Source organism: Colletotrichum gloeosporioides, assembly GCF_011800055.1.
Source record: "Colletotrichum gloeosporioides strain Lc1 chromosome Unknown consensus_30, whole genome shotgun sequence".
Classification (NCBI taxonomy): Eukaryota; Fungi; Ascomycota; class Sordariomycetes; order Glomerellales; family Glomerellaceae; genus Colletotrichum; species Colletotrichum gloeosporioides.
In genome coordinates this window covers 623,883-758,267 of record NW_025544675.1, presented here as the reverse complement: position 1 = coordinate 758,267, position 134,385 = coordinate 623,883, and the positions used below count along the sequence as shown (strand labels likewise).

Here is a 134,385-nt window from a genome sequence, read left to right as displayed (position 1 = left end):
TTTTTAGAAACTAATTTTATAGCTAAATAGTTATATCTTTCTTTAATTTAAATACTTAGAACTATCTATAAATTAAGAAGGCTCCTATAATATAGAGGTTATAAGTAATACCTCTAAAGCTTTATAGTATTAATTCTAAGAAGTTAATCTAAAACCTCTAAAAAACTTAAGTTAGTTATTCTTATTATCTATTACTAAGTTATTATATTAATTTTGCTATAAAGTAGATATAATATTTATATCTTATAAGAGGTACTCTAAAGAGGTTTATATTAATATCTCTTATAGTAGTAATAGTTACTTTTCTAGATAGATACCTTAAATAAGTATAAAAAGTTTAGTAATTTAGCCTAAAAGAGCTGAATTTATTACTTTAGTTAGAAGGATAGATCTAAAACTAAGGGACTTATATATCCTATTTAAAGTTAGTAATAGCTTTAAATATATCTTTATAAACTAAAGTATTATTTAGACTATTAAAATAGATACCTATCTTCTAAAGAAGACTAATACTAATAATTTATACTATATTATAAAGTTTATAAAGAGTATTATATAGTTAGAAAGTAGTTTTTTTACTACTTAGCTTAGTAGTAATTACCCTAGCTATACTAATAGCTTAACTAATTTAGTCCTTTCTACCTATATAGTTTATAGTTAATCCTTAAAGGAGATCTTAAAGTTCCTTAAAAATAGAGAGATTATTAAGAATATACCTATTAGTACTAATATTTAGTATAAAGAAGTCTATCCTCCTAATAGAGGCTATAGATATAATATATTAGCTTAGTTATACTTCTTAGTTATTACTTTCTTCTTTATTAATTTCCTTAATAGCACTATATATAAAGAGACTATTAGTCTCTATTTCAGTAATCTAGCTAGTAAAACTCTAAATAGAGGATTTAAATCTCTTTATTAGTTACTTCTTAACTCTTTATATATAGTTAACTTTATATAGATCTCTAGTAAGAGATTAAAGGTTAAAGTATAAACTAAATACTCTAAAGTTATCTACTAGGAATAATAAAAAGGTCCTCTTCTAAGTTTAAGCTAATAAGGTATCTATAAAAGCCTTAGATTAATAGTTAATATCCTATTTAATACTAGAGTTTCTAAAGATACTATCTTAAGTTTAACCTTCTAAAGTAAATACTAAAGTAGATACCTATATAGTTATTTATATAGTTATTTATAATACGTTTAAGTACTTAAACTTATTAAACTTTATAGTATAATACTTATAATACTTTAATAAGTACTTATTATAAGAAATAAGGTATAAAGAAGCCTTTCTATAATAATAAGAGTATATCTTATATTTATAAAGGTTTTATAAATACTTAGAATTATAGGAAGTATATAAATCCTACTATTATATCTCTCTGTTATTTATAGGCTTAGAGGGCTAAGTTTACTTCTTTATAGTAAACTTCTTCTTATTTAATAGAGCCTTAATACCTTAAGAGGCTTATTTATATTATTCCTTCTCACTAAGGCCTCTAAGTTCTTATAAGAGGTTATTATAAGTATAAATTTCTATAATAAAGTTATTCTCTATAGTATCTACTTTAGCCTAATTAAAACATTTAAAACCCTAGATAAATCTATAGGTAAAAGCTATAATTAATAAACTTATACTAAAACTATTCAGTTTATTAAAAGTTAAATAAAGATCTTAAATAAAATCCTTAATATTTCTATAGTTAACTCTAATTATTTTATTCTAGTTATTATAGATTTTACTTATAGCTAGCTTATTAAACTTCTAGGTATATTCTTTAGTCTTAATAAAGATATAGAAAGCTAAAGCTATAATAAAAAGACTATTATTAATTATTTCTTCTAAGAGATTATATTAGATCTTCTCTATAAGTAACTATCTAATAAGTATAAAACCTATAAGTATTAAATCACCTAAAGATCTTAGATCCTTAACTACTACTACTTTATCTTCTTTAAAAACTATATCCCTATTATATTTATCTAGTATTCTTTTATCTATTAAGTAGAAGAGAAGTCTTATTACCTTAAAAGTATTCTTAAGATTAATCTCTTATAACTAAAAACTTATAACTTTAGTTAGCTTAGGGATAGTGTTATATACTAGATTTCTTAGATCTAATCCCTTATTAGCTACTTTCTATATAGCTACTTTAACTATAAGGTTAGTAGAAGAAAGAAGAAGGTTAGGAGGACTTAACTAAGATAGTCCCCTCCTAGTAAAACTAGAAGAAGATAGAGTTAGATTACTAGTTAAAAATATATTAATTCGTTTAATTAATTTAGTAGTTTAAGAGGGGTTTAAGTGATTATTAAATAGTTATTAAGTAGTTATTACTATATAACTATAGCAATTATTAAATAATTATTAACTTTAGTAGCCTAGAAGCTAAGGAGATTTTATAAATAGGAGATATATATTATAATAGCTATAACCTCTACTTAGAAATATCACTTCTAGTAGTTTAGTAATTTATTAATTACTTTATAGTAATTACTAAACTATAAAGTTAAAATCCTAATAGCTACTTAGGAATAACCTCACTATCTAATAGATAGATTTAGGTATTTAGAGGGCTTATAACCTATATAAAGTAGCTTAATTAATCTAGCTATAAGTACTAGGCGCGCCTAGCTATAAAGTGGTGTGGCCGATCCCTTACGTAAAGGCGGGATTCAGGCCGGGGTTCGGGCCTCAGGCCCGGGCCCGGCCGACTACCGTCTCGCAGTACCTGACGCTGGACTGCCCCACCACGTGCTTATCGCCGAATGAGGGGTATTCTTTCATGTAAGCAGTCTAAGCTAAATAACGGTAATGACTTCTCTTTTCTCTCAAGGGGCCACTTTTTGCTTCGAGCATCATGATGCAATTGTGCTTCAGAGTACTAGGTAAACTTTTTCGTTTTCTCTTTTCCATTGTCTGCGGCCTTGGAAATTTTCTATCAAAGTTTTCACACACCGATGTTGATCATGCGTTGGCTGCTCCAAGAAACCGGAGCAGCTTCCGACTTCCAGGCGCGACTCGCGTCTTTGCCGAGTTTGGATGCAACAGTCATGATCTTCAGGGTCCTCGGTTTCAACCACGATCATGTTCAGGCTATAAACTTTTTCTTGACGTATCGCCATATTCCCAGGCCAAACTAATTGTTGTATCTCTACTCAATGTCATGGTATCATTTTCTAACAGAATTCAAATAAACGAGGGTATTTCGCCGACCGTAGCACCAGCCAATACATTGCTTTTGAAACATCGTATACTCCGCAGATTCTCTCTAGTAATGTATGTTTTGGACTTCATCCCTATATGAAGGCACTTAGCTCGACGTGATAGTCTCATTAGCCCCCTCGCTCTTCTTCTCGGGAGTGGCAGTTCCAGGGCTGGTCTTCTCATTAACCTCCTCCTCGCCCTGCGTGGAGATGTGGCGCGTCGGCTTCTTGCCCGATACCATCGACTTGACGGTGTGGATGAGTGTCGCGCGGCCCTCGAAGATGGGGAACAGGCCGACGGCGAAGAAGGAGCAGAAGATCCAGAGGATGCCGACTACGACCCAGCCCGTGAAGAAGGGCTTGCTGAAGATGTAGCCGGAGCCATACATGGGCATCGGCCAGAGCACGAGCATCGCGATGGTCCTGTGTACATTGTCAGTGTGGGTCCTTAAACATGAAATGGTGACGAAAAACTCACATGAAGGCGGTCATGGAGACGGAAATCTTAAAGGCACGCGTGAGCATGGCCTGCTCCCGCTCGAACTCAGCTTGCGTCTCCTCGCGCCCGCCGTGTACATCCTCCTCGAGATCCATGCCCGCGTCCGTGGCAACGTCGTGGTCATCGCCCCGGCGGATCGCCATCATCGACTTCCAGTCATACTTATCCAGGCCGAAGATGAGAGTGAAGATCGGGATGAGCACAAGCGGCGACAGCAGCGCAATGACATTACCAGCCAGCATGGGGTTGTTCGAGCCCGTGCAGGTGACATCCAGCACGCCGCATGTCTTCTTCGCCGTGACAAGCCATCCAATGATCGCAAAGGCGGTGCCGAAGATGGGCGAGAGCGTCGCGGCCCATTTGTTCTGGCCCTTCCACACCAGCGTCAGCGTCGCCGGAAGCACGGCGGCGGAGATGAGCACGCCCATGAGCACGTAAAGGTAGCCCATCGAGATGCCGTTGTAGTGCAGGCCCACCGACACAGAGCTGATGATGAGCGCGTAGATGACGACGCACACGTGCGACATGTAGATGAGGCGCTTGCCGCTGGCGTCGGGCTTGAAGTACGTGCGGTAGATGTCGTAGGTGAAGATGGACGACACGGCGATGAGCTCGGCGGAGCTGGCGGAGGTGACGGCCATGAATACCATCAGCAGCGTCGCGGCGGCGCCACCCTTGCCGAGGAGGGCGACGGCGGCGTACGGCAGCGCGAGGCCGGCGGAGACCTCGGCCTCGGTCATGCGGTCGGGGAAGGTGGGGAAGCGGGGGTTCGACTCGAGGGCGAGCGCAGAGAGGCCCATGGTCGTGGCGGTGAGCCAGGGGATGGCGAACCAGGAGAGGCCGCCGAGGATGTAGCCGGGGAGGGCGTGCACGGGGGAGGCGGCGATAGCCTTGTTGTAGTATCCGTTATCGAGGAAGACGGTACCGAAGTTGCCCACGATGTTGATGACGAAGAACTCGACGCCGCCCTGGGACTTCATTGTCAGGTAAGATCCATCGGCGTTGCCTGAGACGGGGTGTCTGAGGGCGGCCTCGACGAGGAGATCGTAGACCTTGGAGGGGCTACCAAGGACGTCTGAGCTGGCGTAAGCTGTCAAGGAGAAGATGATGATGATGATCAGGAGGATGAAGGTGTGGACCCAGTCAGTGAGAAAAGTTGCCTTGAGACCTCCGACAATGGTGTAGGCGACGACACCGACGGGCAGGAGGTAGATCGCAGCAACAGTGTGCCTGTAAAGGTCAGTCAGCCTCAGGATTCCTCTCCAATCGATATCAGAGGGGGACAAAGACTTACATGCCAGTCAAGGCATTGACTGTCGCTGCACCTCCGACGATCAACATCAAGGTGACGAGAATGTTCGTCATCAGACCAAACACAATGAACACAACGTGCGTCGCCGTGCCGTATCTCGCCTTGATGACCTCCAGGAACGTGTGTGCGTTGGGTGCTCTGCGCTTCAACTCGATCGCGAGCGTGGCAAAGAGCAAGATCTGAACTGTCGCGCCGGAAGCATACCAGAACGGACCGGAAACGCCATATCGGTAGCAGACACCGGATGATTGAAGAAGCGTCGCGGCCCATGTCCACGACGAGACGACCGCGGAACCGACAAGGCCAGACTTGACCGTCCTACCTGCGGTGGTGAACATCTCAGAGGTCTGGAGCTCTCTGTTGTAGCGTTTGAGGACATAGGTCGTGGCAATCTGTGCCCGATTAGCATGTGAACAGGGCCAGAATTGGCATATCGGGGAGGGATACCATGCCAATGGCGAAGAGAAAGCCCACGCCGAGCACGATGCCGTACCCGACGCCCTGCGAGAGAGCTGCTGTCACCATCTTGGGCAGTTCGCGATGCGCCGATGGAATGGTATGGTGTAGTTCAGGCAAGTAGATGCACCCTTGACAACGGAGTACCGGGAGTTTGGGCCTGGGCTACTCGACGTATATGTATGCGCCCTCCAGCTGGCCGGCGGCAACCTCAATCATGTTGCTTTATCGGAGCTTAAACTACCGGAGCTACCCTTGCTTGCTTCCATGTGCAAGTTGAGACACAAGCACCGCGTCCCCCACAGGCGGTAACGGCTCGGTTTCTCCCCGCTGTAAGACAGTCTGGGGGTCGAGGTTGGTGGTGGTGGTGGAGGGTCGAGCACAATCATCCTTTCTTCCTCTTTAAACTTATCATGGTTAGACCGGACCACTGAAGCTACCTCAGAACTTGAGACGGCAAAGTCTGTGTTGGATAAAACTTGACAGGTGCGTCGCCGCAGCATGCAGAGAAGAGATAAGGCCAAAATTCAATCAGTCATAGAAAATGGTGCAGTCTAGTTGCAGATGCCGGGCCAGTGATTGGCGGTGGGAGGTGAGAAACAAGAGGGATCTGCAGCCACTCGGGTACTAGAGGCATGCTTGTTTGGGTAGTATCTGCGTCGACGGGATTGTGATACGGTAAGATGATATCTCTCCCACAGCACTATCAGAGGCAGAGGGCCCTTGACAGCTGCAAATCGCTGACGTCTCAAGGTGACGAGATGTAGCTTCATGTGATGTGGACGGAAGGCCACATGGAAATGAGTCTCTTAATTCTTGCGAGAGCCACAGGGACTTCCCTGAGAAACTTGAAGAACACGAAAACGTGAAGACTGGGGATGAGAGGATGGACTCTTCTGGCTAGACTGGGTGCTGACAGCATGGGGTTCGTCAGAAGGAATCCTCCCCGTCTCAGCAAACGAAGAGATCCATCTGATAGAGAAAATGAACATGTTCCACTAGGAACAAATCCACAGTCACCCGTCCACCCGTTCGGCATGACATCCATGACGGCCCAAACCCTAGGATCGAACGGCGAAGAGGCGGAACAGGAGGTTGCTGGGAGCGGCCGGCGGCCAGAGAAAAGCTGCAGATAAGACCGCGAGTGCCTTTGTCCCTATCGTCTTGCGATTGAGTCAGTCGATTGGACAGATCGGGGTCCGTTACTGATTGATTGCATCAGAGTTCAAATCGAGGTTGCAAATCGCGCGCTGTTATCGCTGGTGGTTGACAGGGAGAAAGATAAGCATTCGCGATGCGTGTGGATGGCGTGGAGAGACGGAACCCCGGCAAGGCGCACGGGCCATGCTCAATCTACATCTCCGCCGCGTCGAATGAGCTTAGCTTGTGCGGGCACTTCTTACCCGCATCTCATTTTCATCCCTTCAGCAGTTTGGGGGCGCTTGTCGGCATGAGCTCCGGCATAAGATCTCGAGTCACGGAACAATCTGGACTTACTTTTTCAATGCTGTCAGCATATGATATTAGAGCCAACATGCCATAGGCTTCTTCGGTTTGACTACGTGCGCCTGCAAAGATGTCATGGAAAGTTCTACGTTGAAAACTGTCCTCGGCAGTGGTCAGGTCAAGCTTTTGCGAAGACTTTGTCCAAGAAAACCAAGACGAACACCGCCCCGCCGTGGGGATTCGCTTCATTAGTTTGCGAACATGCCTAGATACCGTCTGTCCATCAACTATAACCACGGAGAAAATGAGAAGTGAAGGCCTATCTCACTTGTACTCAGCCGCTGCAGCGCACCTAGACTGGAAGACTGAACCATAATGGTACTCTTCTGCGCAATTGATCATCTCAATTGGGCAAGTGTAAGCTTTGTTTCTTCTCCCACGCGGGGCTTGTGACTTCCTCACGCCAAGCATACTAGACGGCACTTGCATGGCCCAACGCCCTATCAGAAGCATACTCACGACTTTGAGTGAGAGGCTTTCAAGGGGCTCATATGCGAGCTTGGTTGAAGCATCATATTAACGATACCTTGACTCGTCTCAGCAAATAATTGTTAGTTATCACGACTCCGGAAGATACTCCGAATCTTGAGATCCCTGCGCTGGTGAATGGCATGCCGTTGTACGTTACCTCTCACTTGTCCCGGCCGGGCGGATCAATACCTCCATGCGGGACGGACTTGTGCCGCCGGCCTGTAGCCAGATGCGATGACCTGCATGCTCGTGGCCGCGGCCAGGCCTTCGGCTCCACGCCTCAACTGTCAGGATCGACGTGATCCAGATCTTGCGGGCGCAGGCATGCTTCCTGGTGCTCCATATCAGAGTTCCCTTTACCCAGGCTCCCACTTGGATGTGACTCTGCTCCAGATGCGGTCGCCGACGGCCAGCAGACTCGTTAACGGGCCGGAGACTGGAGCCGACTATTACAGCGAGACCAATCATCGAAAGCTTTCAGGCACGCGCACGCGACTCAGTCGAGGCACGCATGCGTTCATTTGTTCTGGAGGGCCTCAACAAGTAGCTTCATCAGGGGTTTCACTACAAAGATCCAAGTGACTCACTACATGTTCGATCCAAGAAGCTGTTTCATCAGTTTAGCTGGCAAGCTGTATTCCCTTCATATGAGGCGGTGAAATATGGGTATTCTTGTAGCTGATGATGGCTCTCACTGCAACAGGACATTTCTCTGTTGATCTCAAACAAATCTTCATCTATTTCAACATGACTTCACTCATTTTCCATCATAACCTCAGACGACACGATAGGCGCTGCTCGTGAATCAGTATCTGATGAGAACAACGCAAGGCGTAGAACTCACTCAATGATAAATTCGCCTTTACTCCATGCTCCACTTGCAACCCAAAGCCCGGCGCCCAACGTTTCGGCATACCTCTCGTCCCCCGTCGTCACATGAATTGACATGCGGCAGGAGTACTGTCTTGAATCCACATCTTTCTCGGGAGATTTCTGGAGAGAGTTCAAAACATCTGCTGGTCCGCTCAAGGATCCGCTGATTCGCAACTCGAACCTGTGATCATGAAATACTCGTCAGCCCTTGTTCTCCCGGCATCTTCATTAGATAGGCAGCAACATGTCGTCAAACTCACTCTGCGGGCTTCACATCATTGGTCCAGAGTTTCAAAAGCCCTCCGACCTTACTTACCCCGGGTGCTCCATTTGGGGCCTCGTCAATGTAGTACCCTCCCGCCACAACGAATCCTGATCCAAAGGACCCCGACCATGAGCCACTGGAGACTCTGAATAGCTCTACCTCCTTCGCATTATCTGGGACTGCAGTGTGAACGCTAACATTGGCTAACTGTACGGCTACGCGGAAACCAAATTCAACAGAAGGCGGCGGTATGGACATGGTCGGATGTGGAAAGTCTATCGAGGGCTTTGCCGCATCGTTCTTATCAACTTCGGAATCTCTGAAAGTCGCCTCAGTTAATCCAAGCTCACAAAAACTCCTCATTGTTCATTCACATACCCTTTATCGTTGACAGCAAACTCTGGCGCTCGTTCTTGTCGTTCTTGAGAGGGAGCCTCTTCGGTCTTCAACCTCTTCTCCTCAGAGTCACCCCATCCCCCATGGTGTCTCGCCAAGTTCCTCTCCGGAATGCGATTGAAGCCCCGGCCGGGGTGATCAGGGATCCACGCCGGATCCCACGCCAGGTCCTCTGGCTTCAGCTTCGGGGTCGCGGTAGGTCCCGAAGGACCCTGACTGCCTTTCCAAACACCGTGAGAGTAATTGGACTGCCGGCCCTCCTCGCGGCTTATGTCGCTCATCGGCACTCGAATTTCAGATCCTTGGCGAACGGCCAGTGGGATGACGAATCAGAGAAACAAAACCAGGGGACCGCCGATGGGGACGCTGCGCAAGAAATCTGGGAGCGATAACCACACTAAACGAGCGAATTCATGGCCAAAACCGCAGCTGAGAAACGGAGGGATATATAAGGGAACATTTGAATGGTGGTTGGAAATGCCCCTGGGCGCTGAAATACATTTCCCTTTTTGGTCTTCTCGTCAGACGAACCCCGCATAGGCGCCGGCCCGCAAGCGGCACGGAGGGATGCAACCCCAGCATCGGCGCTGTCGGAGGGACTATCACTCCGCCCGCCGCGAATCACGGCCCGATGATGGCGCCACAACCGGCGGTTGGCGCCAGACTTTGCCCATAGAACCCCCGTAGGAATAAGGATAACCCGTGGAATATGCGCTGTTGTCAAGACTCCATGGTCGGATTAGCAAGCGAGAGTAGGGACTTATGCCAAGATACACACATCAAACTAACTTAATACGAGAGAATTGCCCCCTTGCTGTCCCTGCTGCCCTCATGATTTGCATTCTTGATGTTCTATTTCCCCAAAACGGCATGATTTCATGATTGTCACATCAAACAATTCTCCAGGAAATACACGACCCTATTTCCTACTTGCAAGCGGTAAAAAACAAAATTCGTTTGGTCTGTGGTTAAGTAAAACCTCAACTCTTCCTCCAAAACTCCCTTCCGAACTCTCTTTGGAATTGGATTTTGCTATCTTCTACTTCATCTATTTAGTCATGACTAGGAGATATTTCAATCCTGTGCATAATAGATTTGCAGTGCCTCTCGAACTGTGAGAGTTGTCATTTCTGGGAAGAGGGTGTTGACCCGGCCCTCCGTCGGCAAATCCATCTTACCTTGCGCAACTCTCTTTCCAGAAAGCGCGACCTGCCGCATGACGGTTCTTCTGTACGCAGATGGAATCTTTTTCTCCCACGCCGGAAGCGGGGTACAATTACCCTCTCGCAATACATCGAGCTCATCATACTTCTTTTCAAACTTCACGCCGCTTGTTTCTTCGGCGACGTCGATGAAGCCGTTGACAGTCAACTTGTCTCCTGCTAGATAGTACCTGCGCTCCCAACGAGGTAGACCCAGCACTGCTGCGACGAAGCACCCGATATCGCGCGAGTGAGTCAACACAATGGGGTTGTTCCCGTCACCAGGGATGGCTGCAACGTGGTTGTCAAGGTCGACCCAGCATGGGAGATTGAGTCGGAACGCAGACTCGATGCGTGGCGCGAGCCAGTAGTCCATGAACATTCCGTTCGAGAATTGGGTGTATTCAAGATCGGTCTCCTTCAGACGGTCAACTGCCTTGAATTTCCACTCGTAAGTAGGGATGTCACGGATGAACCTAGAAGACACATTAAATTGATGAGAAAGTAGGGCAAGGGACAGAACATACTCGTCGTCGTATTTGGCTCCAAACTCGCTCGGCATGAACCGTTTGGTGTGTTGGCACGCAACAGCGGCCTCGATGAGGTTCATTTGAGCCATTCCACTGGCATCATCAGCGATGGAAACGGTCGAGATAACCGTGTGAACCTTATGTGTGTCGAGAACCTCTGTGAGACTTTGGATGCTCGTGTAGTCGACAACGACTACCTTGGAGTCGCCGGTTGCCTTCCGACCCAAAATTATGGCATCGTCGGCTCCGAGTTTCTCAATGGCATCGAATATAGCTTTGCCGATGCTGCTTGAGCCACCAGCAATAGCTACTTTGACCATTGCAAAGACAGTGGCGGGTCCGAAGTTCAGGGTTGTTTTGTTGAGGTAGAGCGTTAATGAACATGTGCGGGACAAGGATGGAAAAGAAACGCTCAATTGATGGAGTTATTTACTTCATGGCTTTCGGTGTATGCCAATTGGTAAGTTTAAGTAATTGACGAGCTCTATAAGTCAAAGCGTCAAGTCCGCTCTTCGTGTTCAAGTGTAACTTCTGATGGCGCCACTGGCTGCAAACTCCGCACCCCAAAGCGGGTTCACCCCAAGTATCACAGGGAGGGCGGAGGGCGGAGTTGGCGGGTTTCCGCGCGAAGATCAGACGTACCAATGACACAAGCCATACTGAGGCGTGTATGGATATCTCGGGGTCCTAGAAAGATCGCGAAGTCCAGTTCGGAAATGTAGTGGGACAATGTATTCAAGGACTTTTACTATCCGGGCAGATATTTTAGCTAATTAACTGGTCCAATATGACCTATATGCTATTGAAACTCATTTCCCATCGTCTTCTATTTTATGATGTTGACTGGACTCCATATTATTATTAGTAGTACTGTCATCGTCATTGTCGTCGTCTTAATTAGTCGTTCTCGTTCTCGTTATCGTCGTCGTCATCGGTGGTGTCACTAGGATCCCGTACGAATGGCACAACTAATAGATTGATGGTGCGACAATGAGTAACCTGACACTACTAATTATGACTGCAGCTCGAAAACAGCAACTTGCAATAGAACATAGTCTACGTAGCGGATCCTGTTCATGATCTAGAGTTTCGAGCCGAAGAGACTGGCCTCAAATTTGAACTTCCCGACCTTCTTAGGGCTGGGGTCGCCAACTCCCAAAGTAAGGCAACTAATTTCGATTGCTACATGGATTGCCTTTGCCAGCTGTTCTCTGACAGTTGAAAGATATCCCAATACTTTCGAATTTCGTCGGAGTTATTGCTACAGTTTTTGGAATACAATCTGGCAGGGCAGGTATGCATCGCATGTATGGAGGAATAGAGTGTGACTCAGAAAACGAGAAGGATGCTGGTCGGGTGGCCACTTGGAGGAATAAAGGAACCGGCGTGTTTGTAGCTTACTAGGTACTCTTGCGCTGACGGTGCTGCTGTCTATGTAAAAGTACAAATGCAGGTCGCGGCCTGAATCATCTCTATATCTTCTCTAGATATATATCTTGAAATACCCTGCACTAGGTTCAAGAGGTAGTGACATGTTCTTCTTGGGGCCCTTCATAGCCCGTACTTCTTCGTCTTTACCTGAGCTGAAAATTGGAAAACCTCTCTTTTCTCCGAGAAAGAATACATAAGTTTGCTATGTAAAGAGAACTGGAATACTGGTTTGCGCCCTCTAACAGAATGTGAATTGTCCATGCCCCAGGATTCATCAGGAGCCACAGGTCTGTAATCTGGATGCAGTTCAGTTATATGAAATCTGACGTGAGGGATGTGTATATAATGCTTGTAACCTCAAGCGTTCCTTTCTTCCAGCTGCAGTGAGATGCCGGAGGGCATATTTATGCTTGCTGATGAACCGGCATGAATTATGAATCAGACATGACAACCATGTGATAACACGTCATCAGATCCATACTCATGGTTCCAATACGCAGTCCGAGGCTGCATTCCTGTCTTATTCTACGAGGATACGGGAGCGATACTGGTGCTTAGAAATGACATGCGGATAACCTTAAAAGCCACCGCCATTATTCTTCAAGCATCAAACCATACGCGCCTTTGAATGCCTTCTACATCCACGTTCAGTCATCTAACATCAGAAGAAGTGAATGAAGCTTGCAATTTGTGGCTCAGGAACGAAGCTGGAAGCTGCAGACACACCAAGCGAGCGCTTACATATATGTACTCACTTTCCGCTTATCAGGAAAGATGACAGCACCGAGATATCCTGCGCACGTTTTGAATAATTAAGACTAAAGATCGTATAACAAAACTCATCCAGTAACCCATAACCACGGTCCAGAGAAACATGAATCTATATAAACCTTAACGTCCCCTCCTATCAGACCTCTAGACCAATCGACTTGGGCGCGTTGTCGTCAATCTCAAAAACCTTGACAACACATCTGTTTAGAGCAAGTTGGACTTAATCGAGGCTATGACTTATGCTTAAGCGTAATACTTGACGGAGCATACCTCGGACAGCGTTGGTCGTCGTCTGCCTCGATATCTTATCCAACATGAATAGGCCGGCAGAATACACTTGCGATCTCTCCAAAACCTGCAGAAATAGGGCCTGCAGCAATATAAGAACTACGAAGATGAAATGAGACTGCGCGTGATTTTCCTGCTGCTGCGAGTTCATTGTGATCTCCCAAACAATCTCTGTCGCGGTCTCTCCCGCGCGCCATCACCCTCTATCCCAAATCCCCTTATCCACACCTCAAAGAACCATGATTCGCGAATGTCGATTGGGGCTTGCTGTGGGAGCTTCTAGATCATGCTCGAACAGCCTCGTTCTTATCACTTCCTTCGGAAGCATGGTCGTCAGGGGTATGAACAACACCAAACGTATACCATTGTCATAATCGGGGTATCTATTCTACAGCGACTGACTGACTGACTGCTGACATGCTAGATGGAAATAAAGCCGTCCACCCCAACTCAACCGCCGCCAATCTATCGCTTCTTTTCTCTTTATGTTAATTTTGGCCCTCATCCACCCCTTGGCAAGATTTTTCCCTTGCCGTCCTCAGCTTGCCGTCCTCACATCTTCGCCAAAATATGGTACACACGTCTCATTCAAAAACTAAATCCGCCCCAGGAGAAGAGGGAGTGGTAGGTCAAAGTCTGACCCTTTCCCATGCTAAAAAGGGGTAGCCTCGTAAAATGGGGCTTTGTGGTGTGGTAGTGTCTCGTCTCAAAAGGAGCTTCAGGAGCCGTTCGCAGGTTGCTTGCGGTTCATCAGACCGCTAAAGAACGCCTCCAGCTTGTCGTTGTCCATGTCGTCGGGGTTCTCGTTCGCGGTGTCGGCCGGCGGCGTGGTCGGTTCCTGTGCGGAGCTGTATGCCTGACGGTCCTGCGTCTCTGTTAGTCTCCGCCCCTAATACTCGTCAAAAACCAGCTAGTGCTCACCTTAAGCCGCTGCACCATGTCGTCGGCATCCACCTGGATGCCTCCCATGTTGAACTGCACAGGTCCGATGTGCTGGCTGACCTTGCCGTCGCCCTGGCGCAACGTGGCGCCGAGGTCCGGCTCGTCCGCGCGCTGCTGGCCCGTTCTTGACTTGTTTGCGTCCGCCTTCTTGTCCTCGGCGCTCCTGCTGCGGTACTGCTCCAGCGTCTGCAGACTGGAACCCAGAAACTCCTGCGTGTCTGTCGACGACATTTCCAGCTGCGAGGGGTCGGCGTCGCGGCCCGCGAAGGAGATGGCGCTGCCTGCGCTGCTGAGATCGCGGATCCAGTCTTCGTAGGGAGCGACGGCGGATGACCACACCTCGCCGTTGTAGTCGCCTTCCGCCTTGGCCTTGGTTATGATTTCGAGGCCCTCGGTGGTCATGGGTGGGGAGGGGAAGGTGGATTGCAGGTCGTGCGACCAGCCTTGGCTCGTGGTCTCGACGTCGAAGCCATCGCGCAGGACGCGAATCTTGCCCCAGGAGTCCCAGTTCGGGGGCACGAGGATCTTATCCCTGTCGATCACGTTGTGCTTGAGCGGCTGGCGTTTTAGGAGAGAGGTGATGCCTAGGCTGGAGTGTACGAGGCTCGATATCGAAGAGGGGACGTTCGGAGTGGTGTAGATGAGGGATGCGCCGTCTGCAGAAGGTTAGCTTGATGCCTGGCAAAATTGGAGGGCGAACGTACGTCTTAGTAAAGCTGTTCGGAGGTATTGAAGGACTTGATCAAAGTCTCCCTCCTTCCAACCTTGTGTCTTTTCCAGCTGCTCCATCTTTTCTGCCTGGAACTTGTTAGCTTCTGAGTCGTCTCTCTGCTTCCAAAAGACTCACATTTTGGCAGACTACACACAGCGGCAGTCCGATACCCTCCTCCCACTCGCCAGGGCCGAGGGGCAACGCGACGTCGCCTTCGCTGGTCGTCGCCCCTGTGCCATCGAGATTGGTCGAGCCGCCGCCTCTGCCCCTGTCCCTCCAGCTGACCATAAGCTCCTCCATTGCCGCTTGGCACTCGTGGCTCGAGTTCTCAAGAATGCTTCGCATAAACAGGATCCATTCCCTTAGTTGCCGCATCCACATGTGTGGTGTAGACCAGTCCAGGAGAACGACCATTAGGGTATTCGGTATCGTCTCGGGGGTGATTAGCGGCTGGATGAGTTTCGGGAAAGCTTCTGACGGCGTCGACAGCATGTAGAGGGAGATTCTCGCCAGGATGTCTGTGCAAACAAGTCAGCGGTCAGAGCTAACCGGCCCAAAATGGGTTCTATTTAACGCACCTTCTTGGTCGGCATCCAGAACGTCGTAGTAAGTGTAACCCAGAGCGAAGCTGTTTGCGACAGGCGGTGTCTTGGAGCTCTGGCGGTCCAGGGTCCGCTTCTCGCTGCTGTGCGACAGCGACTCGATAAACTCCCGCTGCGAGTCGGGCGTGCCGCCGAGCACGATCATGTTCTTCTCCGGTAACCGCTTGCCGCTGGCGACGTTGTCGAGCATGGAGCTCCAGAGGTCCTTCTTCTCGCCATTGCGCCCGTCGGACCCCGCCGAGGCCGAGGTGTACGTCGACACCCTGTTTGCACTTGCCGTCATGATTGTGTTGATCCGCGAGGACGCATGAGGGGAAGCGATTGGCGGTGGTAGTGGATGCCTCGGTTGTTGCTGCGAGCGGTGGTGTTGTCGTGGTGTTTTGTGGTCCTCGGGGGGAGGAGGTGGGTTTGGCAGTTGACAGCTTTATGCAATGGACAAACAAAACGCGTCGTCCGTCGTTCGGGATCGCGACTCAGGGGAGGATGGTGAGCTGGCCTGGGATCACGGGACTCTTGGAGGCGGACGGATACGTAATTGTAGGAAAGAAAAGATCGGAAAGGCGAGCAATCACAGCAATATTATCACTAAAGAGGCTGCAGGTCTGCCTCGAGCAGCTGGGCTGGTATCTTCAACGGCCAGACCAGCCAGTTAGTTCATGCCCCCTTCATCAAAGTGTCGGGGAATTTGGCAGCGCCGGACCGGCTGTTTTCCCGAAGCCTAAATACGCTGTCATGGCACGGCACAGTGCGCTACCGAAGTGCCAATTTAGGGGTGTCTTTGGCGGGCGTTGGGGGAAATGACGCACTGACGCTGCTACGCGAGCCACCTTGTCGGCCCGCGGTGTGGTGTGGTCGTGCGGGTGGAGCTTGCAGCTGCAGCGAGCTCTGGACGTCGCTTCCTTCAGCCTTGCAGTTGAAGCTCGTTGCGCCAGCCTTCCTTTTGCAGGCATACATCAACATCTCGCAAGCAGGGAGCGTAAGCCCTCGGCTCAGCTGCCAAGATGAACAAGATCCGCGCGATCCAGGAGCTCAACAAGAAGGAGATTGAGCATGGAATGCAAGTTTTCACCACCGCACCTGCGCCAACTCCTTTCTGTCCGTCAGCTAACAGTAGAGCAGCTCCCCCGAGGGTTCCTGGCACGTCGACTACCGCGACACGGCGTACATCTACTTCGGCGGCCTCCCCTACGAAATGTCTGAGGGCGACGTGATCACCATCTTCTCCCAGTTCGGCGAGCCCGTCTGGCTCAAGCTGGCGCGCGACAAGGAGACGGGCAAGTCCAAGGGCTTCGGCTGGCTTAAGTACGAGGACCAGCGCAGCACCGACCTGGCCGTCGACAACCTCGGTGGTGCGACGATCGGCACCCGCATGATCAGCGTTGACCACGCGCGGTACAAATTCCGCGACGACGAGGACCCGGACGAGGGCAAGGTGGACTGGGAGACGGTCGCGAAGCTGGAGGGCGGCGGCGGGGGCGACAAGACGGACGAGGGCTCTGAGGACGAAGAGGAGGAGGAGAGGCCGCAGCTTCCCGAGGAGAGGGAGCTCGCGCTTCTGATTAGAGACCATGATGATGACGACCCGATGAAGGAGTTCTTGATCGAGGAGAAGAAGAAGGAGATCCAGGAAGCGTTGGCAAGGAGAGGGGATAAGTCGGAGAGGAAACACAGGCATCGTCACAGGTCGCATCGGTCACATCGGTCGCGAAGGCACGACAGCGATGAGGAGATGAGGGATGCGGATCGAGATGAGGACAGACACCGGTCTCGGAGGTCGCGTCGCGACGAGACGCCGGACGATAGGGACAGGAGGGACGGAGAGAAGAGCTCTCGTCGGGAGAGGCGCCGGGGTGACTCTCGAGAGCGAGAGTCTAGGAAAGACGACAGGAAAGACGATAGGAGTCGGAGAGATAGGAATCGTTCAAAGGACCGGCGGGATCGGGACCGCGGCGGGGACGAAGATCCCAGACGGGAGCGGCGGCGCCGTCCCCGGGATGAGTCCGAGGAACGCTCCCATAGAAAGCCAAGGGATCGCGACGAGGAGCCACGGCACAAACGGAGAAGCAGGAGCAGATCACCGCAGGCTCGACGATGATATGAACTCTCGCCAATAAAGCGCTACTTCGCTGATACCCCATGGCCTAATTTCTAGCACAAAAAAAGCGATGCTATCGCTGATACCCCTTGATGCCTACAACCATGATGACAACCATGATGACAACCAGTAAACGCCGTGCCGTGGCCGCGAACCAAGATTTCCCAAAACATTTCCCAAACGCCTTGCGATCAGGGGTGTCTAGCCACTACCCAAATATCTCTTCCAGCCTTCCCGTGTAAGATAACGACGTCCGTCCTCGCCCTTGGTGATAATGAACTTTTCCCACCTCGCATCTTGGCCCGCGCCAATGATCACCAGACTTTCCTCGTTAATCCAGCCGATGAGTCCCTTTTGCGGTCGTGTTGTGCCAAGAGGAGTCTGCTCTGAGAGGGGGAGGCTGCCCATGAACGGGTCATCGCCGGCTTCGAATGGTGCGGATGCGAATGAGTAGACGTCTGAAAACATTCTGGGCATCAAGGGGATCTTGCCCAGAAACCCCCATCGGCCCTTGCCATCATCGCCTGGTCTGCCAGCGAGAATGCCAGACCCAGCCATTGATGCTGACGGACTCGTTGGAACAACGACACCCCTCTTTGGATGGGGGACGTCGAACACATGCAACGTAGACTTGTCTGACGTGCAAGCCACCTTGGTGCCCTCCGGACTAAATCCCAGAGAAAAGATGGTTGCAGGATCCACGCCTCGTCTCAGCTCAGCCACCTTCGCGCAGTTGCTCGTCGCGAAGACTCGGATCAGCGTACCCTGCTCGCTCGCCGTAGCCAGCGATTCGCCGTCTGGGCTCAGTTGGATGGCTCTGAGTGCTGAGGAGTGCGCGGGGATGATGCTGACGTTGCCAGTGCCAATATCCACGAGTTGGACCTGACCAACTGTTCTACCTGGGAACGCAATAGTCTTTTCTGAGAGGCAGCAGAGACCAAAAGGGTTGTTTGTGGTCTCATACACGGCCTGGAGATCGGGCGGTTTCGCAAACGAGTATACGCGAACGCTGTTTTGAAGCGCAACGACGATGCGGTTGCGGCCAATACGAACGCCTCTTACAGGTGTTAACGAGGAGATTTCCATGGCCACCTTTGATTTGAGACCATCCCAGATGATTGCCTGTCGTGTTTAGTACTCGATCTTGACAGAGCGAGGAGGAGCACGCACTTTACTTGAACTGAACTTTGGCTGTCTTCCGCCGCCAACAAGTGCGAGATAATTTGTAGTGCCCATCATCTCAACGAGGCCGATGCCCCCATTAAAATCTGTCAAAAAAGTCTCAGTCTTGCTCATAAGTCTCAATGCCACGGGCGCAGACCTTTAGAGGCCTTAAGAAGACATGATTTCGTGTGAAAGACTGGGCGATGTTAGAGACGGCTCCTCCGGAGGCAGCGAGCAAACAAACGTACTGCATATGCCTGTGTTAAGGCCGACGGAGAAGCAGCTCGCGTCGTTATTGAATGAAACCGACAGAACAACCGTGGACGGCGCTGTCTCGATAGGCGGCCGGGTATTCATCGTCGGCGAAGGGAGATGACGATGGGCCCTCTAAGCCGGTGTAGCAAAGCGATGCCGTGGCCTGTGTGACGACGCTGAGGGGCGCGGTTGTAAGGGATGGGAATGCAGATGCAGATGTAAAGGCTGGGCGACCGAGCCAGTATTGTGCTATTCTTCGAAGCTATTCGCTATGATATCATTCTTGAAAGATGTTTCCCACGACGTGAGAGGCCACTGTAAGCTGTTTGACGATGAGCTGGAGTCTCTTGAACGATGGCCTTGTCGTTGCTTGAGCGGGTCGCGGTCAGCTGGACAGCCGAGTCAGGAAGCTGTGAGTGCCAACAGGGGCTGTTGATAGGTGGACGTGCTGGCTGCAGTGGACAGCGACCTGGTCAACACTTGTGCAGAGCTGTTTGATGCGATCCTTGATTTGACTGCTATTCAGGGCGATGTTCACAAACGATCCCGTGGTCGGTGTCTCAGCAGAGAAGTCAGCCTGGGACAACCGTTATGGAAATGAGGTACGTATCATCGCTTCCACAGCGGCGCAGGAAGTTAAGCCGTCGTTGAGATGAAGGGACGGTGTGATGGAAGCACCTGCCGTGGCTTGACAGGTGGCACCGGCCAAGCCGACAGCCAATAGCTGCAGCGACGCGAAACATGTTTGGGCTGGCAAACAGAGTGATTTCAACGCGCTGCGACCTGCCCAGGCAAGTGCACAGCGCGGGCAGAAGCACCTCAGTGTGTCTGCCCACTGTCTGCCCGTTGGCAGTCTGGCTAATAGTGCACCTGCAGCACTCATCTGCCACTGACAATCGCCCAGCTTCGGCACGGACCACGCTGAGTCTCGTGACCTGTCACCTTCTTTCCCCCAAAATTGCCCGAGGATACCCCGCTGTCCGTGCTAGCCCCCAAGCAGACTAGCGTCAAATTTTGGGGAAAGGAGCGTGGGCCGGGGACTTGCTGTCCCCCTGAATTGGGCGTGCAGGAGCCAGCAGCGTTGGCCGTCAATTGGCTGAGATCGCCTTGGGACCTCCTGCCGCAACATTTTGTGTGAAATTGCATTTTCCAACACCCGTCGGTCAAGACCCTCCCGTCCCCTTTAGTGCTGCACCTGTGCACCTGCACCTCCCGTCCTAAGTTCTGACCCCCCAGGCCAGTGTCCATTGTCCATTCCACTACAACGACACTTGGGATCCAGCAGTCCTTTCGTTTCGTTCCGTCCACACGACACGACACGACTGACGTTCGCTGTCCCCTTCCAATTGCCAACATCACCATCCTTTCTTTCTCGCCGTCGTTGACCTGGTCGACGACTCCTTCATCCGACCGCGTGCGAGTCTAGCCGTTACACTTCAACCACCGCCGTATGTTTGCCCACATCCCCTGAATCCAGTTGCACCCTTTGCGTCTGGCCCCCATCAACAATTCCTCCCCCAACCTCGACTGCGAGAAGCCACCACCGCCTCAGTCCATCTGCCACCCCTAGGATTATCCAGCAGCTGACAACCAACACCGCTACAGAAGATGATGCGCAGAAAGAAGAACGTGAAGAAGGGAATCCAGTTCTGTTTGATGGTCTGCGGAGCATCAGGCACTGGTACGTTCGAATCCCCCCTACGCGGCCACCCCGTGTCCACTCGATCTCCGAGTCCCGTCGACTGACCCCGATACCCTTACAGGAAGAACGACCTTTGTCAACACTCTCTGCGGCAAGAGTGTGTTGGGCCACAAGGAGTCGGACGACCCCAACAGCGCGTCTGTCGAGGACGGTGTCAAGATCAAGCCCATCACCGTCGGTACGTGTAACCCGCGTCAGGCCATCCCACCACCGCCAAACTAACACCCACGCAGAGTTGGAGCTGGACGAGGAGGGCACTCGCATCTCTCTGACGATTGTCGATACCCCCGGTTTCGGTGACCAGATTGACAACGAGGCCAGGTACGCCGCTCAGCCAACACACCGCTGCATCTCTTGCTAATCTGCTGCAGCTTTTCCGAGATTGTCGGCTACCTTGAGAGACAATATGATGATATTCTGGCCGAGGAATCCCGTATCAAGCGTAACCCGCGATTCAGGGACAACCGTGTGCACGCCATGCTCTACTTCATCACCCCCACCGGTCATGGGTAGGTCCAACAAGCCTCTTCTCCCATTCGCCGATGCTAACGTGTCTAGTCTCCGTGAGCTTGATATCGAGCTGATGAAGCGCCTCGCCCCCCGTGTTAACGTTATCCCCGTCATTGGCCGTGCTGACTCCCTGACTCCTGCTGAGCTGGCCGAGTCGAAGAAGCTTGTTATGGAAGACATCGAGCACTACCGTATTCCCGTCTACAACTTCCCCTACGACATTGAAGAGGATGACGAGGACACGGTTGAGGAGAACGCCGAGCTGAGAGGTCTGATGCCGTTCGCCATCGTCGGCTCTGAGGAGGTTGTCGAGATTGGCGGCCGTAAGGTTCGCGCCCGTCAGTACCCCTGGGGTGTTGTCGAGGTCGATAACCCGCGCCACTCCGACTTCCTCGCCATCCGCTCCGCGCTCCTCCACAGCCACTTGGCCGACCTGAAGGAAATCACCCACGACTTCCTCTACGAAAACTACCGTACCGAGAAGCTCAGCAAGTCTGTTGAGGGCGGTGCTGGAGTGTACGTCTTGGCTGGGCCCCTTTCACTGCATCACGCACTAACATGTCACAGTGACTCGTCCATGAACCCGGAGGACCTCGCATCGCAATCCGTGCGTCTCAAGGAGGAACAACTGAGGCGCGAGGAGGAGAAGCTTCGCGAGATCGAGATCAAGGTCCAGCGCGAGATCAACGAGAAGCGACAGGAGCTCCTGGCTCGCGAGTCGCAGCTCCGCGAGATCGAGGCTCGCATGCAGAGAGAAGCATCGGCAGCAGCGGGCGGCCCGGCCGAAGCCAACGGCGACAACGAAGCCAACTAATTCACCCTTGGCCCTGCTTATGGTTACCCCGAAACTGCGACGTTGGTCTTTTTCTATACTGGCGTTGGTTTCCGTGCTGTGTTGAAAGAGAAAGAACAATATTCCCCTACCCTGCGAGTTCGTTTCTCTGACACGAAGATAAAACCCCAAAAAGGTCTACTACGAATGCGACGACTGGGAAGAGGCTACCGGTTTGGTAGAGGCTGTGGACGGAGGCGGTGTATAGTCTCGAGGCGGAGCAGATCTTTCGGGCGAGGTCGCGGGCGGGATGAATGTGTAGGACGTCTGGATTATTGTTACCCGTCGATCTGCTACTCTTATCCCGATTATACCGCCCCGCCGCATCTTTCCGGCTGTGCCTTTGTAGCCCTTTTACTAACGCCCTCATTTTCCTTTTCTATTAGTGGACTTCTAATGCAGATATCAAATTACTTTACCGCTTCATCAACCAAATGTGTCACTTGTATGCGCGTGTCTTGTGATGTGAGCCAATCTTATGTGTTACTACCCACATGGTATTACGAAAAGCAGCAAACACTCAAAGTCCCGAACACGCAAAAGAAACTTATCCATACACTGTGACTACGAGAACGCAAAAGCACCATTCTATTAAAACCATTTTGTCGGCTTGCAATTCCAATCTCCCTATCCATCCTCCACCAGGTGACCGCACGTTCCAGCTCAGTTGTTCTGCTGGCTATTGAGGATCCTCAGAATAGCCAAGAACAGGTTGATTATGTCAAGGTACAGGCTGATGGCGGCGGCAATCTCCTCCTCGACGTGGTGCTTGCGCATGACGAGCTGTGTGTCGACGAGGATGTAGGCGCTGAAGATGAGGGCGGCGAGGCCGCCGTAGACGAGCTCGCCGGTGGAGCTGTAGGGGAAAAAGGCGGCCATGAAGCCGAAGAGGACGAGGCCCCAGAGGGCGCCGAAGAGGTAGGGCATCCACGAGGTGAAGTCGTACTTTGTCTGGCAAGCGAAGAGGGTAAGGAAGACGAAGATGCCGGCGGTGAGGACGACTGCGTTGAGGACGATTTCGGTCTTGTAGAAGGAGACGATGACGGAGATTGTGTAAGCCTCGGTGAGGGTGAAGAGGCCGAGGAAGAGGAGGTTTGTCGGGTAGGACTTGCGCTTCCAGTAGGTGAGGAGCATGAAGACTATGGAGCCGAGGAGCTGTATTGGGGATGAGCATGTTAGCTGTTGTGAACGTGAGGGTTGGAAGGGTGGACGTGAGAACGTACGGATGCCCAGACGAGACCTGGGTGAGACTGGATCCATGTCTTGTAGCTCTGGCTCCAGAAGCTGAGGGCGGAGACGATGCCGGTGGCGATGAGCTGGACGGTGAGGATCGCGTAGACCTTGCGGATGAACTGGTTGCGGATGTCGGTTGTCGCTTCGGCCACGGAGCCGCCAAACTGTCGATGCGTGTTAGTCTTTGGGTGTCGCGATGGCGCGGTGCGACCCAGGCGAGGAAGGGAGGAAGGGAAGCTTACCTTGAAGTCGTCGGGGATGTCATCGTCCTGGCTGCTGCGCGGGGCGCCGCCGCCGAAGAGGCGATCGGTGTCGGCGGCCGCGGAGGCTTCGGCCTGGTAGGCGGGGGGCGGCTGGGCGTAGCTTGTGCTCTCGTCCGGGTCGCTCGTCGGCGCGGGAGTGTACTTGGCGTTGGACATTTTGGCGGTACTCTCTCTTTCGTGTCGCGCTACTGTGAGGGAATTGAATGCGGCTTGGTGATGTCGTTGGAAAGTTTGGTGCGACGAGGAGGTGGAGGTTGGAGGGGAAGGTTAGCTGGAGGCGACGGGTGTAATGGAAGGTCGTTGTCGTCAGGATCATGTGGGGAGGGTGCAGTGGTGATGCGACCGGCGATTATGAGATTGTGGCTAGTGGCTGCAGCCTAGCCTGGGGTAGAGTGTGGCGGAGTCGTAGGTGGGGTCATGTGATGGGGAACTTGTGGCGTTGGAATGCACGGGGAGAATCTTCAAGGTTCTGTTTTGGTTTGTGCAAAGCCCCGTTATGACGGGAGCTGTAGTCAACTATGCTACATATCATCATATGCAGAATATGCACTCCGACCTCCCTGCCACCTTGTCGTCTCGTTCGTTCCTGAACGCGCCCCCTTGACAGCAAGCGCGAACGCTAAAAACGGCCGCGAGGCAGGGGCACGCTTCTTTCGTTCTCTGAATGATTCAATTTGGGCGGACAAGCTTGGCAAACGCGTGGTCTGATGTTGCCATGTTGGGTGGCAGTTGCAGCAGCAAGCAAGCAAGCTGGCTGCACCATTCTGCTGCTGCCCCTCACTTCTTGATGCAATCGCGACCGCCACTTCTACTTTGCGACAACAGGCAGCTGTTGTTCTTCAGCGAAAGAGAAATGGGATGAAACGCGGCATCCGATATGTCAGTGTAATGGTCTGGCTGTCCTTCCGTGCATGGAACATTTCATGTGAGGAAGAGGGCTAATCCTTTTCGTTTGGGGGGGCTGTCTGTGATGCGAGGTCCGTCCGTATTCGTCTGGTTTATTGTACGGATACGTAAGTGCAGCCTCATCATGACATTTTTGGGTTGGTGGTGCAGACAATAAACATGTCACGGCTCAATATTTGACGATGACGAGCCCTTTCGGGGGTGTCATCATGGACGCAAAAGAAGGTTTTCTACCTTAGCACGGAAGGATTGGGATAGGAGCCTTGAGGAGTGACATCTTGCGGCTCTCTCGAATCTTGCGCTGGCGATTTAGTGTTCTGACGGCAGTAGGCCGACTCGCTCTAGAGGCGAGTTTGGGAGAGTGACGATTGGTTGGAGGGGGTGTGTGGTGTGTGGGCGCGGCGGCTAAAGGGGTTGTGTACCTGAGAGTGACAGCACCCGACCGCGCATCATCTCCAGAGAGCAAAAAGTCGCTGGCTGGCCCTCGCGGTGGACGTGCCTGCCGGAGTCGGTGGACGGGACGGGTTGACCAAACATTGTTTATCGGCGCATTGTTTGGTTGCACAGATGGGAAATAAGGAGACTGAAAAAAAAGGGGTTGCACGGGAAGAGCAACACGGACGCCAAAAAAGAAAAAGCAAAGAGAGAAGAAAGTGATTGACAGGGGGCTGGTATATGCCAAACGGCGATAAGTTGATAAGGCGCTGGGGTGGAGGAAAATCACTTCATTTTAAAGTGAACGGGCGACGAAGATGAAGATTGTCCCCTACCACCGTTTCTCGTCGCACTGGCGAATTGGCGTCGGTTCCCCCGCGGAAGCCCGACGTCCTTTTTTTCCCCAATAGCCGCCAACTTGCTGTATTTCGTCGCATCGACAGGGAAGAAGTCGTGGTCGTAAACGAGATTCAATGACAATCCAATTGGGATCAATGGCTCGCCAAGGTCGAAACTTGTTGAGGAAAAGGGCGACCCGCCACTGCTTGTTTTTTCCCCTCCTTTTATTTTCCCTGTCTGTATCCGTAGCCTGTAGGTACGCTACGAACACTCCTTGAGTTCTTGCGAGTGCTTCGGTTTCTCTCTCCACGTTCAGCAGCAGCGGCCCCTCCCCGTAGCATGTCTAGCGTTCTGTCCCGTCCTTGGCCCTTGGTTTTGGATATTGCTGTTGTGTCTTTACCATGTTGCTGTTCTGTACCCTCGTCCATCTGTCGCAAGCCCAGTTTTTCGTCTAAATAGACTTCAACCATTGGCGACTTTTGGGAGCCAAAGAACCTGACAACGACGGTAATGGATTCCGACATGGACGAAGGTCACAGCGAAAAACGTGGGACTTTGCACAAATGACACTGGCGGCGGACTGTGGACAGGGCCAGTGGTAGTCTCAATTTTAAGCTCCGTCCAATTCCACGGCTACGGCTGCAGGTGCAAGCAATGGGCACACACACACCCGGCACACACTGGACAAGACAAGGCGGCGGCGGGATAGGGGTCCCCCACCATTCCCTCCAGCGTCCCTCGAATAGAGAGAGCAAGCGAGTACGTACCTGTTTCGTACCTTGATTTCATCCATTGAATGGCGGAAGCCTGTGCAAAAGACGAAGAGGAAGACCCCTGTGTCACGGTTGGCCCCTTTGGTATCCGTACCTGCCCTGAGCACCTGGGGCCCTTGGGGCCCTTTCCCTCTTCTGCAAAGGAAAGGTCGCAGGTTGCCCACATCCCTTGTGTTGCCCTTCCATCTTTTTTCCCCTTCCCGCCGCCCGCCGTCTTGTTGCTCCCTCTGCTACCGTTTTGCTTGGCTGCGTTGCTCACCGCCTTTGATGAACCCTCGCTGCCGCTGTAAAGAACGGGCGATCTGTGTGTGAGCTAGACCAACCCAGTCATCCCCCCTGTCCTGTCCCAATGGCAGTTGGCCAGGGGGGAAGTCGAATTGGTTGACGGTCAGTGGCCACCCTCTCGCGGGCGGCGGTCGACTGGAGGGCCCGGCTGCTTCCCTCCCCGGGGGCTGTGGACATGGATGGGACTGGACACCACTCGCTGGGCCTGGAAGGCGTGGAAGTGGAAGGGTGGAAGGCTACGGCGCGGTGCAAGGTTCAATTGTGGAGTGGAGAATTGCGAGGCGAGTGGTTCAAACTTCAGCGCTGCCGTCCTGGATGGTGTTGCACCCTTCCATATGCGCGTACCTTGTACTTAGCAGCTCGCCAGATTTCGAGCTAAACACCCACTCGCGGTAGCAAGAAATTGCTCGCAAAAAGTACCCTCGACTTCTTGTTCCCCCCACCCAACACCCAACCCACCTCACCTCGCGTCTCTCATCTTTCACTCTCTGTGTCTCTTTCGCTCTCCAACGAGTCTCCAGTGACCGGCAGGACGCAGCAGCACCACCACTACTACCACCACTGAGCGCTGAACGAGAAAAGCACACCTTACACGGAGCACTTCTGCTGCACGCCCTATCCCGGCAGCTTTCTGGAGCAACAGAGCACATCCCGGTCCCTCCTGGCCCAGTACCTGTGTCCTCCTGTCCAGAGTTCCAGGTCCTGCCACCGTCTCCAAGGTTCGGTCTGCGTCTCCATTGTGTGCGACGCTGCCCTTACAATCCCATCTTCTCGATCTTCAACCTCCCTAAAACCGACCTGGTCGTTCGTTTCCTCCCCTCTCCCTCCCCTCCCGAGTCCACGAAGCAGAAAGCGCCCCCTTCGATCGAGAAGCGCTCTGCTCTGCACCACCAATCCAACTCGCGCCTGCAGGGAATCCCTTCCACGACCGCCCGCGTCGCTATCAACCCACCGCCGTCAACCAACTCGGCCTTGACAGCACGGAAAAAGGGACACTGCCTCTCGTCCTCCGCTCACCGACCATCACGGTCTTCCCCGCGACCTCAATCCGAGCCGTCGCCTTCCCAAATCACCCCATTGAGTTCCAATTGGGGCTCAGTCACAACCCAACATGGCCGACACCGCCGGTTATGAGGCGACATCGCCAGTCTCCCCAATCTCCCCAGTCTCCCCCGTCTTCGACAAGCACAGCTCCAAGATCAAGCGCAACGCCAGCACCAAGCAGCTCAAGCTCATGAACGGCCCCCTTTACCAGCAGGGCCACAACAACGTCAACGTCGTTCTCGTACGAAGGGTCAGGAGGAAAGATGACAGCGCCTGGAAGATGCTGAGCAGGTGGATGGTCGAGAACCAAGTCGGTATGTCTGCCTCTGTGTCCGCCTCCTTTGCTCCCAATTACCCCACACACGCGCCCGATTCCAAGCCACTGCCGGAGCAGCCCTATGTTCCACGGCAGACGATTGCTTCGAGACATTGTCTCCATGTGTGAGATCGTAGACCATGCTAACGGTCGCTGCTTTCAGGTCTCTCCTTCAACCTTCTCGCCCTCCTCTTCCTCGCCCACTTCTGCATCCCCAAGGCGCAAGCCCACACGATCAAGTTCTTCACCCTCTCCTACAAGAACCCCGAGACGGGCCTGTATGGCGCCGGTCTCGGCGATGCCTGCCTTCTCACCTTCTGCATCATCCTCTTCACCGGCCTGCGCGCCGCGACCATGGAATACGTGCTGGCTCCCTTGGCCAAGGGTTGGGGTGTCTCGAAGCGCAAGGACCTGACGCGCTTCAGCGAGCAGGCCTGGCTGTTGATCTACTACCTGGTTTTCTGGCCTCTGGGCATGGTCAGTGGTCCCAATGGCATAGTTGCGCAACGCAAGCTGACATTCTACAGTACATCTACAAGACGTCGCCCTACTGGCTGAACCTGAAGGAGCTCTGGACGAACTGGCCCCAGCGTGAGCTGACCGGCCTGAACAAGTTCTACATCCTGGCGCAGTGGTCTTTCTGGCTGCAGCAGATCATCGTCATCAACATCGAGGAGCGCCGCAAGGATCACTGGCAGATGTTCACCCACCACATCATCACCTGCTCTCTGATCTCCGCCTGCTACGGCTACCACATGACCCGCGTTGGTAACTTGATCCTGGTCCTGATGGACGTTGTTGATCTCTTTTTCCCTGTATGTCTTACCCTCTCCCACTTGTCACCAGTGTGCTAACCATGCGCAGCTTGCCAAGTGCCTCAAGTACGTCGGACTGAACACCCTCTGCGACTTCATGTTCGGCGCCTTCGTCGTCTCCTGGCTCGTCGCCCGCCACATCTTCTACGTTATGGTCTGCTGGTCGATCTACACCGACCTCCCCGAAGCCATTCCCGAGGCCCAGGCCTGTTTCTCTGGCAAGGCGCCTAACGTGGCCGGTCCCTTCCCTGCACCCGAGGGATCCATGACATGGATGCTCGAGCCCTTCTACAAGTTCGACGGCACTGTCTGCTTCCCAAGCGTGATCAGGTGGTCTTTCCTCATTCCCCTCCTCGCCCTTCAAGTCATCACCATTGGCTGGTTCTTTATGATCATCCGTGTCGTCATGAAGGTTCTCCGCGGCGGAAACGCCGAGGACACTCGCAGCGACGACGAAGGCGAGGCTGAGGAGGAGGCCGACTACGTCTACGAGGAGGCTCAGCCTCTCGAGCAGGAGGTCGGTGTTGAGGACCTGGACCTCAAGAGCTGGGAGCGCAGATCGGGCATCAAGAGGCAAGCGAGCGCCTCCGGCGTCAGCCTGCCGGGCCACAGCGATCGCAAAGAGCTTCTGGGCAGAATCGGCTGCGAGAAGCAAGTCGACTAAATCAGCATGATGGATACCGCAATCTTCCATGAAGCATGAAAACTAGGCGTCACGGGGACGGGAGAAGACAAAGACGTCCGGATGTACAAAGCTGGTGTGGGAAGAAAGGAGTTCAGAGGGCGATCGTACTCGGGCCGGATAGGTACGACTGCCGCATTACTATTTGCTAGAAATTCATGTGTGCCACACGCCTGGATGGCGGGCACCAACACAGGCATAGATGACATTTGGTTTGCTTTATCAAGACAAAAAGGGAAAACAGAGTTGTGTGCGCGGGAGGTCCGGGAGAGGATCCGTCTCGTCGCATTGGGATCTATTCACACAGTCGGACGTATTGAGAAATGAACCAAAAAAGTATTTTGAGTTGATGCATGACAGAGGGCGTTTTGATTGTGATTTTTGGTGACGTGTAGTTTGATGTAAGTGTATGTGATTGTTAGGTGCGCGGAGCCGCGAGTGGGGTCCGACGCCGAGTCTCAGTGCCGGAAGCTGCCGACTACCTACCACGCCGGGCCTTTTGTTTGTGAGGTGAAGCTAACGTATCCTGCTAAGTGAGCGACCACGCCACATCTCTCAGTTGCATTGAGCTTTCTAGTCCTCTGCTTTTTGTTGCTTTATATTGTCCTCGGAGGGCAGGATAATTTCTCCAGGCCGAATGGGTCGGTTTCTAGGGTCGTACAGCTCTTGTGCGTGCTTCTGATTCTGTCAGCTTGCGGCTCTGAATCTCGGTGGTTCTGCAACATAGTAGGCGACAGCCAACCCCTCCTTCGGGTGATGTGTATCACCGGGTGTTTTGCCACTGTCTGGTTTCGTTGCTGGTGGTTGATGATTTGGGGAGTATTCATTAGAGGGTTGAGGATGTGGTCGAGAGTGGTTTCGAATGGGGAGTTGTGATCTCTGTAGTGGGGTTGGGGATGGAAACTGGTGATACTAGTAGACATTGACGAGGAGCCTGTTTCATTTCCTTTGACAGACAGTCTACTCAAGAAGAGGTGCTTTTATTGATGAATGAGTCGATTTCACTGTCGTTGGCGCCGGTTGTAAGTCTTGGCGGTTGGGCGCTGCAACTCAGAAGTATATATTTTGAGAGTGTTCGTTTGAATTCGTCTTCTGACAACCCAACAATTGGGTGGTCTGTACGTTCGACCAGTGCGACAATCTGTTTACACTAAGCTGTCGGGCATATCGTGGACGGGTTGGACATGTTTTGCAAGCTCTTTGGTGAATTTCCTCCGGGAGAACTCGTCTGTCTCTCAGCATTTCTTTCATCCAGTGGCATCTGGTGAGTATTCTTTCTGTGTGAAGTTCAGCCACAGACGCGTCTGTGTTAGGGCGAAGTTTTTACGTTAGAATGAAAGAATTCTTGATATTCAAAAACAAAAAAGCTGAGTCATCTTCTGCGACCGCGTTCTTCATCAGGGATAGGAGAATTCAACTTCATTGTTTGCATTGAACGTCCTTAAAAGTATGCATTCTTTAAATAGCTGGCGTGGTTTTCTGTTCATGGTGCTATGGTGATAATGGCCTACTCAGCATCACTTTCACAATACAGAATGGCTATGCGGCAATGAAGTAGACGTCGTGTTGAAGTCTGACGCAGGTAGATATGAGCTATGAGAAAGAGGTCCGCATCCAGGTCGCGTGCTTGGTGCGCTGTAGACTGGGTATAAATTCTCGGGTCTGTATAGGTTCTTCCCGTTAACCAATAGGGCAACAATGACAGTGTAGGAAAGCAGGTGACTTTGGCTGTTGGGATTAACTCCACAAACGAATGCTAGCTGAGCTGTTTTGTTGTAAGTACTGTCAAACGGTTTCAGTCAAACAGCCTCGAGCTCGTGGCTTTATCGCTCCTCGTCTTTGTCTGCATGATACTCAACTTGGAATACGTTAAATACGGGGACTAATTGCTCCGTGCCCGTTGATTGTAGCTTGGACCGAGTCTTTGCAACTGCCCTTAACGTATCCGAGCCTAGTTGTCAAATGTTTTGAAGTTATCGAGCTGTTGGAATACCAGATGATCTTCGTCGGTGCACACGAGAGAGAAAGCAGTTTGAAGGGTGGCTTTATAGCTGAATGCCGGTCCTTGAGCTGGTTAGTCTTTGCAGGCTGCAGGCCATCGCTGATTATGTGCTGTCATAGCATCATCGACGAAGACCACGCTCCCTCCCGCTGCGACGTAAGTATAAAAGGCTCTGCCACTATGCAGAGCTTAAGTCCCGGCCAAAACGAGAAATGAATCTGCATAGTGTCTCATTAGGAGATGATGCGTCTAGAAGACCTTAATGTCAAAGTATCTAGAAACCAGATTGATCATGTGATGTCTAAAGCTATGGCTCCAGCTGGTGGCTTTAGTATATTCTCATGGAATACGACCGAGACAAACCGGACGGACGCTGTTAAGTGAGACCTCGGTGCGAACTCGGAGCATGCGCTTCAACGGTTGGATTGCGTCAAGAACTTGAATTCCGCTGTCAGAGGGGATATCTGCAATCCAGAGATTAAGACAATTTTTGGTTAGCTAACATCATTATTCCAAAGAATTGAATTCACAAAGTCTCTATTTATCAAATGACTAATAAGTTCCTGATGAAGAAGCGACGTTGGGAATCGCTTGAGATAGCTAGTCGCGGTGGCAGAGCGTCCACTGGTTGCGGATGGGGAGAGTTTCGTGTTTAGTCACACAGCACATTTTGGGTTGAAGGTTATGTTCTCACTAAAGAGCAAGAGAGCGCAGGTTGTTATGTCTGAATATCTAAAATAGTCTCTGTTCCAGAATATCCTGTTCGCTCTTAATAACGATTCTGGTCAGAAGCCCTTCTATATGGCTTGATGACGGACGCTGTTCGAGAAGACGAACTTGTTATGTAGAAGAGCTTCCACTCAGATCGCAAAGCTCTGCAATCTGGTCAAATACTGCCAGCTATAATCTAGAGGATGTAGACTAAGGGAACGACGTAGATGTCAGATGCAACATAGTGATACCATCTGTTTGGCATGGAGTATTTCCTTAGGCAGCAGAAATCCGCTTAAGAAGTTGACTTCAAAGGGAGTTACATTTCAAATGCATAACAGAATGAATTCCATCAGCTCATCTACATCTGAGCCTTTGCCCTTGACCATTGTAATTTGATCAAGAGCCACTGTAGCGCTTGAAGTTCGCTTTGATAGAAGTATCCTGGACCTTTTTGCTGTTTCCAATTTTTAGATAGAGCCGCAGAGCAGTCAGCATCAGCGATGGTATAGCTCCTGATACACTAACGGGCGATAGTCAGTGCTTGTTGGTCGAAACCACCCAGATAGTTCGGAGTGTTGTGGAAGAAAACTTACATCGTTGATCTTCCGCACCTTATCGCTACATAGCGCTCTTTCAAAAGCCTTGCAAACGGTGAGCGGATGCAACGATCTCGGGTCTGTGACGTTAAAGCAGTTGCACATCTAGGCTTTGGCCGTTGCCGCGCCGTTGTTTAGTCACATTCGTTAGGTCATTCAAGTTTGATACAGCAAAGCTGTTAGAGCTACTACAAGGCAGCAAGACAAATGGACTGAAGAAACTTCATGATTTTCAGAGTGTCGTAACAAATATAGGACTGTAACGATCAGGGTGATCTATTGGATTTCGGTTGAATCCTCTGGAGGAAGCTGGTGGGTTTGTATCTTCACGACTATAGCATGTTGACAGATCCATGGCCCAGTGACACATCCTACGTAAGAGGGCCAGCTACACATACGGATTCCTTTCACGGAGAAGACGAGGATTGGAGATTATCAATCGAGTCAAAGTCTTCCCTGACTTGTACCCTCTTAGGAGTTGAAACTTTTGACATCCCATCGAAATATTCATTAGTCATTAGTCATTAGTCATTACAATCATCGCCAGACCACTGTTCGTTCATTACGAAAATGAAGACACCGAACCTCTTTACCGCTCTTAATCTTGGCGCAGTTGCCTACGGCATCCATGGATACCTATTGCCGAAGACCCTCTTACCGAAGAGCTCATGCCAACAGGCAAGAAATTTCCCTTTCCTTTCCGAATCTTGCAACCAGAATCTAATAATGTACAATCCAGACACTTGGTCCCCCGCGCTGGCTGATCCGATGAGTCTTGGGAATTTTGCTTCCATCGACTGGTCCAGTGGCTTGCCTGATCCATGGTCAACGTAGAGCAATGACCACAACGGCACGCCAGACATCCAGCCCTCAGCCGACAACTCAGGTACGCATCTGCAATATCCTTGGTGGCTTTCACAGGTAGATCACAGCTTCAGCTACCGTACCATCTTATTGATACATTGTGCTGGTGCCCGCTCTGTTCAGGTCTTCATGGATCCGTCATCGCCGGTATGCAAAATCTGCAGAACGCCCTGGCTGTTCTTCCTCACGTCTTTGAGCTGGAGAGGACCTACGTTGCCCCAGACAACCAGGCAGAGATTCAGCCTGGCGACACTTGGCGTTGGTTCTGGTTCAAATGAGCACAGTCCCCGATGATGGGGTTAGAAGTTGAATGCTAGGTACAGAATCAAGCTGTGTGTTGGGTATCAATGTCGACATCTGATAAAATCAAGAGTTTTCCTATCCGGGCGGGGAGTAAGCATCGACGACAACAAGGAAACCTAGTATAACAGCTATCCGCCCGGATCACAAGACTCAAAATCAACATCGCCCATTACCGTTCGGGTATTCGCCGAGCGAGGAATAGTAGATGAGACTAGCATAGTGCTATGGAGTGGCAGAGTCTCCAAATTGGAAATCAACTTCAATGGTGCATTTAATGTTATATTTGGAGGTAAGTGTATTTTGCAGTCAAAGAAAAAGTTTCCGTAATTGTTGTACAGATAGTAATACATGAACGTACAACTACACCAAATGCCGCAATGATGAATACAATACATCTCGCCCGGTCCCACTGGCAATACGCCCATCAATACCAGTCTTTAAATACGAAACGCCGCTTCGCACTAGCATCCCGTACCAAGCCATTCAGCCGAAGGCTATCGCAGACAGACGGTGCTAGCGGCCACGTCTTCTGGTCTTCATCGTCATAAATAGCGTCTTCATCGTCGCTGTCGTCCCAGTACGCGGCCTGGCCTTCAACCATTTCCACTGTATGCGAAAGCTGACGACGCGGGTCTGCAACCTTTCGCCAGATCTTCAGAGTCTTTTCGACTGCCTTTACAAGATTGGCACAGGGGAGGTAGACTTCATCTTGATAATATCCCGAGTCAATCTCTACCCTGATGGCCGCCTGGTCGCCCTCGACATTGTACCGAAACAAGAATCTTCTCAACTCAGATTCAGCCCAGATCTCCATAGTCTCCAGCTTTGGCATGCGTAGGGCCACGCTCGCAGCGTCACGGAGCAGCTGATAGGGTGACACCTTGGAGTCCCCCCGTCTCTCATGTCGGGTTGACAGAGCCACGCGCCTCAGGTTCGGCCAGGGCGCATCCCCCGAAGCGTCTTTCGCTGCGGGATCTTCCAAAGCCCGCGCAAAGAAGTCTTCGGCGTCAACTGCGTTGGACAGGGAAAGTTCTTGGAGGTTGCGGCAACGCAAGCTGGCTGCCACAGCGGCTGCCACGACCTTTTTCCCAGCCCGCACCTCTGGGGGAGTTGATATGCCCATTTGTTGCATCTCTAGGTACTCTGAGCGTGCTTAGTATAGAGATAACGACTCTATAGAGGATGGCAGTTTTCGGAGTAGAGCTATGTTTGCCTTTTGGCGCTCCTTGACGCCTTTGCCGACAGCTTGCATGGGATCCTAGACGACGCGTTCGAGACCTGTCAAATGCTTCAGGAGCTTCTTGATGGCCTTTGCTGCGAAGCTCCGCGTTGTGCTTCGATTCACCACAAGCTGATGAATGAATGGGAGCTCGGGCAGTTTAATATCGATGTTCTTGAAATGTAGGAGATTGCCGATGACGCCTTCTTTCTCGCCATTCGGATTCTCGAGCAGGTACATAGCTGCGGCCGGGTTTGTCATCACAGTTGTCACCGTCCCTGCAGCTTGTTGAATGTGGTCGTGACGCACGCAGTGAGCGTCGTGTTCGACATCCGGAAAGGAGTGATACAGGTCGCTTTGGGAGCTGGCTCGTACCTTACCTCCAGGCTTTGCCTATAGTAACATGAAATGTCGTCGTTTCAGTCTTTGAGGACTTGAAAAGAGTAGCTGCATAGCGATTGTGAAGCGGAGATTGTTGTTGTCGATTTCAAGTTCCGACTCCGGTCGGCCAGATACCAAGCAATCGTGTTGTTCCAGCATCATCTCGAGGTTGATGTTCTTGAGCAGTCTCCGTAGATGGCCGTTGACAGCGTTGTCGAATGTTGGAAGCTCGGAATTTGTATGAGAATCATCCCATTTGAGGTGGACAGACTTGAACGTGTCTTCCTCAATGAGGACTTGCCAATCTGCAGACACAGTTGCCCAGGACGCCAATCCTGTCTGTGCGACAGATCATTGATGAAGTTGTCCAGAATCATCCGTCGGATCTCTGCGGGAAGCTTCTCCATACTAGGCGACTGCGAGATGAAGGATCGCTTTCGCTGGTCGTCTTTGCTCTTCTTATTTTTCTTCTTATGGTTCTTGCTCGTCATATTCTTCTTGCTGTCATCCTCCTCGTCGTCGTCGTTGTTGTATTTAGGTGTAATCGAGGTTTTTACCTCGTAGTTCCCAGTCGATTCGACGATCTCCGGTCGTGGGAATGGAGGTTTAAGTTGGTCGTGACGCTGCCAGGGCACAAACTTGAGAAAAGAATTGTGGCACTGTTGGTCGGTGTGTTTGAACTGAGATGGTATGAGCAGCAGAGGAAGAATCTCAGGTCGAGCGCATCACACTTGCTAATATCATCTCCCTCGCTCGAGGACATGCAACAGTCGCGCGGCGGCGCGCTTCGCGTCGTACTTCGCTGAAAGTGATAGCCAGGGGTTGGTCAGTGATGCCCAGGGCTCAGGACATTACCACACAGTAAGATACAGCCGAAAGTCTGTTACCATGCATACCAGCCACAAAAAGCAATAAAACCCAAGCAGAGCTCGACCCGAACCCCCAGAGCTATGATGACTTTCCCGAGTTAGGCATAGTGGCTCTATAAGCCCAGCTAAGCTACTTCAAGTATAGTGCAGATGAGCGCTGATTAGAGCTACTGCATACGAATGGAACATTGATATCGACTAGTTGGGAAGGAATTGGAAACCACAAAAGGGCTACGATACCTTTCCTCAGTTAGGTATAGTGGCTTTATAAACCCGGCTAAGCTATTTTGGATACATTGTAGAGGAGCATAACGTTAAGGTAATGGATGCGGCGCTACTGCATGGCCACTGCTCACCTCTAGTTGACCAGTACCCCACCGCTTCTCGCGAGTTGCAGCTGGTTTAATGCACCTGCCAGCTCTCATTTTCCCCATCTGTCAGAAGTCAACTTTTAGTTTAAGAAGATCAGGCCAGTGAGTGTACCGCTTCGGTAGAAGTAGGCGCAAGTCTAGAGAGACGTTTACTATCCGGAGCTGAGCTCCTGGACCCGTAAGGCTGACATGTTCAACCTTCTGACGATACCTGATCCAAGGACAGCACCCGTGATCTCAGTTGAACCGAAAGGCCCACCCGGTCAGCTTGGGGATCTTCCCGTCTGTTCTGTTGGACTCACTTGTAGCAGTACCTCTGAAGGTGGGCAAAATGTGCAGTTGGATCTCCCTGCCTAGACACGGCTCAACGTCGATATCGGAGAAGACCATGTGCTTTAATTGGTTAAATCATGATTATATGCTGGCTTTGATCGAGAAGACGTACTCCGTAGACCCACAGGCTCGGCCTGATCTCGAAGCAGAAAGCCCAACCCATGCTTCACCTCTCTTCGGATATCGCGACCAGGTATATTAGTTCCCCTCTCAACCCCTTTCAGCCAGGACAAGATTGAAAATCAGTTCTTCGTTCTGTCCGTCAAGGAAACTTGGGCATTCGTATCTCCACTGCAAAGCCGCCAGCCAGCCCTCACTGCTGGTCTTCCAAACCTGTGCCCAGGCCTTGTCGTATGCCAGCCTTGCTTCACGATTTGTACCTTCAGCTTTGGTCTCTCTCCCGGGAATCACGCTGAGATTGAGAAACCCCACCCTTCTTTTCGTACACTGAGACTAGGCCTACTTCAATCTGCCACCACCTCCGTCTCATCTTCTATTGAATGTTTGTTTTCCCGTCTTATCTTTATCTTTCTATTCTTTCACTTTTTAATAAGACTTTCTGATAGGTTGGGTAGCTTGGGTACCTCTTATCGAGCAAGTGAAGTTCTGCAATCGGATCAACGTCATGGTTGACAATCAAGCAAGCTCGAGTATGCTAGAGGCGACGGGTACCAAAGACGATCTGAATGTACCGCACCGGAAAACACGCAAGATTTCACCTATCTCGCATTCTGATGAGAGGCTAGCATGTCCATTCTATCGCCATTGTCCCGCAAAATCCCAAAAATACCGGTCCTGTGCGGGACCAGGCTGGTCAACCGTTCATCGTGTCAAGTTAGTACACCTTTCCTTTACTGCTCCAATTTTGAGGCTTTTTTCGTTTCTTTTCTTCTCCTCATCTACGTCTTACTCTAATTACGAATGGCTGACATTTAAACTTCAGAGAACACATCCTTCGTCAACATGCACCACCCATCCACTGTGGACGATGCTCCACACTGTTCACCACTGAGACGGAACTCCACAAGCATCTCAAGCTACCTGATCCTTGCTCGGTGGACTTTTCGAACTCCCATGCGGTGGGGTTCAATAAAAAGCAGGAAAAGGCTTTGAGAAAAAGAGGCCGAGGTCCTGCAGATAAGCAGTGGAAAGAGATGTATCGGATTTTATTTCCTCTTGTGCGGGATGAGCTCATCCCAAGCCCATGTACGTTTCGTACTTTCAAACACTACCTATGACAAGATGCGCGCTCACTTACACTCTGATGTAGACTATGAAAATAACACCAAGGAATGGGAGAAACGTCGGCGCAGAGATCTGGACCAGATGCAGACTTACCTCGGGCTTGAACTACCGCGAAAGGTGAGGAGGCGCCTTGAACAGACGAGCTTCCAGCTTCCACAGTCGCTACGAGGCCAGATATTTCGCCAGCTGATTCAAATCGTCGAGACTGCTCATGCAGATGCCTTTCAATCATACCGACAACAGGACACCAACTTGCCAATGAGGACGGATGATCCGGATATTACCAGCTGTCAACCTTCCAACTCCGACTCTGCCCAACAATCTCAGACGACTGGAGGGTGCGGTCTCGAGGCTTTCTTGGAGGCCCCGACTCCCACTACAAAGACTGAGGGCACCCACGGTGGGCTCTCTCCGTCAACGGCTGGAGACATTTTTCAGCCATTCAAAGAAGTATTTGACTTCCAGTATGATATGATTCCTTCTGTTAGCGGCCATGACGGGATGGGACAACAGCATGAGGGCACAGACTGGATGAATAATGAGATGCTGGATACGAGCTTTGGCAACTTTGAATTGGGACTTTGAACATAGGAGGGAAGAATTCATGACGTTATGAGACTCGTTGCGTTGTTTTCTTTCTTTGCCGGCTTCTCAGCTTTCCACAGTCTCTAGTGGCCATTTGACGGGGGGTTAAGGACTTAGATATGTCATGGGTTCAATATTTCATTTACTATCATCATAAAAAACACACCCAATACTCCTTAACAATGCTGTCCTCAACCAACCCAAACCATTCCCCCTGCCCCTAATCCTTCTTCTCCCCCAAAATCTCCTTAGCCATATCCCTCAACTTGAACTTCTGAATCTTCCCACTCGGCGTCTTGGGATACTCGTCAATCCAAAACACATGCTTCGGCACAAGGTGACTCGAAAGATGCTCCCTCACCCACGCCCTCACCGCGTCCCTCGTCAGCACCTCCCCCTCCCCTTCCTCCCCCTCCCCCTTCCACCCCTTCTTCACAACCACAAACGCACCCACGCTCTCACCAAGCCTCTCATCCGGCACGCCCACCACAGAAACCTCCTTCACCCCATCCATCTGGAACAGGCAATTCTCCACCTCGAGCGGGTGTATATTCTCCCCGCCCCTAATAATCAAATCCTTAATCCGCCCCGTGATCTCAACATACCCCTCCTCGTCCATCACGGCCTCGTCCCCGGAGTACATCCACACCGTCCCCTCCTCGTCCTCCACCCTCACCTCCGCCGTCTTCTCCTCATCCCCCCAATACCCCTTCATCACAAGGTACCCCGCCGCCGCCAGCTCCCCCCTCTCCCCGCGCTCCACCACCCTCCCCCGATCCGTCGGATCCACAATCTTCACCTTCGTATGCGGCATCACCCGCCCCACGCTCCCCGTCCGCTTCTCAAACGGATCCCCGGGCGCCGTCATACAGCTCACCGGGCTCGTCTCCGTCATCCCGTAACAAATCACCAGCTCCTCCAGCCCCACCGTCTCATACAGCCGCCGCATCAGGCTCTCCGGCACACTACTCCCCGCCGCGATCCCCTTCCTCAAGCCCCGCGGCATCTCCCCCTGCCTCACGCCGCCCGCCCCGCTCGCCAGCGCCTCCAGCACCGCCACAAACATCGTCGACACCCCGTACAGCCCCGTGGCATCATACTCCGCGACCATCCTCACCGTCGCCGCCGGATCGAACGCGGGGCTCGGGAACAGTATCCCCGCCCCCGTCGTCGCCGTCGCCATGTACCCCAGCACGCACCCGAAGCAGTGGAACAGCGGCGGCGGCACGACAATCCTGTCCCCGGGCACGAGCCCCATCCGCCGCGCGATCAGGTGCCCGTTGTTCAGCACCGACGTGTGCGTCAGCATCGCCGCCTTCGCCTGCGAGGTCGTCCCGCTCGTGAACTGGATATTAATCGTCTCGTCCGCGCGCAGCGCTTCGTCCGGGACCACGCTCCCCCGCCCGCCGGCGAGCAGCTCCTCGTACCGCGTCAGCGCCCTGTACCTCCCGAACTCGACCTGCGGGTGGAACGCCAGGTTATTCACCGCCACGACAGTCCTCAAGCTCGGCACCGCCTCGCTCTCCACGCTCCCCTTCTCCAGATCCGGCACCAGCGCCCTCAGCAGCTCGAGATTGCTCCGCCCCCGCCCGGGCTTATAAGGCAGATCCGTCACCTTGCCGATGACAAGCACCTCCACCCCGAGATGCCGCAGCGCGGCGGCCACCTGCTTCGCGTTGAAGCCCGGGTTCAGCGGGACGAGCACGGCGCCGAGCTTGAAGGCGGCGTATGTCAGCGCGGCGAACTCGGCGCCGTTGCCGAGGGAGACGGCGAGGCGGTCGCCCTTGCGCACGCCGAGGAAGCGCAGGCCGTGCGCGAGGGAGTTGGAGAGCACGTCGAGGTCGTAGTAGGACAGCTCCGTGGTGATGGGCGTTGTGGTGGTGGAGGAGAGGGCGGTTGGGGCGCGGGCGACGACGGCGGGGCGGTCGCCGTGGGCGGAGACGATGGAGGCGAAGTGTTCTGGGATTGTGTGTGTGAGGAGAGGTGGCTTGGGCGGGTGTTAGCTTTGAAGTAATGTTTGTGGTTTGAGGTGAGAGTGAGGTCTCTCTCATGTCCAGGAGAAAGGGCAAGGAAGTGACATACATCCTCTGGACCTTGGCTGAAGCTCAGCGGCTTGGAGCTATAAGCTCTGGCAGAAAGCAGCCCTCTGCCCACGACCCTCGAGCTCGTCCACCTCACGAGGCTCGAGGACCTCGAAAGGCGGTAGACCCCAGACACCAGTATCCTCATCTTGCACTGGTCGCGGACGTTGAAAAGGAAGCTCGGTTGTCCTCGCTTCAGATCCTCAGAGATTCACAGACAAAAGACATTAACAAGAAAAAGCTGACGAACGGGCGGACCGTCGATCTTCGCACAGCTCTCATATGAGAGAGCCGTCGTTGCTTGAGAGGTTCCGTGCTGGCGGGTACGCAATAACCGGCAGCCAAGGCTAAAACAACAAGTGAGGGGAGGCTGGTCGCTTCTCGGCTTTGGCAGCTGTCTAGTATGCATCGTTGCGCACTCCCACCGGACCGCGTCTGGCCGGCGGCCGGGGGTCAATCTACCCAACCTAAGGTCCAGTCTTGGCAGAGGGGAAAAGAGCTGAGAGCTCCAAGCTTCCCGATCCCAAAATGCGGAGAAAAAAGGGGGGAAATGTGCGGGGTTGCACGGCGCCGCAACACAGTGACAGGGAACAACTCCATTGCAGGTCCACGGTGACGTGAACCTCGGCCGGGGGCCCGAAGGAGCCGCCTGCGAATGCCCAGCTCGCTTCATTGCTGCCACGTTGTTGGCCAAGTCGGCCAAGCTTCCATTGCGGGTGATTGCAGGTGCGTCAACGAATAGACAGGCCAATGCAGTGGCTTGGGTCCCCTAAGTTTCCAAGACATTTCACGAGCCATGTAAACAAATTGCATCGAGGGGCTTAAGCTTTTTACCGCTTCATTTCTGACTGTAACTGTCTGGGGTATATGTACCGCGATGCTAATGACTGCAGTCTCTCGGCCCTCCTTGTGAAGGCCGTCCTCCTCTTGAAATCTGACGGTAACTGGAAATGGACCTCTATGCCGAAATCTCTATGCTTTTCCTGTTTTGCAGGACATGCTGTTCGCTTGTAGTTCCTTCCGACGGTGCCGTACAAAGCCAATTCAAAAATCAAAACACTTAAATACCCGTCCGCACCGAAAACATGGCCTTTAGGACGCCGCTTGAGATGCAATTATTAAAAGACATATGCCGAAAGAAAAGTCGTTGCTGTCATGGGGTTTATGATGAGGAGGCCTTCTCCTCGTTCTGCTCGCCAATGTGACGGAGCTCTTCGGGCTTCCATGTGCCTGCATCCTCGTTAGCTGTAATTCTGTAGTAATCATGGGACTGTATCTTACCCTCAAAGTCGTGCTTGACAAATGCCATAGGGTCATCATAATCCTTGGCACCCATTTGCTGCACACCAGGGCTGAAGCTGGTGATGGGAAGGACCACCACGTCGCCGACCTTCTTGGATGTTTCCATGCCGGTAAAATTCCTCCAGTCGATGGGGCCCTTGGAGTTCTTCAAGTCGAAGAAGCGCGGGTCGTTGAAGTAGTCAAAGATGGTGTCCGTCCAGACGGCCGGGCCCGTAAACTCGACCACATTCTTGTCGATAATGTTGTCCAGCAGGCCGGCTCTCTTGCGCTTCAGGGTCTCCTCTGTGATGCGGGTGACAATCTCGCGCATTACCGGGTGGCCAGGCTTAGACTGGATGGTCCACTGGCAGAACTGGATGCGACGGCTGTACCAGTCCTTCCAGTCGGGGCGGTCAGGGTCGGCCTCGATGCCAATGACCAGACCAATGCTCTCCCGGGGGATGCGCTCGGGAACCCACTCGAGAGCAGACCGGATAGCATAGGTATCAATGTCGGAGTAAATGCCGCCGCGCGCAAGCAGGATCAGGTATCGGAAGAAGTCGGCCTTGAGGACGGGGAGAGGAAGAGCGTCGTACGCGGCGAGGACCTCAGGAACAGAAGCGTAGAGCAGACGGAGCAGGTTGACAGCAACCTTGTCGGTGATAACCTCGTGGACGAAGCCGGGATGCTGCTCGGACCAAGACGCCTCCTGTTCGCGGAAGCTGAACTCCTCCTCGGCAGGCGTCCACTTCCACGTCTGCCAGATGTAGGCAGGGAAGCGCGTCTCGACGTCATACGGGTATTGGTACGCTAGCTTGTCGGAGAGCGACATCTTGGACATGTCCATCATGGGCTTTTGTCCAGTCACCTTCTTCGGGAAGGAGGGCTCCATGCTGTCGATCGAGGAGGCATGTGACGTCTTTGAGGACTCTGTCGTATCATGATTCGAGGCGGCGACGGGAGCTTTCGTGGAGGTGGTTGTTGTGTCGTGGGAGGAGGATATTAAGTAGAAGACGATTAGGAAGAAGGCGGCCGCAGCGACGGCTCTCTTGGGGGTAAGCATGGCGAAGGTGGTATTGTAAAGAGCGAGTATTCTTGTTGAATGAATTGACGACTATGAAGTCATTGGGAAGTCGAATTCCTCTTGGCAAAGACGGATGCTGTAGTGACGGCGACGTTAAAGAAGGACCTTTTGGGGGCCGAAACGAATGCGACGTGGTTGCTTAAAAAAAGCCGTTGGGGACGTCGAATTCGGAGTACAAAGAAGGCAAAGCCGCGGCAGTTGGAGGGCCTAGACTACGGCTTGGTGATTCCTGCGAAACCAAAAGAGGTGGTGTCAGTTTGGAAATAATTAGGAAAAAACGGGCACGTCGGCAACAGGTTGAGGCGCAAGAAGCTGCGCAGCGAAGAGCAGGCGGGTAGGGCTGGCAGGTAAATGAAGTCTGGGTCGGGGGAATAGGGGAGGGAGCTTGTTCAAGGTTTGGGTGGTGAAGGGATGAGCTGGTAGCGGATAGAGAGTGCGTGGGGCCTGGAGACGTAACGGGCAGACGAGGACCGGAGCGCACCTTTGGGATAGCGTCGTCGCAGAGAGAGGCGCAGGTCAGGACGGGACGACTGCGTCGAATTCCCCGGCGATGGATCTGAGAGAGCCAAGACGAAAGAAGGTGAAGGAAGACGAATTGATGTCGTCGAGACTCTGGATGGGCAGAGTTGTTGTGTTGTAGACGGCAAGTTGACAGGATAAAATGGGCGAAGATATTATTAGGGGACTTCGTCCAGGGTCCTGGTGATTTTTTTTTTGTCTTCGGTCAGGGCGATGCGGCTGGAGGACACGATTTGGGGTGGATGCAGGGCTGCGTAAGATGGCGGATGGCTGTGCTGTGCCGCACCGAGTACGACTGAGGTGTTCCAATTAAGGCACCGAACGGCTGGAGCGTGAGGCTGATCAGTACGTGCTGCGTGTCTTCGTGGAAATGTGGTCGTCGGCAGGTTTTCTGTCCAAGGAGCGAAGTTTGGCTTCGTTGAGTGAGTGAAGGTCGAGTTTCGCAAAACCTCGAGACAGCAGCGATATGGGAAACGGGCGAGACTTGGCACGGGGCGAGTCTTTAATAGGTCGGGATGCAAGGGAGGGAGAGACTCAGGGAGGAGGGAGTGGAGGGCACCTCAGCGATAAGGAGAAGAAAAGAAGGGACGATTGGCAGATGGAGGCTGCGCTACTTCGGAGGAGCAAGTTGCGATAGGGAGTCGAGCGATTCGTCGATTCGATTCGCAACGCAATGGACTGGACGAGACTTGGACGGGTCGGGGAAAGAATGAGCAATGGAAGTCCCTTCTGTGCCTTCTTTCCTTGGTTTGGTTGGTGGCCGTGGCGTGGCCCCCTGGAAGGTACACCTCAGGGTGGGTACCTTGGCTGCACCTGCTGCTTGGCTGGATGTCGCCGCCGGGTCTGCCTTCTGCGTGCTGCGGTGCTGACAACACCTCAGCAAAGTACGTACACACTGCGCCGTCACCGCGTAACCTCCACCTCACCACCTTCACACTTGCCTTGTATGCGCATGCGCTACTGCGTGAGGTGCTTCCGGCCGTCGGAGAACCACACGATCGTCCCTGGCGCGAATGCTACGGCGCAGTGCTTTCCAAGTCCCTACCTGACCTCAGGTAGTGGATGGATGGGCGCCGGTGCTGACGGGCTACTTGGCCGCTTGGCGCTGCTGCCAGGGGATTCGACAGGCCAGACAGGCCAGACGACGGATGAGACAGCACGGGAGGGCGGATTGCACGGACGGGGAAGACACCAAGAGATGGGATCCCCGTGCTCGACCGCGCTGTGTGCATGGACATTGCAGACACGAACAAGCCCGAGGTCTGGTGGCAGACGGGTAGGGCGAGCGAGGCAATGGATGAATCACTGAAGCACTGGAAGCCGGGACACGGGACGGATGCAAACAATCCGAAGAAAGTGCCCAAAGACTTACGCCATCTGCCGACGGATATGACGAATGAGCATCGCGGGATCTGTGCTCGGGAAGAGCTGCCGAGTGAGAGTGACTGTGAGACGGGGGGACGGGGAACGGGAGACACGGCGGCGGTCCAGACAACGAGTCCCGTCTCGTCGATTGACTCGAGTCCGTCTCGCCCGTCTCGCCCGTCTCGTGCAAGTCTCGTATCGCGTCGCGTCAAATGCACTCTGCGCTTTGCTCTTAGTAAGGAGTTTGTGTGTGTGCGTGCTCGTAAGATTGAGCAAGCCTTCGCTTCGAATGTGGAAGTCAGTCGCCCAACATTGTTGGGCCGGGTAACTTGGAAAAAGTAGGTATTCGACGAGTCGTGGGACGGCGGACGTCTAGCCTGATGTGGCCTTGGCGGAGCAATCTGCACTACATGTAGCAATGCCCGTCCCTTGAAAGGCTGGATATTGGGAATGTTGGACCCCAAGGAATGGCGCACGGATTCGAGTCAAATTCGTCCATAGACCATGGATGGGATCACACACGTACGAATACGCAGGTGGCAGGATGGATCATCAAGCGCATCTGATGAGGGGAGTCGGGGACACTGAGGGCAGGCAGGTGGAATCAGTTGGTCTCTGCGCTCCTGCACCTGCTGTTCGTCTTGCCATATCAATGCCAAGTCCTGCCCGGGAGTTCCTTCCACGTGTTTTCCATTTTCTTTGCCTTAGCTAAGCCAAGCACTTGCTTGCTCACCCCTGACGATACGTACCCTACCTTACCTTGTACCCGGACGAGGCACGTACCAAGTGTCTTCTTCTCCTCCTTTCGCTTCGCTGTCCCGAACAGGGGCCTCAGCAAGATTTCTGGTAATTGGGATCCGTCCTGTGGATGCCCTCGCGGATCTCGGCGTGTCCATGGACGACAGGCAGGCCCGAAAAACATCGACAAGGAGAAATAAGAATGTCAATTGAGCACCAAAGCCGGCCCAGAAAACAATCATGGAGATCCCCGGGCCATCACGACATCAGATAAATTGGCGCGTTTCAGAAGGGAGCACCCTGGATGGACACCTCCTAAAATAGGTATCAATCTGCACCTCCACCTCTTCGCCGTTCATCCTCTCAGGACTGGACTGATTCTACGCAGTACATGCCTGCCTTTTTCAGCACCTGCAGGCTCTGCAGCAGCACCACCAGCATCGCATCTTCCAGACCACGGCTGTCCAGAGCCCAGACGCCGTCGAACGCAGTAAAATGCCTCTACGGTTCACAGACGTCGGCCACCGCTTGTGCTCCTCAAGCCTCATCAAGCCTCGTCAAGCCTCGTCAACTCAACCAGAGACAACTCCCCGCACCCGCGCCAACCAATGGCAGCACGTCCTTCGCCATTAAACTTGACCTTGACCAGGTGCCCTCCCCGTCCTCCGCTTTTCTTTCTGAACTGCCGTGCGCCATGGAACGACCATCTCATCACTGCCGCCAAGATACTTCACCCAAGGCAGGCTGTTGTCTTGTCCTGTTTCGTGGTATCAACGCCAAGTGGCCACTCTCATGTCATGACCGGTAAAAGGACATGAACACCCCACGCAGCATCAAGCCATTGCATCGCCAAACACCGCCCAGAGCCATGAACACCACTCCAATGTCGTCCTCAGTCCGAACCGTCTCCGTTTCGCCAAGCATGCAGACATGAGACGCTCCCTTACTGCTCGTGGCACATCACTTACAAAACGCAGTGTGCCCAGTGCCCACAACAAGAAATTCCTGACATCAAACAGCACTAACCTTACTCCCGCGTTTGGGGCTGAGCGCCCTCCACCTTCGTCCGATGTCTCTGCGAAAAGTCTAGACATTCCGCCGTCCCGCCCTGTCGCCCTGCAAAATCGCCATGCCACGCAAGCCATTTCACGATGCATCTACCAGATGACTGGCCGCTGGGTGCATCCGATGGTCTCGGCTCTAGGCGGATGACTACAATCCGAACACCACAGACCCAACGACCGGTCTCGCTCGCATCTCGAGACTGATGCCATCCACAACCCGCGAATTGGCAATCGCCAGAATTGTCCGCCGTTGCGAGCAAAACCACGTCCACGCAACGTCTCTCAGTCCTCTTTGCTTTTTCCTCCCAGACAACGACCCACTGCTTTATCTCGGATAGCCTCAACCTCAGCTGCAGGTCACGGCGACCCGGTCTTGCGGATGACTCCTGCCGATCGAGTCATGGCCCGTTGGACGACGGCCGATCAGAATCTGACCTTGTCCAGGGGAGCTTGACAATGCCATATGATGACTTGCTTGATTCGAAGTTTGTTTTGCCGCACAAGAGACGACGGCGCACGTTCCGCCGTCGATTATCATTTCGACAATCATCACGGACTCGGCCATGATAACTTAATCTCGACGGTGGTGCGTTCTCATTTTGAAGAGCGAGCATTTCTCCCAAACAAGTGTTTGTATACGAAACAACTCAAGCCCAAACTCTCGACCCGAGCTATCCCATCAACTCGGTGCGGCTCTTCAACAAGGCCGTCCTTGCTGTCGTCTTTGCCGTCGCTCATTCTTGGGTTGTGGGTCAATAACCCTTGCCTTGCCTTGCCTACACCGGTTTTGAATTCAGGGTCGCGGGACATATCTCTGATCGTCATATCAACGCTCTTCGTTTGGAAAAAGTCTCTTGGTCTCATGTGCCGAGACGTGCAACGGACGAGCGGCCTGCCGTCTGACCGGGCGGCAGCACGCAGGTTCGGTAGGCCGTGTCACGGGCCAGCCTGCCGAGGTGCTTCTTGTCTACCACTTGATACTCGATTGTGGACCGGCCTCCGTCCGGATTGCAACGCTCAAGTTTGAGGGGATACTCAGCATTGCGTATTGCGACCTTGGAGGTCAGATGAATCGGATGCTTCGAACGTAGCTTAATCTTAATCTTCTTTTCCTGCAGATCTGCTCATGCCATGTTGATGCACGGCTCCGACGTTGGACCGTCGTTGACGCAACTCTGTTCGGGCCGTGTGGCGGTCGTTTCCGCGACCATTGAATGGCACAAGAAACATCGCAATTGAACAATCACACACACACACACACAAACGGGATGCAACAATACGGGAAACGGGCCTTGGGTCAGACGTCGCCTCCGGTCTATCGGCTGGCGCCCGGAGAAGTTCGTCCATGCTGGGTCAGCTTCGCGCGCGATCCTTCGCTGCGGCACCGACAACACCCCCAAGACGCCGATGGGGGCCGCAGCCAATCGCCTTGCTGCACCGCATGGACTTTCCCAATGCGGCATGAGATCAGCTTTTAGAGACGACGAGATCTCCAAAAAGGTTGGAGAAAACTACTGCTCATGAGCTCCTGGATTGGACATGCATGACAGCTTACCCCACCATGATGAAGCTATCATCTTGACAGACCAATTACCCCGCCGCCATGGTCTTGAGCTGGCCGAGTTGGTTTATCCATCGCGGGAATCCTATGTGCAATCGTGCCTTAGAGGAAGCAGCAGCATATCTGTGGTCACACGCCAAGATAACCGTCGCATACCGGAGGCCTTTGAATGGCTCGATATCACCAGACTACTGCAAGATCCCCCGCATTGCATCTCGCCCAGCCGCCCGTTGAGGTCTAGATAAGGCTGGCCGCTGCCGCTCCCTCGTCCGCCTCAGTCAATCTTTCACAATTCTCAAGGAGACATACGTGACTGTGCAGATATGGCCGTTCATCCGTTGAAAGACCTCTCCGAGGCCGAGTTCAAGCTCGCCAGCGACGTCGTGAAGAAGCTTTACACCACTGAAGTGACGCTCTTCTTCCGCGCAATCTACCTGCAAGAGCCGAAGAAAGCAGAGCTCATTCCCTTCTTGCAAGCTGAGCATGAAGGCACTCTCAATGACAGCACGCCGCGCCCTCCGCGACGGGCGCGGCTCCAGTACGATGTGATCAAGAACGGGAAGCTCCCGGAATACACCACCTCCATCGTCGACCTCGAAACAAAGGCAGAAGCCGAGCGCATCGTGGCCAAGCCAGAGTCCCAAACCGGCTACACTCCGTAAGCCCCTCCTGGAAAGCCATGTCTGCCCATATTGACAAGATATCAAAGCGACGAGTTCGGCGCCTTCCAAGACGCCTGCATCGCCTCTCCCCTCTTCAAAGACGCAATGTCGGAGTTCTCCCTCCCGGAGAACTTCACGGTCACGATCGACCCCTGGCCCTACGGCGGCCCAGACCCCTCGGACGGCGCCATCCCGCGCACCATGCAAGGCCTCGTCTTCGCCCGAGACGCCTCCGCCAACAACCCGGACTCGAACCACTACGCCTACCCGATCCCCATCATCCCCGTCATGGACTTCACCACCAAAAAGATCGTCCGCGTCGACCGCCTCGCCACAGGCGGCAAAGACGACCCCCTGCACCCGCAACCCAGGAACACATCCGCCGGCCCCAAACCGCTCTGCACGACGAAGATCACCCCCGGCGCCGAGTACGTCCCGGAACTACTCGACGTCCCCCAGCGCGCGGACCTGAAGCCCATCAACATCACGCAGCCCGAGGGCGCCAGCTTCACGGTCCACAGCGACAACCTCGTGTCCTGGCAAAAGTGGCGCTTCCGCCTCGGCTTCACCCCGCGCGAGGGCGCCGTCCTGCACGACCTCTGCTACGACAACCGCCCCGTGCTCTTCCGCCTCAGCTACAGCGAGCTCACCGTCCCGTACGGCGACCCGCGGCCGCCCTTCCAGCGCAAGCAGGCCTTTGACCTCGGCGACGGCGGCTTCGGGCGCGTCGCGAACAACCTCGAGCTCGGGTGCGACTGCCTTGGCGCGATCCACTATTTCGACGCGCTGCTCGCGGACGCGGGGGGCAATCCGACGGTGGCCAAGGCGGTGGTGTGTCTGCACGAGCAGGACAACGGGATCGGGTGGAAGCACACGAACTTCCGCACGAACCGGGCGGTGGTGACGAGGTTGCGGGAGCTGGTGGTGCAGTGCGTCGTCACGCTGGCAAACTACGAGTACGTGTTCGCGTACAAGCTCGACACGGCGGGGGGGATTACGCTGGAGACGCGGGCGACGGGGGTGATGAGTGTGGTGGCGATGGACGCGGGCAAGACGGAGAGCGAGTACGGGGTCGTCGTGGCGGACGGGGTGCTGGCGCAGAACCACCAGCACGTGTTCGCGGTGCGTATCGACCCGGCGGTGGACTCCTACGCGGCCGGGGACACGGGGGTCGTGGTGGAGGAGAGCGTGCCGGTGGCGATGGACGAGCGGACGAACCCGTACGGCAACTTTTACAAAGTGGTGAAGCGGGAGGTGGAGCGCGCGTGCTGGGTGGACGCGGAGCCGCGGGTGAACCGGGTGGTGAAGATGCAGAACCGGCGGGTGCGGAACGCGGTGAGCAGGCGGAATGTGGCGTACAAGCTTGTGCCGAGCGCGACGCAGCTGATACTCGCGGACGAGGCGAGCCAGGTGAGCAGGCGGGCCAAGTTCGCACGGCACCATGTGTGGGTGACGGGGCACCGGGACGAGGAGCTGTGGGCGGCGGGGGAGTTTACGAACCAGAGCGTTGAGGAGGAGGGGGGCGTGTGGGATATGGTGCAGCGGGGGGACTGGTTTGGCGATGGCGATGGTGTTGATGGGGAGAGGAATGGGGGAGGGGAGGGGAGGAAGAGTAGTCCGGTGATCTGGAGCGTTTTCGGGCTGACGCACAATCCCCGGGTTGAGGACTGGCCTGTGATGTGAGTATCGTTTGTCCGTGTGAGCTGGGTTGTTTGCTAACGTCGGAATAGGCCCGTCGAGATCCATCAGATGCACATCCGGCCTGCGGATTTCTTCACGTCGAACCCGGCGCTGGATATGCCTGGGGCCAGGAACAAGACGAGCGTGATTGTGCCGTGTTGTGGGGAGCCGCGAGAGAACGGGGCAAACGGGGCGGATGAGGGGGGTAGTGTACAGCGGGATCCGGCGGCGCATCTTCAGGGGCCGGGGCCGGATGTTGATGCTGAGGAGGCCGGGGCGCATACACGATAGATGGTGCGAAGCTGGAGAGTAGAGGGGGGATTGGATGCGGCATGTGGAACGGAAGATGGTGGTTCATGAGCATCACGGTGGGAGCATCCGGGGGTTGATTGTTCATAAGCCGGCTTGGGATGGCGACGAGATACTGGAGGTTGAAGATCTCGGGGATGGCTCATCGAGGGCAGTAAACGTAGCTTATGTTGGTATTCCCATACAAATTTCCGGGTGACATCAGCTAGCAAGATTGCAGCTTTTGAAAGATGGCTGAGATAATGGCCGCGTCTGGTTGATGTTCACCCGGTGTTAGTCAAGCTGAATCTTTGGTCTCTCTTGCGCAGGTCAGACTCGCACTTGGGTGCGAATATTGGCCAATCTATGCAGACATCCTCGGCTCTTGAGCACGACGATTGCCATGAGATCATCTTGACCGGGACTTTCTCGCAGCAAAGCTTCGTCAACAACCGTGAAAGTTGCTAGTAGGAAGACTTACACCGTCGGGAGTGGGCGCGTCGGATGCAGCACAGCTGGCGGCAATTGCACAGACGCCCCGCCGAGCTGGCACCCGCCAACCCCACCATCGGCAGCGACCGGCAGCAGTCGGCACCGACTCAAGCCGCAGCGTCAACGTCAACGAAACTCAAACCGTGGCGACAAAGAGCCTCGTTCCTCACTCTTCAAGATTCCCTCCCCTCCTCGCGGCGCAGACCTCTCACATCGCAATTTTTAATTCCTGCCAACCTCCCCACGAGTAATTGATCCTTCGACACCGAGCATCCCCCCACGAAAGCTACATACCTACCGACCGAACGAAACCTACCCCGCAACCCCCACCACGAACCGCACAATGGAAGACGTCCCCCTCGAGCACGGCTCCCTCGAGCACCTCCTCCCGCCCTCCTGGAAGACCCTCGTCACCGCCTGGCTGGCCGAGGACACACCCTCCTTCGACTACGGCGGCTTCGTCGTCGGCTCGGCCCCGCGCACGGCGACCCTCTGGGGTAAATCAGGCGGCATCGTCGCGGGCCGCCCCTTCGTCGACGAGATCTTCCGGCAGTGCGATTGCGCCGTCGAGTGGCACGTCAAAGAAGGTTCCCACATCGAGCTGCGCGGCCACGGCGGCGCGCCCAAGGGCAAGATGGCCGTGGCGACCGTCACGGGCCCGACGCGCGGGCTGCTCCTCGGCGAGCGGGTCGCGCTCAACACGCTGGCGCGGTGCTCGGGCGTCGCGAGCATGACGCGCGGGATGCTGGTGAACCTGCGCGCGGCGGGGTACGCGGGCGTGCTGGCGGGCACGCGCAAGACGACGCCGGGGTTCCGGCTGGTGGAGAAGTACGGCATGATGGTCGGCGGGGCGGACGCGCACCGGCACGACCTGAGCTCGATGATCATGCTGAAGGACAACCACGTGTGGAGCAAGGGCAGCATCACGAACGCGGTGCGGGCGGCGAAGAGCGTGGGCGGGTTCAGCTTGAAGGTGGAGGTGGAGGTGCAGAGCGAGGCGGAGGCGGACGAGGCGATTGAGGCGGGCGCGGACGTGGTTATGCTGGACAACTTCACGGGCGAGGGCGTCAAGGTTGCGGCGCGGAGTCTGAAGGAGAGGTGGGCTGGCAAGAGGCACTTTTTGGTCGAGGTCTCGGGTGGGTTGACGTTGGAGAATGTGGAGAACTACGTGTGCAATGGTGAGTCTTTGACGATCTTGAACTCTGGGGAGACGTCGGGCTCGAGGGATTGTTTGGCTGACGATTTACGCAGATGTGGATATTGTCTCGACGAGCGCGATTCACCAGGGCGTGCCGCACGTCGACTTCTCGCTCAAGGTCGAGCACTAGGTAGGACGAAAACCCGGAGGCTGGCGGCCATGAGGCTATCGTCCGAAGACGCGAAAAGGATTGCCAGGAGTCGGCCGGATAGGACACAGCGGGAGGTCGCGCGGTCTTTTGATACCTTACTACTAACCTTAAAAACAAGTCAAATACAACCTCGATTGAACCCAAGCCGCGATTCTTTTTGAGTTTTACGTGGGAGCGGCATGGAATCAGGAAATATCGCACTCTCAGCCTTATCTGGAGACAACATCTTTTACGGGCTGTTGGAATTGTGATGGTCCAAAATCTACTCGATTGGAGTTCGCCAAAGAGGAGATGAAGTTGCGGTGATTTAAACTTTCCGATAGAATACGAACTTGCCCCGCCGCGGGGTGCCGATTCGAAGCGATTAGGCAAGGGCGTCGGATTGGCTCTTCAGACGTTGCAAGTGGGGACAATGCGAGTACTGCAACTCGATGCTCAACGGACTTTCAACGGACTTTCAGGACTTGGGCGGTCAGCAGCTTTTTGAAAGCGCTCGTTGCCGGAAGTGTGAGGGGTTTCCGAATGGTGGCAAGAACGACGCGGAGGATGGCGTGACTGAACCCAGGCCATGCTGGTCATAGTCTTATCTACGGTCTTTGCGGCGATAAGTCTCAACTGCCCAGATCCTACTCTTCGAAGGAACATCGAAACGAAATTTTGACCCGAAATGAGATTATCGAAGCCCGAATCCCTGCCCACGTCCAACACGGGAAGAGAGGTTCTCGAGATGGCAATTAAAGGGAGTGCACTCGGGGGAAAAGACCGTTGATCCCGTTCTTGCGTGCAATCTTGGGCTGTTCCTTCGGTGTCACTCGTTCGACGCGTTCAACCTACTGCGTAGCCGTTATCACTGCTTCTATTCTGCCCAGAGCAGCCACCGGGTGCGACGTCAAGCATTACGCCAAGAGAATTGCGTTGCCCCCCCTTGCCCCTGTTGCAGGAAAGGTCGTCTCGTGAAGGTACAATTACCACATCACATTTTCAACGACGAAAGTTTAATGACTTCGTTGGAGGATTGGTCCTTGCTTGCACAAAAACTCTGTTTTATTACCCCAACACCGGCAGACCGCAGCCTGCACCTTGCCCTCTGGGACGGAATACTAGAGTTTCAGACCTGACATGACGCTGAAGATTTTTGATGAGTTCATCTCAAATAGAAAGACAGAATGGTTTGCATAGAAGATTTCTATTCTTGTCGTTGTAGAGATGGGTGTGGTGTTGTGTTGGGTTGTGGCCGGCATCGTCGGAACTTCAAGTCGGAAGTCCAAACTCAAAATGTGGGACGGATTGAAGAGCCAACAGATGCCGTCTGCAGTGCTGCACTCAAGAGAGAGACACAAGGCTCTGCAGAGAAATAACAATCGGCGGAAAGCTGGGCGCTTCCCTCATCAAGCTGCCTGAGGAAATCTTTTCCGGCAAGTTGCCAAGAGGCGGTGGACGGGGTATGAGGCGGCAGTTGTCAACCATCCCATGTATCACAACCGACTCAGCCAAAACCTTATTTCGCCTCCCACACCACCATTCCCACGCACGCGGCATCACACTTTCTAGAAGATGAGACCCCTTAATCTATCTAGTCTTGACAGGAAGCACACTTGTCACATCAAAAGATGGGAAGGCCATCCCTGCGAACGCTGAATCGCCTCGCTATAACCCGCGCGCTGCAGGACAAACCCGTTGGGCCCTTTCTCCGTGAACTCTCTTTTCTCCCCCTTTCCCGCACACCATGCCCTTCATCGAAATACAGTTTCGCTCATCCACGAACTGACCGGGTTACAACTTCCATTTCTTATCGGGTCAAGGTTTTGCTTGGCTTCTTGGTGGTGTTCGTTCCGTTGTATGTCACTGTTCACTGGGCATCCTTCTTTTGAGAAGCTGAGACAGCATCTCGAAACATAACGCCGGTGGTCTGGCATTTCAGAACACGGCATCCCCGGATCACTCACCCCCTCTGGAGCGTTTTCACTCCCTCAACGCCTCGGAGAACCCAAACCAAAAAAGCAGTGCATCATGTTCAAGCAGAGCCCGTTGAGGGCCAGGGCCCGACCCAAGACACTCATTTTCCTGGCCGTGGCCGCTTTCCTTTTCTACACATCATGGACGGCGTACATCCGCAACGGGCGGAACGTCGCCATCTGGCGCCACGGGCACGCGGCGACACTGGCCGAGGAGACGCCCACGAAGCCAGTCGTCCCGCTCACTGAGCCGTGGAAGCCGGAGCAGCCCAAGACGGCGCCGGCGGACGCCGACGCCAAGAAGCAGGACGACAGCGAACTGCGCAAGCAGGAGGACGATAAGAAGACGGAAGAGGACGACAGGGTCAAGGAGTGGGAGAAGCAGCAGAGCCAGCCGCAGACGGTGCCAGTGCACGACGAGGCTGAGGACAAGAAGAAGGCAGAGGAGGAGAAGCGGAAGAAGAAGATCGAGGAGGAGGCGAAGAAGCAAAAGCAGAAGGAAGAGGCGGAGGCCAAGCGGAAGAAGAAGGAGCAGGAGGCGGAGGCTGCGAGGTCACACCACGAGCAGCAGTTGCGAGACCAGTTTGCGAGGGAGTATGAGGCCGCTAAGAAGTAAGTGCCGCAACTAACTCGGGCGTCATCGCCGTCTTCATCGAAACGCAGACCAACTCACATTTTGATCAGGCTTCCTGGCAGTGGTGCAATCTACGGAAACACGCTCGCCTCTCTGAGCCGCAAGGACGACCGCCCAGCCAAGTTCGCAGACCGCTTCAGACAGTCCGCCGCGGAGGAGCAGCCCTGGGCCGCGAACCAGCGGCCGGTGCACTTCGACCCGTACCCGGACTACAACAGCGACGAGTGGAACAAGACGCGCCGCGCCGCCTACGTGCCGTGCGTCGGCGCGCTCGGCGAGCCCGTGGAAGACCTGCTCGTCTTCAAGGGCCACCCGCGCGACTTCCCCAAGCCGGGCATGGGCGGCTTCGACATCATGGACATGGACGGCGATGTCTGCTACGAGCGCGACACCAGGCTCGGCCAGTATGGGCTCACGCCGCAGCTGCACGCCAAGACGGGCCTGCCGATCGACTGGGACAACATCAAATGGGGCGAGCTTCAGACAAAGTGCGCGCAGCAGAACGCGGGCCGGTTCGGCAAGGGGAAGCCGAACGAGTACCTCATCACGGCGTACGAGGACATTGCGAGCAAGTACGGGAACGAGATGAGGAAGAGGGAGGACGGCGGCGAGCTGGACGCGCGGGAGGACACGGCGCACGAGAGCCGGACCGCCGTGCTGCTGAGGACGTACACCGGCAAGAAGTACACCGAGAACGACAAGCAGGTGATCCGGGCGCTTGTCTCGGAGCTTTCGCTGCGGTCTGGTGGAGAGTACGAGGTGTTCCTCCTGCTGCACGTGCGCGACGACTCGGTCAACATCTTCGACGACAAGGAGCGCCAGAACGTGCTGGACAAGCACATCCCCAAGGAATTCCATAGCATGACCAAGGTCTGGAACGACCAGGCCGTGTGGGACATCTACACGGCGCTGACGGACGCCGAGGAGCGGACGGTCCACCACGCGCAGTGGCTCTCCGTCCAGAAGTTCAGCATCGACCACCCCGAGTTCGATTTCATCTGGAACTGGGAAATGGACGTCCGGGTCGTCGGGCACAACTACGACTTCGTGCGGCGGCTGGAGGGCTTTGCGCGGAACCAGCCGCGCCGGGGCCTGTGGGAACGCAACGAGCGGTACTACATTCCTGCATTCCACGGCGACTACGACACCGATTTCCGTCAACACACGGAGCAGGCCACGCGCGGCAGCCAGGTTTGGGGCCCGCCGAAGGTATCCTTTATCAACCCCGTCGGACCCAAGCCGCCGGTTGCGAACCCCGAAGACGACGCGTATAAGTGGGGTGTCGGGGAGGACGCTGACCTGATCACGCTGGGTCCGATCTTCAACCCGGTGAACAGCAGTTGGATTTTCGGCGATAATATCTGGGGATACAAGGATGAGGAGAACCCCGACCCCAGGACCCTTCCGCGCCGGACGACGATTGTGACGCAGTCCCGTCTTTCGAAGCGTCTTTTGGATATCATGCATGTCGAGAACCTGCGCGGTAACCACATTGCGTCGGAAATGACTCCTCAGACCGTGTCTCTGCTGCACGGTTTCAAGGCCGTATTCGCACCGCACCCTACCTGGTTCGACCGCCCCTGGAACGGTGCGTTCCTGGACAAGTGGTTCAATTCAGGAGACATGGGCAGTGGTGGCGAGGGTAGTCCGTTCGGCTACGGAAGAGAGAGAAGATACCAGGGCACTACGTGGTACTACCGCGCAGAGCCCCCTTCCAGGTTGTATAACAACTGGATGGGCTACGTCGATACGGACATCGGCGGTAGGAACTGGGAAATTGAGCACGGCCGGCCTTGTTTGCCGCCGATGATTCTTCATCCCGTTAAGGAGGTTGAGCCGACGGAAGCTGGGTTCGCCACCCGGTTCGAGCTTAACTACGGTTAAGGGTGCGCGGGAGAAGTCAGCAGGACTGAAGACGATAGTGTACATTCTGGAGCTTCACCATTTCATATGTGTATTTTAGATTCATGGCATGCAGCGATAATAGACGTGTGACAAATTTCAAGACAAATGTTTTGCTATGTAGGCGGACAGCGATCAAGAGTGATAGTGAAAACAACAACGATGAAGACTATAACGAAAATACCAATAACACAAATAAATACTGCAACAGTAGCTACAACAGTAAAAAAGGTAATAGGGACAATAATCGGGTCACCAAGAGAATAAAGAATGATAAAGATTAGTAACTTAAATAGCTAAGGAATACTACACCCCATTAACTACAACTTTCGCTTGAATGGCAAAACTCTAAGACAAAAGGGATTTATGATTGAGGGAGTAAATTGAGCCAGGTCCAAACACCTTGCCCACCAACATGGAAGCTCAAAAAGCAAAAGCTGAATCCACTCCCTTTCCCGATCCTCTCTCCCTCTTTTTTCACATCTGACATTTTCCTACAGGCCTTGAAACGAGGGATTCTGGTCAAGGTTCCAATCCGAGAAGCTCATGTCTAGGCTCAGGGCATCAATAGTCTCCTGATGCACAGTCCCTGAAACATTATTCTTATGTTCTAGGCCATCATAAACGATAGTAGGATAGTTCAATCCATATTCCAGACCATCGTATCGCTGTACACCGACTTGAGGCTGAATCGGCTCATTCGTAAGCGTAGGGGCCGACAGAAAGCATACATCGCCTGCAACGCCTCGTACCTCGGGTTGTTGAGTGAAGCTGGATGATTCATTGGGGATCACCGGTTCTTGCACCTCAGTGGGCAGGGATGCTTGTTGCTGGTACGATTGAGATGCCTCTGTAATTGCGCTCTCAAGGATGCTGACAAGCTGCGTGCGCGTCGGGGCATCCATCGAGGGAGACTGAGGGCGCGAACCTCGTTTGTTCAAGGAGGCGTCGTAATATTCGTGGAACTGCATATTTCATGTGTAATTGAACCCGATATAATTCCCGGCGCTGGAGCCTTTCCAGCTGCATGTCATCATCTTCATAATCTGCAAATAATCAGACTCAGATACAGCAAAAGATCATGAAAAGAAGGCTCACATGGACTCGGAATGAGGTCATCCAGCACCCCGGGAAACAAGAGCTTGTATATAGCTCTCCACTCTCGTTCTGCATTGCCCCTGTTTCTTGTTCGGAGAGCTGCCTCTTGCTCTTTATTGTAGCCTTCTGGTGGAGTTGAATCGCTAAGCGGGCAAAGGATAGCCTGTCTGAGGTGACGTTTGCATTCTGTTTCTGTGTCGAAAGTCTCCAAGCAGCGAGGACAGTGAATAGGCAAGGCGTGTTGTCGAAGTATGTGCTCCCTACAGTCTAGATGTCAATCACCAATTGAGAAATCCGAAATTTACTTGCACTCACTTGACGCGATGAATGCTTGTCCATCCTGGCCCTGCACAAGATCGGTTTTTTCGGTGATCCCGCGGACTGTTGCTGTAAAAGGGGCAAGCGAGCTTCCTAGCTGCGGAGTGACTTTTCTCGGTTTTGGACATCTTTTTGCTGGGCATATCCTCATCTTCCCCGTCATCTCTTCTATGGCGTTGAGAGCATGAGCGCTTTCTCGATTGTTGGGATTCGTTGCTGCTTTGACCGTCTGTGGCTTGCACGAGTGAAGGCGCAGATGTTGCATGGCGTTCCAAGCCTCCATGGCATACTAGGAGTGGGGAATGACTGCTAATCATCGGTATCGGCTGTAATGAGTCATTCGTAACCCCGATGCACTCTTGCTCGGAGGATTTTGTGGTCAGTTCTACTAGTTCAGTTGTGAGTGGCGCCCTTTTTGAGATCCCCTGTGGGATTGAATCGCTACCATTGATGCCGCGATTATATTTCCACATCGAATATCGTTTCCTTGATGAACCTTTTAAAGACTTTGATGTGCAAATGCGTTTAAAGTATTGACGTGCATGAAATTCATTCGTTGAGTTTGCTGATTGTTCATTAAAGTGGCTATGAACAAAGGGTAGGGAACGCGGAATAAATACTTGGGGGGCCGGCCGACTCCCTTTTTTCTTTTTTCTTTTTGACTCCTTGACGATGAGCTAGTGCGGGGGCACGAAGGGGGTGGGGTGAAGGGGTGGTATCAGCAACAGGTCGAACCCAATCCAACATCAACTAAAAAGAGTGATATACACAGAGGTAGTCTCCTACTACTCAGCTCGCTATTTTACTAAAAGATACTTATAGATAGTTAGATTTTAAAAAGAAAAATAAGTAAAGATAATATGATCTAAATTCTTTTGAATAATCCCTTTTTTTTAAATAAGAATATTCGAAAACGGGGGAGAGAGGCTAAGGGATTAAGACGTGTTTCTGCGAGATACTTCGCTGGTGTATGGGGTGGTCCGGCAACAGGTCGGATCCAATCCAGGGCCAACATCAACAACGTATGTAAAGGTGCATTAGATCAGACATGGGGACGACAATGATCGCACGGCGCAGGTCTCATTGGTCGGTGGAAATGTTATCCATACCTAGGTAGGTACGTGCCCCGCCGGACGCCTTATGAAGCCTTATGTGGGCTTCTTGCATCCATGAACAACCAGTAATGTTGAAGGAATAAGAAGATAATTCATTACTTGTTTCAGACGTGTCTCTGCACCTTGGGCGCGGACTGTGGGCGCGGATTGCAATACTTGCGAAGTCTAGGTAACCATCAGGTCCTATTCTTGGGGGGCTCATCGTACAATTTCACGAGAAACAAAAGATGAGCAACCCGTCCTCTAGATCATGTGCAGTGTTACATTCGCCATGGTTTGAACTCGTTTAAGAGTAGGTATGCAGGACCACTCAAAGCCGAAAAAAAGTCAACTTAAGCCACACTCACGATACTAGTTACGAGGGATGAAGTAAGGATGTTGATAAACCGGATTGGAATTGCATCAAATTCACGAAATCTGCACTGATTAGTACGAAATGAGGGAACCCTTGACAATTAAATGGTGTTCAGTCGTGGGAGTAACAATTCATTCTATACATCCTTTTCCATCTGATTTGTTGACCTTATTAACAAGTCAACTTACTCATGCAAGAAAGAGCCCGTCACATCCTTCTTGCTTTGGTAACTAGGCTGGCATATCAAGAATGGGAACATGAGCGTCATCAGACCGCACCATATCTGGAATCCTTACGATCGAAAGCCGAAGGGAAACCGCCTGCAACTCGTTACCAAGTTGTTGCCCCAGTTCATCTCGCAGCCAAAAGAATAAGTGGAAATCGCTGGAACAGATGTCCATTCTATACTCCAATCCGTCTCCTCGCCGTCAATACCACTTACTCATGATCTGATCTGCAAACCAGCCTATGAATGAGGGGAACGTAGGCGTCGTCTGACCGCACCGTCTTGGGAACTCTTTTGGAGCGAAGATCGGGGAAAAGCTGCTTGAATGACTTCACCAAATCGTTGCCCCAGTCCATCTCGCAGTCAAATGCCTTTGCGAACACGTCCCCTCGCACCATCACTGCCCAGCACTCCGCCAGGTACTTGTCCAGCTCCTCCCGATTATCGCGGTGAAACGGATCGTGTGCGACTTTCAGTCTTCGCCGTGGCTTGAAATTAGCCAAATCCATGACCTCCGCGACGAGCTCCGTCGGCAGCCCTCTTTTCTTCAGCATTTCCTCCACTGGGCGGATGTCACTATCATGCGGCATGTATTCGACGTTGAACACATCGTGCTGGGGAATCCGCGTGTACGGAGCCAGGCCCGCTGGGCGTTCTGGAAGGCCAAGGAAGTACAGGTGAGAGAGGTAGGGTAACTGCGAGTACGCGTCGCCGCCGGTCGCCTGGCTGATCATTCTCTGATACATCTTGGTCAATCGATAATCGCAGCGAGTCCAGGTCTCCGGATGTTGGCGTAGGATCTGGAGACAGATGAAAACCAGGGTTGCGTTTTCGTACATATGGCGCGCACTGCCTTCGTCCGCCTACATTACCTTAGGTGAGCTTAATGGAATCTTTTTTCAGAACAAGCGGGGGTCACAATACTTACGCCACATTGACATACACATACCGTCGACCATATGTCAAAGTCGTTGTCAGGATTTGCAGCGAGGCGGAGCAGTGGCTCCATTTTGCCGTGGATGAGCAGCGTCAGTAGGAACTGCCAGCTTTTCCAGCCGGCGCCGTTGACCTCTTCAAACTCATAACAGTGGTTCACCTCCCACCGTCGTAGGAGACCGTCTGTACGGCGCTCGCTGTAGGGCACGAGGCATTTGCACGGCGGATCGGGACGGTGGCGACAGCTGGGGTTGTTGACAAGGTGCTCATACCCAGGCAGCCGGCCGAACAGTGGGCTGATTTCCCTGACGGTCTCATCGTCGACCAGAATCTCGTCGTGAGGTGGGCTGGTGTATTCTCTTGCGTATTTGCTGCGTTCGCGAGAGGAATGCTCCGCGATGACTTCTGTGAAGATGCGGATGAAGTCATTGATGCCTGGCACCAGGTTTGGCTCGGGTTCTAGGCGGGGGAAGAGGTCTTTGTAGTCGTTGGCATTAGGGTTGGCGTGGGTGAAGGTGAATCTGGCGGCGAGGTCGGCCCAAAGTAGTTTTGGCAGTTCGTCGGCCATTTTGATGTTATAGCGTGAGATGGGGACGCAGCAAACGTCGAGTGGCGTTGAGGTTGGAGAGTGCCTTTTGCAGGATCATGCTGACTCACTGGTCGAAGCGCGCCCAGCCTGGGCATTTTGGCCTCAGCCCTATCACCATACCAAAGTCCCTTTTTGTCGACTCAAGGTGGTATCTGAGATCACCTGTAAAGGTTGGGCTTGATTGTGTGTCTAAATACATTTCGCTAATCAGCATCAGCTTTGTACGGTGAGTAGACTTTGGAACCGTAACTTGTAATTAAATAATATGAAGCGATTGCCAGTCAGGTCGCCGCAGAGTAAGTCGACAATTAAAGACTGCCTATGTTATTCAATACCGGTCTTTGATAAAAAGCAAGGCTCTTGCATATCCATTTTCTAGTGCATGTGTCCGACGGGTCCATGAAGAATCGCACCACATGCGGCTTCAATCCATTCAAATCAAAGACAACAGAAAGCCCTATTACTCTTGAAGAATTCATCTGCACTAAGTGACTCAAATGGGTTCCTCATGTCTCACTGTGCAAAAGGCGCCGCTGATGAGGGATAGCCACCCCGTTTGATTGAAGCATTCCAGTGATGCCGCTATCCCTCACATTCCTCATCCCATAGCAACGCACGTGTTAAGAAAACAAGAGCTAAGCAGTTCAGATTTAAGAGAAAATCAGTCGGTTCCCTCTCACAGTTTTCTCCGGGCCTCATCCAACCCCAAAATAGCTTTTGTGCGCGAGTTGATCGTTAAAAATGAATCTCGTGAAGCACGTTGGTGAGAATCCGTACCCAGACCAAATATTTCCAAGGTCAAAATACTAAGCGAATCACAGAAGACAGCCGTTTCCCCCGCGAGGATGACCGATCGACAACCACATTGGTCGATCAAACCATGGAAAATCAACATTACCACCCGAGTCCGACCCGCAGCTACGGAGACGACCCGCACGGAAACATACGGGCCTGGCTCGACGGGATCATCATGGAAGACGAGCATAGACCGGTCGTGACCGACGTGCTGCACGCCCTCAGCGGCATTCAGAGTCCAGCAGGGCAAAATACGGGCGGGCACTACCCTGCCGGGAAGCAGATGCCAGGGGAGCCAGTCGTGAACGTGCGGACAATCGGGCCCGGCTTCATCGGACGTGCCCCGCCTCTGGGTTCTACAGAGTTCCTTGCCAACGTCGTGGTGGTGGCGATCTTGCTGCTGTTTGCACCGGGATTCACACTCATTGCGGCGGGCATCTTCGTCACCTCCAGGATTGCCGAGAAGTGGGCTGGGAATGCGTAATGCTGGAAGGATGACTGGACATGATTTCAATGCTTGATGAATAACTATGGAGGATGACTATAATGATTGCGCTTTTGGAATTGTTTGGTTTGAATAGGGTCTCGGAAGCGGCAAGGTTATGAGTTCAGTATGGACTTTGGTGCTGACGACTTAGTGAAGACGCTATGATAGGTAGAATCTAGATAGAGACAAGATCGATCCGATTGAGAATCCCGTGAGTTTTGATATTGGGACGGATAGTAATCCATGATAAAAGCGATATGTAACAGCGACGACGACGGCAGAGAAGACAATGGTTGCAAGAACAATAATAGCCTAGATGGATGATTGACTGAGATAATTGCAGCAGATGTACAGAATATGCGACAAGGCTTAACCTACTCGTCCCCTTACGTATTTTTCTTCTCAATACTTGATCCCACGTTCTTTTGGCCATCTCGAGAGCCGCGGAATATCGCGTTCTCGAGGGGACATTCATCAATTTATTTCGAGTTGGTTTGGGAACCAAGCCAGTTCGTGGTTGGCCGAAGGTTCCCTCGACGGTTGATGCGACTGCTGGCAATTTACTAATCTTGCCTCTGCTTGGCTCGCTCCTCAAGAGCCACCAACTAGAAAACGGCGCTACCCTTGTTACTTAACTGTCCAACAACTTCATGCCAATAGACCCTGCTAATAGTATCATCGTCTTCTCGTCTTCCTTTCTTTCTTTGCCAAGGTTTTCTTCTTCAAGTTCGAATGTGATCGGAACCCTCGTGAGGCCGGCGGGTATTTCCACCTGATCGATAATCGGAAACCCAACCCCGGACAAGCACAGCCTCTCCCAGTCTCTCTCCTGCCATGAGTACTCTCTTACCAGCTCCTCGTCACTGTGCGCCTTTTGCCTGACCCTGTCTGCTCGCCACCAGCAAAAGGCCGTCAACCAGCCAGACAGGTGGACGACTCCGCCTAACATGCCCGCGCCGCCAGAGTGGCAGGCGTGCGTCCAGAAGTCGCGTGCATCGACCTCGTCAGGCTGATCAAAGCTGGCGACCATCCACTCACCCAAAATGACGAGACAACGCGACCACCCAGATATAGATAATAGAGGATCCATCGCGATCCAGCGTCTCGGTATTGAACTTTGCCAGCCGGGTAACACGCTTTGCCAGGTCGACCCAGTCGTTGAATTCACCGAGTAGTGTGACAGAGGGAAATCCACAGGTAATGCTCGCTCCGTAGTTGAAGTATCATTTCATGGTCCCGAGACATACAGCAGCAGCGGTGGAGCGGTCACGCGGCAAGGTCGTGCTAAAGGTCGGCAGCATCCAGTCGGCCAGGTTGGTGCTCGCGGAGTAGGATAACGAAATGCTCTGTTATGGTCTCCATGTCGAAGCTGTTAACCGCTTGACCGGATCCGATTCGAACAACGAGGAAGCGTTGACCCTCATGGGCGACGAAGTGGTTGCGCAGAGCTTCAGCGCGGCCAGGTCCATTGACGAAGAAGCTGACTTGGACGAGCACGTCTAGCCAGACATCATCGGAACGCAGCTCGAGGTGTAATTATTGCTGCCAGGCGCGTAGCACTGAGTAAACAAATCCATTTTCGCAGGCTACAATGGTGCCGTCATGTGCGCCGGACACGGACGTTTGGACCGATTCCCGAGATTGATCCTCGGCCGAAATCTGCTTGAAAAAGTCTCGATTAGGAGACGGTGTGTATGCACATTTGCCCACAACTTCGGGGTGTGGCCGAATGACGGTTGGCATATTGATTGGGGATGGGTCTGCAAAGCTGCTGTGAGAGAGAGAGGAAAACACAACGCCACTCGGGCGAGACACAATCGCTGGCGGCTAAGTATCCAAATTCGGAAGACTGGCTGCTTGATGACCCCCGGGCGAACCCCACTTGAAATCTTCCGCGGAGGAGACTGCTCTTGAGTTGTTCCAAGCACCCGTTGTGAAGGAGCATCAATAGCGCCAATGGAGACGGATGGCTAAGTGCCATGAACATTACAGACGCAACCCCGGAGACATGGATTCCCGAAGGATTTCCTCTCACAAGAGACCTCAAACAGAGCCAGCTTACTGCTTCCAAGCAAATTGAAGACATACGATGTTGGGTTCTCGCGTTGGTGGTCGTGGACCCACTTTGTTGGATAAACCGCTTGTCCTTCGGTCATCCGCGGCCGTCCGCGTGGGGCCGATTCGCCCTCTTTCATAACACCACGCGGCCAACGGGGCTGGAAAGATTGAAGGCCCCAGGGTCAAAGTCCTATGGGAGTTTAATGACTGTGTGGCTTTGTACGCTTGCTGAGCTTCTGCTAATGTCGGGTTCTTGGCCCGCGAACAATGCTCTCATGCCGGTCACCGCGGACGACCGAGACGGCAGGATCGGCCCCTTGTTCAGAACGGTTTGTATAAGTGTTTATGGTTTCATGAAATCAGATGGAAGAATCGAATCAATCCAACGGATGTTTAGGTCAACTCAACTGACCAAGTAACATTTGCTTTCATTTTGTAAACCTTACTACCGCAACTGCAATAGATACACTCCCAACCTCGAACGAACCCCCACGTCAACTCTTCATCAGTGGGGGCAACCATGCATCCATCAGAGGAGGTCGATCACTTTCAGGCCTCAAATGCCAGGGCGTCTGACTTCTCAGAAACAACAATCACCGACGACATGCACAGACAGATTGAGAATCTTGCACGCCAAGTCACAGCTACCTCAAGACCACAGAGCCTCCATGCCCAAGATGACGTTCTCAACCCGCCAAGAAACAGCCATCTGGACCCGTCATCTCCTAATTTCGACTCAGCAGCCTGGACAAGAGCCTTCATAAGCCTGTACGAGTCAGATCCTGCGTCAACACCAAACAGATTGACGGGGGTTGCCTTCAGGAACCTCAACGTCTTCGGATACAGCACTGGTACCCAATACCAAAAAAGCACTGGCAACATCGCGCTGAGTATAGCAACGAATCTCATTGGGCTTGCGACTGGAAGAACCAAGGGGAGAATCGACATTTTGCAAGACTTCGAGGGCCTCGTCGAGCCTGGCGAGATGCTTCTTGCCCTTGGCCCGCCTGGTTCGGGATGCTCGACATTGCTCAGGACACTTGCTGGCCAGACCGAAGGCCTCAATGTTTCAACAGATTCATACATGAACTTTCGAGGTAAGTCTTGTCTCTCCGAGTCAAGAAATCGATTGACATCTTGTAGGCATCAACCCCAGGTACATGCACGACTGGTTCCGCGGCGACGTACTATACAATGCCGAGGTCGACGTGCATCTGGCCCCTCTCACAGTTGGCGACACTCTGGAATTTGCCTCAAGAGCCCGAGTTCCAACGAATGTCCCAGCCGGTCTCACGAGCAAGCAGTATGCTCGCATCATGCGGGATGTACTTATGGCTGCTTTTGGTATCTCACACACGATCAACACGAAGGTCGGCGATGATTTTGTGCGCGGGGTTTCGGGAGGCGAGCGGAAGCGAGTCAGCATCGTCGAGGCTGCTCTGACGGGTGCCAAATTCCAGTGCTGGGACAACAGTACTCGCGGCCTGGATAGCGGCAATGCTATTGCCTTTTGTCAGAACCTCCGGACGCAAGCAGATTTATTAAATGTGGCGGCCGTGGTAGCCATTTACCAGGCACCGCAATCTGCTTATGATGTAAGCCCAGAACAATGCTGAAGAATGGCCGACTTTGCTAAAAGATTGCAGTTGTTCGACAAAGTGACAGTTCTGTACGAAGGCCGCCAGATTTACTTTGGAAGGATCGAACAAGCCAGATCGTATTTTGAAGACATGGGATTCCTGTGTAAGTCTGCAAGATTCGTCCCAATCCCCATTTCCATTGATCTAACCGAGCAACTCTAGGCCCCGAGAGACAGACCACTCCCGACTTCCTCACCTCCATGACATCTCCAAGTGAACGACGCATCAGACCCGGCTATGAGAACATGACGCCTCGAACTCCGGACGAATTTGCAGCTCGATGGAAAGCATCGCCGGACCGAGCAGCTCTTATGACCGCTATTGAAGCCTACGAGAAGACCCACCCGGCCAAGGACCGGCTTGAAGAGTTTCAGCAAAGCATCAAAGCTGAAAGAAGTCCCAGGCAACGAATGAAGTCTCCATACATGATCACGTATCCTCGCCAAGTGAGGCTTTGTCTTTGGCGGGGCTGGAAGCGCTTGCTTGCCGACCCTGGGTTCACGATTTCGTCTCTCGTGTACAACATCATTGTAGGATTCGTGTTGGGGAGCATGTTTTTCAACATGAAAACCGACTCGAGCACGTTCTACTATCGAGGAGGCATCATTTTCTTCGCACTATTATTCAACGCTTTCGCAAGTGAGATGGAAGTAGGTCTATTTGACCCCTGCATCTCTCAACTTTCCTAGGAAGCTGACAAATCTCTAGGTCCTCACTCTTTATGCGCAAAGGCCTGTCGTTGAGAAGCATAATCGCTACGCCCTTTATCACCAATCTGCTGAGGCCATCTCCAGCTACATCATTGAGCTTCCCTACAAGATCACCAACGTCTTTACATTCAATTCCATTCTCTACTTCATGGCCAACTTGAATCGCGAGCCTGGGCCCTTCTTCTTCTTCTGTTTGGTCTCTTTTGCAGTCTTACTGGCCATGTCTGGCATCTACAGAACAATGGCATCACTCGCGAGAACGTCACACCAGGCCATGGTTCCTGTCACACTTGTAACCCTCGGAGTCATGATGTACGCTGGGTTCACCGTGCCAACTTCCTACATGCAAGGTTGGAGTCGATGGATGGGATACATCAACCCCCTCTCATATGCCTTCGAGGCGTTGATGGCGAATGAGTTCCACGGGCGCACCTTCAAGTGCGATAATCTCGTGCCATCTGGACCTGACTACGATCAGTTGCCCCTCAGCGGACGAACCTGCTCTGTGGTCGGAGCTGTTCCTGGCTCAGATGCGATCGATGGCGATCGATACATTGAAGAGTCTTTTGGCTATTTCAACAGTCACAAGTGGAGGTGCGTACATCGTCCACTCCTAGATATTATCAACTAACAACATCACCAGGAACGTCGGTATTCTGTGCGGCTACATCGTGTTCTTCTTCATTACCTACATCATCACTGCCGAGTATGCCAAGCCACCTAAGAGCGAAGGAGAGGTTCTCGTCTTTCGACGCGGCAAGGCCCCTGCTGGCGTTGACGACAAGGCCCACCTGGATGAAGAAAATCAACGCAAGGAGACCACAGTCATCGAGATGGAGCATCTTTCTCGTCCAGAGAAACAGGGGGCCGAGCACCGACCACGCCCAAGTGCTTGCGGAAAGCCCATTTTCCACTGGGAGGATATCTGCTACGATGTCAAGATCAAGGGTCAGGACCGCCGCATCCTAGACCACGTTGACGGTTTTGTGCAACCAGGCGTCATCACAGCTCTCATGGTGAGTCCTGCGCAATTGCATTTCAATACTGGACGACGTGCTAACGTTGGCATAGGGGGCATCCGGTGCAGGGAAGACGACCTTGCTAGATGCCTTGGCAACCCGTGTGACGATGGGTGTTCTGTCCGGCGATACCATGGTCAACGGTCAGCCTACCGACAAATCTTTCCCCCATCGTGTCGGCTACGTGCAGCAGCAGGATGTGCATATGGACACCATGACGGTTCGCGAGGCGCTGGAGTTCAGTGCGTTACTCAGGCAGAGCGCAGAGATCCCAAGGGCTGAAAAGCTGGCCTATATCGACGAAGTGATTGACCTGCTTGATATGGGCGACTTCGTTGACGCAGTGATCGGCGTCCCTGGACAAGGCCTCAACGTCGAGCAACGTAAACGTCTGACGATCGGCGTCGAGCTTGCTGCACGCCCACAGCTACTCGTATTTCTGGACGAGCCCACATCAGGCCTTGATTCACAAACATCTTGGGCCATCTGCGATTTAATCGAGAAGCTTGCCAAGAGCGGACAGGCGGTCCTCTGCACGATACACCAACCGTCGGCGATGCTGTTCTCCCGCTTCGACAGGTTACTACTGCTTCAGCGCGGCGGTAAAACGGTCTATTTTGGAGGTTAGTCGCCCAGTTTAATGGAAGGGAATGAAGCTGACATTGAAGCAGAAATTGGCACCAATGCCAGGATCATGATTGACTACCTCGAACGCAACGGTGCGCCGCCGTGTCCTCCTGATGCCAACCCCGCGGAATGGATGCTAAAGGTCACGACGCTTTCCGAAGACGGACCAAACTGGTTTGAAGTCTGGCGTTCCTCTGCCGAGTACCAGGATGTCAAGGAGGAACTTCGTCTTCTCCGCCAGTTGGCAGAAGGTCACACCAACCAGGGTGACCCGTCCTCAGAGCACGAGTTTGTCACCTCATTCTGGACGCAGTTCGTTCAAGTCTTCTCCCGTACAGCGAAGCACTTCTGGCGGTCGCCTGTCTACATCTGGTCGAAGCTCACTCTCACCATCCTGCTGGCTCTGTACATCGGGTTCACCTTCAAGTCAGACAACAGTCTCCAGGGCTTACAGAACCAGCTTTACGCCTTCTTCATGTGTTTGACGACCGTCAACGAGTTCAGCAAGCAGGTGATGCCCATGTTCATCCCCCAACGAGCACTTTACGAGGTCCGTGAGAGACCGTCTCGAGTCTATCGGTGGACCAGTGAGTTCAACCTGCCATATACTTCAAATAATGATGCTAACGCAAGTCCAGCATATCTCCTCTCCAACGTCGTCATAGAGATGATCTGGAACACCGTAGCAGCCGTCGTATTCTTCTTCTGCTGGTACTACCCGGCGCGGTTCTTCCGGAACACCACCCCAGACGACGTCAGCATCCGCGGCTTCACTGTCTTCCTCTTCATCTGGATGTTCTTCCTCTGGACGAGTACCTTCTCGCAGCTCGCCATCGTAGCCATCGAGACCGCCGACCTCGCCAGCATACCCGCAAGTTTCTTCGCCATTCTATGCATGTCATTCTGCGGGATCAGCGTCATCCGCGCAGACCTGCCAGCCATCTGGAGCGATTTCATGTACTATGTCAGTCCCATGACCTACCTTGCGTCCGGAGCCTTATCAACCTGTCTGCACGGGTCAAAGGTTGTGTGCACGGCGAAGGAGATTGTACAGGTGCCTGTGCCATCAAACATGACTTGTGATGATTTTCTTGGACCGTACGTGCAGAGTGCAGGAGGATACCTTGTCGATGCAGCATCGACGGGTGGATGCGGGTATTGTCGTATGGCAACTACGGATGATTACCTTGCACATTTCAATATCAACTATGACGACCGGTGGAGGAACTTTGGGCTGCTTTGGGTCTACATTGCTTTCAACATTGTGGTAGCTTGTGGTCTTTACTGGCTTGTGAGAGTCCCGAAGGGACAGGGCGTTAAGCGGAAGTAGGCACATCTTGAGACGGACTGGACGGCTACGGTAAAGGGTTATGACTTTATATATATGATTAGAGAGATAAATGATAGACTATCTTATTGCCAGGTACAATTTAATGTTAATAAATGTTAATGATTCATTCATTCTATTTGAACCTTCCAAAGGCAGTCTTAAGGTTTCCCTACCTTACTGTGGCTCACCGCCGGAGACGTGGGTCGCGGTTCGTCGCCACGGGCCCGAGGTGGAGCTGTCGTTACTCCGGCCCAACATGCCATACCCGGTAAGGAGGACGGGAGTAGGCAAAACTATGGAGCTAGGTGAGTGCCTCGAAGAATTGTGGAAGAATTGATTCGGCTTCGAAGTGGAATGCCGGTAGTGCGCTACTCTGTCGTTTGAGCGGTAAAGGATTCCGCCAGGCCGCCCCGACTTGCCTGTTTCGGAAGAAAACATTAATTCCAGTCTAAGTAATATCGAGTGTGCTTTCGAAAGACGTCAACTTCAACCAACATGAGAAAGCGGCAGAATGATGAGGTGCTTGACGTGGCGACTGCTGGGCCAGGATGCCTAGGCTGGTGGCGGCAAAGATCTTCTCCGGCCCAAGCCGCTGTAGAGTTTACAGCTCCGGCCGTGTGAGGCTACTTCAGATGCGATCCGGAAGGCTTCCTCCATGTAGGATATTCTGATGTCTGTAGTCAAAGTGTTGTTTCGAGAATATTTCCTTTGATCATAATTGAGTACACCATGGCATCCAGTACGCCGACTTCCGAAGAAAAGACCCTCCATCTTGTTGGGATTGGCGTCGGCCATTCCATCGCCCCACCAATGCACAATGCCATAGCCAAGTCACTAAACTTGCCATGGACGTTCTTCGCGACTGAATGTGCAACAATTGAAGATCTTCTCGAGCTGGCTCGGAAAGAATCCACGGCGGGTCTGGTTGTCACGATGCCCTACAAAAACACCATCATGCCCAGGCTTGATGGGCTCGATACCCTGGCCGAGACCATCGGTGCTTGCAACAATGTGTACCGTGACCCTACGGATGCACAGAAATTGCGTGGTACGAACACAGACTGGCTCGGAGTCAAAGGCTGTTTGCTTGAAAAGGGGTCCCAGCCGGGACCAGTCCTGAACAAGCCTGCGCTCATCATCGGCGCGGGTGGCGCGAGTCGCGCGGCTGTTTTTGCTCTGCACACCCACTTCAAGGCCTCTGTCATCTACGTCCTGAACAGAGATGATGGAGAGGTCAGCGATTTGATCCGCGATTCGCAACGTCTGTCCCCGGCGCCGAGGATAATTCACGTCACGGCGGGGGAATCGAAGAAGCTCGAGACGCCATACTACGTTGTCGGAACGGTGCCGGATTTTGAGCCCAAGTCTACTTCTGAGCTTGCGGTGAGGGACTCGCTGGAAGACTTTCTCTCCAGACCCGAGAAGGGTGTTTTGCTGGACATGTGCTTCAAGCCAAGGAGAACGCGGACGATCAAGTTGGCGGAGTCTCTTGGGTGGCCCTGTGTAGAGGGCACTCACGTAATTGGGTACCAGATTGAGGAGCAATGGAAACTTTGGGCTGGAGAGGAGAGGGTAAAGAAGCTGGATGGGGAGGGCGCTTGGAAAGTTCTCTTGGAGGCTGCCGATAAGAGCCCGGGGATCAACTTTTAGTCTAAATGGGATGCGCTTTTTGGCCGCTCATTGAACCTCGCCAGAATGATTGCTCCTAAATTTGCAGCACAAGAGACATTGCAGAAAGAAATCTGGCTAGCGACTGAGTCTTCGGAATGCAGCGGCATCACCAATGAAAGCTGTAATGGATCTCAGAGAGTGATCCCCTATTTCCCCTAGGGTAGAGCGACTAATTTTCTTAACTGCTCGCTATCTTCACTGTCGTCTGTCTCGTCTTGGTCTTTGTCGTCGTATCATAGGAGGGAATTGGTGCATTGTTTGCTACTTTCGTATTCATTTGTTCAACTCCAATCGCTGAACAAACTTCTTCCATGCCTCGATGCCTCTGCGAGCATGATCTGCCGGTACCCCTTCACCCTCTTCTGACATGGTCCTCGAGAACAGCTCCATTGAAACCCATCCCTTATATCCAAGTTTCTCGATTAGCACCCGAGCCACCTCTTCCACCGGTAGGTAAGCCCCTCTATCTGTTTCATAGATATACGCTCTGGCATTCCGAGACCAGTTCATCCGCGCCGGGTTGCCATCAACGTGGAATGGGTGACCTTTGACTAAAGGAGACTCCATACGCTCTGCGTCGACAACCTGGATGTAGAACACTTTCGCCAAATCGACATCCCGCAATAATCTCTCCAACGACTCTTTGAGATCGGCATCGGCGTTGGGGGTCTTGCCCGTTGGAGACGCTGGGTCTCCCCACACACGGCCGGCGATGTTGAACGTGTCGAGACACAAACCAAAGTTCGGCCTGTCGACTTTACAGGCAACCTCCCAGGACTTTTCCCATGTATCAATGTGAGTGCTCCAGCAGAGACTCTCGTATGCGAATCGAATCGGTGGGTCTTCTTTTAACCCCAAGTCCGCGAGCTCGACGAGGTCACCGACGATGACGTCCATGTCACCCGTCAGCTTCTCCGCGGGAAGGAAGTTGGCTGGGATCTGGATCGTGTTCGTGCCGAGGATCTTGGCGAGCTTGAACCACACCTTGATCTTCTCAATTAGGCGGGCGTGCTGTTCGCGATCTAGTAGGCCTTCGTAAAATAGGAACGGTTGTAGGCCGATGACGGTCAGCTTCAGGCCATCGAGGACCTTGCGGATGTGGGTTGTGGCGGCGAGGAGGTGGTCGGTGGTCGGCTCGTCGGTATCGTGGAGCTTCTTTGCAAGATACTCGATGTCTTCGTAGAATACTTCAATGCCCTCAAAGCCATGCTTGGCGGCTTCAGCTACCTTCTTGTCGAAGTCATGAAGCCAGGCACGACCTAGGGAGGCAGAGAGCAGGGCAGGACGGAATTCGGCCATGGTGATGTTGGGCGGAGATTTCTGGTTGGAGCAGGTGAAGGTTGATCTTCGGTGATGGTGTTCGTGTGCTGTGTGTGTTCAGTCGATGTTGGACCCTTTGGGTTACCAATGACCAGGGTGGACTTGTGTGGCGTGGGCGGGTAAGGTCAGGTTGGTTGATGTCACAGGGCGGCAGAGCCTTGTACCGGCCCCTCACTGACGTATCCCGCGGGGCCGGCTTCAATGCCGGTCAATTGGAGGGCGCTTAAGGTAAATACCCCGTGGGGAGTTTCGTCGATAGCAAAAGCGGCCTGAAGATCTCACCCGGGGTCCTTGTCAAAGAATGATTGCAGATCTGAAGCAATGCCCCGTGGGATGCCAAGGTGCTCCATGAACTCGGGAGGATTTGTGGACCTACGGACTTGTCAGGGATAAGACGGAAGATAATCTTGGCGGGAGGTACTGACCAATCTGCCGAGTCCAAGCTAGCTAAGCTTTGGAAAAGCTCATTGTCGTCCATTTCCGCCGAAACAGCATCTAATAGAGGATCGATGTTCATATCTGGACCCATCGACGGTGGCTGAGACATGAGCCCTTGAGTCTGAGTCGTTAAGAGATTGCTCTGGCCCATTGGCGTGTTTTTGGCTGAGTTGCGATTGTATGGGTCGCCCAGCCCTTGGAAGATTGAAGGGTTTGATTCTCGAGACTGGGTAGATAGGCCGGAGCTGGCGGGAGTTGCAAACCCCAGATGAACGGCCGACTGGGTCGACTGTCCACTCGACTGAGCGAAGGAATTGGACATGCTACCAGCATTAAAGAGATTCGATGCGCTTTCATGAGTATCTTTCAGGGGCGTTTGGGTCTGAAGGTAGCTTTCGATTGTCGTGGAGATGCACACCCGCAACGTCTGAAGTTGCATTCTCATCCTGGCGTGATTCTGAACCCTGACTTGAGAATCCACCGATCTCTCAAACCAGCAAAGAAGAATGACAACGGTTGGGGGTGTAGAAAAATTTCCCATAGACCTCATGCGTTGTTCCAAAAGTCTGCATTGCTCTTCCATCCGTCCATAACTGCCATTAATGTCAAAGCTAGGACGGTCTCCTGCTAGTCGTAGATGTTCCGTTCTCACGGCCTCGAAGATGCCAGCATACATGAGCTGCAGATTGAACATCTGCGGCGAAGCCTCTGCTCCGGAAGATGTTTGACATTGAGGGTTGTTCTGCTGACTCCAGCTTTTCAGAGCTCGATCCAGCTTGCGGATTCGCTCATTCTCGCCATCTTGATTGCGCAGTCTTAGGAGGTCGTTGAGGAACACGGCGAGTTGAACAAGATGGTTGAAGGTGCTGATTATATGCCCCGGGCTGTGGTGTGAGTGGAATGTGCGGCCTTGTCCATCCCTCATCTGCCATGGTTCCCATTCTTCCATAGAGTCTGTCGCTAGCGTGCCAACTTTGGCGAGATCCGAACGCTTGAAGTACGGCCGCGTACCTAACCAACTGGCGACCATAGTTTCTAATACAAAGCAGCATGCCAAAGTCCTCTTGGAGCCCTCGTCAAGTTGGCCTTGCGTTGCAGTCGTCGTATCGGGGGCTAAGAGAAGGGCTGCGGCGGCATACGTTGCTTTCCCAGCGGCAAGCCATGTGGCCGTTTTGTCGCCGCGACTCAGGTGCAACAATGCGAGAATCATGTGAGCTCTGATATGTCCCAGCTCGTATTTTTCCAACTTTTCGCCGAGAAGATGCCTTGTCCTAGCGTGTAGGGCTACCGCACTTGTGCTGTGCTCCTCGGTCTTGGATAGGTGTGAAGAGTATGCCAGTACCGCCCATAGGGAGCATCGATCTCCGTGCGACATCGAGTCGGCTGTACTCGAACGGTTATCGCGACTCTCCAGCACGTACGCAAGCCTCAGAATTTCGTGCTTTTGGAAGATCGGAAGCCAGGAGTGCGTGTTCGAGAAATAGGTATCCAACAAGATGGACCAGTTGTCGGGAAGCTCCGAGCGTCCAGACTGGGGCCGAGACAAAGACTCTTGTCGCATTGTCGTATCCCTCAAGGGCGAGAAGACTTGAGTGGCCATCAGAATTGAGTTGATGTTGTTCTCGGCGTCTTGTGTAATGGAGTCAGATGTGCTAGGGATTGTGACGATATCTTGGCTAGGGTTCCGCGCTGGGGAGGTAGTGCTCGTGTTCATAGGACTTGCTATGTCAATTGTCGCGCTGTTCTGGCTCTCCTGTTCGCCCCGGATCTTTGTTATTAGAGGGATAGCTTCTTTAACTCGGGACTCAAATGATTTGTCGGGGTTGCCGTCATTGTCGGTTTCTAATGGTTCCGCAACAGAGAGCCACTGTTCGATATGTTTCAGCACTTCTGTCTTTCTCCAGGCGTCCACGAATCCCTCGCAGGCGTCTCCATCCTCGACCAGGGTGGGCCCGATGGCTGCCAGACGGAAGGGCGGCTTCCAGCCTTGACCATCGAGCAAAGCAGAGATCCAGGAATCAGACTCGTCTATCGAGCTGAAAATCATGCCCAAGAGAATTTCCAAGGCCCGGACATAGCCGGTTCGAAGACCACGTTTCTTCGGTGGGTTGTAGCTGCAAGAACGCCCTGCGTCTAGACATGGTCGGCATTCTGGACGGCCACCATCGCAACGATCTTTTCGTTTTCGACACTCGTTGCAGGCTCGCGTGACTCGCATTCGAGTTTTGCCATGGGCTGTTGCATCGTCGGACTCTTCACCATCTGTCCTGGCTCGTTTCGCCTTTCGAGTGCTGGTAGGTCGCTCATGATCATCGTCACCTGCGGAAGTCCGGTGCCGGCGGGGAGGACTCATTGTGACATGCTGCGCGCAGCTACAAAGCTGACATCAAATTTTGTGATCAAGTCCATCGAAAAGCGGAAGAGCACCAAATCGTCATAATGGGGACGACGGGCATGTTGCCATGGGCAGGAAGATGCAAGACGGGAGGCTGCTAGTGTCTAAGGTCCACTTGACCTGAATCGGACTCAATTGCATTAAAGGGGGTGCCGTTTATCGAGGATACTGCTAGAAAGACTGGGTTTGAGAATGCAAAGTTTCATTGGACGAACCAGCTCTCAATCAAAGACAGTCCCTTACTCAAACCAAGCCCTGATTAGAGCCTCGGTTTCGCTATGGGAGGCAGGCCCTGCTACACTATACCCTGAAGTGCGCATAATGGACCTTTTTGGCATGAATGTGTAGATACTGCGGGTATCTCAATAAACGTGGGTGGGCGGCTAAGATCTTTGCCGCCCTCCTCCGCCGTCTGTGCTCAACAGTCTAACGAGTCGTCGCTTACGTTGGCCTATTTTGAGATATGTAATCACGGCTACACCTTACTGATTTGAATAAGCATTTGTACGCGGGTCAGTGATTCGTCGAAGGCGTGCTACGTGCTGTTCGCAGGGGGTTTCGCTTGACGGAGAAATAGGCCGATAGTGTCAGCAATCTCCACTTGACGCCAAATTATGTCCGCATACTCCGCGTCGAGAACAATGTGTCGGCGACTTTCTCAGCGAAGATGGGATGAAATCACTGGGACAAATCGAGCCCAGACGCTACAGGTATGAGTGGTCGCCATCTTTTGCTGGTTCCAGAGTCATGTATCCAGCATAGGTAAATAAACCAGGCTCACGAACAGCACAAGTCTATCCGCACGTCATGGTTCTTGGTCTTTTAGAAGTCCAGTTTTGTCACCAACAACATAATCACAAGAGTACGCTGGCATTGTCTGATTGGTGTCAGAACTGGCAATTCGAGATCTCTCCTGAACAGAAATTGGACAGAGCTACGACTTATGCAGGGAGAAAGATAGTGATGCAAGCATACCAAGTATACCGGCACTGCCTGTTTTCACTTCAGGGCGCCGATCTTCGGCTCCGGCATCCGAGCCAAGACCGAGCTGGCCCAACAACAACAACCACGGCCAAGCTGCCGCAACACATGCCTAATGAAGTGGTTTCCTCACTATGGAGAGATCTTTCTGCTGGTATCAAGGCTGCAAAATAATAATAACCTGACGTGAAAGACAGACAGTGCTTCCCCATCTACCCCTCACGCGGGGACGCGGGGAAGCAGCGCGGGGACACTGAGCGGCAAAGGCTTCATCCGATGCTGCCGAGCAGCGAGGCACCATTAACATTGCTTGTTGCAATGCTAGGCTAACATTTGAAGCTATCTGCGTCCTCCGCAAAATATTCTGGGTGGCATTGGTTTTTGAATACCTCGAAAACTATTCAACTCGCAAATCTGACATCGTTCTCAAAATGACCGATCTGCACAGCCTCCCAGCCGGCTCACGCCCTCAGAATGCTATTCGCAACAATGGCCCAGACCACCTCGTCTTGGAGAGGCTAAAACTGAGAGAGCTTGCGGAGGGTTGGCCATCCTACAGGTATGAAGCTCAATGACCAACGCTAGTCAATCCCTGTTCTAACCTGTAATTCCCCTGCAGAGATGCTTGCGAATGGGAAAATTTCGAGTCGATTTTTCATCCGGGCGCATACGTCTACACGACTTGGTCCGGTCGAGTTCCCTTCACAGACTTCATCGCGGCGTCGAAGGCAGGAATGGATAAAGGGGCATTCATCATGCACCGGTGCCACGGCTGCAGCACAGACATCAACCCAGAGGCCACTCGTGCTGTCACCAAACTCAAAGCGACTATCACGCAGCGTTTCGATTTCGACGGTACGGAGTTTGATGTCGAGGCAGACTGTCGCTTCTGCTTTTTCTTTGAGAAGGTGGGCGACCGTTGGGGTGCGCGCCTTGTGAGGCACTGGTACGAGAAGGACAAAGTGATACCGACGAACCCGGCGAAGTTCCCCAAGATAGACGAGGAAAAGCTATCAAAATATCCTCCCGGATACAAGTATCTTGCTTATTTCCAAGAGCTTACGATGGGCGTTGAGGTATTGCTGGATTTACCAGGCCATCGTCGACATGTTGGCACTCGGAATCTCGAGAAACACGATCTGCTTTACTGGCAAGCAAAGGACTGGCTTGATGGCAAGAATATCGATATTTAAAATAGACCTATGAGACTTAATCCCCTAAAGTTTGATGCACGGATAGAGAGATTCCACCTGCCGTTCCAGATCACCTCCGAAATGAACGTTATGGGTACAAGACAACGTGACACGTCGCACCCGAGTAAGATGTGCGTTCGTTCTGGTCCTTGAAGAATTTTGCTATCCGGAATCATTTCTGATATTTATTGCCCCTATCGTCGCAATTTCTGTCATTTCCAGTCGTCCCTGTCGTCACTATCATCATCTACAACTAATATCCGCCCGAATAGCAAATGTCTAGTTCTATGAGCACGCACCGATTGTCTAAATATCGTCTAATTCTACTTCGAGGAAGTTGCTTGCTCATTTTCCTCAATCTTCGCCTGCATTGCCGCCCTCATCACCTCCACAGGCGCCTTTCTCCCCGTCCACAGCTCGAACTGCGCATAGGCTTGCTCCTCCAAGACATCAACACCTCTGAATACCCTCCAGCCTTTGTGTAGAGATGCCACGAACATCATTCCTGTGACCTGAGGTCGGTAGGCCATCTCCACAAGAACCCCCGAGTCAGCCCCAGAGAACAGCGCCGCGGGGACTTTCTCCGACCCCAGGTCATCAGCCGGGACACAGGCGACTACAACTCGGAGCGGTTTGATAGAAGCACCAAGTCTTTGTCTGTCTGCGACAACCTCCTCCAAAGTCTCAAATACATGAGATTCCTTGATTCCTGGGAAGTTGATCGCCATATCGTAGGCTTTCGATGCTGTGCGGTTGACGATGAGAACTTCTGAAATCCCAAGCTCTTGGATTGCAAAGCAGGCAGCACGGGCTGCTCCACCAGCGCCTAGCACCAAAGCAGCGGACGACTGCAAATCCTGAAGTTCGCTCTTCGCTATGCATCTCTTGATTCCATGCCAGTCGGTATTATCGCCGACCAACCGTCGCTCCCCGGATGTCGGGTCAGTGTCGACGACAACGGTGTTCACGGCCCCGATCTTGTCGGCGAAGTCGGTCACCGAGTCTAGCAGTCTCCCGATCTGAAGCTTGTGAGGGAACGTGACGGAGGCGCCGCCAAAGTCGTCTCGTTGGATGATGTCTTTGATTGTGTCATCCACGCTGACTGTCTGGTGGATCTGGTAGTGATGAGGTAGGCCGAGCTCCCTGAAACCAGTGTTGTGCAGCGTTGGAGAAAGAGTATGGGAGATATTATGCCCGAATATGAAAAAGTTCTTCGTTGGTCCCTCACGGGAAGAGACATCTGAGTTCATGATGGGCAAGAGCCAGTAGGTTGTTGCCGGATACTGACCAACAAGATACTGCTAGCGCTTGTTCAAAAACTCACAGCAAGCTCTCAAATCATAAGGTGGAAGCTGAACGAGGGCGAGTTGGATTCTTGGAAGGAGATGGCCGCGAGCCAAGTCATACTATCATCCGCCGAGACCCTTGACGGGGGAAGTCTTACTTGCTACAACGGAAGAGACATCTTCCGCCATTTCCACATGACATCAACTCAGGTGACGTGTTATTCGACATCAGCGAAGAGTTTCATATTGTATTCCAAAAGAATCACGACAGACCTGGAGCGTGAATTCAATAATTCGATTACAAGCGTCACCCGAGAATTTTGCTCATTCCGTGACGCAAGACCTTCATTCGCGACTCGATGATAATAGAGCCTCCAAGAGACGGCATCATCTGTATGGAATTCATCGTCTCATTCATGCATTGATACTGGTATCTTGATCGTCTAGTTTTCCGTCCGATGTACAGTGCTCACTCAGCTCCATTACCGCCTCTTACTTTATATGCTTTCAAAATTTCGTCTCTCATGATGTTCCCGGGTGCTTTCCGAGCAGTAAAGAGCTCAAACTGTTTGATTCCCTGTTCCGGGAGAACCTTCAGTCCGTCAACAGCGATCCAACCTTGATCGCTCATTTCGCGAACCTGCTTTAGTAAGGGCGGTTCCAACGGCATGTACGATAGCTGCACACGATGTCAGAAGTTGGTCAATCATCAGAACTTGCAGGACATGCTCACCTCAATGGCAACACCTCCCGTCGGGCTAGCAAGCCAGTCCGCGGGAAGACTCGTGTCTGCAGATGGCTGGCCGTCTTTTGCAAACGTCGAAATGCAGGAAACGATGATAGTAGGTCGATCAACGCTCTCTGGCCAAGGGTCTGACTTGGACGAGAGCAAACTCATGGCAGTAATGTCGGTGGTACTGTCGGGTGTTCCTTCCGCGCTGTTCGCTGAGCTTCGGGACGACGACCGCGATTGACCTCCTCTCCCATTTTTGGAGCAATACCCTTGGAAGTGCCTGAGCATCTCCTCGGCATGCTTGAGCGTCCTGTTGTGTATGAATATGTTCCGGACCCCTAGACGAAGCAGAGCGTACATCGCAGCCCGCGCCATACCGCCTGCCCCGACCACGAGGGCTGTCGTTCGCCTTTTCACACCATTGATCGGGGAAAGATGCTGGCGTATGCATGTATGAATACCAATCCAATCGGTGTTGTCTCCATAAAGAGCCGCAACGGGGCCCGTTCTGTTTCTGTCGATCAGAGAGTCGATGCTTGCTGACCGGAGAGGTATCAATGTGTTGACGGCACCAATAGCCTGCGCCTCGGGGCTTGTCAGGTCTACCAGTGCAAATACCTCCTTCTTGAACGGGGCAGTGATACTGGCTCCTCCAAAGTTCTCGTCCGATATCAGGTGTCTCAAGTGGTTAACTGTAGGGTGCTGAAAGATTTTGTACTCATGAGGCATTCCGCATGATTCGAATGCAGCGTTATGCATTGCCGGCGATAGACTCTGCAGCACATTGATGCCATAGATGCCGAAATACATGGGGTCCAGGAGGAAAGAAGAGTATAGAGCCTTTTGGGCTTCCTGGATGGTGAGAAGTGTATCGTTCAAAGGTGATGAGGTGATGGACCTCAGCAGAGGGTCGGTTACTGGTGAGAATACCTGATTCAAGTAACAGGACATTCGCCCCAGGCGACCGGTATTATAGGCGATGAGTGGTATCTTAAAGTCTGCTGACTTGCTCTGAATGAAGTACTTGGCCGCAAAGTTGTCTGTTGTCGACTCAGCTTCTCGGCATATTCGTACGATATCGCAACCCAAGCGTTCCGCAAGTTGTGCGTGGGCTGTGAGTGCTGGGTTGTCCCAGCCGTGTTCTAAGACCGTGTTATCGGTATATTGTCCGATGATCTTCGCCGTTCCTCTGGCGGCAATGATGCTTTTGAGAATCTGCTCGCCACAGCTCAAGTCCACGCAAAGATACTCCGGTGCGAGTCGAAGGCCGTGATCGATGAGGCGGAGATAGTAGATTAGGTCTTGTCGCGGACAGGAGTCGTCAAATTGAACGTTGTATATTACAGGGAGACGTGTGTATCGCTTGACAGCATAATACTGCCGGCTGATAAAATTGGCCATCGGCTCATCAAAGTTGGATGATCTGGTCCGCATCTCTCGTAGTGATATCACCAGCTCTGCAACATCAGCCGTTGTGTTGATGTCTCGAAGCAAAGGTCCTGCGTTGTCCACATCCATCATCGGCAACGTCAGGGAGTAGGTGAAAGGTCTGTGTTCTGGAGCTAACGCTGGCGTGCCATGGCTAACGTGGTACAATCCTGATTCGTGATGGTCGCGGTTGGTGATGCGGAACAGCAGTTCAAGAAAGTCGTGCTCTACCCGCTTGAGGGCTAGTGATCTGGGAGACTGCTGCCCAGATCCAGAAGCATGATCAGCTATCTGGCCGTAGCTGTCCGAGATGTTGTAGAACTCGAAATTAGAGAGCGACCTGTGTGTGGGCCCGCTCAAGTATATCAAGCGGCTGATGGCTTCTGTATCCCATACCCGTAGATGTCTTTTGATTTCCTCGGCGTCTCGTAGGACGTAGATGACTGGGTGGGTCTGGGCGTACTCAGATAGCCATGTCTGGCCTGTACCCTCCACAGCTCCAGGCCCGCACGCAATGACGGCTCTTGTTGGGTTATCGAATAGCATCGTCCTCATCAATCTCAACTCCTCTCGCCGGTATTCCACAGCACCGTGTTCCGCCTTGTAAGCCGCCCGCGAAAGACCTGTTACCTGGAAGAAATGCTGATCTGCGTCGAGGAGACGGAATCCGAGCGCGCCGGATGCCATGACTGCCAAAGTCGATCTTCCAGTCCCACGAATTCCTACCAGAGCAATGGATGCGTCCGGATTGTAGCCCTTGGCGCGGGGACTGAAGCCGCGCCAGGGCGTCGGGGGCGAGGACTGAGGGGGCGACATCCCTAGACTGGTGTTGTCGCTGAAGCCATGACAAGCGGACGTCCCTGGTGATGTGGACACGAACGACGATGAATTAGACATGGCTCTTCAGATGATTTCCAGCACACTGGCCTCGCGAGAGACAGTCGACCGTTCAAAAGAGTCGGGCCACGTCGGGAGATGGTGTCGGCTTCGGTCGTCGTCGCGGCATCGTTGACCGCCCTAGCACCCAGTCCTGATGTGCGACACGTCGCTTACACAAGACAAGTGATCAAGGCCTCGGAAAAACATTGAACGCGGTGCTATGGGAAAAGTTGGTGTTCACGTCTGCTCCTACGACATTTGACGTCGAGGAGGAAAATCGATACGGCATGTGGCGGCAAGCGTCCCGGATGTTTCTTTAGTGGGGGCGGGGCCCGGGCCAAGTCACCGATGAGCGGAAAAGAACTTAGCCGCCGCCTGCCGGGACCCGACCCGTCCGTTGAACCGATACGGAAGAAACCACACTTGGCATCATGCCTGCTCCCGATCGTGGGCTTTTCTTGTGATGATTTGCACGTCGTTCCGATGTGCCTGTTCTTGAAAACGTGCGTGCTGTATTTGCCTGGAAACCTGATTAACAGCCTTTGAATGCCCAGAAACAAGACGCTAGAACGAAAGGACGCCGGTGCTGACCGGACACGGGCAGAGTCGGGTGTGTGACGGAGAAACTCGCGAATACTGTATGGTTACCATAATTGTGAAATATCGCTCCAGCTGAATCCTGTCATCCTCAACGCCTTTTCATTCACGAATTAAAGGGGAATTGACTTGCAAAAATGATTTCAACGCATATAATAAGCGCCAGGAGCATGGTTGGCATTGTGGCCGCCGTTCCAGCTGTATTCGCCCTCAAACACGCATGGGAAGTGTACGGCCAGACACGCGTCGTCGACAGAAGTCGAATTGTTAGCAAAGGCGACATCTCCGATGCATATCGCCAATCGTCGACCATTAAAGATATTGTCAACCCGAGAGACCATGTCTCGACATCCGACTCACGATACGTGGACTTGACTTTACCGAAGAACGCAAGAGAAGTAACAGACGAGCGGATCTTGGCGGCCTTTACCCACGGCTTTTTCGGTGGTAAAGTCTTTGCGCCAGAGAGGATAGTGCTGGCAGCCATCGGGCGGGATTTCACTGGGTTCGAAGGTGAGTTGGGATGTTTTGTCTTCCGAATATAGCTGATTATCAAAAAGGCTTGGGGGCAAATTCCGAGCTTCAGAGAGTCTGGACAGTTTCGGGGATTTCTTCCTTCAAGCTTCCTACATTGCATTCGCTGTTGTTTGGCGCGTTTCAAGTCTGCAACATTGAGCTTCAATACGAGGACAAGGACGCTGGGGACGGTCCCAGTACGAGGAGCAGCATCGACTTCGCCTACGGCAGCGACCAAGGTCGATTTGCAGGGGCTCATAGGTTCAGTGTTATACGAGACTCGAATCGATCGGACGTAATTCGGGTGGTATTCGAGAGCTTGTCATGCAATCCTACTGTGAACAAGCCCTTTGGCCCAGAGTTTGCACTTGTCTTTCACAGGGCTTACGCTATGCTCTTGTTCCAAGACAGCATCGCGAGCCTTGTGCAGGACTTGAACGGGGTATGAGGCTCAGAATTAAAAAGGGCCCGACGGAAATATTTCTAGGAGCATTTCGGCTTTGAATGATGCAGGCAGAGAGGCGTCATGAATGTACTTGTAGTACATGATTAGGGGCGGGGGCACAACAACTTGAGGCTTGTCGTACACCAAACTGTGCTGAAATGTAATTTTATGTGGAATCATGCTATTCGGGCGGGTAGTAGGCATAAACGATAACAGGGATAACAACGATAACGACAGCGACGACAATAGGGACATAGATAATATCGACGACAGGCACGACAGGGACATCAGGTACGACAGGGACATCAGGGACGACAGGGTTGCGACAGGGGCGTTAGTGATTAAGTTTTATTAATATAAACCAAAATACTAGACCAATTTAATAGTCATCTGCCCAGATACCTAGAAGTGTCCGCCCGGGCAGTAAGACTCTTTTGTGTGACTATATATGACAGATATTACACCTGTCATAATCTATTTCTTCTCATACTGAGACTGATGCGACACGGATTCTAGGATCACTTGAAAAATTCTATAGCAAGGACATCTCGTAATGTCAGTAAGGACATGGGATTTGGGAGAGTATGTACTCTTATTGAAAATGCTATGGATGCTCTCCACGACTTAAATACAGTGGGCCCGCCAAATGCAAGATCTAAAGCTCGCAATGCCTAAACGAAATGAAAAAGAGAATTACAAACAGATCGGTACATATGAACAAGAAGTAAGAATTAGCCCCTTACTGACCGCTGTCAATGACATCGGGGATGTTGCGGCTGGTCCAGGCGCTCCAGTCCTTGCAGACCTGATCAACCTTGGAGGGGATCTGGAACTGTCTGATCTTGTCGGGCTGGACGATGAACTGAGAGAAGAGACCAGCAGAGGCGTGCCAAGCGATGTGGCAATGGAAGGGCCAGGCACCAGGGTTCTCCTGGGCGTCAAATTGCATGACCATGTGGCCGTTGGCGCGGACCTGCTGGACGTCACGACGCTGGGGATTGGTGGGGTTGGTGATGGTTCCGTCCCAGGTCAGGCCATCGCCCTCGGCGAGGATGTACATGTTGAAGCCGTGAAGATGCATAGGGTGACTAAGAACTCATTAGTTTCAAGTTGATTCTAGAGAGTATAAGGCGAGACTTACGCTGCAGGGCTGTTGTTGCTGACAATAACACGAACGCTACCGTTGTTGGCGACGTTCTTGACGTTCCAGTCAGCAGCATAGGTGAGGTTGTTCTTGTTGGTCTGAAGAAGGGTGGGGTTGTTGAAGTCGCCGCGGAAGTCCTCGCCGTCAAGAGTCCACTGAACAATACCAGAAGCGTTGCGGGTAACCTGGATCTCCATGGTCTTGACGTAGCTAGGGGTGGGGGGAGTGAGCTTCATGACGGGCTTGGTGATGGCGAGGTCGTCGTTGGCGCAGTTGCCGGGGTCAGGAACGTTCCAGGCAGTGCTGGTGGGGTTCTGGTTCTGGTCGGCCTGGTCGTAGAAAAGAGCAGCGATACCGAGAGGCTGGTTAGCCAGACTGCAGCTGGTGAGGTTGCTGCGGATCCAGTAAGAGCTCTTGGCGTTGCCGGCGTTGGCCTTGACGAGGACATCAGTGCGCTGGCCGATGCCGAGAGTGACGACCTTGGTGTCGTAGGCCTCGACGGGGACGAAGTCGTTGGCGATGACGGTCATGGTGTGTCCATCGATGGAGAAACGCTGAGTACCCTCGGCACCGGAGTTGATGAGACGCAGACGGTGAGTCTTGCCGGTCTGGAACTTGAACTTGGAGATACCAGCATTGTTGGTGCACTTGGTGTTGTCTCCAGCAGCAACAGTGGAGCAGTTGAAGTTGCCCTTGCCGTTGATGAGGTTGTTGTCAGAGAAGACCAGGCCAGAGGCGTTAGGGGTCAGGATATCCTCAATAATGTCGAAGTATTGCTTGTGATACCAATCAGAAAGGAAGACGGGGCCAACATCAATGTCGTAGGCAGACTTTCCAGGGCCGTAAATCACGATGGGACCGGTAAGACCACCGGCATACTGAGAAGAGTAGTGAGAGTGGTACCAAGAGGTTCCGTAGAGGGTGGCCTAAGGTGAGCTGTCAGTACTAGGGCATCTCACAGTCGCGAGAATCTCACGTGGGTGGCGGGGACACATACCTGGAACTTGTAGGTGTAGCTCTTGCCGGGGGCAATGGGGCACTGGCTGATGGCAGGGACACCGTCTTCCCACTGGGTGTTCTGCTGACGGAATCCATGCCAATGCAAGGCGGTACCCTCAGGGTTGTTGTCAATGTTGTTGTGAACCGTGACCTGGATCCAGTCTCCCCAGTTTGCCTCAATGGTGGGGCCGGGGTAAGCTCCGTTCACCAGGAGGACCTGACGCTCATATCCATCGGGGGCAATGACACCTCGGCTGACGGTGAAGTCGTAGTTGCGGACGACGCCAGTGTTGGGCCACTGCTTGTAGTAGTTCGTGCCGTCGGCTGTCAGAGGGCCCCACGGGAAGCCGTTGGGCAAAGGATTGTTGTTCAAAAAGTTCGGAAGCTTAGGGGCATTCGGTGTGCCGAGGACGCACTTTCTGTTTGGAGCATTAGACGAAGTTTATTGCCATTCGAAGATTGAGGTAGCGTACCCGTTTGTCTTGTCCTGCTTCAGAGCCGCTTGGACTGTAAATAGCCACTTAAGGCTGCCTTTCATAAGGTCTTTGATGGCGACCATCTTGGCGGCGCACTAATGTGGATCAAAAGAAACGAATGTAAGTAGAGACCAAAGAAAGAATGAAGTCAAGAGCCTGAGTGAGTGACTGATGATGGATCCAAAAGCCAAGAAACGGGGTGAGCATGTTTGAGCTATATACCTGTTCGAAGGAGGCTCGAGTTCATCATAACTCGAGTCCAGATCGGATACTCAATGGGACCGGACTGCACAATGCCGGCTTCACGGCTTCTAGAGTCGATCCCCATCCCCACATCCCAGGCTGCCGGCTCGGGAGCCTCCATTCTTGGACGATGTCCGTAACGAGAACAACAAGCTTGACCTGATCGGCGCCTGCACTACTGCACAGGACAGATGATTCTAAGCTAGCCTGGCGCGTGGGCTAATAATGGTGCCAGCCACATGCGTAGTCCCTGATATTCTAGCGTGGCTTAGCGCCAGGCTCGTGTCTTGTGCTTGAGAGTAGAGACGATTTGGGGCCAGATGTTTGGTAACTTTCGACGGAAGCCGGGTCGATTGGATGAGTTACGAAAATTTGACATTATTTCCAAATATGGATGTAAGATTATGAAGGTTTCCGAGCCGTAGAGTGTTCGTCGGAAAGCTTCGAGCTGCCAGGTACCGCCTGCACATCACGCGCAGCGGTTGCCTCTGAGAATTACCCTGCGTTCGCTGCCTGCTATAGCCAACAGAATTTACCAATCATCGTCATCGGATCAAAATTTTCCAGTCTTACTTGCAAAAGGGGGCTCACAAAGGGGGTTCAGGTGAACGGCAAGCGGCCGTTGGAAGCTAGAGCGGGTGTAGCGGGAAGGCTTTTGATACGAGTCTGCTAATGGTTAGAGTTTGTTCGTGCGCTTACATGATTGTGGAATCGCTTCAACCGCCGGCTGAGAATACGTATCTGCACGAAGGATCTTTCGTCTGACTCAAAGAAAAGTCAAGCCCGACACATTCGGGTCATGTATTCGGGTCCGTCGGAAATAGGGAATCCACTCCAACAACATGCACCTTTCATTCGTGCAGCAACGTGAATGGGCTGTCATACCGTTCGACTTACGTATGTGGAGAACCCGAGAGCGACTACGATGAACGGCGCCCTGAAACGTTGAAACGGACTTCCGGGGGCACTAGAATGATTCAAGCAGACTGTCATACCATAATTCCAAACCTGTCAGCGCTTCTTTTGGAGATGCCGTGAAATGCCATGTTTCCTCGGCCTTCAAACCCGCGTAAGTGCAGCAAGCCTGCTATTCTGGCATCCATCTCAGCCCGGGCGACACAGCGGCTTGAGTGCTCGCACACTCTCGTCCGAGCTGTGTTGCCCAATACGGTTGTGGCAGAGCTGAACATCGGATTTCGTAATTGGAATACTAACAATTGGAAACACGCTGTCGAAGTCTCAAGTCAAGAAACGCTTCATTCTGATCCAATGCTTCAAAGGCCCAAGATCTGCAGGACGAGGTTTAGGGCTGATGGGTAGCATCAAAGGATCCGTAAGATAAGAAATGCAACCCAGTCTCAAGTGACCAAAAAAAGGACACTTTCACATCGCCCTCTGCTGTTGGGGGCGGGAGATCGGCGCTAGGAGGGCTAACCGGGATGATCCCCCTTACACCAAGACGCACCGCGTCGGCATCTTCAGCTCGTAGCGCGCCGAAAGACGCTCAGGCGAATCCCCTTTAAGGCGCGTTCTTGGACTGCCGAAAACCGGTGCTCTTACCCTTTCAATTCAAATCGATCGAAACAGCAGATCCTGCATTCCGTACCGGGCAGGCGGTTGACCCGGAGACGGAACGGGGTTGCACTGTGCATCGTGCATCCTGCAGGGCTCTGCGACAGACAGTCCCAAAGGCTCGGATGAGCTGCGCCTCTGTCGGAACGTGCGAGACCGAGAACAGATGGCAAGTATGATTGATGTTGACTGCAGCTGAGCGTGACCTTGACCTTTTGGCGGGCGCATGTGCTTCTTTGAAGTATCTGACCATCAGCCGATGACGACGACTCCTTGCAAGGCTTCCTTCTTTAGGCATCGACGGCCGGAATGATAACCATAAGCTTAACGGTATCTTGTTTTGTTCCGGCGGAGTTGCGGGGCAGCGCTCCAAGGCCAGATAGCGATCGCTGAGGCTGAATTCCGATGCAAGGATTGGTTGTCAACAAATACCACGAGGGATGTACGATGAATCGGGGTTTACCATGGTGCTGGTGGACAGGTGGAGGCTCGAGCTAGCATATGACTAGCCTGGGCCGGGTCACTGGGACGCCATGATGTGCTAGCATACAATAATTGCTGATCATATAATCTATGATTGTGGCGGATGAAAAGTTCAACAAGAATTCGCCTCACATTCAACTACATCTATACATCGAGGTTATGTTGATTCGGGAGGATCACAAGATGGTTGTCAAATGGTCTGAAAGATGACTGATGTTGCCAAGGTACCAAGCAGCTGATAGAACTTGGCTTTTCGGCAGTGGCGTTATTTGCAGGATCAGTTGCAGTGCCAAGGCAGTGTTGCCAAGAGGATGGTCAGCAGTTTAATGTGCCAAGGGCGCTTCACACGGGACTTATACGACGACCAGCGGTAACTAACAGCGTCCGTTGATAGTCAATGAAGGGTTACGAAACTATGAGTCGGGCCATCGGGTGGTTCAAACGTATTAAATAGTAGTTTGTCCCAATCCTGGGATTATTCCTCTATTTCCAGCGCATACACTCGGTCTCGTCGTCGCCATCTCGTCGTCGCCATCGTCACCTCTGATCGTCTCCCTCGTCGCATGTCGTCGTCTATCGTCGTTATTGTTATCATCATCATCGCTTCTATCGTTGCATCCATTCCAATCGTCCTCATGGAACTTACCAAGCAAGTAGAGAATGTAGCCGCTCAAACACAGAGAGATAACTTAGGTCGTCTTTTCATACTGTCCGAGACGAATCGAGCATCTACTTATCATCGCTATCATTGCTAGTCTCCTCGTTATTCCGGCTGCATTGTTATTTGAATTAGGTTTGCTATCCGGGCGGATGAGTATTGTATGAGCTCTAATAGTTTTGTTTTCAAAATTAATAATTCTGTTATCCTTATTATTCCTGTCGTCCCTGTCGTCCCTGTCGCCCCTGTCGTTGCTATTGTCCAGACAGTAGAACTAGGCTCTAGAACTAGAAAGCTTCGGTACAGGTATAGACTCATTCCGGAGATATGGGCTTCGAATTGACGTACATGAGAACCCTGATCGATAATTTTCCTATTGTACCAAATGGAAGTGGGTCGCTTCATAGATGCATGAATGAACTGAAGATCTGGGACTACGACGATTACCATTCAATCAATTACGCGAATCAACTTATCAAGTAACGTAAGAGATGACGAATATGCTGACCGCAGAAATCTTGTCAAATTTAGCCGGAGGTTTTCTATTCCAGTTTTCTTGATGTCAGCTTTGAATAATCTCTCTCCTGCTGTGGGCGTTGCTGCGCGCATCTTTTCAAAATTCTTGCTCATCCGAGTGGTTACTTAGGTAATAATCTCACCATGGTCAATGGAAAAGTCCCAGGCTGCTTACTGCGCCTCAGAAATGGTGGAACGCCAGGAAGAGTGCCGAAGCTTTGCCGGTTGGGTATGACAATTGCTCACCTTTCCTCCTCCGCACACAAAACATTTGTCCAGTCATCAAGGCCCCACAACCTTGAGGTGAGATGTTTGGATTCCAGAGATAAATCCTGAGCGGACTATAAGTGTAGACCGCGCGCAGATTCTTTTTCCTAGCTGAGAAACGTTGTCCTCCGGACGACTTCACCCATCACGATTGCTACCTACGACCAAAAATCACGTCAACACCGCCTGAAAGCCTCATTATCGTTGTTTATCTCACCACTACTCACTGAGTCTACCAGATGTCCGGACCGGACCGAGACGGGCTAGTATGGGAGCACGACGCCATCTGGGGTCCGAGCCCTGAGTGGGCACGAGAACCCTCACTGGAAGCCATCCAGAAGGTCTGCCGCCGACATTTGAACATTGACGAGAACTCAAGATGCGATGTCTCACCTTACGGAAAATGGGGTGGCAAGAAGACATATCTCGTTCAAAGCAACACCAGCAAGGCTATCATGCGCGTCTTTCTTCCGCTTGATCCTGGCTACCAGACTCGCGGCGAGGTGGCGACCATGCGCTGGATCAAACTCAGAACCAGCATTCCAGTCCCTGAAGTCTTCGCATTTGATGACTCCAGTGATAACGAGATCAGCTTCGAGTGGATGCTCATGGAGTTTATGCCCGGCGTACGAGCCCACAAACGTTGGCGAAAGATGCCGATGGCGCAGAAGGAAGCTGTTGCTGAGAAGATGGCCGACTACCACGCGCAAATCCTTGATGCCGGCACCAAATTGAAAGAGTTTCAAACCATTGGGACTCTTGACTTCGAAAAGCCCAAAGACAATAAGCAGCCACCCTCAAAGCTTCATGTCACACCAGGCAGGGTGGTTGATTACGTGTTTTTCTGCGGCAATAACTACAACTACGATATACCTCGAGGGCCGTTTGAGTCCAGCCAAGAATGGCTTAAGTCACTCCTGAACATCATCATTCTGGAGAAAACCGCAGAAGCAGAAAGTGCGGAGACCGAATCAGATAGGGATGAACCGGAAGCTATAGCGGAGGTCGAAAAAAAGCTTTTAACTGTGCTTCCGATAGTGTTCTCCGATCCAGAATCTTCTCAACAGATTGTCTCTGGAGCCTCATAACAGACTTGGAAGATATCTTGATAGACGACGATGGAAACGTTACTGGCTTGGTAAACTGGAACTGCGTTTCCACAATGCCCTCTTGGTTCCTCAGGCAAATGCCGTCATTCTTGGATGGCAAGGTGAGAAACCAAGAACCAGTCCGCGAAATTTACGGTAACGACAATGGAGACGACTGGGAAGATGACGGCCTGGATAGTGAAGGGAAGGCTATTCTGTATTGGGAACACTTGATGAAATTCGAGCAGACGAAACTGAGGAAGCTGTACATGGCGCGCATGGAGAAGTTACGTCCTGGATGTACTGCGGAAGAGGAAAGGTCCGGGTTGAAGCGTGACTTTTTGGAAGCGGCTTCCCGCTGCCGACATCTGTTCCACATTTCCGCATTTCGAGATTGGGCTGATTCGATAAGTCGAGGAGAGCTCCGGCGCCTTCAAGAATTTGAGCGAGGTTCACGTTTCATTGAAGGAGAGGGAGGGATAGTTTGAAACCGTAGATAGCCTCCAAGATCATGACCCGAATAAGCCCGTGGCATCTATGACAGTAAGATTGATGAGTAGTTCGTGGCCGAAGCCTAGAAAAAGCAACCAGGTTCTCCCATCCACCACACCAAGATGTAAACCGTGAAAAAGACCGGGCCTAATAGTTATCCATGGCCTCATCGTGTTGGCGATCTTTGATGCCTGACTGGTTCCATCCTTTCGAGGCGCGCCTGAGGTTTGGGCCCGGTAGCTGGGCAACGCGTCGTGATCTTCTCCTTGTTCTCAAGGCACCCATCGAATAACGCTCTTGATGCCTCACGACTATCCCAAATAGGAAATTTTCTTTATTCAATGCGGTGGGTCCTTGACACAATCACTCTTCGTCGACGGTCATCCACTTCTTCTGCCCCGACTCTCTCTCCAGCTTCATTTCTTCCTTCCCTTCCACAACAACATCACATACATAACTCGCCAATCCACAATATCGACGCGACTAGCAACCCAATTGCCTCACAAGCACTTTGATCTTGATCGTTTTACAATCAAATACAAAAAGACCCCCTTGTACCCTGCAGGCTGAGAAGTTCGGCGTACACGGCGACGTATTCTATCTTGCGCTCTCAGTTCCCCTCGATTGAGTTTGACGAAGTGCTCTTTCGCAAAAAAACAAGAGCTATCAAGAGTTATACAAATCAGATTAATTACTTGCGTGTATCCGCACGAAAAAAACAACACTAGTAAGTTCATGCCTGCCCCTTTTCTCGATGATCGCCTCCTCGCTTGCCAGCGCGACCCCTCTCCAATCTCGCGATGGTGAAAGATACTGACTTCGGAATAGCTTCCACAATGGGCTTGTTCGTTCGCGTCTTTGGCCCTCAGGCTTACGCCGCCACGAACAATAAGACGACAGTCGACGGCGACGTCGCTGTCAAGCACATGTCTGGCACCACTCGCTCTGCTCTTCGGAAGCCCTACAAGAAGCCCTGGGTGACTGTGAAGGCTACTTCGTACTCTCAGCCTCTGGCTTGTGTCACCATGCCTGACGTTCACGACGCGAACAAGACGCGCCACATCATCGCATTCGCCGAGCAGAGTCAAAGCGCCCAGCACTTGACTACCATTCCTGGCACAAACGGACGACGACCCGACAGTGCCAACAACGCCACCTTTCCCATCATTGAGGCTGAGACCCAAGACGCTGACTAGTCCTCACGCGTCGCGGGCTCACCCACAACAACTAGAGCTTTCCCGCTCGCATCAAAGGGCGTCAGCTACCAGTCCATCGACATCAACACCGGCGAGAAAACGCAGATTCACTGCCGCAGCGCATCTGGCTCGAGTGCCGACACCTCGTCTTCAGCTGGACAAAGCAGCGCTCGCACCCTCAAGAGGAAGAAGGGCGTCACTGGTCTTTCCGATCGATACCAGATTGACAGCAACCCCACTCAGGCCGACAACAAGGAGCGGGTCAGATCCATCTCCGTCTCCCAGGTCTCATCCATCAGCACAATTCGCACAGACACCGACTCTGCTCTTGTCGCCTTCCCCACCTTTAGATCAGCTGGTCGCCGCGGCACGAAGCTCGATGGCCTCCTTGAGACCGAAGGAAAGCTCGCGCGGTACAAGGATGTCGAAGACAGCCAGGCTGACGAGGGCTTCAACACCGCTGTTCTCGATCTCAAAGACTGGGCTCTGACCGGCCACAAGAACATTATCGGTTATGAGATGTACTCCAAGCAGAGTGTCATCCAGGAGATCTATGAAGATCTTCCCAAGCCCGAGGGCGAGGACTTCGCGACCTCTCCCAAGTCTGCGCGTAACCTGCTCTTTGGAAACTACGAGACGGGACAGTACAAGATGATCCGCAGCGACAGCGCAAAGGCCTCCGCGGAGACGAAAAGATGGTGCTTTGCCACCCTTGGAAGCAGCTTCATGCGCTTCATGCGGACCATGACTAGCGGAGCTGCGCTCCTTGGCGCCTACGAAGCCTCCACTGCCAGGAAGATAGATACAAATACAGATGATGGAGAGACCTACGACTGGGCCGTGTGAGCCACTTCCCCTGAATACGTGAGATTACAGCGCTTGGCGTGTATTGTAGGCTACCGTAAGCCCCTTGAGCTCAGTTTGGCCCCACGCCAGACTTGTGTGCTCCCACCTATCTTGGGTGGTCCAAAAGGGTTGGTTTTGTACTCTGATGAATGGTGCGCTTGGCGTCTGCAATCGATGATTGCTTTCCAGCTTATTGTAGTTACGGATGTTTGCATGCCAAATGCTTGAGGTAGAGGGAAGAAAGAACGGTGCTTGGAGTAGAATTCGGTATGGAATGGCTGTGATGTTGCTTTGGTCTCAGTTGAGTCGCTATCTTTGCTGAGAAGTTTCGTGTTTTTGGACGTGCTGCGTTGGGACTTGGAGTTTGTGACAGAATGGCGCGCCTTTGGCAGCGTGAGATGATGAGTAGACCACGGAGAAGCTGTTTGATATTCGGCTGTATGGGGAAATGGGCGCGATTACAAATATGAACAAGAAGAACGGTGATTGTGGATGACAGAATGGAGGAGACTTGATCGAGCAATCCGCTTGGCTGACAGAATGCACATGAGGTAAACCATAAGGTTGTAACTCTGGACCTGTCAAGTAGATTCACGCGTTACATAACCTGTGGCCCACCATATTCAATGACTCAAGTATCTTCGTGATTCTCTTTTTTCTGTGAGTGGCTGTTATGCTATTTGAGCTTCTTCGTCTCATCCCTCTCTGACAGTATGATTTAATCTAGCTCGACCCCTAGAGCGTAAGCTTTTAGGGGTGACTATGCTAACCTTGATGTCAGCCTCGTCACTGTAGTCTATGCCTTTCTTGTGATACAGGAAGCTTTTGATCTGCTCAAAAGCCATACTATCCTGATGTCGCAAAGGTGGAACCATGTACGGGAGCGCAATCGTCACTTTTGTCACAACACATGACATATGTGGTTGAAGCTCATGCACCGATCCCAAGCTTAGTTGTTTTCTGATTCGAGAAAAAGTATATTTGCAGATGCCGAGATCATCTCATCATTTGTTCTAGGCGTTATGACAGATTGACCGTGTAGAGCAGGGCATTTATCTGCTCCGTCGTTGCTCTGGTCGGAGATTTTGTTGTGGGTACCTGGTGGGTGCCTCACCCTGCGATGTCCATAGCAACCAGAGCTGCCTCGTCTGCCCACCCTTCATAAGCCATACCTTCCCATCCCCCGGGCCCAAATTCTGTCCATCCTCCTACATCTATCCCTACTCTCTAGAGATTCTCCTCAAAGGTCCAAGATTTTCATCCAGCAGTGTAACTTACACCACCAGAAATTCCGAGAAACTGACGACATGCTTTCTTGGAGCACAACGACGCCCACTTCTAGAGGTATGTTCTGATACAATTGCGATTATTTCGATAATCGCACTCCCACACGCTCTGATGGGGCTCCCTTTCCCCTTCGTAGCTCACGTACTTGGTGAATAGTGATGACCTGCTACAAATCACCGCTGGGGGTGATCAAACACCATGGGCTTTGGCCTTTCATCAAAGATGCTGTCTCGGGCCAAATTGGTCACATCGCAAAGACAATTCTCCCCGATCGAAAGAATGATCGTGCGTCAGGATCCGTCTTCAGCCTTGGGCTTGGTGTTGCGAAGACTGCCTTCTCTAGAGTGACTATCGAGAAACTCATACCGCAACTCACGAGATGCACCATCGCAAAATCGGCTATGTCACCCCGTGCCCACACATTCGACGACACTCACAGCGAGAGCTTCAATGTGACGCTAGCCAAACATGAGGTTTGCGAGATCATCCGAACCGATCGACAGGGGTACGACGATGACTAGGAGTCAGAGTTCGATCCTGCTTCGGTGACTCGCTGGCAAAGAGAAATCACCCAGGAGGCCTCCATGACAATGCTGGAACGCTTCCGCGAAGATGATGACCAGACTTCTGGCCTCGATTGCGCCAAGCTAGACGGGGAAGACATCATGCTTCGCGAGGAAACGCACAAGAACGTCATGAACTACAACGACTATGCCAGCCAGCCCCTGATCCAACGCTTCCACGCAGATATGGAGCACGAAGAAAGCGCTGAGGACTGGAGGAAAGACAGCGAGGAGAAGGAAGACGGTGAGGAAAGTCACAGCGACGAGATCAGTCACGGCAGACAAGACGTCCGAGACGCTCAAGTCTTGTCCTTTGAGCCATCCGATGATTCTCCGGCCCGTCCGAGACCCTACACAACTACTTGCCTGGACGTTGCCGAGTGGATTCACATAGCCGAGTCGAAAGATGCTGCGGCGGCTCTTTCTAAGGACAAACAGAGCCCCAGACCGTCAGTCCCTTCATCTACGCGCTCACAGAGAGCCCGTCTTCGCCGCCACGATATTTTGAGCTGTTCAAGATCCTGCATACGATCTCGTGGATCTGATGGCCCGCTGGTCCTTCATGATGGAAAGATACAAGACAGTACTTGAATTATCGGTGTCGGGGTGACGGATATGTAAAATGGTGGTATTTTAGCCCTGTTGTTGGAGTATGAGCAAGCGCATTTGACTTTGTTCTGTAACTGAGATTGGGGTTTGACTTTAACTGGGGCAAATGTAGAAGAGGCAATGCTTTTGTTTGCGTCTGCGCGTGTCACCTAGAAGTAAGGGATTCTCAGCTTGGCATAGACGCTGAACAATTAGGCTGTCTGCGTGGTACGAGCTTCATCATTGAATCAGACAGGTGTTCGTCACCAACATTTAGCCAATTTCGTGAAGCACAGTGTTCTTGGTGACAAGTCCCCAAAGCCGAGCCCACTGCATGCATATCTTTGATATTCGATGCCGTCCTTGTGGCCCATGTCGGCGTCTCTGACGTTCTTTATCGTCCGTCCCAATTAGAGATCCATCCGGATATCGAATTCCTATCAGGTATAATTTCGATGGTCCTTTTCTAAGTACGCAACATACTAAGAAAGCTTCGGCCGTATTCGGGTCACCATATCGCGCTGCTTCCGCGCGACGGACCTTTCTAATTCGACCCTGGTGATATTTGAAGAGACCGCCTATTTTTCCTATGCTAGGGCGACTACTTTGCCTGTGGTTATACTCTAATGACTCTACTACTATTATCGTCGTCGTCGTCGTCGTTGTCACTTCTATTATTATCGTTATTATAGTTGTCCTCGTCCTTATCCTCATCCTTATTATCGCTATTACTACTATTACTTTTTAATAGTGGAACGGGGTTTAGTGGGCCTACTGGATTTTTCGGCGTTTTCGGCGTTTAGAGGTTAGATTACTAGCCCTCCTTTAAGAGGCGAGAAGTTAGCTCAGATATTATTATTAATCTTCATAGACTAGAGGTAGAATTCACTTATTTTTTAGTAGATTTTTAAGCTTTTATCCTATTCTTTTTATTTTAGATCTATAAAATATATAAGAAGTCCTTTCCTTTTTCTTTTAAGATTATAGGCCTTAAAACTATAGAGTTATATAACTATAGTAGTTCTACGTACCCTCGGGCGCGTACGTGCCGCTGCGTTGTATAGCTCTCGGCCGCCGGGCCTACGACCATTTCAATAGTAGTGATCAAGTACACAGGAAATATAGCCACATAGACACAGGAAAACTAGGCGATCTCTATTTAAAAGCAGTTCAGACTTCAGCTCATATGCCAGGCTAGTAACTCTTTCCTACGAGAACAAGAGCCGACATCGTAAGTTGACGTTTACACGCAACTAGCTATTAATACGGGACTGTTATCGAAAAGTAGATCAAATCTACGTCGAATAGTAAATCTCGCTGCGACGAAAGGGGCACAATAACGTCGAGCTCCAGTTTGCGCCCTTCGCCCACAAATTTCGCGCCAGTCTTACTTCCGTGGACACCCTAGGAGTCTTCTCGCGCGTCAGGTATACGCTCTATTCATGTTTACGGTCGTTTCCATGGAGATCAGCGTCTTCTCTCGTGGCCGAAGGTCGGGTTGGGTGCTGCCTCATGCCCAGGGCAACCACTCTGCTCGCCCCACCTACACACGCCCGTCACTTACATCTCCCCCTCCCACCCCTCCTCGCCTTTTATCTTTCTCATCTCCTCCACATCGCGATTCTTCTTTTCTCAAACCTCACCACTCTCGTCCTGAAAACAGAACCAATCGCAAAATCCACCCAGGCGCAACTAATCGCGCGCTTTCTGTTTTTCTCCTTCTTCTCCGAAGCTGTCGCTTTGACAGTCGCACAAGAGTCGATAGTGCGCCCTCATCAGCCCAGCATCACTCAGAGATTGCAATCAGAGCCATCTCGAGAGTCAAAAAGAAGCTGAATTCTTTTTAAGCATACGTCACGTACGTATCAGCCGCAAAGAAACGCGCAAAGCCCGCCCAATCAGTAAGTTGTTTACTTCGCTACCCATGAGCGTCGATTCTGGGGTTACCATCATCGTGTCAACAACCTCACACGAACGCGTAGCGGTACTGACCTCTTTCCAGAAAACCCACGCGTCGACGCGTCTCTGGAACTATCATTCCACAGAAGAACTCTCACGGTCTCACAAACCCGCCGTGGCAAGGGCACATCTGTCAAAGCTATGGGCAAGGCAGACATTATCGACCTTTCTCGCAGCACTCAACGCGCTGGGATTGCTGCTTTCGCGCCAGACCTGGCAGTGTCCTTTTCTCCGAGTATCGACCTTGGTCCACTACGCCGACCCTGGGTGTACTCCCCTTTCATAATGGCACGATTTACCTGCCGCGTCGAGACCCACCCAGGACGCCAACCCCAGAACTCTTGCGGAGGCGATTGCGATCCCCATGCTTGGAACTCAGATACTTCCGGTGATCCAATGGAAGATTTGTTGGACCAGATTATCGACATGTACGGCGAATAGAACTCGTCGGAGCCGTCAGAGACTGGCGACACCTCCTCGGCCATGAGCGTTGAACTCGCGCGAAGCTGCACAAAAAGTCCAGGTAAGATACCATTTTTGCCATCTGACCATTCAAGCGGCGTTAACAGTCGCAAAGCAGGTTCTGATTCCATGCTTAGTGTCATTTCCGTTGGTAGCGGGTCTCCTTATCCTCGAACTTATATCCGCCTGCAGACCTCAACCGGCGACGAAGACAGCTTGATGATTCCATCGCGATTCCACCAAGGCCCCATCGACAAGGAGCTTAAAGGCGCTTGCGAAAGTCTTCCAGCAGTCGATGAACGTGAGTCAAAGGTATCTGACATGTTCAACGGTATCGTTCAGGAGATCGACGCTCTGCTGGACGTCCCCCAACTTGTCTCTTTTCGCAAGCGACATCCTGACACGTTCGACTCGAAAGAGAACGTCTACGCCGACAGGTCCGCAAAGCCCGAGCCTCTTTGTGTGACCAAGAAAGGAAAGCTGTGCTCCTCAGCAAAGCCAGCACCCTTGAGAATCCGAAAGGATACAGCGGCAGACCCATCTCCCATCGCCACCTCCACCATACCCGTGCCGTTGCAGACAAAGAAGATCAAGCGTAAGCCCGTGGTCTCTAGAGTCAGCAGAATCCCCTTGCGAAGCAAATCGGCGAAAGCTGGAGCTTCGTCTCTCAAGGGCAACATTCTCCAGCCCATTTCAGGAAATGGCAAAGGCCGCCAAGATCTGATTGCAATCCCTGACAAGGAGAACTGGCAGTCCCGGCCAACCGCAAGCACAGAGCTCGCCAGAAGCCAGGTCAATGCGCGATGGGCTGATTGGTCTCTTGAGGCACAGAACGACACCTCTTTATTCGGAGAATTCTCTTTGCTCCAATCTCCCAGGGAAAGAATGGCCTCGAAGAAAGACAGTCTGTTCTCGAGCCCTGATCCCGTCATCTACGTCGACCCAGAGGAGCGAACTACGTGTTTGGACCTCGAAAACACAATCACTGGCCCTATCACCCCCCTCTCAGTCATCCCGGAGGAAGACGAACCTGATGAGGATGGCTCAATTGACTTCTTGCTCGATCCAATTCAAAACGCGCCTATCCGGCCGAATCGCAATCTCCTGCTCGATTGCAGTATACCGTTGACCTGGGACAAAGAGGCGGCCTCGGCCACTTGCATCCACGGAATCTCGCCCGATGACGATAGAAGCGCCTTCATTGCCACTGCATTCCATGATTCCCCTTGTCCCCGACGATCTATCAACATCGATGCTCTAATCCATCAAATTGCACAGCCACTCGATGAAGCTACTTATAATGACGATGGATTCCTCATTGAGCCCACGGTTGATGAGCTTGATGTAGGAGCCACTGACCTAGATGAACAGCTCAGCCGTCGCCAGGCCTATCCCAGCCAGATTCTACTCTGGCCCCTCCGTCATTCTCAGCAAACTGGCGAATCTGCGGAAACCGAGGACGAAGATACAAGCTCATTCGCCGTTCCCTGCAACCGTGACGAATGGTGCCATCCTGATGATAGACTACCTGAGGTGTACCATTGCGGAGAGTTCCTGTCGTTGAGAGAGAGGTTTGCAGCTAGATCACAGGATGCCGACGAGATCTGAGTGATATGCATGGACTGTGGCGCTCTTATTGCTTTATTGATTGGACGACCGACTGGAGCAGCTTTGAATTATGAGAAGAAGTAGAGATTGGCGCTTATATCCTGTTGATGTTGGCTTGCAGTCCCTCGCGAGAGATAAGATGAGGCCGTGTGTTGTGATGAATGTTGCGTTGCATAGGTCGAATGAGATGGTTTTCTGTCTAGACAAGCTGGCAATTCCTGAATGATGAGCGAACGAATGAGTGGCAAACCTGATTTTGCGAACCCTGTAGAATTATGACTGAACGGGAGATAGAGTCAGTGGCCGGGCTTATACTTGTATGATTAATGCTTCCTGCCAATTGATGTCGCATCAAGCTATGGATTCAGATGCGTCTTTATTGCAACTCCCCGTGAATAATTTATGGTTTGAATCTAACCAATGATCCTAGAAGTAGTGCTTGGGGCTTATGCGTCTCACCATTTCGTTATAAATCAAACTGTAAGATGGGGATTCTTTTCATCGACATGGCTCAAATCTATGATTACAAACTCCAATGCATTCCGGGTATCTCGATTTCAATCATTTTTCGCTGAGTCCGAAGCTTCCACGTTGGCTGCCACTACATCCTTGTAGCTTTCCTGATCTTCACCGGTAGCCTCATTGGTATTGTCCAAAGGCTCAAGTTCCTGCTCATCAGCAATCTTTCCCAACTCTTCGTCCACTGGGCTTCCATGCCTGCGCGTTCCAACGGCAGTCTCAATGCGCGATCTGGTCGAGCTCATCCACCCAATTAAGCTATCTTCTTTGAACGCCCTCCTCCTATGCCCGATCGTGGTTTTGCTTCTTCTCGCGCTTACCATCGGGTTCGGATCGCGTGCTGGTGGGCGGTAATGCCATTGCCAAAACCGGCGCGAGAATAGTGGGCGGAGGATCGGGGCATTGATGGCCATGAGCCCAATTTCGCATTCCCTCACGCCCCATCGGTTGACTGTTATTGTTGAAGGGTCTGAGCCTAGCGTGACTGCCAGTCTCATTATGGCCGCGGCTATGACGAACAATCCCGAGCAGATGAGAACAGCGATGAACAGCTTTTTGTACAACGGAACTCTGATTTCTCGCAAGACTGGCAGTGGCAGACACAGAATGGCCGCATCTGTTATGACATCTGCAAGATAGTCAATAATAGGACCGCCAGAGTAGTAGGAGTAGGGCGAGACTGACTGAAGAATGTAGTGACCAGTAGATTTTGTGCCTTGAAGACGCACTTCTCACTTGGAAGGGGTCGTACACCCCAATTGTCCTGAAATCTGCCATTTAATCAGTTCCAAAGCCTTCAAATCCCTAGACGGGTCAGACTTACGGTAGGCAACTGAATGTTATTGTGCCAACAACTGCTAGGTATGCGGCTATTGTGAACCAAGTCAGGTAAGTCAGTACCCTTGCGTGTTGCCACAGATCAAAGGTCATCCGTCTGCTATTGAAGTGGTTAGCATAATGGCCATTTCAAACCGAGCCTATACTCTTACTAAAAGAAGAGCAATGTGCCTTTCATGGACCAAAGGTACGCTGTGTATGAGTACCAAGCAACCTGCTGGAACTTGGAACCCTCAACCAATCGAGCAACTTCCTCATCATTGAGAAGTTTGATCTGATCAGCGGTGAGGTCCACGTTGGTGCCGTAGCGGTCTGGACCTTCCTGTCAGTATGACTCCTCCCTTGTCTGTCTTGAGTCTGTGTTCTTGCCAATTAGAACACATTATGGTAACTTACAAACAAGGTCCACCATCACAAAACAGATAGTGTACATGATTAAGGTCTGCGCAGTCTCTTGTGTCAGAAAGTCGACCCCTCGATGACTCGATTGAGATACTCACCACGAACATGACATAGTCGTCTCCCTTGAGACCTTTCGGCCCTACCATGCGGATCCGAACGAAGAAACGGAGGAATATGACGACGGCTCCGACTGTGAACCATGCCCAGATTTCTCTCAGAAACCTTGCATCGCGCCGCAGCATGCTGTCCAGCTGTTCCGTCCCCATGGCTGCTGCTGCTGTCGCGTCGCCTCGACGCCCCAACTCAGGCAGTAAACATACGTCTTTAGCTCTCAATCAATTGAATCGTGGGGGCGTTCCGGAGCTTTCCCAATTTTTCTGCATTACGATTCCTTGGGTTCCGAGGACATTTTCATCAATGCTAGAACGCTCAGCGGAAGAGTCGCTGCCCGGCACAAAACAGCCACGGACACGCGGAGACGCGGGAACGCGGGGGAACGATTGTACGCTGGCCATACTGAGTTTAATCCCCATCAAGTAAGGCAGAAGATCGGACGTCCTTTTGATGACTCGCAATTGTTTCGTAGCCTCAACTTTATCCCCTAGTGCCCCCTTCAGCAACGTTCGGAGGCCGAAAGCCTAACAGTAATTTGCCAGCTTCTAGAACAACTAAACCGCGGACTGAAGACCGGCCTTCCGACCCCTGGGAATATTCCACAAAATAAGCGGTTGCAATTCTTAGATCACTGGAGCTTTGTCGCCCCCAAATGTTTGCCGCGTTTACGACTATTCAGTCTGCGGTCTGTGCAGGCCTCTCTCGTCCGCTTCGGCACTATTAGTTCGGTGGTTTGTTACTCTTTTCAACGTTAGGCAAATTGGCGAAGTCAAAGCGTCGTCTCAACGCAGTCTGTTCGCCAGTCTTCCAGGGAAACTTCGACTCAGCAAGGATTCAGACGCGTGGCCGACGTGGGCAGAAATTCTTTGTCTTCGAGACGGATGTCAGGCTAACCTTGATGCGCTCACCAAATCACTCTCTTCATCATTGAACTTCAGAAAATGGCATCAAAAATTGGTATTGGCATTTATCAACAGTTGTGATTACTATTAACATGAAGATGTAAAAGAGCATCTCGGCATGCCAAGTGCTCAACCTGCAACTCGAAGGAGCAATGCAAGCCCACCCCCCGGAGGGTTGCGGATTTAGTTGCCTCAAGCAGCGATTTAGGCAGTGCGCTTGACGAGGAAAGCACCACGCTCAATGGTGTTGACCAGGATGTAGCCGCTCTTGAAGTAGGGGTAGTGGCTCCAGGTGCCGACGAAGTCGATGGATCCTCCGTTAGGCTCGGCGTCGTTCTCGGGGTAGATGTCGAAGAAGCCGACCTCGTTGACCTTGCCGCCGGTGGGGTCCTCGGGCAGAGAAGAGACGTCAATGACGCGGAGGCCGGCGCCGTAGTGGCTCTGGTAGGCGAAGCCGTCAATGACGAACTGGTTGTGGTCGATACCGTAGGCGGCGCTCTTGTAGATACCAGTCTGCTTAGGGGCCTCGAGGGAGCGGATGTCCCAGAAGTAGGTGATGGGGTATCCAGAGGCAGCGGGGCCAGTGGCGTCGTACTCGTCGTACTCGTCGTCGAGGACGAGGTACTCTTGCCACTCGGTGTTGGTAACCCAACCCTGGTGAGTGTCTGTTTCCAATTCTATTAGCGACTATAATCATTGACAGGAAGGTTTGTTACGTACAGCTGGCACCCTCGTAGGAGGTGCGCGAGATGATGTTGGTGGTGTTCTTCACAGTGACATCGTAGCTGATGACCTTGTTAGCTTAGGAACCTTCAATTATCATTCTTGTAGACTAACATGGTCAGAGTGTCCTCGTTGTAGCCGTAGCAGATGTCACGGCCGAAGTACTTCTCATCGGGGCCGCGGTAGACGAGGCACTGAGCGTCGTGGACGTAACCGTCACCACCGGCGCAACCGGGAGAGGTGGGGTTCTCAGGGTCGCTGAGGTCAATGAAGATAAGACCAGAGCGGCAAGTGCTGGAGCGAGGCTGAGCACCGACGGCGACAGCGTACTCCTTCTCTTCGTTGATGACGATGTTGTGAGTGGAGCCGTTGGGGAGACCGTTCCACCAAGAGGTCAAGTCGGCCTTGGGGTCGAAGGTCTTGGGGTTGGCGGGGTCAAGGTCCAGAAGCTGACGACATGTTAGTTTAACCAGCCAAATAGATTCGGTAACATTGAGCATTACTGACCTTGGTCAGGTCAAAGATCTGGACACCGTGACGGGCAGCTTCACTGCCAATGACGATGTAGTTCTTGTAACCACGAAGCTCACGCCAGATGGACGTGGTAGAGTACTGAGGAAGGCGTCCGAGGTAGACGAGCTTGCCCTCCTTGGTGACCTCAGCGAAGGCGGCACCGTCAGCCTGGGCGATGACGGCGAACTCACGACCATCAGGGCTGGTCCAGCCCCAGGAGGAAGAACCCTCGCCGGTGGTGGAGCCAAGGTCGGAGTGGCTCTTGAAGTCGTAGAAGTCGATGTTGCTGCACTTGAAGGTGTTCAGGGCATCGCCAGGAACGACCTCAGCAACACCGTTCACGCAAGAGACGGGGCCCTCCTCGGCGAGACGGCTGCGGTAAGCAGTGGACTCCATCTCTCCGGCGGCTCTCTGGCGGTCCCATGATTCCTGATTGACTTTGTGTCAGCGGACGTTGTCTTGCCCGGAATGAGTTGTCAATCGCTTACCTTCTTACGGGCCATGAGGTCCATGTGAACGGAACCGCTGTCGTAGATCTCAGAGACGAGCTCACTGGGCGGGATCTCCTTGGCGGAGGCTCCCTGGAGCAGCGCCGACAAGGCAAAGGTTGCCAAGGTGGTGGCCTTCATTCTGAATGGTTCAAAAGAACGTGCTGAGGATTGGCTGGAGCAGGGGGTTGACTTGGCGGTTGAACCACGACGATCGCTTGGCGTGTCAAAGAGCGGAGAGAGGTGTAGAGCCTACTGACTACGAGCACCAGAACCTGGGGAGAAGAACGCCTCTTTTTATCTTATTCCAACTGCATCTTGGCATCTCGTCTTCTCCCCCTTCCCAAGCTGCCTTTCGGGCGTCGCAGTGTCTCCCCGCCACTTGGCGAGTCAAAAACATGATTATTCTTCTGCGTTCTGACTGGAAAGAGAAGGTCAGCAGGCGGCGGTTGGGGGGACTGCCAAAAGCAACCAACGAGCTACCAATGTCGCGATGCGGATCCTCCTGCCGAAAGAAGCAGGTGTGTTCGGGGTATGCTCCGCTCGGTACTTGGGGTCAACGAATCAGCGCCGCCGAAGCCCCGGCCCGGCAGTCCACCACCCTTCGCCGCAAATTTACCTACATACCCGCCCGAGCTTGGCAACAAGCACAGCCGTCCGGGAGGAATCCTCGATTGAGCCTCTGGGCGCATCGTATCTGTCGGCATCCACTGGTCTGCCAAGAGCGCCGTTGTAACGCTCCCGCATGCTTGGCCAGCAAAAGTGCTAAGAAACCACTATGCGTTGCCAAGTCACAGCGTCATTCTGGCCTCTTGTCTTGCATTCACCTTCTCAAAAAGAACCCTCCGCGTAGTATCCATAAATGGCGTCAAGAGATTGCGTTCGTGCGAGATACGGCAAGTTGTCTAATCGCGTATCTTGATTCCGCCTCATGCTGTGTAATTCAATCGTTACACTGCGACTTGTCACACTGCATTAATTCCGCACCAATCGCAACTGGTAATTCTATTCCAACCTTGATGGTTTACAAAAGGTCCGCGGGGCTACTCCGAGTCGCGCGTTGTAAGTTGCGGTGACTCTTGTTGCCGGTGTTGAAGAGACCACGCCGTCGCCGTCGCGCAACTTGAGGGTGAACTCCCAGTGTCTGGCTGGATCCACTCAACCGCCAAGACTTTCTTGGTCATGCGTGATACGACAGTGAGCAGTCGAAGATAAGGACCTGTCTCTGGGCAGATTTCACACAATTTCAACCACCGGGCAGCAAAATGCAGATATCTAGGCAGAAATGTTTTGCTTCTCTCTCAACATTGAGTTTCAACTCTACAGACTCGTAGTTCAACCGTAAGGGGTGTGGGGCTCATGCCGAAGACTCTCTACTCATTGGCTGGAAACACAATGTGGGCTTCAATTACGAAAACTTGCTCAGCCAAGCGAACAGGTTGCTAACTCGACGGCTGGAAATGCAAAATTGGAAAAAGAAAATCAGTGACTGATGTTGCTTTTATGACACGGATTTTTCTATCTGTTTTCTATCCAGGCTGGTGCCCATTCTTCAAGGGGCTGGGGTTTGGTTGTGAGGGGCACTTATTTCCTTTGTGCGAAAGCGACTACTATTTTTTGCTTCACTGCCGTCATCTTCGTCGTAGTCGTTGCCATCTGTTTCGTTCTTCCCGTCCCTGCCTGCCTTCGTCCTCGATCAGACTATCCCATCGAGTGTTACATAACGCCAGTATATGATTGTCCGGGCACAGCTGATGAAGTACTATTTTAACTCGACACTTTTGTTAACTAAATCAAATGTTTAATGAGACCAGAATCAGAGAGATGCCTCTTCAACAAATTGACGCTACGCAACGTCGGTGGAATGATCCCAAGCAGGTGGAGCATCTTACGCACAGGATATTTCGTCTTCCCAGTATGCACAATGACGTCGTAACTTGGGTAGCTGAAGTCGTATCATTCTATCACCGACACATAATAATTGTAGCTTCAGCAGTCGACACTCACGTTAGCTCCCCGTAACCACATCAATTAATGACAATTTCTCGTCTACGTTTCTGATGCTTTGTCTTCCATCTGGCCCTCCGCCGCGCTCATGTGACCGCGATATCTCAGCAGCCTCGAACCTTGACACTTCCGCGCAAACATTGTTGGGTATCTTTGTAATTCAACGAAAGTCAACTTTTGACGTCTCTGACACATTATGGTCCATGATCCAAGTCGTCCCAGTCGGGCGGTGGGTGAGTTGTGAGCTTTAATCGGGGCGGACCCGCCGTTCCAACCTCCGGTATAGGGTGCAGCCCTTCGGCCGGTATTGCTCGCTCCCATACAGCCTCCCATGACCTCCTAGCTTCCAGTGCGTGATCCTGCCAGTTAATAGACTTGGCCGGTGACGCCCCTTGTACGGAGCTCTCGCCACCGGGCGCGAGCCATCCTTCGCGTCGGCCGTCCATGGAGTTCGCCCGTGGATCATACGTCCATTCCTCGTCGTTGTGTACAAGTATCGAGAGGGATGGCGATTTCTGATCCGTTTCACCAGTGGGAGGACGCATACCCATAGGTTGTCCATTTAAGATCGCAAGCTCCGTATCGAATGTCGCGGCATGATTGGGGCTTCGTACCACCTCGGCGACAGTGGCCACTTCGGTTCGCGCAGGTCGGGTTTGCTTCCCAGTCATCATACTCCACCAGTAAGATGAGTTGTCGCTTTTCTTCTGGTAGTCACTAGTATTATCCGGGAGGTTACCTGTCTTTGCAGGTTGACCTCGGCGGATCCGTTCGTAAAGAATATTTGTTGACGGCAGACAGGCGCATACAATGCCGATGACGAGTTCCAGACACCTGTGCAACGTCAGTTGCGTTAACAGATCTACCGAATTCGGGTCTACTCGCGTTACGAGATCCAGAACGACGAAGTCGGATGTTACGTCTGTGGATGAAAGAAATAGGATGACCAGATACAATCGATATATCGTCACGGCCGTGGCCACACCCCCAGCCCCGAGGAGGACAAGAATTTTCAGCTTCTTCCGAAGTGGCATCCTGAGACCCCAGAGCAGGGGAAATGGGATGCAAAGAATAAAAAAGTCGGTTATGATCGCTAGTGCAAGATCGGCAATGAATATTTTCCGCTGATTGAGACATTTCGGGTTCGGGGTGTGCGGGTCCCAGAAGGCAGAGATTGGGATGCAGATGATCGTCTTGAGCGTTTGGATTGGAATGTAACATACGAGGAGGATGATTACGAATATCCTGATGCCGCGGGCGACCTTTTCATGGATGGAGAAAACTCGAGCTTCGAGGAGGAGGAGGGTGACCTTCGTGAAATAGGCGGCGGGACAATAAATGATGGAGCTTGCGTAGAGCCACTGTGGTCATATAGTGAGCCTCCCCATTAAGACTTTCCGTGGAACTGCAAACCTACCCTCATCACTTCTTGATAGGACTCTTTCGTTAAGTCCCAAGCGTGATATCCTTCGCCATAGTGTGCCACTAAAAGCCCCGCCTGTCAGAAACTCGATCCTGGTCGGCGGAGACTCCATACTTACTGACAAACACCGTCGAGGTGTAAAGTATGATGAGGGCCTGTTTTGGTCAGTTTTAAGTCTTTGGCGGACCGATTTTCGAGCCAGAGAAGGAACCTCACATATGCGATCGCACATGTCCCTTGGCTACAAGTCAGCTTTGCCAAAGTAGTTTGCTTCTGTCAGGACCGCTTACAGTCTTCAGGGAGAAACTGGCTCCCGTAGGAGAACTTTACGTATGTCCTTATCCCAAAAAAACACGTCGTGACAGCAGCCATCACACTCATCCCAGCAACATTCAACGTCCAACCGGCATCTGTGGGATCACTGAAATTCGGCGTGACGCCCGGCGGAGGCGGGAAGGCCCCGACCGGGCTTGTGGTGTTGCTCATTGCTTCAGTCGCTCGACTCGAGCTGGGAACCACGCGAAGAGGCTCATCGCTTCACGGTTCAACAGCGAATTCGTGTGATTCAGTGAAGTGTTCCTAGGTAGCAAGACCCTTCCAACCCAAAGACATAAGAAAGAGGGGGTTGCGAGCAGCTGATAAAAGGAAGTTTGACGACATGCGATGAGGAGCGTCCCGCACCTGCCCTGACTCGCCCGGCCGCTCTAGTTCCGATTAGAGTTCGTCGAGGGGTCGGATGTTGTCAGGGTCGAGGCGCAACGCATTTCCTAGCGGGGTGGAGTGATCAGCAGCACGCGAAGTCAAACAAAGCCGTCATCGCACGGAGTCCCTGGCCGCCGAATATCAGACGTCGAGTAAGACAAGAGACCAAAGCAATGATAAGGGACCTCACTGATGGGGGTCCCCTACCCCATTCCCCTCTCTCACCAGACCTTATTCACCGGAGATGCAAGTATGGGCACATGGATCAAGCCATGTTCACACACGACAGACCAGTCGGTGACAGAGTCCGCAGCCCGTTATCCGAATCCGATTGGGTTTATGTCAGAGCGCAATTCTGACTTTGCTTCCGGATCACGACGAACCCTTCCACACATCCTTGTCGCTTCAAAAGAGGCAACTCCTCACCCAGAAAGGAATCACGAAGCCAATTGGTACATGCAAGCCAATCTTAATTAGAGGCAGCCAATACGCAGGAGGCGGGCGATAGCGTAGCCGCTAACCCCGAACGCCCAGCGGCCCTGATCCAGAAGCGTTCTAGAATATGTGCGGATCGAATGTTCCGGCTCGGACCAGCTCGAGGTCCCGACTCACTCCGTCAAACATCACGACATCATCGCCCGGTGATATGACCAGTGTCGTGGTAATTTACGGCCGTATGGCGGCAAATCCGCCGCCCATCCGCAAACGCCGGGTGAATGCATGTCGGCTATTGCAAGCTCATACAAAGAATGTAGCTCATACATACATGGACATTATTCGTGCCATCACTGATGACAGCTTCGAAATATATTCGCGTGCATCGACGTCTCACGAAGCTGTGCGGTTGTCTGATCTTTGATATCGTCGTCGGATCTATGCGAATCTAAGCATAGAAACCTTCGAGCTCGAAGCAATTAATCTGATCGGGTTTTGATTCCAGAAATCTGTCAATCTAGAAAGAACCAGAAGTTCTCAACCGGAAGCTTGATGGAAGTCTGGAAGATGTGTATCCAATACGCCCATTGCATGATTATTGTTAAACTTCAAGCCTTTTCGATAAAACATTGCCCAAGTATCATCATCCCAAAATTGTCTCTGTCAGTGAACAACCTTGGTCTTAGCGAATGTGACGCTGACAGTTCAGTCCTAAGTAAGGCAGGTCGAGCCATCCGATAATTCCGATCAACAACAACTTCCTACTCAATAGTCACTGCATGGCTTTGGCTCGACTGTGAGCTTTGCGGGGCTGTCTATCATCATGCACGAAAAGTCCACCGTGTGCCTCCAGTCATCACCAAACCAGTCTTCTTCTTTTCCACACAGCCAGCGTAGTTCTAAGGTTGGGATTACTCACAGAAGTTCCCAATGCAATTACGGCAGAATAATTGACGTGCATTTCGCTTGCTGCCCAGCGCTAGCCAGGCTTGCCTGGGAACCCTCCGGACATTGCCATCATGCCGCACACAACTTAAGAAGTCGGGACTTGAAACCTGCAGAGACCAATCAGTGCAACAGCCGACGAGTGATCGCCGAAACCTTGGTGGTTAACCGGAGATAGAAGCCATGGCCATCCCGGCCGTGGAACGGCCGGCCGCCTCTGTCCACTGCTACCCCGCGCCCAGGCGCATCGGAAGCCGGGATGGGCCGCCTCTGTTACCTGCGGCCCCCAACGTTAAAAGATGTAATTTCTTAAAACCGACAGCACCATCGACCAAACGAACACGCGCCGGACGCCCGCGGATCGCCGACCGTGAGTTCAGGAGAACCATGTTGGTATCCAATGGTATGGTGAGGGTATTACAAGACGATGGGGAATTGCAGTCATTGTGTTATTTCCGTCGTTTACATTGCAGCCCGCAGCTTATGCTGCAAGCATTTGATAGTAGTATGATGGGAGTGATCCAGCCCATCCACGGCACGGTGGGCAGAATCCACGTTGTTGCTACACGTCTGCTCCACAAGAAGCCGCCAAAGACGATTTTGGATGAACCAACTCGGATTCACGATTCCGTTCATCAAACAGATAATGTAGCACTCATCAAAGGAAGCGAAAAGTCCGCCAAAGTCCGTTGATAAGTCATCATCCCGTGTAGGTAGGGGTTTGATGCATGTGATTGCGAGAATTGCGAGAAAAGTTGAAGTCGTACTGAAGGAACCCGTGTTTATTTTGTTTCAGCTGTCAGCTCTATCCTTCGGGACCCCTCGGCCAAATGGCCCAAGTTGAGTAAAGCTGCGAGATGGGATGGCCCCAGTCTGCTGCGTCTGCGCCTATTCAAGTAGCGTGAACTGACCAGACCCTGCCCGCCCCGTAGTTCGGTCTCGAGATCGTCGGTATCGTATTCCGCAAGGTGCCGCTGCAGGGCAGAAAGACTTCCCGCCATCGATATAGCCTCGCGGGTGTGAAGTTGAGGCGACGCCAAGATGGCTTTTCAGGAGGCTGATTCTTGCCTCCTATAGGCGTTTTCGAGATCGACAGATCCTTTCGGAAACGGGACGAGCACTGCCACTTGTCATCGGACGCCGAGAGTTCATTGACTAGACGATCTTCATCGGCTCTGCCCGGCCGGCCGATGAACATTGTTGAAACTGCATGCGCGGCGGCAGTCAAGCAGTATGCTGTCTTGGCGCGTAAAGCTCACACCGGCGGTGAAGATACTGCCACGTTGACATGGATGGAACATCTGTTCGATGTAGGATGAGAGCTATTTTTAAGATTTTCCACAAGACATTTAGCCTGTTGTACAAACAGTCCATTCCTGGACCCATGTTGGCTGGATTGTAGCACAAAGACTTTTGCTGATCGGACAGGCGGTGATCACAGACGACGACATGAACAATAAAGGCAGGGACGACGACGAAAGAGACGACGATAACAGGGACCACGACAGTAGCGATATCACCTGATATTGCTAGTCTTCTCTTACGAGGAATTAGCGGCGAGAAATGCTATGATGACTACTCATGTCCGACCAGCCCTGTCATGTCCGATGAAACTTTCAGGGTATTATTTCGGACACGAATCAGTCTTTCCCTTCGTCCGCCTTCCGTACGCCCTCATGTACAAGGAATGAATGATACATGGCTCTTCAAGAATAGTCCGTGACCTGCAGACGACAGCATTTCAATTTGCTGTCTTGGTTGTTTTAGTCCTGAGCTTCATCATGAGAAACACCAGGGCGTAGGACGAAACACAGAAGAGGGCTGTGATGCCAACCTGAAGCAGGTAAGCAACAATGTCAAATTCTTGTAATTGAAGAGACCTACACCGCGCCAGCCATAGCTTGAGTCGTTGATATTCATGGTTCGCATGTAATCAGCTCCGGTCGTGTACGGGCAGTACGCGCACAAGGTGCCATTGGCCGGATCGACCACATATCCCGCTTCTGAAGACAGGAAGTCTGCCATATACTCTCCACATGTACTGTTGCTCGGGAGAGGGATGTAACTCAGCTCGTCAGGCTTGCATTGTACATCGACACCCCATGACACGGGCTCAAGAAGACCTTGGATGAGATAAGTGAAGGGGTCCAACCAGTACAGCCAGTATCTCCAGAATGCCGTGATCTGTGAATATGGGACCACAACGCCGCAAAAGTTGATTAAACCCGCACCAATGATGATGGGGTTCGCAAGCGCCGCAAAGAAAGCGTTCGGGCTGTAGGCAGCGATGGCTTGGCCAAGAGAGGTGTACAGGAACTCGTAGACTGAACACAGTTTGCGTTAGCATGGATAGGCATGAACGTGGGATACCGATGGCGAACTCACGGATCATCTGGAGGTAGACTTGTCCCGACACACTGGCCTCGGTGGGGAATCCAACAGTGAAGTACCAGGTCACAAACGCCAAGGTTCCGCAGATTATCAGAACGGGCGTTTCTGACAGCAGCTGCGCAGCTACGAATGCGAACCAGTGGTAGGTTTTGGACTTCTTCTCGCGCGTCTCGAAGACATCCCGGTTGCGGATGAATAGCGGCTGTAGCTGGTTGATGCATCCTGGAGCGACGAAGACGAAATTGAAAACCGCCATCAGTCGGAGCTGCAAATCGAACGTCCCGGAGCCGAGCATGTAGAATGTAAAGCCGCCAAAGAGGCCGTTAGTAATGTGAAGTCCAATCTTGTTCCACACATAGTCGGGGTTGCGCCAGAGAGCAACCAGCTGACGGCGGGTAACAAGGTAGACTTGATAAGAAATCGGAGTCGCGAAGCCTGTGTGCTGGTCAAGGTCATCTGAAGTAGTAGCCGAAGGAGAGACTTGGGCTTTCTTCTGGCTCTCTGCAGAATTCAGGGCATCCAGCTCGGACATTGCAGATTCTCTCTCGGGAGAGTCCAGCCATGTCTGCGGCCAGTCGATCTCCGTTCCGAAGCGACCCTGGACAACATCGACAATATGCTCAGCAGGGTTCGAGTCCGGAGCACAGGGCGCTCCATTGCGGCCAAAGTAGTCGATCACCGTAGCAGAGTTTTTGCCCGTCGGCCCGAAGTACGTCGTTCTTCCTCCACGTGCGAGAAGAAGAAGCACGTCGAAAGCATCGAAGAGGGTTGCAGAGGGCTGGTGGATGGTGCAGATGATCGTCTGACCTGAAGCAGCAAGCTTACGCATGAAGCGGCAGATTTCGTAAGCTGACTGGCCATCAAGACCAGAGGTAGGCTCATCGAGGAACAGGAGAGACGGTTTGGCGACGAGTTCGGTGGCGAGCGTGAGGCGCTTTCGTTGCTCGATAGACAGACCTGATCCAGGGGCTGGCGGAATGAGTCAGTGCCTGCTCAAGTTCCATGGTCACTAATGGATATATAACTTACTGCCAACAATAGCATGCTGCAAAGGTGTGAGCTCAAGTAGGTCCATAATGCTCCGAACATAATCCTGCTTCTCCGCGTCCGGGATTGTATGACTCTGACGCAGTCTCGCTGAGAAAAGAAGGCTCTCCCAGACCGTCGCGGTTGGCTCGTGAACATCGTTCTGCTCGCAATATCCAGTCGTGCGTTGGAAGCTGATTCCTTGTGGCTTGCCGTTGACCATGATGCTGCCTTCTATACGGCCACTGTCCTTTCTCTGTGCCAGGACGTCCATGAGTGTAGTCTTGCCAGCACCAGAGCTGCCCATCAACGCAACAAGCTGGCCTGGCTTGACAAAGCCTGATACACCCCGAAGAAGTTGCAGATCTTGATCTCCGTGACGAACAAAGTAGCTGATATCCTTGAACGTAAAGACAGTCCTGCTAAGGGACATGGGCGACATATCCTTGGAGGCAGACGAGCCACCCCCCTTCTCCTCGTCGGCAGCCCGGGCCATCTGCTTTTGGCGACTCCTTCGATCGAACAGAATCTTCGAACCAGCGTCGGTGTGAAGATTGACCTCGAAGCCAACAGCCGTCATGAATGCAAAGAAGATCCAAAGTCCGATGAGAATGCCGGCATTGCGCCAGATGTGTGCGCGATAGACTGAGTACTGAGCGTTCATGTACCTCTCTCCGTCGATGAGGGAAGAGCCAGATGTGGAGCCACGGACGGTGCAGCTGCGGAACTTATCGTCGATGTAGCTAGGCCCGAACGGGATGTACTGAGGGGCGACGCAATCGAGTGCGAGATCACCCATTTCCGTAGCCATGATGGCCTCGAAGGTATATGTCGCTGGGTTGAGCCATGAGATCCAACGGAACCAAACAGGCATGCTAGGCACGGGGATAAGGTATCCTGAGACGATTTAGCAGTTGACTCTCGTCTCTCTGATCAACGTAGCTTACCAGCGTAAACCATGCACACCATCGTCGTCCACCCCGTAATTTGCGATGCAAGTCCGAAATGCTTACACCACGCTCCGATCATCCGGAACATTGACGCGAAGCAAAGTGTGCACAAGATAAGCACGAACCAGTTGGTGAAGAAATGGCCCGCCTCTCTCTGAAAGTTGACGATGAAGTAGTAGACTACCTGGAAAAGGGAGAAGAGGACAACCGTCATTGGCACATCGGTTGCTGCACACGCCAGAGCGTATGCCCCAGGCCGGTTGAAGGACAGGCGCTTGTGTCGGGAGATGATGCGTCGCCCCATGAAAGATGCCGTAGTTTCAGACATTTTGTTCATAGCAAAGAGTTGGATGGGAAAGAAAAGAGCGCCGGGTCTCAGGAAAATGGACGTGCTGTCATCAGGAAGGTCGTAGAAAAGACTTCCGGTCACCAAAGCCATGACAAGAGCTGAAAAGATCTGTAGAATATTGGACCATCGGTCACCCCACATGATCTGGAATTGTCTATGTTTTTGTCAGCTCAAGCAATGACCTCGACACCCAGCTGCGGTTGCAGACATACCTTCTAATGCAAGTGCGGACTTGACTGACAAAGGAAACTTGGTAAGGGCTTCCTTCGCGTGAAAGAAACTGCAACGAGCGGTTCTTCTCCTGGTGTCGAACAGCGAACAGATTGTCTACCTCGTCTGAAAGAGACTTTTCCGATTTCGCGTCCATCTCGGTCGACATACGGGCGTAGGTAGAACTGGCCTTATAGGCAGTTTCAAACTCAGCCGCAGTGTTTGGTATCTTTTCTTCAAACCCAGGTCGGATCTGCCGCTCGGTATGGACTGAAACCGAAGTGAGGAAGTCGGATATGTTGGCTCCTGGAGTGCATTCAAAGCCCATGTCTTCAAAATATTGCTTAGCCTCGGATGTGGGCCCATAGTAGATTTCTCTGCCTTCGGCAAGAACAAGAACCTTGTCGAAGAGATCGTAGATGCCATTGCCAGCTTGATACAGAGTCGAAACAATCGACTTTTGCTCTTCGTCTGCCATCTTTCGTAGGACACGAACAAAGTCCAACGCATTACTGGCATCCAAGCCTCTCGTCGAGTTGTCCCAACATTGCACAGCAGCCTATTCTCTCACGTTAGCAGTGTCAAAGGCGAAATCAAGCTGAGGTAAACTTACCTGCGTTGCCATGACTTCAGCGATTGAAACCCTCTTCCTCTCACCTCCTGAAACGCCCCGAATCACCTCATCACCAACCATGGTATCCTTTGTGTGGCCGATCGCTAGGGACTCGAGAATCGCATTCGTCTTGTGAGAGACCCATTCATCTCCGTTGGAAAGATGATCTGGTCTTGTTGCGGGAAGCTTCGTTGCGTTGGCAAAATCGAGGGTCTGTTTGACCTCAAGAGTTGGGAAATGCAGATCCTCTAAGAAGCAGTTAACTTCGCTGAACTTCAACTCCCACACACCAGTAAACTTGCCTTCGGTATTCATGACGATTTGATTCCGAAACTGCTTGGCCCCCTTATGGCCAAGGTCGCCATATCTAACATCTCCGCTAACGTGGTGGAACTCTTCTCGTTGGTTGGAGATGATCTTGAGGAGTGAGGTGCAGCCAGAACCAGGTCGTCCGAGAACCAAGAGCTAAACTTGTGTAAGTAGAGTGTTGGAAAGACGAAGGGTGACAGACGTCATGTCTTTCAACGTACCATTTCGCCTGGACAAACTTGACCTGAGATGTTGTGAAGAATATTCTGTCATTTTAGTTAGTTATTAATCTCGTCAACATGCGGAATTTCATCCTACCTTCTGAGACTTCTTACTCTTGCCAAACGGAACCAAGTCGGCAAGAACAGACAGGCAGGTAGAGCCAAAGTCTTCGCCCATACCATGAACCCGAATGCGAACATCTTGAAAGGTAACCGTCAGTCCTGTGGGCGGATTCGATGCCCCACTCAAGCTGGGCTCGCCTTGGACCGTCTGGTCGCTGTCATATGCTGGAAGGGAAGTCATCGTGCACCGACCGGAATTAAGAACATAGGTGAAGGCAAATCACGATGAGCTGGGGATGGACAAGGCGCACTTTGAGTTTGAAATTTTACCTATATACTATAGAGATAATATGCTGATGAATCAACTTGACAATCAGCCTCCACCCGGGATTTGGCGGTGATTCCCATACTCCCTAGTTGGTGATGTTGTCAGGTCCGGTGGTGGGTCTTTTTGGTACATTCGGTGGCGGAATTACGGTGTTTCGGATTTACGGAATTACAGTCTGCCGCTGCGCCGACTCCTTTTCACATTCCATCTCCCACCTTCGACGACCACACTCCGAATTCAGACCATTTCCCATCGGATTTGAGGATTTATCTCTACGGATCTTTTCAATCGAGCCTAAATTCCTTCTTGAATCTGCTTCCGGTTGATTGAGGCCGCAGGGCTTACGTCTTCGGAGAACTCGGGATGCGATCCACAGTGAAGATCCCTAAGGCGTGCGAGCCGTGCCGTCGGCGCAAGATCAAATGCTCGGGTGACAAGCCCTGTCAGCAATGTGGGAACAAGCCTTCAGACTGCATATATCGCCTCAAGCCACGCATCAGGCTCTCTGCGCGGCACAGCAGGGCGGCGAAGGATGCCGGAGCCGGGGACGGCGTGTCGGCAGCAACCCCGGATCATGGCCCGTGTGACGAAGCCGTGTCCCGGCGTCTGGCGGAAGACCACCAGCAGCAGGTGGCGCAGACAGAGGTCTATCACAGCGTTGCTGCTGCACATCATGCTCCGAAGTCGACTGATAGCTCCCGGCTTTACTATGGCCCTTCGTCGAACTCGGCATTTCTGCAGCAGATCCATCGTGGACTTCTTTCAGGGCAGTATGGGCAGAATCATGGTCGGGACGTGCAGGAGGGGGGCCCGGGGTTGGACATGTTCATGCAGCGAAACATCTTCTTCGGCATGCCGCTCAAGGTGAATGTGGAGCCTACGCAGCCCGTCAGCTGCCCCATCCCGATAGAGCAAGCAAGGGACTTCATGCAGCAGTTCAAGATAACGCATCTATCGACACTGCCCTTCTTCACGGATTCACAGCTGGAAGAGACACTCAGCAGTCTGTACGAGCCAGACCACGAGTCAGATGTTCAGCCCCAGCGAAAGGCGGTGTTGCTCGCAGCTCTTGCCCTTGGAGCGTTAGGCACACCGCAGACCGACGTCGCGGAATCACTCTTCATTCATGCCAAGAAAGAGGCCGTCATCTACGAAGACTCGGTCACACTGCCTATGATTCAGTATTCCATGCTTTTGGCTCACTACCAACTCAACATGGGACGGCCTAACTCAGCCTATCTCCACATGGGAGTTGCGAGCAGGAAAGCCCTTGCGATGGGCCTGCACGTGGGAACCACGAGCTCAGCCTCCTGTCCGGATGAAATCCAAGCTCGTCTAATCACTGTTTGGTCACTCTACTTTCTAGAGATGTAAGTTGACGAATATGTTTTGATATTCTGCAACTGGACAACATACTTACAACGTGCAGATGGCTGAGTTTAGTTGTCGGGCGCCGTAGCATGGTTGGGAAGGCAGACTTTGCCTCTTGCGCATTTCCTGACGGACAGCCGACGATGGTAGCTCTGTGCCAATTTGCAACCATCATCGAAGAGGCCGTGGAGTCTATCTACAATCGCAGGACTGACTCGCTCCGGCAACTCTATGGAAAGGCCGAAAAGCTCTACGCTCAGGTCCGGCAATACGGCGACAAGTGGGGCCTCGGCTCCGTAATCCCGGCGCAGCAGGAGGTGTGGAATGCCGAAACATCCTTGCTGATGCACAACGGTACGTTAAAGAATAGCGTCCTTGGACATTGCCTCCGTTCTAACTGAATATCAGTCTACTTCCATGTGATCCTTCTCATATTCCGTCCATTTTTAATAGCTGAAGCTGCCCTTCAGTCTGGGAATGGGGCTGGGCAAACAGGCGACATCTGGCTTCGACAAGCCTGTAGGCACGCAACAGACGCGGCACAAGACGCACTGGCTTTTACTAGCAGCAAGCTTCTCGGTCCTGAAGATTGCAATGTAAGACATCTTCACTTCGTTCGAACACTTTGCTTGTAGCAACTAACAACTTCTCAGTCGCGCAGGTATCACGCTTTCTTCATCGAGTCATGCTGCGCAGTTCTCCTATACGACAGCCTCCGCCATCCAGCTAAGCACCCGCACAACCTCGAGTACATCCAGATGGCCATCTCTGGCTTGCATTCTCTCGTAGGAGACGATCCTGTCACAAACGCAGTGCGTTCCATCAAGAGAATCGTGTGGGCCGTGGAGAGCTCCATCAATGCGTCGAGGACCACACTCGACGGGGGCTCCACGGATTCGTCGCCGTCATGGGCCGGCGACCGGTTCCCGACGAGCATACAATTCCCGTCGCTCGATGAAAATCGCGCGACGACCTCTGATGACTTGATCTATTTCAGCAACAGGGGGTATCGCCAACAGCCCGAGCCGCTGCCTCAAGACTATGCAATGTCTCTGCCTGGAACAGCACCAGGCTTGAACCCGTTTCCAGATCTCAACTTTGACGTGCTTACGACGGATCTGTTCAACTTCTTTCCGATAGATATGAACGGTACACCTTCTGGGCACGGCTGACTTAGGTCACGGAGTTAACTTCGACAGCCATAGCTATTGTCTGGGGGTGCAATGAAGAAATTTTCGCTTTGATCGTCGCCGTCGCCGTCATCGTTGCCTTTGCATCCAATCCCTTAATTTTTCGTCGTCTATCGTCAGCGTCTATCGTCGTCGGCAACAGCAGGTGTCTGCCTCACCACCAATCAGTGGTGTCCAATCTCGTCGGATCTTCTTCAAGAACAAAGAATTTGTAAGACAGAAGAGCTCTGACTTCGCGGTAGCTGATTGAATCCGAAACATCAGATGATATCTAAGCTCAGTGATGACTCGAAGAGCATTGTCCTTTTCAAGTTAGTCCTATGATCCAGGCAGCTATCACCGCAAGCGCTGTCCTGCTTCTCGTCTTTGCCACTGTCTCTGATACGATTGGTGCCTCTGTTACATGCCCTTTTATCATTCTCTTCATTGCTGCTATCGAAACCCGTTTTCCTGATTGACGTTGCTCTTTCTCGTCTCATTCTTCTATGCCTTCCCTTCAGACGAAGTACGACTGAAGGTTGAATCCATTAGTCAGTGTCAAAGGTCCTCTCGGGTATTAAACATGAAAGTTTATAAAACGCACATGTAAAATGTTCCGATATTCCGTACAAAATGGTTCCGATTCCGATCGCATTCGTTTATAAGTGCACCAGATAATGGCACTGACGTGGTAATGAAACCTTGTGTACCCTTCCCTTCCTCCACCAAGTTGCCTTTTAAAGCAACTCATTGTCCCATTGTGCCATCCGAAGTCCTACACTTAGGCCTAGGTTCGCTGATATTCTTGGGGAATCTAAGTATGCAACTGCCGAAGCAACTGCCGGTGGGCGTGCTTGGGACGGCCTTCTCTATCCGTGCTGTAAAATGATGCTGATACCGACGACAGTGATTACGCTTTGGGAAGTCTGTTTCCATACACTTAGAGCTCTCGAGAGTATAACACTGTCATGTATTGCTCTCTCAACTGCTGTGGAATTCAGTTGAACTGTTCGAGACATGAAAAGATTTGGCGTTGATTATAAGACTCATCATATCAAACTAAGATAATCCCGCATAATACAACATGACGCCTAGCTTGGTTGAGAGAGACAAACTATACTACAAGCTCGACATTACCGATAAACTGCCCCCCGGAACAGACAGCATTGAACAATTCGAGCTTAGCCCACGACAACCCCGACCACCTCCTAGACCCAAGAGGCCCGTCCCAGAATGGCCTCCTGAAGCAGAAAGAAAGGGGAAATGGATTCGGAGGTACCTGGACAAGGTGGGCACCCTAAGCATCCTATCCTTCGTGGACGCACTAACCGTGTGATTTCCCTTAAGCTTGACCCTGACACGGAATATGACCAAATCATCAAGACAGCAATCTTCTTCATGGCCAACTCCTTTGCCTTCTCCGCCGGCTACGCCTCCACCTTCATCCACCTCGTCCAGACCCCCGCCGGCGCCGCCGCGGTCCACCACACAGCCAAGGCCTACCGCCGTGGCCACCAGCGCTTCTTCGAGACGCAGGACTACTTCCTCGACTGGATGTGGTACGGCAGCGGCTCCGACGTCTCCCGCAAGCGCCTCGAGAGCGTCAACCGCATCCACGCGAGCGTCTGGAAGAACGTGCCGGGCGCGTACAGCCACCCCTGGGAGGGCGAGATGGCCATCATCGGTGCTGCGTACTTTGAGACGTACCTACGCAAGCTGGTCGGGGCGCGCCGGACGGAGCCGCATCCGAACGTGCGGCGGGCGTGGCCGGAGTGGGGCGAGCGCGTGTGTGCCCAGCTCCGGACGGAGCCGTTGGACGGGTCGCGGAGCTTTGGGGTGAATTTCCCAAGGACCTGGGAGGAGTTGGAAGGATTTTATTTGTGGTTTCAGAGGATTCCTATGGAGAGGTTTACGGATGAGGAGACAAGGCGGAAGGCGCATGATGCCTCGGAGGCGTTCATAAGGCAATTTAGCGTGATGTGGTTCCCGAGGTGAGTGACTCGATGCTGGTTTACTTGAAGATTTGCTGATGGCCAGTAGGCGTCTACAGTGGTTCGGCCGCCAGGTGGTCTTGACCGTGATACCAGCACCGATCCGAGAACACAACCAAATCGGGCATCCGAGTCCAGTCGCGGAGACGCTTATCAAGTTTGCCATCAAGATCTACCTCGACATGAAGGACGCGTTGCCAGACCCTGTCAGGCCAGATTTCTCGGATGAGTACCATGCGGCAAAGGGGGTAAACTGGAAAAAGACGGATGTTCAGACTGAGGCTGAATGGACGCGTCGCGATCAGGTCACCGACGCCATGTTGCTGATGATTATCGTCGTTGGTGGGGTGTGGGCTTTGTGGCAGCTCCGTGTCTTCAGCACCTGAACACTTCAGGGGCGTCTAGACAAAACTGGGTTAAGTGTACGTGTGTTGCAGTAGGTCTTTAGTAGAGGAGAAAATTCGATACTGGCTGAAAAGTATCATCAAAATAGCTTTGCTATCCGGGCAATATCCACTACACCCGTGCAATCCGTGTATCCTACTGAGACCCCCCTTAATCTCTGTACTATCTTAAAGCGACTACTTCCATTGTATGCTTGCTATCGTCGCCTTCTCTATCGTTGTCTTAATCCATCGTCTTCGCCCATCGTCTTCGCCCATCGTCTTCGTGCATCGTCACTTCTATCATCGCTGCCCCTACGGTTTTCTCTACTATTGTCGTTCTTATCGAAGTATAGATAGGCTATAATTGAAATTGTAGCGGAAACTATTCGAAGAGCTGATTGATACTATCTTGCTAGCAAAGCTCCATGAAAAGTTGCTCGTCTTCTTATCCGAATCTGGGATTGTGATTCATGCCTGGTGAGTCACGCCTTCGGTAAGGCTTCCTTTGGAGAGAAATAGCCGCTGGCGCTTGACTGAACGAGGAATGCTCGTCATCTATGTCTGTCAGATTCACAAGTTGCGAACATGGAGCGTCAAGGAATCAAGGCACGCATTCACCAGGAGCACCTCTCCTAAGGTAGTTTGAAGTCAGCCAACTCAGCTACACCTCAAACACCGCGGCTGATGTCGTAGAGCCACCACACACAGGAAATGCGTAACCAAATCCAATCAAATCTCATTTCATCCATCACTTATGACAGGGAAATGCTAACCCAAGGAGGCGGTCGCCCTACGGGAGGAACACACCCCTGTCCCAAGATTCTTCGAAATACCCATCGAGCCCCGACACCTCAACCTCACCTCTCCCCCTCGCTCCCGTCTCTCTTTTGCCTCAAGAGCCAAGCTTTTGGGGTCCAAATAGCTAGAGTCCCCACCGTTCCCTACCGCTTTGCGAGCATACGAGACGTGCAGTTGCCAAAACACCATAATTTGCTCAGCCCTGTACTGCATGCACACTGCAAAGGTGCATCCTTCGCGCCTCTACCAGGCATCCCGCTCCGCCCAACAAACACACGAATCGAACCTAGCCAACACTTTCAGCCTACGGCACCAACCGCAGCGCGGCTTACGAATGGTAGACCGTAGCCAGCGCAGGTTGAACTAGCGTTGGGACTTTGGTGAGCTAGCGCAGCACAATCGAGCCGTTCATAGTGCGACTGACGGGACTAGCCTTTATCCAGGTTCCATACCACCATAACTGCCAGGATCGGCCGCCGCGGTGGAGACCAGGTTCCCAGATATCCGGGGAAGCCCTATGCCAGGGCGCGGTGTTGTTGGTGATGCGGCCGACTTACAACTCCAGGCTTCAGGCTTCAGCCCCAATCTCAGCACTGCATGTGGTCTGTTAGCCTCTAGGCTGGAAGAACCCTTGTCACGTCAGGCTGATGCCTGGAGGATTTCTCCCGCCCACATCGCGAAACCATTGTCGACGATATGGGATTGGACAATGGGTGTATTTGAGTAATGGTGATGCCGCGAGGCCGAGATACTTCTCAGCCATGGCGCTGTATATAAGTCGAAGCTTAGTCCGAACAACGAAAGACGATCTCTCCCATCATCGACACCGCCTTTCATCTCAGAGCTCACACCTTCCCAATCTCATCGATACCTCAAAGGCACCATGAGATTCGACACTCTCACGGGCACCCTCGCCCTCGCAGCTCTCAGCCGCTCCGTCGCCGCGGATCCCCTCACAATCACACTCCAAAACCGTCGCCGCGTGCCTGCCGGTCTGAAGCCCAAGACGAACGTCATGAAGCGCTCCTCGACCAGTACCGTCTCCCTCACGAACTGGTTCGAGAACTACGACCTCCAGTGGTACGGCACCGTCCAGGTCGGCACCCCGCCGCAGAACTTGTAAGTCTCTACCCACGTCCGCATCTTTCACACACACTCAACTGACACACCGAAAACAGCACCGTGACCTTCGACACCGGCTCCACAGACCTCGTCCTCCCCTCCTCCTCCTGCACAACCTGCACCCAGGAGTCCGTCTTCACCCGCGCCTCCTCCGACACCTTCTCGCCCTTGCCGGGCTACAACGTGACCACCTCCTTCGGCACCGGCGGCAAGTCCATCCCCTATGCCGAGCCGCAGCCCGCCTCCGGCACCGTCGTCACCGACGCCGTCGCCCTCGCGGGGCACACCGTCCCCAACCAGACCTTCCTCCTCTGCGACACCTACGCCGACGCCTTCAACGAGATGCCCATCGACGGCATCTTCGGCATGGGCCCGCCCGGCTTCTCGCACTTCTCCGAGGTCGTCACCAACGCCTCCTTCTCAACCTGGTTCTGGACCCTCGCCGCGCAGGGCGAAGTCCCCGAGCCGCGCTTCTCCATCTTCCTCAACTCAGGCGTGAACGGCACCAGCGCGCCGCTGGGCGAGATCACCCTCGGCGGCGTCAACGCGGCGCGCTACACCGGCGACATCAAGTACATCGACTTCAACATGACCGTCAGCGCCACCGGCATGGGCTGGTTCATCGACCAGCCGTCCTTCTTCGTCAACGGCAAGACGGTCACCAACTCCTCCGCCAACGGCGCCGCGTTCCCAGGCGGCGTCTCCCTCGTCGACACGGGCACCGCCTTCCTGCAGGCGCCGGACTACCAGACCGCCAAGGACATCTACGCCGCCATCTCGCCCGAGATCACGCAGATCGACCCGCTGGGCGCGTGGGGCGCGCCGTGCGACGTTGTCGAGAAGCTGGACCCCGAGCTGACCTTCACGCTCGGCTTCGGCGCCCAGGCGGTCAACGTGACGGTGCCGCGCGGTGAGTTCAACCTCGGCGAGTACCCCGGCCAGAACGGCACCTGCCAGACGCTGTTTTTGAACCCGGTGACGCCGATTAGCGATTCCGTGCCGATCTGGGTGCTCGGCGGCCCGCTGCTGAAGGGGTACTACACCGTCTGGGATGGCGCGCAGCCTGAGGCGCTGAAGTTTGGCGTTGCGGAGTTGAAGGCGAACGCGACGACGGGCGGGAACGGGACTGGGGCGAGCCCGAGTGCGACGCCAACGGCCGTGAGCGGGGGTAATCTGGTTGGACCTGTCGGGTGGATGGCCGCAGCGGGTGTTGCTGCCGTTGTCTTGGCTTTGTAGAAGGGCATACCTAATCAGGTTGGTTTCACTGCTGGACGTAATATGTAGGGATAGTCGGGATGTAGATCATAGGTGATAATGTCTAAGTCGTACGCTGTGTCTCCTTGAGAAAGTCTGCTGCTCGCTCTGCTGCCGCGTAAACAAGAACCTGGATGTTGGCCCTCGGAATCAGGGGAAACACGCTCGCGTCCACAACTCTCAGGTTCTCCACGCCATAGACCCTGAACTTCTCATCAACAACTCCGCCTTTGGCCAGCGGCATCATCGCGCATGTGCCGCAGGGGTGGTACTCGCTCTGCACGCTGCTCCTCACCCACTCTTCCGCGTTCAGCGCCGTCAGCTCGTGGTATCCAGGCTGGTACACCGTGCCATCGCCCTGAAGCAGATCACTGAGCGGCTTAGTACGGGCGACGGTCTGCACGTGGAGCGCGATGGCTTTCAACAAGCTGACATCGGCTGGGTTGGACAGGTAACACGGGTCGATGTTAGGGTGGATGGCGGGGTCCGCGGACTGGATGTGGACGGAGCCTCTGGAGAAGGGGTGCTCCAGGACGCCGAGAATAGAGAGGTAGTTCGCTGGAGTGTTGGCGGAGAAGAGCTTCGTCGTGTCCGAGGAGAACTGAGGGGAGATGCCGCCCTCTATGGTGAGTTCTTGCGCTATGGCTTCTGACTTTAGGTCGCGGATGAGGAGGCGATATTGCTCATCCAGGCCTGGCTTTCCGGTCTTCAGTCCAAGTGAGAGGGTATCGAAATCTAGTGTCGAGGCAATCTGCTTGAGCGACAGAAGAGCCGAGCTAGCGCCTGCCGAGGAGAGACGGCCCGTTTCATTCTGGATGTAGAGATCGAGCTGTTCTTGGAAGTAGATTGCGTTGGCGTAGTCCTCGTTGGTCGGAACGCCCGGCTTTGTAGCGAATCTGAATATGGTCAGCCCCAATTTGCAAGTTAAATGAATGTTGACCAGAGAGAACACACCCAAGTGGGACGTAAACATGGTCCTGCAAGTTCTCGCCGACGTTCGGGTTATCAACGAATACCTCGATGCCATGCTGCCGTAGCAGCCTCCCTTCGCCGATGCCAGAGCATTCGAGAAGTTGGGGTGAGGCGATGGATCCCGCAGCGAGGACGACTTCTCTCGCGGCCGTTGCCTCGTAAGTCGAGCCGTCCTTGGTCCACCTGACGCCGGTAGCCGCAACCCTGCCGCCACTTCTATTCAACACGATATTGGTGATGAAGGCACCAGTGACCACCTTCAGATTTGGCCGCTGTCGCGCGGGGCCGAGATAGGCATTGGCAGCGAAGCTCCGCGTCGCGCTGTTGATATTGAGCAGGTTGACATATCCGCCCAAAGTCCTACCATCTCTGGGGTCACCGCTCACAGCCAGGCCGAGATTCTTAAGCGTCCTGGGCCAGGCCCGCAGAAGAGGGCTCTGAAGCCGTGGGAACTCGTTGACGATGGGCCCAGCGGTACCGTGGGAGTTCGGGTCGACGTAGCCGAGAAGCATATCAGCCGTCTGCTGCTCAGTCGGTGCGACGAAGGCCTCAGACTTTCGCAAGTAGGGGGCCAGCTCGTCCCACGACCAGCCCTTGTTTCCGAGCTCGCCCCAGCCGTCGATGTCTCGTCTGGAGGGGTGCGTCCAGAACATGAAGTTCATCGCGCTGGAGCCCCCGAGCTGTTTGCCGCGGATGTGGGCGACGACTTTGTTGTTCGCGGCGGACTGTCGTCGTTAGTCATCCGGAGTTTCAAAGAAAATAGGTGAAGTACCTGCGGAACAGTCTTGTAGTCCCAATCATACTCAGGATTGCCGTACATGACTGGGAACAGACCTGGTGCAAGAACGTTCAGGTCGGATGTGTGATCAGCCCCGGCTTCTAGGACCAGAACCGTGGTGGTAGAGTTCTCCGTCAGACGAGCCGCAACGGTGAGTCCAGCGGTACCGCCGCCAACGATACTAGTTATCGGTCAGTTGTCTTTCCGCGGCGATTGGGGATGAGTATTGTCCACACATGTAGTCGAACACATCAGCCATGGCTGTGACTGTGAATGTCATCAGAACGACCAGCAAAGAGTGTCGCCGCCAGAGCATTGTTGAAAGATCCTATGAGCAACAGATTGGTTCAAGATGCCGGATGATAGCAGGAAAGCAGGAAGCTCCGTGCAGCTTTTCCCGTGCAGACGACGAGTCTATGAGCCTACTTATAGCCACAAAGATGGAGAGGCTGCAGGCTCTGCATCGTGGAGGTACAATCACCGATTAGCCATTTATCATTGAGAAGCACCTTGACCACGGCTGAGCCAGACATTGCATTGATACCGGCGCAGTCTAGCTAGCTTCACTGTACCACCGGGGTCCAATAGATGCGGGCGATGAGTAAGCCATGCATGTCTCGCGGAATTCCACCACTGAAATAGTCAGGAGTGTCGTGACAATGGAGCCCAGAACTGTGAGAACTTATTCTGCGTTCATAAAATTTGGATGTGAAGGCCGGTTCGACGTCTGAGACGCAGTGGTATGAACTCTGGGATTAGTATGGAGTATTGCTATTCGGGCGCATAGTTATCACAGGCGAGGACAGGGACGAGGACGACAGGAGCGGTCGCAAGGATACTGGAGAAGGCTCTCGTTTGGATTATTGAAGGCATCAGCAAGGTCTTGGTAGCCTGGCTTAGGCTGAGTGGTGCGTATGATGCGCCGCCTGTCCATTGTGTTCACTTGAACGTTGAGATATGTCTGGATTACCAAGCTCAAGGCAACTGACGTGGGATGCAGGGCCAATATTGCCAAAGCAGCGGCATCAATCATCTCCAGTCTGCTATGACATAGCTGTGTCTTGCGCATTTGGAACTGAGATAGCACCGCCAATAGTGTTGGCGACCTCGTTGGTCCCGCAGACCAAGGCTCCTTAAGCGTCCCTCAGAGCGGCTTCTCCTGCTTGCGCAGGCGCAATGAGCCCATAAGCCATCACCACGCAGCTAAACACATTTGTGAAGAGATGTAACTTTTCTCATGTAGTCGTGATATGCCTGATACACCTATTATACAAATATTTCTTGATGCCGGTGTGGAAGCATCACATCCTCGGGCCTTCTCCTACATCTTGGTATACAGTGGTTTGCCTTCGGTGGCAGTCGGCTTATTGCTGGCGCTTCGAAAAGTCGGAACCGGGGCCGTAGACGAGGACCGGTCTTCGCTGCATGTTACGGTAGGCGGCTTCGGCGATGGCGGAGTCGGATCGGATAACGCTACCAATGGACATGAAGAAGCTGGGCCCTGTTAGCTCTTGTCGCAATGGGCGGTAAGGCTGCGCATACCCGAAAGTTGCTCCGGAACCAGCCATGTACTGTCCCAGTGTCCTCATAATGCCGTTGGGGCCGGCGCCGTAGCGCATGATGTTGATCGAGCCTGTGGGGTTTGGGTGGTCAGTCGAGAAAATGCGACAGAGGGGGGTGAGGCGGTGGCGCACCAAAGACGAAGCCCATGACAGCTCCGACAGCTATGACTGGATTAGCTCTCGTCCGGGTTCATTCCATAAGCATTGTTGACATACTGCCACCCATCAGAGCACCCATCTTGACTGCGAAAGGTCAGCGCAAGCTCCACCAGGATGGAGGGGAAATCGTACGCTTGTCGGCGATGGAGGGGCCCATGGCGCCGGCGTGTTGCTGGGGAACGGGAGGCATTGTGAAGAAGGAGACGAGCTCGAGTGAACTTTCAAGGGAAGGGATTGCCGCGAAAGGGTCAAGCTGTGCTGGTGCTCAACCTCGAACCGTGGGTGATGTTGGTGGTGCTGCGGATGGCCTGAATATTTGGTGGAGTCGAGCTCTCTCAATTTGCTGGAGCGGTTTCCTGCAGCCTCCCGGCGCCACCTGAGCTTTGGACGAATCCAATCCGGGGTACGGCAGTTCCTCGGCAAAAAAGACAGATGGTGGGGCGGGTTCCGCTGTCTCTGTCCCATTGGCCGGTTATTATTGCAACGCCTTATCGACAACGATGGCACGGTCACCCGCACTCGAGCAGGCACAGGCCACCTGGAACCAGAAAATCTCCAGGTGGCCGACCGGGTCGGGTGGTGTGACGGACAGGCAGTGCGAGCCACAGTGCCGCACCGCCCCGTCTGCCCGCGAATGACATCAGCCCTCACTGTGATGAAGACGGGAGTGTCACGTGGGCCAAGGTTTTCTGTTGGTGGGTGCTGAGATGTCCAGCGCCAAATCAGCAGCAGCAGCAGCAAGCGCAGAGAAGGGTGGGCAGGTGGACCGGACGGGATCCTCTGACGGCTAAGGTGCACTGTAAAGCAAACCAACCAAGCAGCCTAGCCAAAGCCATCTGCCCGGTCCACGAGCCAGTCGTCGGACCAGCAGTCAGTCAGCATCCCTCTTGTACTCCCTCGCTCGCTCCTCTCTCTCCTCTTTTTGTGCGTTTTCCTTCCTTCTCGACGTCTTCGCTGCAGATCCACGAGCGAGTGCATGAACGGTGACAGCCGTCGGGGCCTGTGCGGTGCTGAATCCAGAAGGGGAATTAAAACAGAAAAGTTCCAGTCGCGGTCGCAGCTTCAGCCCAGCGCCCAGAGCCCCCCAGTCCACCCAGCCCGGCGTTCCACCTCTCTCACTCTCATGGGCCAGGTCGGCTCCGGCGCGTGTTTCCGACTGCTGTTTGGTCCTCCCTCCTCCGCCCGTCCCCTCAGTGTCCCCTCACACTCCCAGTCCCCGGTGCAGCGCTCGCTGAGTGAGGTGCGACCGCGAACCAAAGTCTGCGTGCGTGCACTGGCAACGTCAACGGTAACTGCACACCACCCGCTAAGCGCTTAGCGAGACGGGGGCGAGACTCTGTTCTTTCCCAAATCCTAGATTCAACTTCACCTCCCCTACCGAGCACGTCTTCTTATCGTCGATCGAGCTGCCCAAACAGCCCTCAAGCCCGCTCCCTTTCAATTGCAGGTACGTCGAGCAGCCACCCCTTGCGCTTTTCTTGCCCACAGGAAACGGCCGCAGGCCCCCGAGGCCCCGTACCCGACCGGCTGTCTCGCGCCAATTGGCTGTCCACCCCTATCCTTGCCGCGACATCATCGCTGACTTATTTTTCCTGCCAGCGCAGCCTCATCCCTTCACACCTCCGACCGTGGCTTCATCGAGACGACATCCCATACCTCCCCATTTTCTTGCAAGCGACCACCGACCTTTTGAGATACCCAGAGGGCTGCTGTGCGAATGGTGACGGAATCCGACCCCGGCGTCCCTAGACCACCACCTACCACTGCCACTGCCACCACTGCCATCGATACCCTTCCATCGCCATCGCCTGCCCCTTAGTCCGACGTCCTTTGTCCTTCCACGTCAACCACCACGACCGCACACCCACCCCTCATGACTGCCGTCGCGAGCCCTCCCAGCTTTCAGCAACTCAATCGGCCGGCATGGAACGTTAATGGCGGGCAAAGTCTGAATTCGATGAATCCAGAAGACGTCAGAGGCATGTTCATGCCCCGAAAAACGCTCCAGCGAAGCAACTCATCCTCCTCTGTCTCCTCGACCTCCTCAAACTCCTCGACCACCACCGTTGCTACCAACAACTCTCAACCAAATGGCACTCCCGCGTCTTCAAACTCCGATATGAGCTCCTGGAGCACCGCCTCCAGGAAGCGGCCCCAGCCCAAGGCCCCTTGGCCTGCCGGCAAACCTGAAGGCCAGGGCGACTTTGGCAGGCCCGTCATGCGAGGTCCTATGAACGGCGTGAACGGAGCCACCTCTTTGCAGTCGGCACCCGGCCAGCCGCAAATGATGTCGCAGCAGGGTCTCGGCGCGAGGCCTTTGGGCGATCCCATGCCAAACGGCCAACCCGTGCTCTACCTGCTGTCTTTGAATGGCACGTTTGAGCGCAAGACCATTTCGGTTCCATTCTATCCCGAGAGTCTTCGCATCGGCCGTCAGACTAACCAGAAGACGATTCCCACTGCTACGAATGGGTACTTTGACAGCAAAGTCTTATCCAGGCAGCACGCCGAAATTTGGGCCGATCGTATGGGCAAGATCTACATCCGAGATGTCAAGTCTTCTAACGGCACATTCGTCAATGGTACGCGCCTTTCACAAGAGAACCGTGAATCCGAACCGCACGAGTTGCAGACCGGGGACCATCTCGAACTCGGCATTGATATTGTCAGCGAGGACCAGAAGACTGTCGTCCACCACAAAGTAGCCGCCAAGGTCGAACATGCGGGCTTCATGAGCCCTTCCAGCAATGTTATGGACATGAGCTTTGGAGATCTAGACCCTGCTAACGGTGGCATGATGATGCCGGCGCCCCAACCTATGCCCTATCGCGGCAGAGCAGGTAGCAACGCGTCGATGGCTAGCAATGGGCGTATGGTGCCTGCCCAACAAATGAACGGCATGCCTGCGAATGGAGGAGCCGCGCGCGGATTCTTGCTGACCCCCATTACCACTGAGCACATCGTCAAGCGGTTACACGTGAGTACTTGCCTGACACAATCTAGCGCAATACGCTAACTAGAAACAGAACGAGATGCGCAGCGCACGACTACAAACCCAAGACCTCACCCGAACCGGCCAGTTCATCAGCGCCCTGCTGAGCAAAGAGGATGTGAAGGATCTCGAGAAACCTGAGGTCCCAGAGCCTGCGAAACAGCTGCCCAACGGCAATGGCATGCCATTCCGCTCCGACGGCAAGACGCGATTTTCCGACCCTCCCGCGCCTCCCCCTCAACAACCCCTTCCCGAGAAGCCTGACGTACCCTCATTGAAGCGAGGCACCACCGAAAGGCCAAAGACGCACTCGGCCGCAAACAGCACCACCTCGCCAGTCGGACGCGACAACCTGCACCAGATCATTCAGTTGACGGAGGCGCTGAACAATGCAAAGAAGGATTTGGATTCGCAGACGGCTCGCATCCGCGATTTGGAGGATATGCTCCGCAAGGAACGGGAGGCAAGAGAGCTGGCTGAAGACATGGCTAAGATCCTCGAGGACAGTGCCTTGGCCAAGGAGGCGAACGGCGCGCCCAAGGAGTCCGACACAGAAACGCTCCTGCAGGAAGCATTTGAGCCTCCCCGTGAAGTCTCCGAATCCCCCGACGTCGAGATGACAGACGCCGACTCCATCGCCAAGGAGCCGGCGCCAGAAAGCGCGGAGGATATTGCCGCTCGATTCCAGATCAAGATCGATACCATGATGTCAGAGATGAGCGACCTGAAGCAGCAGATGGACGCCTGGAGGCAGCGGTGCGAAAAGGCCGAGACGGAACGCGACGCCGACCGCAAGACCCTTGCGGAAATGATCGCCCAGATCCGAAGAGACGAGGAGGCCCGGCAGGCTGCAGCAGAGGAAAAGGCACGCTCCCGGTCCCGCGGACGAACCAACGGCACAGCGGAAGCCGGCAGCAAACCCACCTCGATCGCCCAGACCGACGGGTCCCAGGAATCGACTCCTTCAGCTACACAGACAGAGGACCTCAGCGACAAGCCAACGTTGTCGCGTGCCAATACCATCACGCCACTCTCAATACCGCCAGGGAAGTTGGCCAAGGACCAGGCGTTGATGGCCGGGGTCCCCTACGCCTCCATGTTAGGCGTGGTGATCTTAGGCATGGGCCTGATGGCGTATATCAACGGCTGGCAACCCGAGCCGGCCCCCCGTCACTGACGATGGCTGCTGGGCACCCCTTCCTCTTCGCTTCTCTAGACCACATTCGTCGTTCTGCTCAGGCGTTCTACATACCTACGGCGTTTTCTTGCATTGACAGCGGTCATTCGTTCCCACCGACCCTCGTGTTGTTTTATTCCCTTTGTATCTACTACCACCTTATTTTTACTTGTATGAACTGCGAAACCTGACTGGTTTCCTTCCTTTCCTTTGTCTCTATTTTTCTTCAACCACGGGAAATTAGGGACAGGCCGGGCGGAAACCACAAATACGGAGGGGCTGGGAACAGGCGTTTTCTATTTCATGCTCTGCCCCTTTCTTGTTTTTGAGCCCCCTTTGCGCGCGTGCTGCAGCAAGGTGTTTTCTTTAAACTGTGCAACCCCTTTTGGGAAACGGGATGGGCAAATCAGGGATGATGGGATGACGACAAACACACTTTTTTCTCGACTACTGGGCAAAAAAAGAATTAAAATTCGATGATGAACAAATTACCTCTTTTTTTGCTGCAGAGATGGGAATCAGGCACACGGTGCACTGTTTCCATGAGATGAGCTGGTGAAGACAGAATAAGAGCATCGCGGCTTTGAGGCTGTTGGTGTGGTGTAGAATGTGGTGGAGGCTTGGGGCAGGCGTGATCATGAGTAATGTTTGCATAGTGGGAGGGATGGGAATATACAGGCCTTTAATACTTCAAATAAGTGCTTCGTGATCCGAAGTGAAATATGACTGGTGTGAGAGACGATGTTGATGTTGGTGTTTGGTCCAGGCTGGGGACGGTCGATGGCCGCTATGTGGTTGTTCGACACCAGAGTTTAATTCCTCGCGAGGTACATCATGCCTCTAGAGCTGCCGGCTGGTAAATGTGACCTCGGGATGGACGCTTATAAATTCCTCGGTTCCTCATTCATTATGGAAACGCAGCCCGACAGATATCTCATTCCAGATCTCATCGTTTCCACACGCCTCAGGCGACGAACGCATGTTTGGGTTTGACTTGGAATGTGTGGGTTCCTTTAGTATTGAGGAGTGGGTTCAGGTTGAGTTGGGAATGTGGGTAGATTACACGCTGGGTTGGTGGAGACGATTATGATGGACGGCGACGATGCTCCAGATTGGCTGTAGTGTGACGATGAGGGAGTGGATGGGAGGGATGGCTTGCGAGTGGTATGCAGATATGGGTGCTTGGCTGAGCGTCCCCATCTTCCATTGCCTGGAGGAGAAAAATTCTTTCTCAAATTACCGGGGTGGAAAGAACTGTTCGTTGACTGCTTGAAGTACTGCATCGTTACGGCGAGATCTT

General features: G+C 52.8%; 40 protein-coding genes across 40 annotated transcripts; 18 read left to right on the top strand and 22 right to left on the bottom strand.

Annotated features, from left to right (window-relative positions):
• Positions 1–3,317: 3,317 nt before the first annotated feature.
• GCG54_00008855 (putative urea active transporter 1) lies at positions 3,318–5,606 on the bottom strand (the record flags this gene model as incomplete). Its single annotated transcript, XM_045408814.1, has 4 exons — positions 3,318–3,633; positions 3,689–4,939; positions 5,004–5,413; positions 5,469–5,606. Coding segments are annotated over 4 exons (2,115 nt in total), but the record flags the coding sequence as incomplete, so codon positions are not given.
• A 2,688-nt stretch (positions 5,607–8,294) lies between these two features.
• Positions 8,295–9,269, bottom strand: GCG54_00008854 (uncharacterized protein; the record flags this gene model as incomplete). Its single annotated transcript, XM_045408813.1, has 3 exons — positions 8,295–8,508; positions 8,588–8,911; positions 8,992–9,269. 3 exons carry the CDS (start codon positions 9,267–9,269, stop codon positions 8,295–8,297), a joined length of 816 nt encoding a protein of 271 aa, XP_045266556.1.
• A 793-nt stretch (positions 9,270–10,062) lies between these two features.
• Positions 10,063–11,040, bottom strand: GCG54_00008853 (Oxidoreductase swnN; the record flags this gene model as incomplete). The annotated part of the gene is made up of 2 exons (XM_045408812.1): positions 10,063–10,666; positions 10,718–11,040. 2 exons carry the CDS (start codon positions 11,038–11,040, stop codon positions 10,063–10,065), a joined length of 927 nt encoding a protein of 308 aa, XP_045266555.1.
• Positions 11,041–13,928: 2,888 nt separating this feature from the next.
• Positions 13,929–15,749, bottom strand: GCG54_00008852 (uncharacterized protein; the record flags this gene model as incomplete). The annotated part of the gene is made up of 5 exons (XM_045408811.1): positions 13,929–14,075; positions 14,132–14,808; positions 14,857–14,950; positions 15,000–15,382; positions 15,443–15,749. The coding sequence occupies 5 exons, from the start codon at positions 15,747–15,749 to the stop codon at positions 13,929–13,931; spliced, it is 1,608 nt and encodes a 535-aa protein (XP_045266554.1).
• Positions 15,750–16,467: 718 nt separating this feature from the next.
• Positions 16,468–17,561, top strand: GCG54_00008851 (RNA-binding motif protein X-linked 2; the record flags this gene model as incomplete). The annotated part of the gene is made up of 2 exons (XM_045408810.1): positions 16,468–16,527; positions 16,581–17,561. 2 exons carry the CDS (start codon positions 16,468–16,470, stop codon positions 17,559–17,561), a joined length of 1,041 nt encoding a protein of 346 aa, XP_045266553.1.
• Positions 17,562–17,762: 201 nt separating this feature from the next.
• Positions 17,763–19,082, bottom strand: GCG54_00008850 (SVP1-like protein 2; the record flags this gene model as incomplete). Its single annotated transcript, XM_045408809.1, has 4 exons — positions 17,763–18,683; positions 18,732–18,829; positions 18,883–18,921; positions 18,974–19,082. The coding sequence occupies 4 exons, from the start codon at positions 19,080–19,082 to the stop codon at positions 17,763–17,765; spliced, it is 1,167 nt and encodes a 388-aa protein (XP_045266552.1).
• Positions 19,083–20,588: 1,506 nt separating this feature from the next.
• Positions 20,589–22,006, top strand: GCG54_00008849 (Septin-like spn3; the record flags this gene model as incomplete). The annotated part of the gene is made up of 6 exons (XM_045408808.1): positions 20,589–20,661; positions 20,714–20,860; positions 20,916–21,003; positions 21,054–21,191; positions 21,241–21,708; positions 21,760–22,006. 6 exons carry the CDS (start codon positions 20,589–20,591, stop codon positions 22,004–22,006), a joined length of 1,161 nt encoding a protein of 386 aa, XP_045266551.1.
• Positions 22,007–22,687: 681 nt separating this feature from the next.
• On the bottom strand, positions 22,688–23,676 carry GCG54_00008848 (Protein lifeguard 4; the record flags this gene model as incomplete). The annotated part of the gene is made up of 3 exons (XM_045408807.1): positions 22,688–23,179; positions 23,248–23,421; positions 23,500–23,676. 3 exons carry the CDS (start codon positions 23,674–23,676, stop codon positions 22,688–22,690), a joined length of 843 nt encoding a protein of 280 aa, XP_045266550.1.
• A 3,693-nt stretch (positions 23,677–27,369) lies between these two features.
• On the top strand, positions 27,370–29,097 carry GCG54_00008847 (Sphingosine N-acyltransferase-like protein FUM18; the record flags this gene model as incomplete). The annotated part of the gene is made up of 4 exons (XM_045408806.1): positions 27,370–27,616; positions 27,782–28,095; positions 28,146–28,433; positions 28,483–29,097. 4 exons carry the CDS (start codon positions 27,370–27,372, stop codon positions 29,095–29,097), a joined length of 1,464 nt encoding a protein of 487 aa, XP_045266549.1.
• A 4,921-nt stretch (positions 29,098–34,018) lies between these two features.
• GCG54_00008846 (uncharacterized protein) lies at positions 34,019–34,726 on the bottom strand (the record flags this gene model as incomplete). Its single annotated transcript, XM_045408805.1, has 1 exon — positions 34,019–34,726. The coding sequence occupies one exon, from the start codon at positions 34,724–34,726 to the stop codon at positions 34,019–34,021; it is 708 nt and encodes a 235-aa protein (XP_045266548.1).
• Positions 34,727–34,852: 126 nt separating this feature from the next.
• On the bottom strand, positions 34,853–36,930 carry GCG54_00008845 (uncharacterized protein; the record flags this gene model as incomplete). Its single annotated transcript, XM_045408804.1, has 4 exons — positions 34,853–35,168; positions 35,217–35,499; positions 35,604–35,874; positions 36,880–36,930. 4 exons carry the CDS (start codon positions 36,928–36,930, stop codon positions 34,853–34,855), a joined length of 921 nt encoding a protein of 306 aa, XP_045266547.1.
• Positions 36,931–38,817: 1,887 nt separating this feature from the next.
• GCG54_00008844 (putative acyl-CoA synthetase YngI) lies at positions 38,818–40,826 on the bottom strand (the record flags this gene model as incomplete). Its single annotated transcript, XM_045408803.1, has 2 exons — positions 38,818–40,584; positions 40,680–40,826. 2 exons carry the CDS (start codon positions 40,824–40,826, stop codon positions 38,818–38,820), a joined length of 1,914 nt encoding a protein of 637 aa, XP_045266546.1.
• Positions 40,827–41,840: 1,014 nt separating this feature from the next.
• GCG54_00008843 (Initiation-specific alpha-1 6-mannosyltransferase) lies at positions 41,841–43,022 on the bottom strand (the record flags this gene model as incomplete). The annotated part of the gene is made up of 1 exon (XM_045408802.1): positions 41,841–43,022. The coding sequence occupies one exon, from the start codon at positions 43,020–43,022 to the stop codon at positions 41,841–41,843; it is 1,182 nt and encodes a 393-aa protein (XP_045266545.1).
• A 5,591-nt stretch (positions 43,023–48,613) lies between these two features.
• GCG54_00008842 (Copper amine oxidase 1) lies at positions 48,614–50,923 on the top strand (the record flags this gene model as incomplete). Its single annotated transcript, XM_045408801.1, has 3 exons — positions 48,614–48,948; positions 48,991–50,631; positions 50,683–50,923. The coding sequence occupies 3 exons, from the start codon at positions 48,614–48,616 to the stop codon at positions 50,921–50,923; spliced, it is 2,217 nt and encodes a 738-aa protein (XP_045266544.1).
• Positions 50,924–51,755: 832 nt separating this feature from the next.
• Positions 51,756–52,740, top strand: GCG54_00008841 (Nicotinate-nucleotide pyrophosphorylase [carboxylating]; the record flags this gene model as incomplete). Its single annotated transcript, XM_045408800.1, has 2 exons — positions 51,756–52,590; positions 52,664–52,740. The coding sequence occupies 2 exons, from the start codon at positions 51,756–51,758 to the stop codon at positions 52,738–52,740; spliced, it is 912 nt and encodes a 303-aa protein (XP_045266543.1).
• A 2,031-nt stretch (positions 52,741–54,771) lies between these two features.
• Positions 54,772–57,234, top strand: GCG54_00008840 (uncharacterized protein; the record flags this gene model as incomplete). The annotated part of the gene is made up of 2 exons (XM_045408799.1): positions 54,772–55,328; positions 55,401–57,234. 2 exons carry the CDS (start codon positions 54,772–54,774, stop codon positions 57,232–57,234), a joined length of 2,391 nt encoding a protein of 796 aa, XP_045266542.1.
• A 3,342-nt stretch (positions 57,235–60,576) lies between these two features.
• On the bottom strand, positions 60,577–61,868 carry GCG54_00008839 (uncharacterized protein; the record flags this gene model as incomplete). The annotated part of the gene is made up of 2 exons (XM_045408798.1): positions 60,577–61,101; positions 61,314–61,868. The coding sequence occupies 2 exons, from the start codon at positions 61,866–61,868 to the stop codon at positions 60,577–60,579; spliced, it is 1,080 nt and encodes a 359-aa protein (XP_045266541.1).
• Positions 61,869–62,630: 762 nt separating this feature from the next.
• On the top strand, positions 62,631–63,168 carry GCG54_00008838 (uncharacterized protein; the record flags this gene model as incomplete). Its single annotated transcript, XM_045408797.1, has 2 exons — positions 62,631–62,652; positions 62,711–63,168. 2 exons carry the CDS (start codon positions 62,631–62,633, stop codon positions 63,166–63,168), a joined length of 480 nt encoding a protein of 159 aa, XP_045266540.1.
• Positions 63,169–63,802: 634 nt separating this feature from the next.
• Positions 63,803–64,261, bottom strand: GCG54_00008837 (uncharacterized protein; the record flags this gene model as incomplete). The annotated part of the gene is made up of 1 exon (XM_045408796.1): positions 63,803–64,261. One exon carries the CDS (start codon positions 64,259–64,261, stop codon positions 63,803–63,805), a length of 459 nt encoding a protein of 152 aa, XP_045266539.1.
• A 194-nt stretch (positions 64,262–64,455) lies between these two features.
• On the bottom strand, positions 64,456–64,914 carry GCG54_00008836 (uncharacterized protein; the record flags this gene model as incomplete). The annotated part of the gene is made up of 2 exons (XM_045408795.1): positions 64,456–64,695; positions 64,762–64,914. The coding sequence occupies 2 exons, from the start codon at positions 64,912–64,914 to the stop codon at positions 64,456–64,458; spliced, it is 393 nt and encodes a 130-aa protein (XP_045266538.1).
• Positions 64,915–65,749: 835 nt separating this feature from the next.
• On the top strand, positions 65,750–70,555 carry GCG54_00008835 (ZEB2-regulated ABC transporter 1; the record flags this gene model as incomplete). Its single annotated transcript, XM_045408794.1, has 9 exons — positions 65,750–66,326; positions 66,373–66,824; positions 66,876–66,972; positions 67,032–67,519; positions 67,578–68,173; positions 68,223–68,595; positions 68,651–69,221; positions 69,270–69,812; positions 69,864–70,555. The coding sequence occupies 9 exons, from the start codon at positions 65,750–65,752 to the stop codon at positions 70,553–70,555; spliced, it is 4,389 nt and encodes a 1,462-aa protein (XP_045266537.1).
• Positions 70,556–71,284: 729 nt separating this feature from the next.
• GCG54_00008834 (Pentafunctional AROM polypeptide) lies at positions 71,285–72,205 on the top strand (the record flags this gene model as incomplete). Its single annotated transcript, XM_045408793.1, has 1 exon — positions 71,285–72,205. The coding sequence occupies one exon, from the start codon at positions 71,285–71,287 to the stop codon at positions 72,203–72,205; it is 921 nt and encodes a 306-aa protein (XP_045266536.1).
• Positions 72,206–72,499: 294 nt separating this feature from the next.
• On the bottom strand, positions 72,500–76,291 carry GCG54_00008833 (3-dehydroshikimate dehydratase; the record flags this gene model as incomplete). Its single annotated transcript, XM_045408792.1, has 4 exons — positions 72,500–73,571; positions 73,829–73,918; positions 73,972–76,082; positions 76,148–76,291. 4 exons carry the CDS (start codon positions 76,289–76,291, stop codon positions 72,500–72,502), a joined length of 3,417 nt encoding a protein of 1,138 aa, XP_045266535.1.
• Positions 76,292–77,791: 1,500 nt separating this feature from the next.
• On the top strand, positions 77,792–78,553 carry GCG54_00008832 (PEP2-like protein; the record flags this gene model as incomplete). The annotated part of the gene is made up of 2 exons (XM_045408791.1): positions 77,792–77,919; positions 77,980–78,553. 2 exons carry the CDS (start codon positions 77,792–77,794, stop codon positions 78,551–78,553), a joined length of 702 nt encoding a protein of 233 aa, XP_045266534.1.
• A 323-nt stretch (positions 78,554–78,876) lies between these two features.
• On the bottom strand, positions 78,877–82,897 carry GCG54_00008831 (Quinate repressor protein; the record flags this gene model as incomplete). The annotated part of the gene is made up of 3 exons (XM_045408790.1): positions 78,877–79,776; positions 80,336–80,518; positions 80,573–82,897. The coding sequence occupies 3 exons, from the start codon at positions 82,895–82,897 to the stop codon at positions 78,877–78,879; spliced, it is 3,408 nt and encodes a 1,135-aa protein (XP_045266533.1).
• Positions 82,898–83,613: 716 nt separating this feature from the next.
• Positions 83,614–84,440, top strand: GCG54_00008830 (uncharacterized protein; the record flags this gene model as incomplete). Its single annotated transcript, XM_045408789.1, has 2 exons — positions 83,614–83,989; positions 84,037–84,440. 2 exons carry the CDS (start codon positions 83,614–83,616, stop codon positions 84,438–84,440), a joined length of 780 nt encoding a protein of 259 aa, XP_045266532.1.
• A 736-nt stretch (positions 84,441–85,176) lies between these two features.
• GCG54_00008829 (Laccase-2) lies at positions 85,177–87,139 on the bottom strand (the record flags this gene model as incomplete). Its single annotated transcript, XM_045408788.1, has 4 exons — positions 85,177–85,525; positions 85,579–86,507; positions 86,579–86,999; positions 87,054–87,139. 4 exons carry the CDS (start codon positions 87,137–87,139, stop codon positions 85,177–85,179), a joined length of 1,785 nt encoding a protein of 594 aa, XP_045266531.1.
• A 3,895-nt stretch (positions 87,140–91,034) lies between these two features.
• On the top strand, positions 91,035–94,417 carry GCG54_00008828 (uncharacterized protein; the record flags this gene model as incomplete). Its single annotated transcript, XM_045408787.1, has 3 exons — positions 91,035–91,752; positions 93,204–93,570; positions 93,637–94,417. The coding sequence occupies 3 exons, from the start codon at positions 91,035–91,037 to the stop codon at positions 94,415–94,417; spliced, it is 1,866 nt and encodes a 621-aa protein (XP_045266530.1).
• Positions 94,418–95,862: 1,445 nt separating this feature from the next.
• On the top strand, positions 95,863–96,225 carry GCG54_00008827 (uncharacterized protein; the record flags this gene model as incomplete). The annotated part of the gene is made up of 1 exon (XM_045408786.1): positions 95,863–96,225. The coding sequence occupies one exon, from the start codon at positions 95,863–95,865 to the stop codon at positions 96,223–96,225; it is 363 nt and encodes a 120-aa protein (XP_045266529.1).
• Positions 96,226–99,297: 3,072 nt separating this feature from the next.
• On the top strand, positions 99,298–100,884 carry GCG54_00008826 (uncharacterized protein; the record flags this gene model as incomplete). The annotated part of the gene is made up of 2 exons (XM_045408785.1): positions 99,298–99,337; positions 99,395–100,884. The coding sequence occupies 2 exons, from the start codon at positions 99,298–99,300 to the stop codon at positions 100,882–100,884; spliced, it is 1,530 nt and encodes a 509-aa protein (XP_045266528.1).
• A 557-nt stretch (positions 100,885–101,441) lies between these two features.
• GCG54_00008825 (uncharacterized protein) lies at positions 101,442–102,908 on the bottom strand (the record flags this gene model as incomplete). The annotated part of the gene is made up of 6 exons (XM_045408784.1): positions 101,442–102,031; positions 102,088–102,173; positions 102,227–102,340; positions 102,393–102,552; positions 102,637–102,682; positions 102,741–102,908. 6 exons carry the CDS (start codon positions 102,906–102,908, stop codon positions 101,442–101,444), a joined length of 1,164 nt encoding a protein of 387 aa, XP_045266527.1.
• A 954-nt stretch (positions 102,909–103,862) lies between these two features.
• On the bottom strand, positions 103,863–105,523 carry GCG54_00008824 (uncharacterized protein; the record flags this gene model as incomplete). Its single annotated transcript, XM_045408783.1, has 5 exons — positions 103,863–104,323; positions 104,379–104,443; positions 104,496–104,830; positions 104,889–105,323; positions 105,383–105,523. The coding sequence occupies 5 exons, from the start codon at positions 105,521–105,523 to the stop codon at positions 103,863–103,865; spliced, it is 1,437 nt and encodes a 478-aa protein (XP_045266526.1).
• Positions 105,524–107,583: 2,060 nt separating this feature from the next.
• GCG54_00008823 (uncharacterized protein) lies at positions 107,584–109,298 on the bottom strand (the record flags this gene model as incomplete). The annotated part of the gene is made up of 5 exons (XM_045408782.1): positions 107,584–108,750; positions 108,807–108,874; positions 108,931–108,967; positions 109,029–109,048; positions 109,103–109,298. The coding sequence occupies 5 exons, from the start codon at positions 109,296–109,298 to the stop codon at positions 107,584–107,586; spliced, it is 1,488 nt and encodes a 495-aa protein (XP_045266525.1).
• Positions 109,299–112,635: 3,337 nt separating this feature from the next.
• On the bottom strand, positions 112,636–117,267 carry GCG54_00008822 (Brefeldin A resistance protein; the record flags this gene model as incomplete). The annotated part of the gene is made up of 9 exons (XM_045408781.1): positions 112,636–112,728; positions 112,779–113,218; positions 113,280–114,254; positions 114,315–115,208; positions 115,259–115,764; positions 115,823–116,379; positions 116,434–116,898; positions 116,964–117,008; positions 117,061–117,267. The coding sequence occupies 9 exons, from the start codon at positions 117,265–117,267 to the stop codon at positions 112,636–112,638; spliced, it is 4,182 nt and encodes a 1,393-aa protein (XP_045266524.1).
• A 450-nt stretch (positions 117,268–117,717) lies between these two features.
• On the top strand, positions 117,718–119,897 carry GCG54_00008821 (putative transcriptional regulatory protein; the record flags this gene model as incomplete). The annotated part of the gene is made up of 4 exons (XM_045408780.1): positions 117,718–118,724; positions 118,784–119,079; positions 119,134–119,321; positions 119,379–119,897. 4 exons carry the CDS (start codon positions 117,718–117,720, stop codon positions 119,895–119,897), a joined length of 2,010 nt encoding a protein of 669 aa, XP_045266523.1.
• A 1,081-nt stretch (positions 119,898–120,978) lies between these two features.
• On the top strand, positions 120,979–122,271 carry GCG54_00008820 (uncharacterized protein; the record flags this gene model as incomplete). Its single annotated transcript, XM_045408779.1, has 3 exons — positions 120,979–121,182; positions 121,242–121,885; positions 121,935–122,271. 3 exons carry the CDS (start codon positions 120,979–120,981, stop codon positions 122,269–122,271), a joined length of 1,185 nt encoding a protein of 394 aa, XP_045266522.1.
• Positions 122,272–123,952: 1,681 nt separating this feature from the next.
• GCG54_00008819 (Cathepsin E-B) lies at positions 123,953–125,427 on the top strand (the record flags this gene model as incomplete). Its single annotated transcript, XM_045408778.1, has 2 exons — positions 123,953–124,188; positions 124,248–125,427. The coding sequence occupies 2 exons, from the start codon at positions 123,953–123,955 to the stop codon at positions 125,425–125,427; spliced, it is 1,416 nt and encodes a 471-aa protein (XP_045266521.1).
• An 82-nt stretch (positions 125,428–125,509) lies between these two features.
• Positions 125,510–127,454, bottom strand: GCG54_00008818 (Dehydrogenase mpl7; the record flags this gene model as incomplete). The annotated part of the gene is made up of 4 exons (XM_045408777.1): positions 125,510–126,341; positions 126,400–127,142; positions 127,190–127,376; positions 127,432–127,454. 4 exons carry the CDS (start codon positions 127,452–127,454, stop codon positions 125,510–125,512), a joined length of 1,785 nt encoding a protein of 594 aa, XP_045266520.1.
• A 1,105-nt stretch (positions 127,455–128,559) lies between these two features.
• GCG54_00008817 (Protein MGR2) lies at positions 128,560–129,106 on the bottom strand (the record flags this gene model as incomplete). The annotated part of the gene is made up of 4 exons (XM_045408776.1): positions 128,560–128,828; positions 128,890–128,919; positions 128,974–129,000; positions 129,049–129,106. 4 exons carry the CDS (start codon positions 129,104–129,106, stop codon positions 128,560–128,562), a joined length of 384 nt encoding a protein of 127 aa, XP_045266519.1.
• Positions 129,107–130,789: 1,683 nt separating this feature from the next.
• On the top strand, positions 130,790–133,085 carry GCG54_00008816 (uncharacterized protein; the record flags this gene model as incomplete). Its single annotated transcript, XM_045408775.1, has 2 exons — positions 130,790–131,893; positions 131,943–133,085. 2 exons carry the CDS (start codon positions 130,790–130,792, stop codon positions 133,083–133,085), a joined length of 2,247 nt encoding a protein of 748 aa, XP_045266518.1.
• Positions 133,086–134,385: the final 1,300 nt, after the last annotated feature.